General features: G+C 41.4%; 2 protein-coding genes across 4 annotated transcripts; both read right to left on the bottom strand.

The window, feature by feature from the left end:
* Positions 1–94856: 94856 nt before the first annotated feature.
* On the bottom strand, positions 94857–104131 carry LOC115108565 (volume-regulated anion channel subunit LRRC8D-like). Its single transcript, XM_029633061.2, has one exon. The coding sequence runs from the start codon at positions 104129–104131 to the stop codon at positions 101591–101593; it is 2541 nt and encodes an 846-aa protein (XP_029488921.2). The 3' UTR covers positions 94857–101590.
* A 20511-nt stretch (positions 104132–124642) lies between these two features.
* On the bottom strand, positions 124643–143809 carry LOC135559491 (volume-regulated anion channel subunit LRRC8C-like). Of its 3 annotated transcripts, XM_029633063.2 has the most exons (7): positions 143622–143809; positions 137872–138017; positions 133220–133609; positions 130255–130862; positions 129694–130015; positions 129251–129613; positions 124643–128919 (listed from the first exon to the last, which is right to left on the bottom strand). In XM_029633063.2, the coding sequence occupies exons 2-7, from the start codon at positions 138007–138009 to the stop codon at positions 128353–128355; spliced, it is 2388 nt and encodes a 795-aa protein (XP_029488923.1). In that variant the 5' UTR covers positions 138010–138017; positions 143622–143809; the 3' UTR covers positions 124643–128352. The 3 variants fall into 3 exon arrangements, with proteins under 3 accessions (XP_029488923.1, XP_064865210.1, XP_064865211.1); XM_065009138.1 differs by lacking the exons at positions 137872–138017; positions 143622–143809 and adding an exon at positions 137807–137861 and having other exon boundaries at positions 133211–133609; XM_065009139.1 differs by lacking the exons at positions 137872–138017; positions 143622–143809 and adding an exon at positions 137807–137861.
* Positions 143810–144179: the final 370 nt, after the last annotated feature.

The following is a 144179-nucleotide window of genomic DNA, read 5'->3' as shown; positions in this document are numbered from 1 at the left end:
GACTGCAGTTCGGGGTTGTAACCAACTTCAGTGGGCATGTGCTCACCTTTGATGGCCACTGGCACGCTGGAGAAGTGTGCTCTTCATGGATGAATCCCGTTTTCAACTGTACCGGGCAGTTGGCAGACAGTGTATGGTATGATTTGGCAAATGGTTTGCTGATGTCAACGTTGTGAACATAGTGCCCCATGGTCGTGGTGGGGTTATGGTATGGGCAGGCATAAGCTACGGACAACGAACACAATTACATTTTCTCGATGTTAATTTGAATGAACTGAATTACCGTGATGAGATCCTGAGGCCCATTTTCGTGCCATTCGTCCGCTAACATCACCTTATTTTTCAGCATGATAATGCACAGCCCCATATCGCAATGATCTGTACACAATTCCTGGAAACTGCCTACTCACCAGACATGTCACGCATTGAGCATGTTTGGGATGCTCTGGATCTACGTGTACGACAGTGTGTTCCAGTTCCCGCCAATATCCAGCAACTTCGCACAGCCATTGAAGAGGAATGGGACAACATTCCACGGGCCACAATCCACAGCCTGATCAACTCTACGCAAAGGAGATATGTCACGCTGCATGAGGAAAATGGTTGGCACACCGGATACTGACTGGTTTTCTGATCCACACCCTCACCTTTTTTAAAGGTATCTGTAACCAACAGATGCATATCTATCTTCCCATTCATGTGAAATCCATAGATTAGGGTCTATTGAATTCATTTCAGTGAACTGATTTCCTTTTATGAACGGTAACTCAGAAAAATTGTTAAAATCGTTGCATGTTGTGTTAATATTTTTGTTCAGTGTAGATTAATACTTTTACACTATATCTAAAAATATACTATTGTCAACATTACACTTTATTTAGGGCCTGGCTCTATACATAGCGCAGAATATCTACGCTGTAAAACGGTTCACATTAAGGTAATTTCCGATAGAGCCGATATGCAGCGTTTAACGTGAATGCAGTTTCTGCGACCGCGGGACCATTTCCTTTAATTGTCAATTGCACTGTAACGCTTATCTTCAGCGCTATGTATTGAATTGAGCTATTAATTTAATTAACAATGCAGCACTCCATCACTCTCCTTCCATCACTCTCCTTCAAATAGCCCTTACACAGCTTGGAGGTGTGTTGGATGATTGTCCTGTTGAAAAAAAAATGATAGTCCCACTAAGCGCAAACCATATGGGATGGGGTATCGCTGCAGAATGCTGTTGTAGCCATGGTTAAGTGTGCCTTGAATTCTAAATGAATCACTGACAGTGTCACCAGCAAGACACCCCCACACCATCACAACTCCTCCTCCATGCTTCACGGTGGGAACTACACATGCAGAGATCAGGTCATGAAGCTGGTTGAGAGAATGGGAAAAGTGTGCAAAGCTGTCATCAAGGCAAAGGGTGGCTAATTTGAAGAATCTAAAACATAAATATATAAACAAACACTTTTTTGGTTACTACATGATTCCATATGTGTTATTTCATAGTGTTGATGTCTTCAGTATTATTCTACAATATAGAAAATAGTAAAAATAAAGAAAAACCCTTGGATGAGTACGTGTGTCCAAACTCTTCACTGGTACTGTATATAAATATTATTTTAAAATCTAAAACATGTAAGGGTTTCAACGTAAGAGTTTGTATCATAACCAATGTATGATGATGCAACTGTCAATAACGAAGGCTGTCCTCAGTCAAAGCCTTCCAGAAATATAGAGCCACAGTTTGGTGTTGTTCTTTTCCTGTGGCACAGGAAGCTTTAAAACAGGCCTGATGTATTTTCTGCTCTTCGGAGCTCTGTAGAGTTAAAGGCCAGTTTATTCTTGTGGGTATCAGGCCTGGTGGTCCTGAGGGGGACCATACTCTTTCATGCACAGTTAGTGCACTTGACTCAGCCTGGAGACGCTCTCAGATGGAAAAGCCATGTTTAGAGGACGTCTTATGACACATTAAAGCACTGCTGCTCCATTGTTTTAGCTCTTACTAAATGTCACTTCCCTCTCCGGAGCCTGGCCACTCAGGGACATAGAGAAAAGCTTTCTTGTCATTGTTGTTCCAAAACAGGTTACATTTGGAAATGGGGGAAGTCTGGTGGTTGTAGTCTGTCCAGATGGCCATCATGTGTATTTAGTGTTGTGAAAGAAAAATGAGAGAGTGTAACAATTAAGTTAATGAAATATGTTCATTGGATTTATGAGTTGGACTTTCAGTGTACTTGATAATGACAGATGACAAGAGACTGGATAGTGATGTGTGACTTCAAATTGATACTCAGGTAACATAGATTCAATTTGAATGAGTGTGATGATGGCTATGATGATGGAACTGATTGGCTGTAATTCATAAGGTGTGTATAAGAAGGTGTGTAAGCGTTCTCCCAGCTAATCCCCCACCAGCTCCTACTTTCTAAGGCACACACACACAATGCTCTCTAAGGCAGAGGATAATAGCCTGTCTGGATTCCACTGTGGGTCTAATTCAGGAAGAGAACAGATGTTTCATATAGACTGCACCTCTAACTATGTGTTTGTGTGTGTTTGTATGTGCGCACGTGTGTGTGTGTGTGTCTGAGAGCACCCGTGTGTGTGCACGCACGTGTGTATGTGCACGCACGTGTATGCACGGCCTGTGTGCTCAACGTGTGTGTGTATGTATGCCTGTGTTCTCATGCCCATTTGGCCTAGACATGTATCTGTACATGCCTGTGTGCGTGAAGTGAGACCACTTTCCCCCATCTCCCTGAATACATGAGAGGATGTTAACGTGGCAAGCGCCTCATATTAACCACCAGCAATGGAATGACTTGGGGGCCTTCTGGCTGAACATGCCCACAAATCATAATAGGATACATTAGTGGACCCAGATATGGTGATCTAGATCTCTATTTCTCTATCTTCCTTTCTCTCCCTCTCCCTCTCTCTCTCTTTTTCACTCTCCCTTTCACTCTATCTAACTGCTAAGAGGGGTTTGCGGTCGACACCAGCACTTCTTGCTCATCCTTGTAGAATAAATATGGTATTTCTGCCGGTATGGCGCAGAATATAAAGAGATGTACTGTATCATAATCTCATTCCCCTGCGCTCTGCCTACCGTCCCCTACAAGGAACCAGGTATGATAACACTACTTTCCACATGTGCTGGAGTCTAATTACATTGTCTGTGTCCCAAATGGCACCCTATTCCCTATATATAGAGCCCTAGGGGCCCTGGTCAAAAGTACTGCACTAAATGGATCAAATGGGTTGCCATTTGGGATGCAGATATATTCTACAGGGGTTTTGGAGGGGACAGCAACCTGCAGAGACAATGCCAATGAGATAAAATATTTGATCCATTAGTTCGACTTCATGAATGGAAAATACAGTATTGTATGCTATGTAAAATGTATGTTACGTTAACATTCATGACATTACCCTGAAGAAGGTACAGTGATGCTGACACATTGGTGATGTACCTAATAAATTACTGGGAGTTAATATATTGAGTGTGCAACACTCTTTAATGTAATCTATATAATATTCATATAGGAAAATGAATTAGGCTTGAGTCACGTGTGAGTGTAAATACGAGTGTATATCATATGTGTTTTCAGTATTACAAATGCAATAAGTCTTCAATGCATGCTTTTATAATGTTATTCAGTCCTTCAAGATATTTCTCCAAGGAAGGAAGGGAGAGAGACGTGTGAGGTGGGCATCGTGGGCTCCCTAGGCAGGTGGTGGTCTCTATGGTGAAGTGACACGCCACTCTGTGATCCTCTCCAAGGGGGCACGCGTTTCCCTTCTCCACGTTCGGGGGTACACACCCCCATGTCTCCCCTCTACCTTCCTGTGTCAGGGGTGCTACTGTCACCTCTTACTATGCCATAATTTCCTATGCTGCTGTGAAATACACACACTTAATACTGTACACACAACTCCCACACACACAGGAACAGGAACCGAAGCTGGGTACTGTGTTGAAGCTCTAAATGATGAGTGACAGTTATTACTGAATGCTACGTCTTCATCTGGCGTACATGACAGGGTTCATTAGTACAGCTGGTTAATGCTACTGCTACTGTACAGATAAATACTTATATTACAGTACTACTATTACATATTCATTAGTATTGTTATAATCTCATACTGTCCAATACATGTTCTGATCATTTATTTGGACAGTCCATCTGTACATTCTCAAAAGATTACATACAGACAATAAGTAAAATTTAAACTAGTTATATACTAACCCTAACCGTAGCCCTAAACCTAACCTTAACCCTTATCTTAACCCTAAATTTACCCTTACCCTAACCCTAGCCTTAACTCTAACCTTTACCCTAACCCTTATTCTAAACCTTGTCCTAACCCTAAGCATAACCTTAGCAACCAGTTGCTTATCAACAGATAGTCAGTTGCTTATCAACAGATTGTTGATAGTATGACCATCTGTAAAGCATCTACATATGGACTGAACAGACAAAGTGTGACGATGTACTTGTACTATCCTTATAAGAACAACACATCCAAGACCTTCACAGATTTAATTTGATGTCCCAACATGCTGTAAGAGACAATCCCAAAAATGTGTATATCGATGTACAGTGTGTGATATGTGCAGGCATGCAGGTCCCAGTCCACTACGGCGCTATACAGCAGCAGCCCACTTTAACACTAGATTGACAGGCTACAGTGATCTCGTTGAAGAGTGTGAACCTCTGAACTTGGTTAATAAAACATTAGAGACAGCCTGAGACGACCACCTGAGAAGGGTAGGGGAGGCAGGGGAGGCAGGGGGGAAAGCAGGGGTCACTGGTGTTCAACGGCCTTACACAGCACCTCCACTACAGTACATATGCATTCCAAATGGTACCCTTTTCCCTATATAGTGCACTACTTTTAACCTGGGCCCTATGGGAAAAGGGTGGGATGTACTACAGATGTAGGATCTTAATCCGATCACTATTTTGTTGCTGAGAATTCATTGTTTTTGTTGAGATTATGCAGATGAGCTTTTACATAAATTCACTGAAAACTCACACTAACACACGGTTATATTCACAGTATTGTTATTTTCATGCAGCCTACTTTTGGCCAGCTAATGGCATAACCACGATCAAGGGTGCCATTTGGGACACAACCTACCTCAGAAGAGAGCGGGCCTCATTAAAATCAAGGAGATCTAAGGATGTAAAGACCAGAGGAAGAGGGGTTGGTGGGTACCTCTGGCTCAAAGCACCACAGACTCCCAGGGAATCAACTCTTTGAGGAGGGAGTTGCAGGAGACCATAAGTATAAAGCCTCAAATGATATAAAACAATGGACGTTTAGCATCGGCCTTTAGTTCTCTCTTCATCTACCTGCTGCTTCATACCTCTCCTGTAGTACTCATTCATTCAGCCTGCTGCTTCGTACAGTACCTATCCAGTAGTACTCATTAATTCAGCCTGCTGCTTCATACTTCTCCTGTAGTACTCATTAATGCAGCCTGCTGCTTCATACTTCTCCTGTAGTACTCATTCATTCAGCCTGCTGCTTCATACTTCTCCTGTAGTACTCATTAATTCAGCCTGCTGCTTCATACTTCTCCTGTAGTACTCATTCATTCAGCCTGCTGCTTCATACCTCTCCTGTAGTACTCATTCATTCAGCCTGCTGATTCATACCTCTCCTGTAGTACTCATTCATTCAGCCTGCTGCTTCATACAGTACCTCTCCTGTAGTACTCATTCATTCAGCCTGCTGCTTCATACCTCTCCTGTAGTACTCATTCATTCAGCCTGCTGCTTCATACCTCTCCTGTAGTACTCATTCATTCAGCCTGCTGCTTCATACTTCTCCTGTAGTACTCATTCATTCAGCCTGCTGCTTCATACCTCTCCTGTAGTATTCATTCATTCAGCCTGCAGCTTCATACCTCTCCTATAATATTCCTTCATTCAACCTTCTGCTTCAAAACTAAACATGACTAGAGGGAGGATTGGAGAGATAGAGAGAGACGCTTTGACTATGTACAGACTCAGTGAGTGTAGCCTTGCTATTGAGAGAGGCCACTGTAGGCAGACCTGTCTCTCAACAGAAGACAGGCCTATGTGCTCACTGCCCACAAAATGTGGTGGAAACTGAGCTGCACTTCCTAACCTCCAGCCAAATGTATGACCAAATTAGAGACACATATCTCCCTTACAGACCCCCAAAGAATTTGAAAAAAAAATCTATTTTCATAAATTCCCATATCTATTACGTGAAATATCACAGTGTGCCATCAGCAAGATCTGTGAACAGTGAAGAACAAACATAATTGTAAATACAACAATTAAATACATATTTATGTTTATTTTACTTTCCCTTTTGTACTTTAACATTGTTACAACACTGTACATAGCCATAATATGACATTTTAAATGTCTCTATTCCTTTGAAACTTTGTGAGTGTAATGTATACTGTTAATTTCTGATTGTTTATTTCACTTTAGTTTATTATCTATTTCACTTGTTGGCAATGTAAACATATGTTTCCCATGCCAATAAAGCCCATTTGAATTGAAATTGAGAGAGAGAGAGTTCCCTGGTTCTCTTGGGATTGAGCCACCACATCAAATTCACCTGGTTTTATTCCTCAGATAAAAAGAGACAGACAGTTATCTGTTTAATGTGGACTAAGTCCTCTCTGTTTAGTACTTATAGTGACTTCAATACACTCTCTGAAACATTCCTACGGGCACACACACACACACACACACACACACACACACACACACACACACACACACACACACACACACACACACACACACACACACACACACACACACACACACACACCCCTCCTTCCCATGTGCTGTTTTCTAGGCAAACATCCCATATTTTTCATTACCATAGAAGAATAAATAACACTGGATATATGCAGCTAAAATGCATAATTGGGGCATTGTAAGGCATTTTTTCATGGAACAATTTCTTTTTCATGATATTTCAATAATTTACACGGTTGATTGTGTAAAGAGTGGGGGGGATGAGCCAGAGCGGGGAGCTGTTAGGCCCATTTTCTAAGTCACTGTGTTTGTTCAGCTGTCTCGCCTTTCTGTCGCTCACATTTCATCTTTCCCTCTTTATTTACCAAGAGCTTTGGCCGTCTTCCCAGTCATGTACTGAAGCTTTGCAGCTTTGCAGGGACAGGCAGTATGGCTGTCAGTGTGTGGCATCCAAAATGGCACCATATTCCCTGGTCAAAAGTAGTGCACTAAATATTTTGGACTCAGAAGGTTAGTCGTCTCGGATGACTATAGCTTCTAATGGGTGTCATCATGGTACCCGAAAATTAGGTCGGCGGAACAATAAACCTGCTTTTCCATTAAATTAAGTAACCAGTGGCCCTCTGATTAAGCCTGAACTCAGTACTGTGTGAAGTTGTTTTCTTGGTTAACATACAGATTAGGATGTTAATTTGAGCAACTTCATTAAAGCAGGAAAATAATCCCGCAGCAACAGGAAATGTGAATTATTATGTGGATTGTAATCAATGGACATTTTTGCAAGTAGTTTTTCGTAACAGAATAATCCAGTTGGAAGTTGAAAACTTCAGAAACCTTTTTAAACCTCAAAAACACTATACGTTTTAAATGTCCTGAATTGCAGGAAAGTTCTCCTGCAACAAGGTGATCAAAGATCCTGTTCATGAGGTGAGAACCCAGGGATCAGTCCAAATTCCCAAACGAGATGGAGGTAGGGCCATATAATTCCAACTAGCAGTTAGAACGTTAGGATGCCATTAAAAACCCTTCTGACAGACAGACACAGACGTTTCTCTGAACAAGTCCATTTTGACTTGAGCAAAGCATCCATAGCGAGTGGCTGGCGCAAGAGGTGTCACAGGCTGGATCCCAAATGGTACCTTATTTTGTATTTAGAAGACTGCTTTTGACCAGACAACTTTTCACTAGGAAATAAGGTGCAATATGGGACGCAGTCACAGTGATTTGTTTTGATCTGTTTACTGCTACTGTGTAAAGAGGAAACCATTGTGTGGGAGACAAGGGATTATACTGAGCAGAGGGTAATTATGGTCCCTATACACTGAGGGCTTCATGACGACTCGGGTATCAAATCTGACACGGCTAGGAGGGCAGGTGTGCCAGCCAGGGAGGGGAGCAAGGGAGGTAAGGAGGAAAGGAGGGAACAAACAACTGTGACAGTATAGTGACACTGTGGCACTTGTCCCCTCTTCCGCAGAACTGGCATGTGCCCCAGATCAGCAGAAATGTGATGCCAGGGAAGGAGGGAGGAAGCTGTAGGAAGTTAATGAGGGTACCAATGTGCACACTCAGGCTTCATGCACGCACGCACGCGCACACACACACACACACACACACACACACACACACACACACACACACACACACACACACACACACACACACACACACACACAGTCTCCATGCTCCCTTTCTGTCATAGTTACCATTCAGCCAGTGTCAGCCACCTGGCCAGGCAGGGAGGGACACACAAGGTGGTCCACATATCTGTTGACATAGAGACCAAATCTCACTGTTTACATCAGTATAGTTAAAAGTCAGTTGAATTATTTTAGATTACACTCTCGTTATATACTGTATAAGTAGGTCAGGTGCATGACTGCTCCTCCCTTGGATGGACCTCTACTTACAGTAAACATAAAGAATATCAGCTGTGGAATAGCTTATTCATATCCATGTTAGATATGAAGTGTTAAAAAGTAATTTACAGTTGAAGTCAGAAGTTCACATACACCTTAGCCAAATACATTTAAACTCAGTGTTTCACAGTTCCTGACATTTAAACCTAGTAAAAATTCCCTGTCTTAGGATCACCACTTTATTTTAAGAACGTGAAATGTCAGAATAACAGTTGAGAGAATTATTTCTTTCATCTTTTATTTCTTTCATCACATTCCCAGTGGGTCAGAAGTTTACATACACTCAATTAGGATTTGGTAGCATTGACTTTAAATTGTTTAACTTGGGTCAAACGTTTCGGGTATCCTTCCACAAGCGTCCCACAATAATTGGGTGAATTTTGCCCCATTCATTCTGACAGAGCTGGTGTTACTGAGTCAGGTTTGTAATCCTCCTTGCTCGCACACGCTTTTTCAGTTCTGCCCACAGATTTTCTATAGGATTGAGGTCAGGGCTTTGTGATGGCCACTCCAATACCTTGACTTTGTTGTCCTTAAGCCATTTTGCCACAACTTTTAGAAGTATGCTTGGGGTCATTGTCCATTAGGAAGATCCATTTGCGACCAATTCACGGTTGGGATGGTGGTCTTCGGCTTGCAAGCATCCCACTTTTTCCTCCAAACATAACGATGGTCATTATGGCCAAACAGTTGCCTTTTTGTTTCATCAGACCAGAGAACATTTCTCCAAAAAGGACTATCTTTGTCCCCATGTGCAGTTGCGAACCGTAGTCTGGCTTTTTATTGGCAGTTTTGGAGCAGTGGCTTCTTCCTTGCTGAGCGTGGTACCCGAAAATTTCAGGTTATGTCTTTATAGGACCTTTCAGGTTTCAGGTTATGAAACCTTTCAGGTTATGTCGATATAGGACTCATTTTACTGTGGATATAGATACTTTTGTACCTGTTTCTTCCAGCATCTTCACAAGGTCCTTTGCTGTTGTTCTGGGATTGATTTGCACTTTCGCACCAAAATACATCTCTAGGAGACAGAACGCGTCTCCTTCCTGAGCGGTATGACGGCTGCGTGATCCTATGGTGTTTATACTTGAGTACTATTGTTTGTGCAGATGAACGTGGTACCTTTAGGTGTTTGGAAATTGCTCCCATGGATGAAACAGACTTAGAGGTCTACAATTATTTTCTGAGATCTTGGTTGATTTCTTTTGATTTTCCTATGATGTCAAGCAAAGAGGCACTGAGTTTGAAGGTAGGCCTTGAAATACATCCACAGGTACACCTCCAATTGACTCAAATTATGTCAATTAGCCTATCAGAAGCTTCTAAAGCCATGACATAATTTTCTGGAATGTTCCAAGCTGTTTAAAGGCACAGTCAACTTAGTGTGTGTAAACTTCTGACCCACTGGAATTGTGATACAGTGAATTATAAGTGAAATAATTTGTCTGTAAACAATTGTTGGAAAAAATATTTGTGTCATGCACAAAGTATATGTCCTAACCGACTTGCCAAAACTATAGTTTGTCATCAAGAAATTTGTGGAGTGGTTGAAAAATGAGTTGTAAATGCACGTAAACTTCCGACTTCAACTGTACATACATAGGGGTATAAAGATTATATTTTGGGGAGCAAAAGAATTAGACACAAGCACACACACACACACAGACCACAGGCAGCTGATGGCACCTTAATTGAGCAGGACAGACTTATAGTATTGGCTGGAATGGAATCAATGGAATGGTATCAAGTAAATCAAACACATGGGCTATGTTTCAAAATGCGCATTTGCGTCCTGCGTTCTCCCATTCTTTCAAGGGTGATCTTCCAAGAACACCTGAGAGAGCATACTGTCTAGTATGGGAGAACGGAGAGCGCTTAAAATCCGTCAATTTTGAAATATACTTTACATCATTATGGTACTGACCTCCAACCTAAACAAGAAACTGCATCATCACACAGCGCTGGCTGCAGCCGGTGTCAACAAAGCTAGCTTGAGGCCCTTGATTGCTATGTTGGTAAATTCAAATTGTAATTTCAAATATTCTCCCAAAAGATACAATTTGTAGATAATTGGCCCTCTTTCTGGGACTCACCCACAAACGGACTCCATCCTAGCTGGAGGGGTGCTCTCATCTTATCTACCAACATAGACAGGGCTCTAACTCCTCTAGCTCCACAATTAAATAGGGTGCAGGCCAGCCTGCCAGCTTAGTGGAGTCTGCCACTAGCACAGTCAGTGTAGTCAACTCAGCTATCCCCATTGAGACCATGTCTGCGCCTCGACCTAGGTTGGGCAAAACTAAACATGGCGGTGTTCGCCTTGGCAATCTCACTAGAATAAAGACCTCCTCCATTCCTGCCATTATTGAAAGAGATCGTGATACCTCACATCTCAAAATAGGGCTACTTAATATTAGATCCCTCACTTCAAAGGCATTTATAGTAAATGAACTAATCACTGATCATAATCTTGATGTGATTGGCCTGACTGAAACATGGCTTAAGCCTGATGAATTTACTGTGTTAAATGAGGCCTCACCTCCTTGTTGCACTAGTGACCATATTCGCCGTGCATCCCACAAAGGCGGAGGTGTTGCTAACATTTACGATAGCAAATTTCAATTTACATTAAAAAAAAAAACATTTTCGTCTTTTGAGCTTCGAGTCATGAAATCTATGCAGCCTATAGCTACTGTTTACCGGCCTCCTGGGCCATATACAGCATTCCTCACTGAGTTCCCTGAATTCCTATCGGACCTTGTAGTCATAGCAGATAATATTCACATTTTTGGTGATTTTAATATTCACATGGAAAAGTCCACACACCCACTCCAAAAGGCTTTCGGAGCCATCATCGACTCAGTGGGTTTTGTCCAACATGTCTCTGGACCTACCTACTGTCACATACTCTGGACCTAGTTTTGTCTCATGGAATAAATGTTGTGCATCTTAATGGTTTTCCTCATAATCCTTGACTATCGCACCACCATTTTATTACGTTTGCAATCGCAACAAATAATCTGCTCAGACGCCAACCAAGGAGCATCAAAAGTCATGCTATAAACTCTCAGACAACCCAAAGATTCCTTGATGCCCTTCCAGACTCCCTCTGCCTACCCAAAGACGTCAGAGGACAAAAATCAGTTACCCACCTAACTGAGGAACTCAATTTAACCTTGCGCAACACCCTAGATGAAGTTGCACCCCTAAAAACATTTGTCATAAGAAACTATCTCCCTGGTATTCAGAAAATAGCCAAGTTCTGAAGCAAGCTTCCAGAAAATTGGAACGGAAATGGCGCCACACCAAACTGGAAATCTTTCGACTAGCTTGGAAAGATAGTACCGTGCAGTATCGAAGAGCCAAATTGAAAAAAGCTGTTGCGCAGCAACTCACTGCCTACCTGAAGACAAACAATGTATACGAAATGCTTCAGTCTGGTTTTAGACCCCATCATAGCACTGAGGCTGCACTTGTTTAGGTGGTAAATTGCCTTTTAATGGCTTCAGACCGAGGCTCTGCATCTGTCCTCGTGCTCCTAGACCTTAGTGCTGCTTTTGATACCATCGATCACCACATTCTTTTGGAGAGATTGGAAACCCAAATTGGTCTACACGGACTAGTTCTGGCCTGGTTTAGATCTTATCTGTCGTAAAGATATCAATTTGTAGATTTCGGTGTTCCTCAAGGTTCCGTTTTAGGACCACTATTATTTTCACTATATATTTTACCTCTTGGGGATGTCATTCGAAAACATAATGTTAACTTTCACTGATATGCGGATGACACACAGCTGTACATTTCAATTAAACATGGTGAAGCCCAAAATTGCCCTCGCTAGAAGCCTGTGTTTCAGACATAAGGAAGTGGATGGCTGCAAACTTTCTACAATTAAACTCAAACAAAACAGAGATACTCGTTCTAGGTCCCAAGAAACAAAGAGATCTTCTGTTGAATTTGACAATTAATCTTGATGGTTGTACAGTCCTCTCAAATAAAACTCTGAAGGACCTCTGCGTAACTCTGGACCCTGATCTCTATTTTGATGAACATATCAAGACTGTTTCAAGGACAGCTTTTTCCATCTACGTAACATTGCAAAAATCAGAAACTTTCTATCCAAAAATGATGCAGAAAAATTAAACCATGCTTTTGTTACTTCTAGGTTAGATTACTGCAATGCTCTACTTTCCGGCTACCCGGATAAAGCACTAAATAAACTTCAGTTAGATCATATTGATCATATTACTCCAGTGCTAGCCTCCCTACACAGGCATCCTGTTAAGGCAAGGGCTGATTTCAAGGTTTTACTGCTAACCTACAAAGCATTACATGAGCTCTTTTTTTATGGAATGGTCTGCCTACCCATGTGAGAGACGCAAACTCTGTCTCAACCTTAAAATCTTTACTGTCGACTCATCTCTTCAGTGGGTCATATGATTGAGTGTAGTCTGGCCCAGGAGTGTGAAGGTGAACGGAAAGACTCTGGAGCAACGAACCGCCCTGGCTGTCTCTGCCTGGCCGGTTCCCCTCTCTCCACTGGAATTCTCTGCCTCTAACCCTATTACAGGGGCTGAGTCACTGGCTTACTGGTGCTCGTCCATGCTGTCCCTAGGCGGGGTGCGTCAGTTGAGTGGGTTGAGTCACTGACGTGATCTTCCTGCCCCCCTCGGGTTGTGCCCTGGCAGAGATCTTTGTGGGCTATACTCTGCCTTGTCTCAGGATGGTAAGATGGTGGTTGAAGATATCCTTCTAGTGGTGTGGGGGCTGTGCTTTGGCAAAGTGGGTGGGGTTATATCCTGCCTGTTTGGCCCTGTCCGGGGGTATCATTGGATGGGGCGACAGTGTCGCCTGACCCCCCTGTCTCAGCCTCCAGTATTTATGCTGCAGTAGTTTATGTGTCGGGGGGCTAGGGTCAGTCTGTTATATCTAGAGTACTTCTCCTGTCTTATCCGGTGTCCTGTGTGAATTTAAGTATGCTCTTCTTCTTAGGTTTTTTTTTTTAGGGAGTTTTTCCTAGCCACCGTGCTTCTACACCTGCATTGCTTGCTGTTTTGGGTTTTAGGCTGGGTTTCTGTACAGCACTTTGAGATATCAGCTGATGTGAGAAGGGCTATATAAATAAATTTGATATGATTTCTTCCCAGGTCCAACTTGTTTTTCCCATCGTTGCATGCTGCTTGGTCCTTGGTTGGTGGGATATTCTGTCACGGTTGTCGTAAGAACGGGACCAAGGCGCAGTGGATGTTGAGTTCCACATATTTATTGCAAAGTGAAACGTAGCAAGAACAAAACAAAACAATAAATCAATAAACACACAACTAAACGTGACTGCGTGGTGCACATGCACAAACACAAAACAATATCCCACAAACACAGTTGGGAAAAATAGCTACTTAATTAAATATGATCCCCAATTAGAGAATAACGATACCAGCTGCCTCTAATTGGGAATCAAACAAAACACCAACATAGAAAATATAAACTAGAATACCCCCTAGTCACGGCCTGACCTACTACACCATAGAGAAACAAGGGCTCTCTATGGTCAGGGCGTAAGAATAGTACACACTTGAACACAAGTTTGCATTTTGAAACACTGCCATGGTTTCCATGTATTTGATACCATTCCATTCACACAACTATTATGAGCCGTCCTCCCCTCACCAGCCCCCTGTGACAAACACAGTGCACTGGTGTATCATGTTGTATCGACAGAGTTCAGGTGTTGCCTTTGACACCATGGGTAATCCATTTGTTATCACACTGAAACCTAAATGCCTAACCCAATATTTGACTGCTGCCTGCCGCCCTACCTGCCTCTTAAAACCTCCTAGAGTCTATTGGCGCACTGCTGCGTCAATCTATGTAAAATAATAAAAATTCCCATCAAAATCTGTCAGTTTCAGATAGAGATATCTATAGAAAGGTGACACCCTCACGAACACGATGGTGTTCTCGGGACTCGTCTAAGTGTCACAGGACCCGTCTAAATGTAATCCATACAAATAAAGGAACTATGGAGGTAGTTTTGTTCCAACAAAAATAAGGGGCTAAATATACATGTGTAAAAAAATACAGTACCAGTCAAAAGTTTCTACAAACCTACTCATTCAAGTTTTTTAAAGTTTTTTAACTATTTTATACATTGTCGAATAATCGTATAAACATCAAAACTATCAAATAAAACATATGGAATCATGTAGTAACCAAAACAGTGTTAAACAAATCAAAACATATTTTGAATTTGAGATTCTTCAAAGTAGCCACCCTTTGCCTTGAGGACAGCTTAGCACACTCTTGGCATTCTCCCAACCAGCTTCATGAGCTTCATGAGGTAAGACTTAAGATTTCCTGGGGTAACAATGTAAGAAATAATACATTCAAAAAATAAAATACTTCACAGTTTCCTAAGGACTCGAAGTGAGGCGACCATCTCTGTCTGCGCCATCTTGTCCAAACTTCCAAACTTCTGACTGGTACTGTGTGTGTATATTTGTATATATATATATATATATATATATATATATATATTTGTATTTCCTGAGCTTTCTTATATCTCTTTCTTATAGATCAAGGACAGACACTTTAACACATTAATCCTTATGATACATTTTTTGACTGTCTTTTAAAAAATGTATGAATGTGTTATTCAATGGGTTTCAACGGCTTAGACTTTTGAAAATTGTTTTCACAGATGCATTGTATGATTTTCCGTGCCCTTGTATAACATCAAAAATATTCTAATATCAAAATACACATTTTTGGTCGTAATAAAAAATTACATATTTGGCAATTATACTATACCCATCCTTCCAGGCCAGTTGCCTATAAATAACAGGAATACAAATGTTTGTGTGTGTGTGTGTGCATGTATTTTATGTCTGTTGGTAGAGGAATATGGCTGTACAAGCAGTCTATGTGTGTTTATACTGTAGAGAAATGGCTGCACTTGTGTCTGTGTTTAGGCTGACTTACAGATCATCATGCATTATACATGTGTAGTCTTTCAGCTATGCGTAAAAGCCAGATGTTCTTTTTATCAGTGAGGTCCTGTGTGGTAAACATGCTGGAATGAGATGCTGGGGAAAAAAGAAAACAACAACAGAAATGCTTTCTGTTATTCTGTTATTAATAAGAGCCATTTTGGAACAAACTACAACAGGACTGATTGAGTTTCTTAATGGTATGAGCACCAAAACTGGTGCCTCCCAGTTTTATTGTATTACTTGGCTCCAAAACAAACACACAAAAGACTGCTATTTTGAGGCATCTATCTATCTTTCTCGCTCCATATCGCTCTCTTTCTCCCTCTCTTTCTCTCTTCCCCCTATCATCGTATCTCTATATCGCTCCCTCTCTGAAGCAGGTCAAAGAGGGAATAGTGCTGCCGTATGTGTGTATTGTGTACAGTATGTGTGTATTGTGTACAGTATGTGTGTATTGTGTACAGTATGTGTGTATTGTGTACAGTATGTGCCGTATGCTTTTCATGTGTCTAAGTGAGTGTACTTCTCAAGCAATAAAGCTTTGGTGAGGTGACAGAGATCTCTACCAGGGCCAAACAAACAGCTGTGACATATGGATAGGAGGTACCACCAGGTCTCAAAACGCCTCAGCGTGTCTCAACATGTCTCACCAGGCCTCAGCCATACAGAGTAGATTAGAGAAATAGACAGAACAATTATTTTCCACGTCTAATTATTTTAGTTGATATATATCAGGAATCATCATCTAGATTAAGCCGCGGGTTGATTTTTACAGGTTTAAAAAAATTATTCAGGCCCTTTGCTCAGTACTATGTTGAAGCACCTTTGGCAGCGAATACAGCCTCAAGTCTGCTTGGGTATGATGCTATAAGCTTGGCACAACTATATTTGGGGAGTTTCTCCCATTCTTCTCTGCATATCCTCTCAATCTCTGTCAGGTATGATGGGGAGTGTCGCTGCACAGCTATTTTCAGAGACTTGTCCCGAAGCCACTCCTGCGTTGTCTTAACTGTGTGCTTAGGGTCGTTGTCCTGTTGGAAGGTGAACCGTCACCCTCAGTCTGAGGTCCTGAGAGCTCTGGAGCAGGTTTTCATCAAGGATCTCTGGTGCCAGGTTTGTGCCAGGTTTCTTCCAGACGTGACCTTTGGCATTCAGGCCAATGAATCTTGTTTCTCATGGTCTGAGAATCCTTTAGGTGGTTACACATGGTCTGCAGTTGTGAGGCCGGTTTAATGTACTGCCAAATTCTCTAAAACAACGTTGGAGGCAGCTTATGGTAGAGAAATTAACATTCCATTTTCTGGAAACAGCTCTGGTGGACATTCCTGCAGTCACATACCAATTGCACGCTCCCTCAGATCTTGAGACATCTTTGGCATTGTGTTATGTGACAAAACTGCACATTTTAGAGTGGTCTTTTATTGTTACCAACGTCATTGAAAATAAGAATTTGTTCTTAACTGACTTGCCTAGTTAAATAAAGGTTCAAAAAAAATCAAATGGTCATGCCGTTTAATCAGATTCTTGATATGCCACACCTGTCAGATGGATGGATTATCTGGGCAAAGGAGAAATGCTCACTAACAGGGATGTAAACACATTTGTGTACAAAGTTGGAGAGAAATATGCTTTTTGTTCATCTGGAAAATGTCTGGGATCTTTCATTTCAGCTCGTGAAAATGGGACCAACACTTTACATGTTGTTGCATTTATATTTTTCTTCAGTATATATTTAGTCCAGCCTGCTCTTCTGTAGATACTCCATGGGAGAATATATACTCCATTGAAAGAGAGAGAGAGACAGAGAGAATGAGCGAGAGAGACAGAGATGGCGATGGAGACGGAGACAGAGAGAACACGGTACTGAGGGGTGTCAAACTACTGTGCTGCAGTGCAGTGGGGTGCAGCCATATAGACCAACCCCTTGGCTTCCATCACACACGGCTCTGCAGGGCTCAGCTGCCACTCGGGAGTTAGATAGAAACCTGATAAATAAATCAACTTAGAGGCCTGCTGAGGTTTCAGGGCCTCTACATTCCTCTTCATGAACCAACCAACGCCAGCCGGGCAGAAAGAGAGAGAGAGAAGGCTCCTTCATGCTTCTAAGTCCCAGTAGGCATCGAGGACCAAAGACACCACACTCTGTGATTCTTTCAAAAATGTAATATATTCACTTATCTGAGGGCCCGGGCTCAAGATCCTCATCATTTTCTTTAACTGTCCAAGATAAAAGTCCCAGGACTTTCCTCCTATTGGCCTTCAGCCTCTTCGAACACTCATACTTAATGATTTGAGGGTCTTTTAAGAACTTACTCTGGGACAACACTTTCTGAACTGGCCCTTTTATGTGGAGATGAGTAGAAAAGGGATATCTGAAAACATCAGGGAGCTTCAAATTACCCCAACTTTACAGAGAGCCAGACATAGTTATTAGGGCTTAATTGAACACGACTGACTTTCCTCCAACAGTCCTTCTTTTTAATCCACTCTGAAAAGTTGTATTTGTGCAGTTATTTATATTTTACAGACTAAAGTACCAGAGTTTTTATCCAATTCTGTCTGGTTTCTTTTTTTCATATAGCAACTTTCAAATGGAGGCATTAGACAGCGGGGAAACGAGTGACAAGTGCTGTACAGTACATCACAGTGCAGTGCTGTTGTGTGTTGGGATGTAGAGAGAGAGGTGAGGGGATGTTGCTGTGTGTTTACTGTGTGTTTACTGTGTGTTTGCTTGATTGGGTCTCACCCCAACATATTCACTATCTCCTGTTTCATCTCCTTTGGCTCAGAAGCTCAAATTAAGCACTTCAGTTAGTGGATCTTAAAATCTGCTACGATCAAAACACCTTGATGAACAAAACTTAACCAAGAAGAGGTGAGGAGGAGGTAGAGGAGGAGAGGGGGGTATATTGAGACGATGAAGGCACATAGCCAAATTCCCTGTGCTTTCTGTCTCTGTTACAAATGTAATGGTCTGTTTACCTACCTACCAACCCCCCTCCAACACACAAACACACAAAGTTTTCTCTCAAGGCATCTTTAAATATATTTGACTGTAGGAAATGTTTTATTTTCCTGTCGCTTCTTTCTCATTCCGTTTGTTGTTCTTAGTGTCTGGCTGTTAAGTTTGCAGCAGTTTGGCAAGACAGCGTTCCAGGCTACATCCCAAATGGCACCCTTTTCCCTACATGGATCAAAAGTAGTGCACTACATAGGGAATAGGGTGTAATTTGGGACACAACCCCAGTCTAGTGCATAGCCTGGATGGAAGATGATGTGTCTTTAGGCGCATTACTCCTCCCTGACGGGGGCTGGTATACGGAGGTGACAGCATCTTTCTTCCTTTGTGTTTCAGATAAGTATGTAAGTATTGTGAAACACCCATGTGATTAAAATCTCTGTCTGATATTTCTATCAAGATTTATATTAAGAGACAGACAGGCTGGGGGAGAAATACTGCCATAACAGAGCAGCATGCAGACAGACAAGATGGGCAAATACATCTTTGCTGGCTGAGAGATAAGATACCTACCGTCCAAAGGAATAGAGACGCAGGTTCTTTAAAATATTTAAACCAAGCTGTTTGGCATTGTTTGTCGTGGTTGCCTATTGTTTGGTGATTACATATACTGGCACAGTTTGCATCATTATACATTTGCAAGAGAAGGATGCTGCCAAACACTCAGCAACACAACGTGTGTGTGTGTGTGTGTGTGTGTGTGTGTGTGTGTGTGTGTGTGTGTGTGTGTGTGTGTGTGTGTGTGTGTGTGTGTGTGTGTGTGTGTCTGTGTCTGTGTGTGTGTGTGTGACACGTCTGGTGTGAAACAACGGACGTCACTCTGAGGGAACGGGAGGAAGTGACACGCGAGGAACACCCCTGCCACGCCGTCGCTGACAGCACCATCCGAAAACCAGCATATCATTTCACTGTGTCTGCGTTATATTTCACAGGCAGACAACACACACACACATCCACAACAATAACCTGCATTGGCCTGTCATTTCCTAAGCATCTGATAATGGTGTTTCTACCATAAATGATCTAGTCCGAGGGTGGAAACAAGAGCAGGCTTATTCTTCTCCCTCTACATTAAGTATTTCATATTCAAACTCGTATGTGTCTGCAACAAAATAGTAAATTACATTTCCCTTAGCAGTTTCTCTCTCTCCATCTCTACCATCCCTCTCTCGCTCTCTACCTCATTCTCTCCCTCTTCCCCTTCTTCTCCTCCTCCTTCTCTACCTCCCCCCTCTCTCTACCAGAAGCTTATTTAACCCGAGGTTAGCTGACACCAGTGTGGTGGTTGTCTGGCACTGTTCCAAGGCCCCATTATCACAGAGGTCAGCCACCTAATCTGGAGAAGCTTCTCTTCTCTGCTCTTCATTAATGTATTATTAACAAGCTACAGTGTAACACAGGGAGATGGCCCTCCACTGGGGATAACAGGGCCTAATAGGGAGGGCCAGAGTGCTCTGTATGAGGGGATGAGGAGAGAAGGGGCAGGGGATGAGAGGTAAGGGGGGCACTGACGTTCACCCCTCATCAACCCCTAAATGGTGAACTAGTCTCTGCTTTAAAAATTAGTTTACTGCATATTTTGAATGTTAAAAGTGATAATTGGGGGACATGCTCAATTCCCCAAAGACTATTTTAATTGATTGTGATTTTTATTATATTTATGGATGGAAACAGAGTTATTTAAAAGATAATGTAAATGTCATTTTTATTCTGAATAGCATACTGAATTTTTACTGTACTTTCTTAGAAATATTGTCTGAAAGTGTAAAAATGACATGAATTTAGTTTTCATCCGTTCAGCGATTAGACAGAGCAAATCCTCATTAGCTGGTTTTCCGTCCAATTTGCGACAGATTTTCATGTGGATATTTAAAAATTGTCATAAAACAAAATACACATTTTCCCACAAGAGATGTTTCCATCAAACTTACCTTTTGTGGTTAAACGGCTCTGTGTGATGACGTAGTGGACATAAAAATACCTTTTACCGTTAAATTCCCATGTACCAAATAAAAAATACAAATTAAATGGGTTCTATCGCATTTTCAACTCGACTGATGTTTTTTTTTCACAAAAACTGCGTTGTATTGCAAATGTGCCCACTCTGGTCTTGGCTCATGTGCTCTAGCTAATAGCTAGCAGTGTGGGTAGGCTACCTACATCATGATATTATTATGGATAAGAACAATGTTATTTGTACTTGTCAAATGGCAGCAAAGCATCGATCTTCATGTCACCAGAATAAGACCCTCAATAGACCCTTTCCTTATTGGAAAGGAGCATCAAGCTCATCACCTTGCACATTCACCACCCTGTGAAGTAACTTATTTAATCTGTGGCCTAATAAACTGCATGCTTTCCCGAGGAGTCATAGTGAGAGGACCACACAACATGTCATCGCGTGACTCCAAGTTGACTTTGATATGATGGTTGTTATATCTATATTTGCATTTCCACCACCATTTCTCGCATAATTAATTTGACCAACATAAAAAGATCCCACCATGTCAAATGAACAAATTGTCTGTTGCCATTTCTAAAATTGTATCGGCATTTCATGTTTCCATCAGCCCAGGTTACATGGTTATTCAAACACTTGAAAACCATTATCATCCTCACAGACAATGGACTTATTTTTGTTAGTAATCATCTCTTTTCAAATGTACATTTTAATTCTCCGTAATTCTCTGACAAGGTTATTCTCTCACTTGGCCTCTACTGAAGTATAGTCAGTAGAGATTCAAACTAAAATATTGTTGTCCTCACAGGCAATGGACCTAGCTTTTTAAGTAATCATCTCTTTTCAAAATTGCATTTTAATTCCCAGTAAACCTCTGACAAGGTTGTTCCCTCACTTGACCTCCACTGTAGTATAGTCCGTCGAGGTACGAGGGTAAAATCAACCCCCAAAAAAAAGCTATATTACAAACTACGGTGTAGTTTGCTCTACAACCCCTTACTTCATATGCCTTGCCACCGTGATAGGCATAAGGCCGAGACAATAAGAAAACGCAGGGGCAGAATAAATTCAACCACACCCTTGTTTCATTACAAGGCCGGCGAGACACCTCTTTCTGATATTTTCAAACCACTAAACAAATATTGATTTAGAACTACATAGAGTTACCGTAAGAGTTGCCTCCACTATTCCAGCACCATCTCAACTTCATCATCTAGTCACCTATTCTTAGTCATACAGTGACAACTAAAAGAGACCCAAAATGATTTAGTCCAATCAACATAAGCTAAATACGATGTGGCTGTCCATGGTACTGATTTCTGTTTATGTGTGTCTGGTGTGTGTGTGTGTGTGTACGTGCGTGCAAGTAGAACAAAAACATGTTAAATCACCCTACTTGTAGAGAAAAGCCAATGCCATCTTCCTCTTTCATGTTCCCTAAATTGTCAAAGACGCTTTTAGTTTTTGTTGTCCTGGGCTACCTGGCTAAAATGCTTGCTCGCTAGCCTAACTTCCTTTCATGGGCAACGGTGCGTCAGGCCAGCTAGTTAACATTAGCATACTACATCTAGCTACATGTTGAACTTCAATCCTCTCAGGCCAGGGACACAATGTATGAATTAATGGTTGGATCAGAATCTCCATTATAATCATTGGCCTGTACCGAGAATTAAGTAAAGCCAAAGGTCCAAATCCCTATCTCCATCCATGGCTAATTTAGGAAAGGGACGTTTTTAGCTAGCTAGACACCGGAGGACAATCACAGAACAATTTTTTTCTGTCAATAACATTTGGCTTCTGATGTGATTGGTCTGAAACCAAATCCAAACCTTCTTCCCTTTATATATTTTTGGGGGGGGCGCCAGGACCACAGCTGAGCTCGCTCAGTTTAGCCCAGCACTGCTTGGCTATTATTTTATTAATTTTTTTATCAAGGGAGGTCAAATGCTCACTGGCTTCACTTGCATTCAATGCTATGGGCGGTAACAATATCATACCTTATTTTGACCAGACACCAACAGATAGATACGCTACGTATATTGAGACAGAGGGGAACATGTATAAAACACAGATTGACAAAATATCAATTATTTAGTATATATACACACAGTACCAGTCAAAGGTTTGACAACACCTATGTAATGAACACGATGGGAGACAGAGAGCTGGTTTCAAGCGCAGGACGTGGCAGGTGTTTATTGTAAAGGACCACAGGAGGAGGCAGGTAGCTGGGTCCAGGGGCAGGCAGAAGGTCATACACTGGGGGTCCAAAAGGCGACAGTACAGGCAGGGAAAAGGCTAGTAACATTGTCCGGGAGGCAATAGGTTGATAACAGGAAATCCGGCAGGGAGGGAATAGGCAAAAGGAGTCATTAGTGAGGCAGGCGAAACTATCATACACGGGAGGAGTAAATTACTGGGGAAACCAGCGCTCTAAATAGAAGTGTGTCACAAAACAAGCAATACCTCACAGTAATGGGGTGCAAAGAACTCAACTAATAGTGTGTGATAGTGACATACAGGTGTGTGAACAGGTGATTCGAATTCAGGTGATTGGGATCTAGAGAGTGAGCTGCGTTCATGGGATCTATGTATTTGAGAGTGTGAGCTGGAAAGTGGGCTGGAAAGTGAGTGAGTGTGAGTTGGAAGCAGACGTTATAACCTACTTATTCAAGGGTTTTTCTTTATTTTTATTATTTTCTACATTGTAGAATAATAGTAAAGACATCAAAACTATGAAATAACACATATGTAATCACATAAACCCCCAAAAGTGTTAAACAAATCAACATTTCTTTTTTAGATTTTAGATTCTTCAAAGTAGCCACCATGTGCCTTGATGACAGCTTTGCACACTCTTGACACTCTATCAACCAGCTTCACCTGGAATTCTGAGCACTTGTTGGCTGCTTTTCCATCACTCTGCAGTCCAAGTCATCCCAAACCATCTCAACTGGATTGAGGTCGGGTGATTGTGGAGGCCAGGTCATCTGATGCAGCACTCCATCACTCTCCTTCTTGGTCAGATAGCTCTTACACAGTCTGGAGGTGTGTTGGGTCATTGTCCTGTTGAAAAACAAGTGATAGTCCCACTAAGCGCAAACCAGATGGGATGGCGTATCACTGCAGAACGCTGTGGTAGCTATGCTGGTTAAGTGTGCATTGAATTCTAAATCAATCACAGACAGTGTCACCAGCAAGGCACCCCCACACCATCACTCCTCCTCCACAATTCTTCTCGGTGGGAACCACACATGCTGAGATCATCTGTTAACCTACTCTGCTTCTCACAAAGACATGGAACCAAAAATCTCACATTTTGATTCATAAGATCAAAGGACAGATTTCCACCGGTCTAATGTCCACTTCTTGTGTTTCTTGGCCCAAGCAAGCAAGTCGTATTGGTGTCCTTAAGTAGTGGTTTTTTGCAGCAATTCGACCATAAAGGCCTGATTCATGCAGTCTCTGAACAGTTGATGTTGAGATATGTATTTATTTGGTCTGCAATTTCTAAGGTTTGTAACTCTAATGAACTTGTCCTCTGCAGCAGAGGTAACTCTGGGGCTTCCTTTCCTGTGGCGGTCCTCACGAGAACCAGTTTCATCATAGCGCTTGATGGTTTTTGCGACTGCACTTGAAGATACTTTCAAAGATCTTGACATTTTCCGGATATACTGACTTAAGTAATTGTGGAGTGTCATTTCTCTTTGCTTTTTTCAGCTGTTCTTGCCAAAATATGGACTTGATCTTATACCAAATATGGCTATCTTCTGTGTACCACCCCCACCTTGTCACAACACAACTGATTGGCTCAAAAGCATTAAGAAGAGAATAAATTCCACAAATTAACTTTTAACAAGGCACACCTGTTAATTGAAATGCATTCTGGGTGACTACCTCATGAAGCTGGTTGAGAGAATACCAAGAGTGTGCAAAGCTCTCATCAAGGCAAAGGGTGGCTACTTTGAAGAATCTGAAATATAAAATATATGTTGATTTGTTTAACACTTTTTTGCATTCTACATGGCTCAATATGTGTTATTTGATAGTTTGGATGTCTTCACTATTATTATACAATGTATAAAATAGTAAAAATAAAGAAAACCCTTGAATGAGTAGGTGTGTCCAAATGTTTAACTGGTACTGTATATTTTTTTTTTTCTTGGTACATTTTTTGGGGAAGCCTGGAGTATAGTGTCTGTTTTCTTCTTGGTACCTTCTCCCTCTTGCTTTACATATGCTCTCTTTTTCTCCCTTCTCTCACCCCCCCTCTCTCTTTCTCCCTTCTCTCACCCCCCTCTCTCCTTCTCCCTTCTCTCACCCCCCTCTCTCTTTCTCGCTTGCTCTCTTTCATCTTCAATCTCTTTCAATTTCCCTCACCCCCTTCTCTCTCGCTCCCCTCTCTCTCGGTTTCTCTCTTCTCTCCCCCCTCTCTCTCTCGCTCTCTCTCTCTCTCTCTAGCTCTCGTCTTCACTCTCTATCTCCCTCACCCCATTTCTCTCTCCCCTTCACAGTCCTTCTATTCTCTCTAATTGACTTCATGCCTGATCATGTTGAGGATCTGTCTGGTTTCCACTTGCTCTGCCCCTCTTCACAAACTAACACCGTGTTCTCTCTCTTCTCTCCCTCTCTCTCTCTCTCTGTCACTTTCTCTCTCTCTCTCAAACTAACACTGCATTCTCCTGTGTTCTCACGCTATTAACACAAAGCATACCCACATGCTGCTGGATGTTATTAGACCAGCTAGGGGATGATGCTATAAACTAATTTTCAACTCAATTTAACCTGTTTCACCTCGTGAGGAAGAGATGATTCCACTCTCCTCCTCCTCCCCGACCCAACATTACAATTAAAGGGGAATTTCACCCCGGAGGAATCTGGGCTTGTTTTCATCATGTCTGAGGCATTTCTAGGTCAGTGAGATGTGTTTCACACATGATTGCCCAGGAGGAAGGCAGGTCTGGGCTTTGCATGCTGAATGATACACCCTGTGACGGCTTCCGGTGTATTGATGGGGGGGCAAGATCTGAAAATAAATGTAGTCCTTCTTTATGGCATTTTGTGAAGGCTCTATGTGATCCTGATTGCACTATATATTTTGAGTGTATAGATATGGTTGTCCTTGCTCGATAGAGCCATTGTCTTTCAGCGATCTTCCTATCAGCAGATTCATTGCTAAATATACAGTACAAGCTCATACATTCTTGCCAGTCTCTGTAAGACTGTGGGATGGTGCTTTGTGTCCTGGCCCTGTCTCTCCTCCAAGGCAGGCCTTTTTGAAAGGGAGGCGGACACTAACAACACAATCCTTTGGGCAAAACTGAGAGAACTGACCAGGCCACAATGGCTTCAAGTGACTCCTCTCATCAAGACAAATTCGACGATGGAGCATTTTTTGTTTTGCTACATGGTGACATTCAAACATACATGTCTCAACTGAAATATATTGAAGACGATTCGGAACAAAGATTTGGATTTGGTTAGAAGCTCAGCTACAGCCAATGCCAGCACCAAGAGGGCAGATGACAAATACGGTGGTTAGCTATGTAAGTTATTTTTTCTGCAAGCTACCTAGCTCGCTAGCTAATTTTAGTGTATCTATGTAAACAAATATTGTGTAATGCTAGCTAACATACGACTGTGTTACAGTGGGGGGAAATTAAATCATTTTTCTGTTTGCTAACTTAGGTTGTAACATCTCAGCACCCCTTGCAGCAACTTGCCCCCCCCCCCCCTCCCAAATCACCCAAATCCAGACAGCTGATGTTCTGAAAGAGCTGCAAAATCTGGATCTGGGGAGACATTCTAGACCCAAACTGTTATAGACCTATATCCATCCTGCCCTGCCTTTCTTAATTCTTCGAAAGCCAAGTTACCAAACAGATCACTGACCATTTTGAATCCCCCCGTACCTTCTCCACTATGCAATCTGGATTCCTAACTGGTCAAGGATGCACCTCAGCCACACTCAAGGTCCTAAAAGATATCATAACCGCCATCGATAAAAGACAGTACTGTGCAGCCATCTTCATCGACCTGGCCAAGGCTTTCGACTCTGTCAATCACCGCATTCTTATTGGAAGACATAGCCTTGGCTTCTCAAATGACTGCCTCGCCTGGTTCACCAACTACCTCTCACATAGAGTTCAGTGTTTCAAATCGGAGGGCATGTTGTCCGAACCTCTGGCAGTCTCTATGGGGGTGCCAAAGGGTTCAATTCTCAGGCCGACTCTTTTCTCTGTATATATCAATGATGTGGCTCTTGCTGCTGGTGATTCTCTGATCCACCTCTGCGCAGACGACACCATTCTGTATACCTTTGTCCCTTCTTTGGACACTGTGCTAACAAACCTCCAACCTCCAAACGAGCTTCAACGCCCCATATACTACCCACCACTGCAACCTGTGTGCTCTTGTTGGTTGGCCCTCGCTACATATTTGTCGCCAAACCCACTGGCTCCAGGTCATCTATAAGTCTTTTCTAGGTAAAGCCCTGTGTCTTGTCTCAGCTCACTGGTCACCATAGCAACACCCACCCGTAGCACGCCCTCCAGCAGGTATATTTCACTGGTCATCCTGAAAGCCAACACTTCATTTGGCTGCCTTTCCTTCCAGTTCTCTGCTGCCAATGACTGGAACGAATTGCAAAAATCACTGAAGCTGGAGTCTTATATGTCCCTCTCTAACTTTTAGCATCATCTGTCAGAGCAGCTTACGATCACTGTACCTGTACACAGCCAATCTTGCTATTTTGCACCCCAGTATCTCTACTTGCACATCATCTGCACGTATCTCACTCCAGTGTTAATGCTAAATTGTAATTATTTCGCCTCTATGGCCTATTTATTGCCTACCTCCCAACTCTTCTACATTTGCACACACTGTAAATAGATTTTTCTATGTTTTTCTATTGTGTTATTGACTGTGCGTTTGTTTGTGTAACTCTGTGTTGTTGTTTTTGTCGCGCTGCTTTGCTTTATGTTGGCCAGGTCGCAGTTGTAAATGAGAACTTGTTCTCAACTGGCTTACCTGGTTAAATAAAGATGAAATCAAATAAAATAGATAAAAAAGTTGCCAGATACAGTAGCTATCTAGTCTAGCTTGCTACGTTAGCTAAACAACTACAGGTAGCCATATCTACGAATAAAAATAGAAGAGGTTATACAATTGAAGCTCTATTGTATCTCGATTGTAAAACCTATTTTTAGCCATAGATATGCTAGATACGCTATTACGTTACAACCAGTCACATAATGCTAGGTTTAAAATCAAATGTTAGCACATGACTGGAGTTGGCTAGTTAGTTATCCTGGCACCTGCTAACTTGTTATTATGTGCCAAGCCTCCAGTTTGTAACTTTTTAGCAAAGTGTAACATCAGCAACGGTAAATAGTTTTTACGAGCTAGCTATGGAACATAATTGACTAGGGAACATAATTTACTCTTTTTGAAATCCAGCATAATGTCTAATCCATCGAGGATGGATACATTTCACGGGATACTGTTCTACTACAATGACACACGCAGGCAAAGGAATCTGGTTTTCTCTCCAAGAATCCACTCCAGGAAGAAGCCCAGGCACCATAAGGTATTGTCTAAGAAGAGACAATGCATTATACTATACTGCACAGCTTGAACAACAGTTGAACTGTGCCAGCATAACACCATTATGGTGGACTAGATGAACATGCATACATGTGCATAGAAATAGAGAATACATTTAAAACAATATGGGCATTCTAGAGAAAACCAACAGACGTGTGCATGTTTGTGAAATGTAGCCCAAACTACAGCTACAGACAGAAGTTGGTAGATGGGCTGTACCGACTTCAGACGAGTCCCAAGACGGTTGTGAGATTCTCATCTCTCCATAAAAAGTTTCTAGGCCAAACCGTTCGGACACAACAGACGATTTTGTGAGAAGACCAATTTTCGGGATGTCTCATGGTCTGACAAACACCACTGTGTCACCTTTCACCGCTGTTCCAGAAGTGCAACATTGGTGGATGCGGTGAATTGAGACACATCCAAATAAAAAAACAGATATATCTATCTGGATTTGTATTATGCTAATTAGATTTCTGCGGGAGCACGGGCATTGACTCCAAAGACTTTTGGTGTCCATTACTTGGAGTTACAGGATAGGTACTGTTTTGTGTAGCACAGAATTTTCAACCAACCTTAGCTTGGCGATGCTGTCTTTTTCCTCGATCCGTGGAGACAGTCTCATAAAATGTCCGTGTCCAGTTGCAGGGGTAAGTTTGAAATTTAGAAAATGCAAATTTATTAAACAAAATATTTGTTTTTCTCCATGAAGTAATCCTACAATGTGTACGTCACCATTTTGTCAATTTCAAGTCTTCTCAGATTGATCGAAACAGGTGTCTGTCATCATGACATGAGGCACTTTGGTCACTTGTCTCGATCAATGAGGGAAGACTTGAAATAGATAAGAAGGCTACGTACGCTGTTGGATTACTTAATGTAGTATTTAGCATTAAACAAACCGCCTGCTACAGGAAAATACATTTTGAAACTCCTGTTTCCACAAATTGAGGACGATGACAGAATTGCCAATCTCAGGTTGGTCGTAAATCCTATGTGCTACACCAAACAGTGCCTATCCTGTATCTCCCAGTAATGGACACCAAAAATCTTTGGTTAAATCAAATGATCTGTTGTAACAATCTGTTCTCTGCATTTTACTACACACGAGATACACTGAACTGTACTAAACTGTTCATACTATATTTTTTTGTATGCAACTTTTACCACATAACATTCTTGTTGAATACCCAGTCCTGTTTTTGAATTAGCTTCAAATATTGTACACGACCCTGTATTTTAGATTTAGGATATATCTGAATGTCAAATGTCTGTTTGATGATACAGAGCCCTGTACAGCTTACAGTCCAATCGGAATTATTCACACCCCTTGACTTTTCCACAGTTTGTTACGTTACAGCCTTGTTCTAAAATGGATTAAATTGATATTTTTCCTCATCAATGTACACACAATACCCCATAATGACAAAGACAAAACAGGTTTTTAGACATTTTTGCAAATGTATTCAAGAAAAAACTGAAATATCACATTTACATAAGTATTCAGACCCTTTACTCAGTACGTTGTTGAAGTACCTTTGGCAGTGATTACAGCCTTGAGTATTCTTCGGTATGATGCTACAATCTCGGCACACCTGCATTTGGGGTGTGCCATACAAAGACGAAGAAAGACTAAATGAAGACAATAATCATGTACAATGCCTTCAGAAAGTGTCCCCACCCCTTGACTTTTCCCACATTTTGTTTTGTTACAGCATGAATTTTAAATGGATTACATTTAGATTTTGTGTCACTGGCCTACACAATATCCCATAATGTCAAAGTGATTGTTTAGAAATGAATTAAAAATTAAAAGCTGAAATGTGAAGAGTCATTAAGTATTCAACTTCTTTGTTATGTCAAGGCTAAATAAGTTCAGAAGTAAACATTTGCTTAACAAGTCACATAAGTTGCTGAACTCACTCTGTGTGCAATAACAGTATTTAACATGATTTTTAAATGACTACCTCATCTCTGTACCCCACACGTACAATTATATGTAAGGTCCCTCAGTTGAGGAGTGAATTTCGAACATAGATTCTTCCAAAAAAGCCATGGAGGTTTCCAATGCCTCGCAAAGATGGGCACCTAACGGTAGATGTGTAGCAAATGAAAAGTTATTAATTATACTTTGGATGGTGTATCAATACACCCAGTCACTACAATAGGAACATACTATTCCTAACTCAGTTGCTGGAGAGGAAGGAAACCACTCAGGGATTTTGCCATAAAGACAATGTTGCCTTTAATGAGTCTGATGCGAAAGATATACTGCTTTTGTCAAGACAAGGCCCAAATTCACGTCATCAGTGTGTATTATTGGTCAACGTGCAATCATTGGAAAACAAACCGGACGATCAAGACTATCCTACCAACGGGACATTACAAACTGTAATATCTTATGTTTCACCGAGACTTGGCTGAACGACAGCATGGATAATATGGAGCTGGCTGGCTTCTGCATGTTTCAGCAGAACAGAGTAGTTATGTCTGGTAAGATGAGGGGCAGGGGTGTGTGTCTATTTGTCAATAACTGCTGGTGCGCAAAGTCCAGTCGCAACCCATCATTCATGGTAGGTGGGGCAGAACCAGGGCAGGTGGGGCAGAATCTGTTTTGAGCCTCAAATGTTTTGCATGTTATTTTGGCATTAATACATGTCACATATCAGCAACTGCTCGGCATCTGACCGTAAGGAACTACAGAGGGTAGTGCGTACGGCCCAGTACATCACAGGGACCAAGCTTCCTGACATCCAGGACATATATACTAGGCGTGTCAGAGGAAGGCCCAAAACATTGTAAAATAATTGTGTGCAAATATTGTACAATCCAGGTGTGCAAAGCTCTTAGAGACTTACCCAGAAAGACTCACAGCTGTAATCGCTACCAAAGGTGATTCTAACATGTATTAACCAAGAGGTGTGAGTACATTTCTTAAAACATGTTTTCACTTTGTGATTACGGGGTATTGTGTGTAGATGGGTGATCATTTTATTTTATTGATTTAGAATTTAGGATGTAATACATCAAAATGTGGAATAAGTCAAGGGTAATGAATACTGTAAGTCTACAGTATCTCTGAGTGCACCAAAAAACCCAATGGTGTCACCCTGATCTGTTTCACCTGTTTTGTACTTGTCTCCACCACCCACCAGGTGTCTCCCATTTGTCCCCATTATATCCTGTGTATTTATATTTGTGTTTTCTGTTTGTCTGTTGCATGTTCGTCTTGTCCCATCAAGTCTGACCAGCGTGTTTTCCCAGTTTCGAGTTTCTAGAGTTGCTGTTTTCTATTTCTTCCAGTTTTGACCATTCTGCCTGCCTGCCGTCCTGTACCTTTCTGACTCTGCCCTGGATTACTGACCTCTGCCTGCCCTGACCCTGAGCCTGCCTACCACTCTGTACCTTTCTGACTCTGCCCTGGATTACTGACCTCTGCCTGCCCTGACCATGAGCCTGCCTACCACTCTGTACCTTTCTGACACTGCCCTGGATTACTGACATCTGCCTGCCCTGACCCTGAGCCTGCCTACCACTCTGTACCTTTCTGACTCTGCCCTGGATTACTGACCTTTCTGACTCTGCCTACCACTGGATTACTGACCTCTGCCTGCCCTGACCCTGAGCCTGCCTACCACTCTGTACCTTTCTGACTCTGCCCTGGATTACTGACCTCTGCCTGCCCTGACCCTGAGCCTGCCTACCACTCTGTACCTTTCTGACTCTGCCCTGGATTACTGACCTCTGCCTGCCCTGACCCTGAGCCTGTCTACCACTCTGTACCCCTTTACTGACTCTGCCCTGGATTACTGACCTCTGCCCTGCCCTGACCCTGAGCCTGCCTACCACTCTGTACCTTTCTGACTCTGCCCTGGATTACTGACCTCTGCCTGCCCTGACCCTGAGCCTGCCTACCACTCTGTACCTTTCTGACTCTGCCCTGGATTACTGACCTCTGCCTGCCCTGACCCTGAGCCTGCCTACCACTCTGTACCTTTCTGACTCTGCTCTGGATTACTGACCTCTGCCTGCCCTGACCCTGAGCCTGCCTACCACTCTGTACCTTTCTGACTCTGCCCTGGATTACTGACCTCTGCCTGCCCTGACCCTGAGCCTGCCTACCACTCTGTACCTTTCTGACTCTGCCCTGGATTACTGACCTCTGCCTGCCCTGACCCTGAGCCTGTCTACCACTCTGTACCTTTCTGACTCTGCTCTGGATTACTGACCTCTGCCTGCCCTGACCCTGAGCCTGTCTACCACTCTGTACCTTTCTGACTCTGCCCTGGATTACTGACCTCTGCCTGCCCTTGACCTGTCGTTTGCCTGCCCGTGTTTTGTAAATAAACATCTGTGATTCGAACTGTCTGGCCTACAAACGACATTGACCAGTGGTTCCCATGTAGTACAGTGTTGTTGTTATACAGAGTGTTATGTTGGAACATACAGTATTGGAGAGTCATGATGGAACAGAACATATTGACAGCAGAAACACCAGTCCTTCCTGCTCTACTTCGATCCTCCAAAAGTATGAGTACAGAAAATGTCAACCTTAACTTATTAAAAAAGAATCCTCAATTCTTTGATTCCAGCTTTTCAAGTAGTTATCCCAATTATGTTGAATAATTCTGGGACCGATATGCAATTAGTTCAACTGACCTAGATAACTGTAGCTGGAATTCAGTTTTTTTCTTCGACAAATTGCTTTCTTTCATTTTCATTATTGATTCTCCACTTCTTCAGAAAATTTAAACAACCTCTATTTCCAAATTGTTTTACCTGGCTTCAGTATAAGCCACAGTTGTTTGCTCTTCCGTAACGTGCAATTCCGTTATACCATTAATGCTTTTTTGTAGGGGATCATTTCAGAAGAAAAATCATACAAAAAAAGTCAAAACTGTTCGCTGCTCTGGCCCCCCAATGGTGGAACAAACTCCCTCACGACGCCAGGACAGCGGAGTCAATCACCACCTTCCGGAGACAACTGAAACCCCACCTCTTTAAGGAATACCTAGGATAGGATAAAGTAATCCTTCTCACCCCCCCCCCCTTAAAAGACCTAGATGCACTATTGTAAAGTGGCTGTTCCACTGGATGTCATAAGGTGAAAGCACCAATTTGTAAGTCGCTCTGGATAAGAGCGTCTGCTAAATGACTTAAATGTAAATGTAAATGTAATATAATGTCTCCATCTGTGTCCATTTCTCTGATCATAATAATAACCATCACAGACATGCGGTGGAGTTACATTGAGGGTAAAACGACAGGATGTTTACATCCAGCAAGATCATGACTGGACTTTGATTTCACCTCCACCCAACTTTGCATACATCCCAAATGGCACCCTATTCCCTATATAGTACACTACTTATCACCAGGGCCCATAGTGATCTGATCAAAGAATTGCACAATAGGGACTAGGGTGCTATTTGGGATACACATTGGAGTATAGCCTATGTGACTTGGAATAGCCTCAGTAAATGACAGCCATGGCTCTATCTACATCAAGATCTTTCAAGGTATCACTGCGTTCCCTTTAAACCAGAGTGAAACATGTCGTTTACCAAGCCCTCCTTGTGGAGCTTGTCTGTAGCTGTTGCTGTGAGCTCCCCTGAAGCAGATACACAGATCCTTAGCGGAGACACTCTGACACTGTGATTAATGGTACACCCATACCAGTTTCACTATCCTGCCCGCACTTCCTGTGTAAGGGTACAGCTATTGAGTAGTGTTACAGGACCATCTGTGTGCCTAAGTGCTCTGACTGCAGTTACCCCCAGATTTGGTGTGTTACCCTCAGACATAACAATGATTTTAATGATGTCACCTGTGTCTTACTGACAATTAATAATTAACCATGATCTAGCCGCTGAAGTAGCTTTTATACTGAACTATCTGAATGGTTACAGAGGGCTGCAGTGTTTACCATAAAGCATGTTGGAATCTACTGTATCACAATTCTACTAGATTTTCAGAACTCCCAGTATAATATTCCGATGTACCTAATCTACACACACACACACACTTTGCATTGTATGGATGGTCTCAGATGTTTCTTGGTTTGCTAATTTTCACCTCATTCACACCTAGTGATGTATCTGCCTGCGATTAACACTCGGTCATAACCTTGCTCCGTGGTTGATATCCGTGAGTGACAAGCTACGCAGTACTGTATATTCAGCTGACAAAGCAATAGAACTGTCCATGCGTGCTTACAGAATAATCATTTTTACATCACTGTCCTTGGAACATACAGTATTTATGTAACTAATGACTTCAAAGATAGACATACAATGCATTCGGAAAGTATTCAGACCCCTTGACTTTTTCCACATTTTGTTACGTTACTGCCTCATTCCATAACAGATTAAATTGCTTTTTTCCCTCATCAATCTACACACAGTACCCCACAATGACAAAGCAAAAACAGGCATTTAGATTTTTTTTAAATATATACAGTGGGGCAAAAAAATATTTAGTCAGCCATCAATTGTGCAAGTTCTCCCACTTAAAAAGATGAGAGAGGCCTGTAATTTTCATCATAGGTACACTTCAACTATGACAGACAAAATGGGGGAAATCCAGAAAATCACATAGGATGTAGGATTTTTAATGAATTTATTAGCAAATTATGGTGGAAAATAAGTATTTGGTCACCTACAAACAAGCAAGATTTCTGGCTCTCACAGACCTGACCTTCAGGACAACTGAGCTTTGAAGGAATACGCAGATTTAAAGAGGAGTCCGTAATTTGCTTTCTAATAATCATGATCTTTTCCTCAAAGAAGTTCATGAATTTATTACTGCTGAAGCGAAAGCCATCCTCACTTGGGGAATGCTGCTTTTTAGTTGGCTTTGCGACAGTATCAAAAAGACATTTCTGATTGTTCTTATTTTCCTCAATTAAGTTGGAAAAATAGGATGATCGAGTAGCAGTAAGGGCTCTTCGATACTGCACGGTACTGTGCACGGTAACTGTGGCGCTCTTTCCGTTCCAATTTTCTGGAAGCTTGTTTCAGAGCTCGGGTATTTTCTGTATACCAGGGAGCTAGTTTCTTATGAGAAATGTTTTTAGTTTTTAGGGGTGCAACTGCATCTACGGTATTGGTTAACTGATTTTTGTCCTCTGACGTCCTTGGGTAGGCAGAGGGAGTCTGGAAAGGCATCAAGGAATCTTTGTGTTGTCTGTGAATTTATAGCACAACTTTTGCAAACGTAATAAAATGGTGGTCCGATAGTCCAGGATTATAAGGAAAAACATTAAGATCCACAACATTTATTCCATGGGACAAAACTACGTCCAGAGTATGACTGTGACAGTGAGTAGGTCCAGAGACATGTTGGACAAAACCCACTAAGTCGTCGATGGCTCCGAAAGCCTTTTGGAGTGGGTCTGTGGACTTTTCCATGTGTATATTAAAGTCACCATATTATCTGCTATGACTACAAGGTCTGATAGGAATTCAGGGAACTCAATGAGGAAAGCTGTATATGGCCTAGGAGGCCTGTTGACAGTAGGTATAAAAAGTGATTGAGTAGGCTGCATAGATTTCATGACTAGAAGCTCAAAAGACAAAAACGACATTATGTTTTTGTAAATTGAAATTGCTATCGTAAATGTTAGCAACACCTCCGCCTTTGCGGGATGCACAGGGGTTATGGTCACTAGTGTAACAAGGAAGTGAGGCCTCATTTAACACAGTAAATTCATCAGGCTTAAGCCATGTTTCAGTCAGGCCAATCACATCAAGATTATGATCAGTGATTAGTTCATTGACTATAATTGCCTTTGAAGTGAGGGATCTAACATTAAGTAGCCCTATTTTGAGATGTGAGGTATCACGATCTCTTTCAATAATGACAGGAATGGAGGAGGTCTTTATCCTAGCGAGATTGATGTCATAAGGTGAACGCACCAATTTGTAAGTCGCTCTGGATAAGAGTGTCTGCTAAATGACTTAAATGTAAATGTAAATGTAAGGCGAACACCGCCATGTTTAGTTTTGCCCAACCCATGTCGAGGCACAGACACGGTCTCAATGGGGATAGCTGAGCTGACTCTACTGACTATGCCAGTGGCCTATCTCAAGGCCATCAGACTGTTAAACAGCCACCACTAACATTGAGTGGCTGCTGCCAACACACTGTCATTGACACTGACCCAACTCCAGCCACTTTAATAATGGGAATTGATGGGAAATGATGTAAATATATCACTAGCCACTTTAAACAATGCTACCTTATATAATGTTACTTACCCTACATTATTCATCTCATATGCATATGTATATACTGTACTCTAGATCATCGACTGCATTCTTATGTCACTAGCCACTTTAACTATGCCACTTTGTTTACTTTGTCTACATACTCATCTCATATGTATATACTGTACTCGATACCATCTACTGTATGCTGCTCTGTACCATCACTCATTCATATATCCTTATGTACATATTCCTTATCCCCTTACACTGTGTATAAGACAGTAGTTTTGGAATTGTTAGTTAGATTACTTGTTGGTTATCACTGCATTGTCGGAACTAGAAGCACAAGCATTTCGCTACACTCGCATTAACATCTGCTAACCATGTGTATGTGACAAATAACATTTGATTTGATTTGATTTTGAGTCTCCACTAAGCTGGCAGGCTGGCTGGCTAACAGCCTGCTGCCTGGCCTGCACCCTATTTCATTGTGGAGCTAGAAGAGTTACAGCCCTGTCTATGTTGGTAGATAAGATCAGAGCACCCCTCCAGTTAGGATGGAGTCCGTCACTCCAGCATTGTCTTGGCTGTGTGCTTAGGATCGTTGTCCTGTTGGAAGGTGAATCATTGCAGCAGTCTGAGGTCCAGAGCACTCTGGAGTTGGTTTTCATCAAGGATCTCTCTGCACTTGTTCTGTTCGTCTTTCCCTCAATCGAGACTAGTCTCCCAGTCCCTGTTGCTGAAAAACATCCCCACAGTTTGATTCTGCCACCACAATGTTTCACCGTATGGATGGTGTCAGCTTTCCTTCAGACGTGAAGCTTGGCATTCATGCCAAAGTGTTCAATCTTGGTGTCATAAGACCAGAGAATTTTGTTTCTCATGGTCTGAGATTCCTTTAGGTGCATTTTGGCAAACTCCAAGCCTTTTCCTGAGGAAAGGGCCTGATTGGAGGAGTGCTGCAGAGATGGTTTTCCTTCTGGATGTTTCTCCCATCGCCACAGAGGAATGCTGGAGCTCTGTCAGAGTAACCATCAGGTTCATAATCACCTCCCTGACCAGGGGCCTTCTCCCCCATTTGCTTAGTTTGGCCGGGCGGACAGCTCTAGGAAGAGTCTTGGTGCTTCCAAACTTCTTCCATTTAATAATAATTTGAGGCCACTGTGTTATTGGGGACCTTCAATGCTGCAGAGATTTTTTTGTACCCTTCCCAGATCTGTGCCTCTACAGAATCCTGTCTCGGAGCTCTACGGGCAATTCTTTCAACCTCATGGCTTCATTTTTGCTCTGACCTGCATTGTCAACTGTGGGACCTTAGATAGACAGGTGTGTGCCTTTCCAAATAATGTCCAGACAATATAATTTACCACAGGTGGAGTCAAATAAAGTTGTCAAAACATCTCAAGGACAATCAATTTTGAGTCTTATAGCAAAGGGTCTGAATACTTATGTAAATAAGTTATTTCTGTTTTTATATTTAACATACATTTGCAAAAATGTTTAAAAAAATGTTTTAACTGTTTTTGCTTCGTCATTATGGGGTGTTGTGTGTAGATTGATGAGGAAACATTTTTAATTAATCAATTGTAGAATAAGGCTGTAACTAACAAAATGTGGAAAAGGGGAAGGGGACTGAATACTTTGCACTGTATACTGTTTGGTCAGGAATCATCATCAGGAATCATTTGTGTACCACATGATACTGTACACTGGCGTAGTCAGTTGATCATTGAGTAGTCCCCCACATTACTCATTGATCAGTGTTTTTAGTGGCCCTAATCTGTGACTTTAACATATTAGCTTTATCATGTGCATCTCACCCTATTTTGCCTGTCAAATCTAGCAAAAATGGCCTGCTTCAAAATTCCTGTGTTTACAATGACACTCCTAAAAATGGGGCATGAATTTAAGTGGGCTTAGCTTGGTGCATGTAATACTCACAACATCAGTTTGACAGCAGCAACTACCTGAATTCTTAGAATGCTTTTAGTTGACTGGGTTAAGCAGCTGAGAGCAGCTCTTTTTGTTCCACCAGTATTCAACAGTATTCCCCACAGACCATACTAATGTCTCCTGGTACTGTTAGCCCTCTTTATCCTGAGACTCTGACAGAAAAGGCCTCAGCTTACTCAGCTACAGCACTACTTCGCCATGGTCTGCATACCAAATTGGATTCTGGTCAAAAGAACTACGCTATGTAGGGAATAGGTTGCCATTTTGGAAACACCATATGGCATCATCACTGAGTCAGTGGTGACATGTAAATACACAGTAAGGATGGGAGAGATCTGCACCTTCATCCATTGTTTATGAATGTATTCAGCTGCTAGGATATAAATGTTTATTCCTTCATTGTGGGGTACTTGGCCTTTTGTACCTCATCCTCAGACGGGAATCTGTTCAGTGATGTAGAGATGATTCTGGGTCTTTCTACGCATAGTTATTCTTCGTGTATCCAGTATGACATGGCATTTGTCTGGGCTTGGGGAACTGGCCCAATACAATGTCAACTATTGCAGTTATTCAAACTGTTCTTTTTATATACTTATGGCTATGATTGTTTTCCTGCCATGAGTAAACAAAACATATACAGCACCACAACTGACTTTTAAAGAGATCCTAATAAACAACCACAGCTGCTTTACAGATCTGGTCCAACAGGGGTCAAGCTGTACAGTGCCTTCATAAAGTATTCATACAAATTGACATAATCGACATTTGTTTGTGTCACAGCCTGAATTCAAAATATATGAAATAAAACATTTTTCTCACCCTTCTACACACAATTCCTCATAATGACAAGGTATGTTTTTAGGAATGTTATCTAACTTATTGAAAAGGAAATACCTTTGGCAGCGATTACAGATGTGAGTCTTTCTGGGTACGTCTCTAAGAGCTTTCCACACAGGATTGTGCAACATTTTTCCTTTGTTATTTTCAAATTGGTTGTTGACATTTTCAGGTCTTGCCATAGATTTTCAATTAGATTTAAATCCAAACTGCAACTCGGTCACACAGGAACATTCACTGTCTTCTTGGTAAGCAACTCCATTGTAGATTTGTCCTCGTGTTTAAGGTTATTGTCCTGCTGAAAGGTAAATTAATCTTCCAGTGTCTGGTGGAAAAAACGATATAATCCATTTTAGAATAAGGCTGTAACGTAACAAAATGTGGATAAAGTCAAGAGGTCTGAATACTTTCCGAATGCACTGTAGGTGTATACCAAACCACCAATGGAATACACACACATCAAAATTGCTGCTACCAGACTCTTATTTACAAATGTTAATACTGCACAATTTAACACTTGGCCCCGAATTCCCCCTTTCCCCTTTCTCTTTGTAAATATTGTGCTATAAATTGTACCTTCCTGTACTATACTTATGCTGAAATGTTTATTCTATTCTACTGAGCCATTTACTTTATAGTCACATTTTCTTATTTCTTACTGTTGTGTATTGTCGAGAAGGAAACTGCAAGTAAGTATTTTGTTGGACGGTGTATACCATTTGTATCCCGTACATACGACTAATATAACTTGAAACTAATGTATACATGCTATGTGTGTGTACATAACAGAAACAACAACATGTTGCCAATGACCATCATAGAGCCATGTGTGTATCCAGTGACCATGGAGCAGAACAAACTCAAGAAGAAGAAGCTTAGTCCTCGAGCATCTTAAGAAGCAGTAAATCCATCTCCACACAAAGTCCCCCTTAGTTAGTTGGCCTGGGTTGCAGGGTTGGGTTTGAGGGGTGTATATTTGCCAGCTTTATTAAAGGGATCTGTTTTAGCCATGCGAGCCACAACAAACAGAGATAGGAGGACAGAGGAGTAGCATGGTTTAATATAACAGATGACACCCAGGGAACCATCTCACCCCCCACCCCCCCAGTTCAGAGCCTGATTAGAAGCTACTTAATGAGATAGCGCTTACCAACTCTCACACATCCCTCCCTCCCTCCATCCCTCTCTCTCTCTCTGTGTCTCTCTCAATATTTACCCAGTGCTCCTCCTTTTCTTGTTCCTTGAGTTTCTACACAGAGGACGTTGGTGTGTGTGCATTCGTGCATGTTTGTATATCGGGAGGGGGGAGATGAATGATAAAATCTGCTTGTGGCTTGAATGCAGGTGCAAACCAATTAACAAGCTGGCATTTAGAGGGCTTTAATTCATATTTGTCACTGATGAAATTGAATGACTGATAGGCAGTGGGATGGGTGGGGAGGTGGCGGTTGGGGTATGTGGTGGGTAGGAAGATATGGGTTGCGATGAGGGTTTTTAGCCTCTCTCTGTTGACAGCTCATCATCTTTGTATTCAGTGAAACAGGGAGTTACTCTCATGTTCCAAAAATAAACTCTTGTTTTCGTTTTCCGTTGCAAAACATTTGAAACTACTAAAGTATGTGCCGTAATGCACCTGACCTGCCAGGGTAAGACTTGACTTTGAGTGCCCTTTTGCACCTGCTGTTAGTTTGAAGTCAGGGGTCAACTGTTAGGGCATATCCTATAGGGTGATCATCTCAGAGACCTCTCTCCTCAGACACCAAGGCAAGGGTCTAGCAGGGTTCTACAGGGTTTCACAGGCCAGACCCCCAAGCTGCCTCAGGGCTAGAATGCGTTTACCTGTTTATGGGACACTGTGGTACCTACTATAGCCACATATCCTAATGCTTTCCCCTAAAGACCCCTTGCGGTCCTCTCAGTGTAGATGTTTATAAGGAAGCGGGATAATCTTAAAACATATATTTCACCTCTAAGACCTGAATACCTTGTATTACCTTCCATCCATGCTTAGGCCTAGATTCAATCAGATCAAGCTTTAACTGGCGATAGCACAGCGGATGTTATAGCAGTGTGGAGGTGGAACTGTGTTGGAGCCGTCAAATCGGTAAGCAGCATCAGTGAGCAGCTGCTCTTGCAATCATTGTCATGAAACCACACCCCACTCCCGTTTGAAGTTCAGAACGAGAAAGTGTGGGCTATATAGAAATAATTGCGCTCACATTGAAAAATCAATTAACAAAATAGTGAGGATTTCTATCATTCTAATTGAGGTGTAAATTACATCTCAAATTCCAGTGTTCGAACTTGTAAACAAAGCTGCATGGGATTTCTCCTAATGCGACTGCGTGCAGCCAATGGCAATGTCTGCTTTAGGTATAATGCCAGGAGGCGTTTTTGGATTTGACAGTTCTAACGCAGTTCCACCTCCGACACCTCCAAACCACAATGCAGATGTTGGGTAAAGTGGATCTGATTGAATAGAGCCCTTAAGCTCAAAAATATCCTTGAGGTGTAGAGAAGACCCGGGTTCGATACCCTGTTGGTTACATGTGCATGGGCTTTGAACACTATGGCTAAATGACTGACAACAACCTATACAGGCTCTGCCTTTCAAGCAAATATTTCACCATATTTTAATCGCCCCTAGATAATGTAATATTCTGTCGACATCAGCAACTATACATCCAGCGACATATTAATTTAGTTGCATTTAGAGTAGACTGCTCTCATCTGCATGTTGATCAGCCTGCATTTGTAAAGCATACATTAAGGACTGATTGGGAAGGCACTCAAACAGAACTAAACTGTTTGCTCACACCACACAATAAAAGAAAAACTACTAGCAAAAATAAATGTGAGGGGGATGTAAGAGAGCCTGATTATGTGTGTCTCAGACAAATTGTCGGTAATGAGTCAAGAGACCGTGCTTGATCACATACATTAAATCAGCTATCATTACATACATTAAAAACCATCATTACCAAATTAGGGCCTAGATTAATCCCGTTAATGACACAGTGGAGCTTGTGGGAAAAGACACGGCCCCAGATGTCTGCCCCTCTTGCTGTGATGAACAATCACCTGCATAAGTTACGCACGTAGACTCTTCCTGTTTCTCTCTCCCCCTCTCCTTTTCTATTTCTCTCTACCTATTTTTCTCTTACTCTCTACCTCTTTTGCCTGTCTGTCTTTTGCCCTCTTTTGCTCTCTCCCCTTTTCCCTCCCTTTTTCCCATGATGGTAATAAAGGGCTGCTCCTGCACAGCGCCGCCACTTGAAATGCAAACGAGGGGAATGCATGCAGCCGACTGCTAATGAGAACAAATGATAAGGAGAGAGAGAGAGAGAGAGACAGACAGAGAGAGAGAGAGAGAGAGACAGAGAGAGAGAAGAGGGAGAATGAGAGAGGGGGAGAATGAGAGGGGAGAGAGAGAGAGGGGGAGAGAGAGAGAGGGGGAGAGAGAGAGAGAGAGAGAGAGAGAGAGAGAGAGAGAGAGAGAGAGAGAGAGAGAGAGACGGGAAAGTGAGGGCTCAAGTGAGAAAGGGACAGCGAAAGCGAGAGAGGGGGAATTAATGAGTGCATAAATGTTTTAAAAGAGGGAGAGAGAGAAGATCTGAATGGAGGATAAGAAGTGGCAGTAGGAACTGTGATGTCCCCAATTAAGAATGGTGTCACCCCCTGTCTAGGCCTCAGTAATAAAGCCCTCACTCTGTATTCCCTCTCACATGGATCCCTCCCTCACACACTGTTAACATTCTAATGCCCCAACCTGGACTCAGGGGTAGACGTAACATAGTACATGTAAATCCGGGACACTCCAATTAGTATGATGTGTTATATTTAGTATTAATTTGTGGATGTCAATCATCCATTTTCTATGATACTCTATATATACAAAGTTTGCAGACAGCTCCTCAAATTTGTGAATTCGGTTATTTCAGCCAAACTCATTGCTGACAGGTGTATAAAATCGAGCACACAGTCATGCAATCTCCTTAGACAAACATTGGCAGTATGAAGAGCTCAGTGACTTTCAATGTGGCACCATTATAGGATGCCACCTTGCCACCTTTCAAATTGCTGCCTTGCTAGAGCTGGCCCGGTCAACTGTAAGTGCTGGTATTGGGAAGTGAAACGTCCTGGAGCATCAACGGCTCAGCCTCGAAGCGGTAGGCCACACAAGCCTCACAGAAGGGGATCGCCGAGGGCTGAAGTGCGTTAAAATTGCTTTTCCTCGGTTGCAACACTCACTACCGAGTTCCAAACTGCCTCTGGAAGCAACATCAGCACAATAACTGTTCGTCGGGAGCTTCATGAAATGGGTTTCCACGGCCGAGCAGCGGAACACATGCCTAAGATCCCCATGCGCAATGCCAATCATCGGCTAGAGTGATGTAAAGCTCACCGTCATTGGACTCTGGAGCAGTGGAAACACGTTCTCTGGAATGATGAATCACACTTCACCATCTGGCAGTCCAATGGATGAATCTGGGCAGACACCAAACCAGGATTTATACAGTTAAGAACAAATGATTATTTACAATGACGGCCTACCCCGGCCAAACCCGGACAACTCTGGGCCAAGTGTGCGTCTGTCATGCCCTGACCATAGAGAGCTTTTTATGTCTCTATTTTTGGTTTGGTCAGGGTGTGATTTGGGTGGGCATTCTATGTTCATGTTTCTATGTTTTCTATTTCTTTGTGTTTGGCCAGGTACGGTTCTCAATCAGGGACAGCTGTCTATTGTTGTCTCTGATTGGGAATCATACTTAGGTAGCTTTTTTCCCTCCTTCTGTGTGGGATCTTGTTCTTCGTTTGTGACCAGGTAGTTTGTACTACGAAGCTGTTCGGTCCTTTCTTTCTTTCTTTCTTTCTTTCTTTCTTTCTTTCTTTCTTTCTTTCTTTCTTTCTTTCTTTCTTTCTTTCTTTCTTTCTTTCTTTCTTTCTTTCTTTCTTTCTTTCTTTCTTTCTTTCTTTCTTTCTTTCTTTCTTTCTTTCTTTCTTTCTTTCTTTCTTTCTTGTTTTGTCTGAAAGTTTCACTTCAACAATAAATATTATGTGGAACTCAAGGAACGCTGCTCCTTGGTCTCATCCTTCCGACAACAGCCGTTACAGCGTCACCCTATGGGACTCCCAATCACGGCCGGTTATGATACAGCCTGGAATTGAACCGGGTCTGTAGTGATGCCTCTAGTACTGAGAAGCAGTCCCTTAGATCGCTGCACCACTCGGGAGTTGTAAAGTTTGGTGGAGGAGGAATAATGGTCTGGGGCTTTTTTTATGGTTTGGGCTAGGCCCCTTAGTTCCAGGGAAGGGAAAGTACTTACGTTTGTAAATTATATCTCAGTTTTGGAGAGTGCCCCTGTCTATCCATAAATTTTAAAAACAAGAATATTGTGCTGTCTAGTTTGCTTAATATAAGGAATTTGAAATGACTTTTACTTTTACTTTGATACTTCAGTATATTTTAGCAATTATATTTACTTTTGATACTTTTAGACTTTTACTCAAGTAGTATTTTACTGGGTGACTTTCACTTTACTTGAGCCATTTTCTATTAAGTTATCTTTACTTTTAATCGAGTATGACAATTGGGTACTATTTTTACCACTGGCTACAGCATACAGTGACAATCTAGGTAATTCTGTGCTTCCAACTTTGTGACAAGGGTTTGGGGAAGCCCCTTTCCTGTTTCAGCATGACAATGCCCCCATGCACAAAGTGAGGTCCATACAGAAATGGTTTGTTGAGATCGGTGTGGAAGAACTTACCTGGCCTGCACAGAGCCCTGACTTCAACCGCATCGAACACCTTTGAGATGAATTGGAACGACGACTGTGAGCCAGGCCTAATCGCCCAACATCAGTGCCCGACCTCAGCTCTTGTGGCTGAATGGAAGCAAGTCCGGCAGCAATGTTCCAACATCTAGTGGAAAGCCTTCCCAGAAGAGTGGAGGCTGTTATAGCAGCAAAGCGGGGACTCTAAAGTAATGCCCATGATTTTGAAATGAGATGTTCGACAAGCAGGTGTCCACATACTTCTGGTCATGTAGGGTATGTTACGAATTACAATGTGTATGATATGTTACACAACTTGCAATTTGTACAGTATGTATTGACTTTGCAAAAAGTATGACATGTTACTCGTTCCAATTTGTTGTGGCTAATATTAACTAGGTGACTAATGCTAATGTTAGTTAGGTGGCTAACGTTATCTAGGCTAGGGGTTAAGGTTAGGGTTAGGAATTTGTTTAAATAGTTAAGGTTGGGGCAGGGTTAGCTAACATGCTAAATAGTTGCAAAGTAGCTAAAAGTATGAAGTAGTTGCTGATTAAATCAAATCAAATCAAATCAAATTGTATTTGTCACATACACATGGTTAGCAGATGTTAATGCGAGTGTAGCGAAATGCTTGTGCTTCTAGTTCCGACAATGCAGTGATAACCAACAAGTAATCTAACTAACAATTCCAAAACTACTGTCTTATACACAGTGTAAGGGGATAAGGAATATGTACATAAGGATATATGAATGAGTGATGGTACAGAGCAGCATACAGTAGATGGTATCGAGTACAGTATATACATATGAGATGAGTATGTAGACAAAGTAAACAAAGTGGCATAGTTAAAGTGGCTAGTGACATAAGAATGCAGTCGATGATCTAGAGTACAGTATATACATATGCATATGAGATGAATAATGTAGGGTAAGTAACATTATATAAGGTAGCATTGTTTAAAGTGGCTAGTGATATATTTACATCATTTCCCATCAATTCCCATTATTAAAGTGGCTGGAGTTGGGTCAGTGTCAATGACAGTGTGTTGGCAGCAGCCACTCAATGTTAGTGGTGGCTGTTTAACAGTCTGATGGCCTTGAGATAGAAGCTGTTTTTCAGTCTCTCGGTCCCAGCTTTGATGCACCTGTACTGACCTCGCCTTCTGGATGATAGCGGGGTGAACAGGCAGTGGTTCGGTGGTTGATGTCCTTGATGATCTTTATGGCCTTCCTGTAACATCGGGTGGTGTAGGTGTCCTGGAGGGCAGGTAGTTTGCCCCCGGTGATGCGTTGTGCAGACCTCACTACCCTCTGGAGAGCCTTACGGTTGAGGGCGGAGCAGTTGCCGTACCAGGCGGTGATACAGCCCGCCAGGATGCTCTCGATTGTGCATCTGTAGAAGTTTGTGAGTGCTTTTGGTGACAAGCCGAATTTCTTCAGCCTCCTGAGGTTGAAGAGGCGCTGCTGCGCCTTCTTCACGACGCTGTCAGTGTGAGTGGACCAATTCAGTTTGTCTGTGATGTGTATGCCGAGGAACTTAAAACTTGCTACCCTCTCCACTACTGATCCATCGATGTGGATAGGGGGTGTTCCCTCTGCTGTTTCCTGAAGTCCACAATCATCTCCTTAGTTTTGTTGACGTTGAGTGTGAGGTTATTTTCCTGACACCACACTCCGAGGGCCCTCACCTCCTCCCTGTAGGCCGTCTCGTCGTTGTTGGTAATCAAGCCTACCACTGTTGTGTCGTCCGCAAACTTGATGATTGAGTTGGAGGCGTGCATGGCCACGCAGTCGTGGGTGAACAGGGAGTACAGGAGAGGGCTCAGAACGCACCCTTGTGGGGCCCCCGTGTTGAGGATCAGCGGGGAGGAGATGTTGTTGCCTACCCTCACCACCTGGGGGCGGCCCGTCAGGAAGTCCAGAACCCAGTTGCACAGGGCGGGGTCGAGACCCAGGGTCTCGAGCTTGATGACGAGCTTGGAGGGTACTATGGTGTTGAATGCCGAGCTGTAGTCGATGAACAGCATTCTCACATAGATTAGCTAAGAGTTGTCCGTGATGAGATTCAAACACACAACCTTTGGGTTGCTAGATGTTCACGTTTTGCCTTTAGTAACCTTCTGTCTTATGTAACCCGACCAAACTTAACATATCATACTAATTTGAGTGTCACGGATTTACGTTTACTATGTTACATCTAGCCTATGAGACCCGGCTGAATGTCCTGGCCAGCTGGCCATGGGGCCTCACATTAATTACTTGGCCGTTCCTATGAACCCCTCAATCTCATTCATGTTTGCCTCCAAATGTAAATCTGAGCTTCGGCTTAGGACCGTTACATTAAAATATAATAAGTATTATTTACCCATTTGAAAAGCATCTGCAGCCTGTTAATACCTTGCGATGCAACTGGTTTGGTCTCCTTTTCTTATTGACTGTTTGGATATAGCCTGATAAAAAGGAATGTACAATGTCGTTTTTGAAAAGGATTTGATCCTTGTGATATTCTGCATTTTTCTGTCTCTTTCTGGCCCTCTCTTGTTTGAGAGAGGCCATGCTACGTTTCGGTTTAATTACAGGTGTATAAAATATATGTAAATCCCCTCCAATCTATTCTTAAGAGGCAGATCCAGTGATTTAAGGCAATATCCCAAAACAATTTCTGCTAACATAAAAATGTATAGTGGTCACTTTGAGATTGAATTAAGCGTAACCGTATTGAAAGGCATGTCTGTGTATGATAAGCCTATATTGTTCTTGGCTTTTATTTTACAGTCTACCTCTGTCGCTCTATCTCTCTCTTTATCTCTTTCTTGGCATTTCTCTGTGGAGAACAATCCTCTTGTTCTGTGTTCTCTTCTGTACCGTAGTAGATAGGAAATTGCAGTGGAATGGACATTCTTCAGATTCACTGACTCCAAATTGACAACTTTCATCTGGTGGAAACCACGGATGCTGTATTGTTTTCAGAGTGTAGTGAACCTAAAAAGAAAGGGTAAACCCATTTCTGTGTGTGTGTGTGTGTGTGTGTGTTCATTTGTTTGTTCGTGTGTCACCAGAGACGTGTTCTTTGGGTGGTAATATACAACAGAAGACACTAGATAAAGGGGAAAGATTACATTTGTCCCCCGTGTAGCGGTGTGAGAGGAGGCTGAGAGAGGAAAGAGTCAGAGCGAACGTAATGGTTGTATTACTGCACCCCACCATGCATTATTAATGTTAACGTGATCAAGACAGGTGGACAAACCCAGGAGAGATATCACTGCTTAATGAACAGACCTCACTCTCTCTTTTTTTCTCCCTCGCTCTCTTTCTACCCCCCCCCCCGGAGCAGGACCTAGCATCTTTTATTGTTGCATTGAAAGGTATTAGTGGGTAAGGTAGCCCCCCTATTTAATTTACAAAGAACTACAGCCTCTCCTAATTGACTGTTCATAGACCAGCCGTGTGTCAGAGCCGTGGTCACATCCATCTGCATTTCAAATTAGGAGGTAAATAGGTTTTAGCGCTACATGGATACATGTCAGTCAATAAATTACCCAGATAAAAGTTTGGAATGTTTTACATTTGTTTTTGTACATATATTTTCCAGGAATTGACATTATGAAATTAACATGATTGGCCTCATGGAGAGTCTTCGATGCCGACATCTTTCGGTGCAGAAACATGAACACCCATCATTTAATAGACGTCAAATAAAACATCATGTTGACACACTCAAAATTGAATGATTTGGTTAAATGCCAAGAAACTGCTTTCCAAATATATCTTCCACAGGGGGGAATTTGTGGCGGTTATTGCTTGTCTCTTTGGGAAAGCGTGGGTTCTACTAAAACAGTGCTAAACAAGCGGCCGGTTGAGCGCTCTCAGATTATTAGAGCTGCATTTAATAGTCCAGTATAAAGTTCTATATTTTGTATGGAGTGTTCACTAAGAGGTTACCCGCTGCTCACATTCCGTTAGACCGTAAACATGAGACCTGAGTTTTCTTCCGTCCTGAACTTTGAGCTTCTCTATTATAAATACATTGTGGACTATCGTTGCCAATTAAGGTATATTATTCAGAACGTACACTATTCACAAGCATCAAACTAAGTACAAATGTACACTACTCATATGCATCAAACTAAGTCAAAACATACAGTGTTCATAAACATTAAACAAAGAAGTTGAAAATGAGGAAACGTCCTTTTGAGCCACGTAAAGGCTTTATGCTCTTTGCGTAATGATGCTGTGTTAAATCGATGTAGCATACGGCCTTGTCAGTCCAACACATACAGTGCATCTGTTATATTTTCAGGTGTTTTAGAGGAGATCCAAACATGCAAGGTAACACACTAAAAACCTACTTGACTTCTATAGGAATCAATGTAAGCAATGCTTTTACTGAGGACAACATTGAGTCAGTCTGGTTTCCTGTCTGCGTGTCTTGAATAATGCTGAGGCCTTCCATGTCTACCACGATCCAATATAATATGTTTTAAGTCCTTTACTGCCCCCTGCCGCATTGTGGTGGTACGACTGACTGAGCGGCTGTATGGCAGGCAGATGGCTCCTGTGGGAAATACTGCAGTGAATACCGAACCATTGTAGCTCTAGGAATAAATTGATCTAAGGAAGGAATGACATATATACTTGTTGGTAACCAAACACAATTTTACAGGCTTAGAGATGGACAGAGATGGGGTATGTCAGTTTCCACTATTTCCAGGGTTGGGGAGTAACGGATTCCATGTAATTCATTACATGTAAGGGGTTACAAAAAATGGTAACTGTAATCCGTTACGTTACCAGCAAAAATATTGTAGTCAGATTACAGGTACTTTTGAAAAACTAGATGATTACTTCGAGGATTACTTTTAAATACAGAAAGAATGTTTGTGTAAAAAAAACATTTGACACCTCTTTGTTTTCTCAATGACATTCAAATCAGCATTGAAAAAAAAGTGCAAGTTTAAATTTGCTCCACCTGAGTGAGTCTGACCACAGATCAGAGACCACTATGATGACACAGCAACAGTTTGATGGATCGTGGGAAAAGACCAGGGATAGGCTTTTGAAGGCTACAGTCCAAGCTATGTCTTCCAATGGAAAGACTGCTGTCGTCATCCAACGATTATCCAATTTGAATAAAAGTTTGGAGGTAAGGATGACACGGACATGACTTACTATTGTTATCTACACAGCGCATTGATGTGAATCACACTGTTGCTTTCTCATTTAGCTATTACGCATTGTGGTTGTTGTGGATGCTGTTCACAAATCTAAATGTATATTTGAACCCAATAATGATTGAATTCAAGAAGTTTAAGCTGACTATCAATCATTGTTTTTGAAATCAGTGGACAGTCAGTGAAAAATGCGCTCTTACAACAGCTGCACAGTGCGGATCCCAGCCTATGGAATAAAAGTGCAGCTTTTATTGCTCAATCTAATTCATGCTGATATATTTTTTTATCCATAGGCCTGATGGACACATGGTCAAACTCGCAAACTTTTGATTGACTTAGAGGGACAATCTGTAGTTGCTACATCCATTTTTGGACATGCATTATATATATGTATATATAACTGTCACACTCCATGAGAACCCAAAATATAAGCTTGTTTCACTCCAACGTTTGTAAACATTGTAAATGTAAACAACACTGTATAGCCTCATAACCTGGTTAAAACAATCATTTTGATATCATGGATGGTCAGTCCTTGCATCCATAGCTGTCTATTAATCATCTGAGAGCAGTTACATTTCTCCAGGCCCATCCCTCAGCTTTTTACCAGAACAGAGGCAGGCGTCTGTTTTGTTATTGTTTCATCTGTGGATTATAAAGATATCTAAGTGTCACCAACAAAAAATTTAACAATAGGCCTATATATGGCATTCATTTTTCACATGTACAGTACATCACTGGTTTCAATACATCACTGGGGCTAGGCTGCCTGCCATCCAGGACCTCTATACCAGGCGGTGTCAGAGGAAGGTCCTAAAAATTGTCAAAGACCCCAGCCACCCTAGTCATAGATTGTTCTCTCTACTACCGCATGGCAAGCGGTACCGGAGTGACAAGTTTAGGACAAAAAGGCTTCTCAACAGTTTTTACCCCCAAACCATAAGAGTCCTGAACAGGTAATCAAATGGCTACCCGGACAATTTGCATTGTGTGTGTGTCCCCCCCCCAACCCCCTTTTCTACGCTGATGCTACTCTCTGTTTATCATATATGCATAGTAACTTTAACTATACATTCATGTACAAATGTACATACTACCTCAATTGGCCGGAACAACCAGTGCTCCCGCACATTGGCTAACCGGGCTATCTGCATTGTGTCCCGCCACCCTCCACCCACCACCCGCCAACCCCTCTTTACGCTACTGCTACTCTCTGTTCATTATATATGCATCGTCACTTTAACCATATCTACATGTACATACTACCTCAATCAACCTGACTAACCGGTGTCTGTATGTAGCCTCGCTACTGTTATTCACTGTCTTTTAACTGTTGTTTTTATTTCTTTACTTACCTATTGTTCACCTAATACCTTTTTTTTGCACTATTGGTTAGAGCCTGTAAGTAAGCATTTCACTATAAGGTTTACACCTGTTGTATTCGGCGCACATAACAAATACATTTGGATTTGATTTGATTTGTAAATATCATTTTTCAGTAGTGTTCAAAGCATGGCATTCCATGAGCGCAGCATTTATTTTTCAACTCGAAGCAATGAGCCCAGTGAGTCCTCCATGACCACAAAATCATAAACAACAGAGTAGGGCTGGCTAATAAATCCTTAGTTTTGGGGTTATGCTCAAGTAAAACAATTTGTCTAATCTATACTTCCATATTTCCAAGTCCTATTCTTGAAGATTAAGGGGTATACCATTTATTGGAATGACTGGAATTCTGATAGACTTTGGTTTTTAATGTAAAGATATAATTTAATCGTATTATTGTACGTTGGTGAAAGCGATGGGTTAGTAGAAGCCTACATTACCAACCCATGAGTAAAATGTAACATCCATTTATGTATACCCACTATGTAAACTTTAACATTGATTTATCCTGCATTAGATGTGGTTCAATTGGTAACATACTTTTCTGTCTTTTTCTAATGCCTCTTAAGGGGAAAGTAATCTAAAAGTATCGGAATGTAATCAAATTACGTTACTGAGTTTGGGTAATCCAAAAGTTACGTTACTGATTACAATTTTGGACTTGTAACTAGTAGCTGTAACGGATTACATTTAGAAAGTAACCTACCCAACCCTGATTATTTCATTGAAAGCATAAAGCGTAGGTATTATTGTGCTACACAACAGTGCTTCTGTCCATGCATGTGTGCATGTGTGTATTATTTTAGAAAATAATTGACCACCATAACTAATACATGGAATGAATTGTTATGTTGTGTTCTCTGTCAATAGATAAAACAGATGTACCTGTAATTAGCAGAATAAATGATTATTCAATTAGATTGCTATATAATTGGGAATACATGAGGAATATAATGTGAGCACCACAATAGTAATACTTTCTCTGAATAGGCGAGGCCCTTGCAAGTCCTGTTTGTTTGGGGAGGAGGTCAAGTTGGCCGGTGTAGAAGGGTCCAGTGTAGAGTGGGACGGGGGCAGAAGGGGTGCAGTGCAGACACCCAGCCACCCATCAGTTGACCGGCAGCTCAGGCCTTGTTTACAACCTGAATCCCAATCCATGCTGATGAGGAGGGAAGACTGCAGAAATAATGTGAAAAGGAGGGCTAAACACACACACACACACAAATATATACAGTATATAACACACAGAGAGAGACAGACACACTTTGCTTTACGCCCTGCAGCTCTTCAGACAGGTATGACTGGGGTTAATGTTATACTTATGGAGGTGGTATGGTGGAGGGTGAGGGAGGGATGGGAGATAGGGTTTGATGGGGAAGGATTTGGGTCTGTGCTACCTCCTCCGCTGTAGCTCAGCCTCTACTAACCGAAAGACACATACACACACTCTCCTCCTCCTCCTCCGCCACCTCCTCATCATCCCCCTCATCTTCATCATCCTCCATCACCACCATCTCATCGTCATCCTCTTCTGCCACCTCATCATCCTCCTCATCATCCTCCACCGCTGCCACCTCCTCCTTAACCTCCTCATCATCTTCCTCATTCACCACCACCTCCTTCTCTTTCTCCTCCTGCTCCTACTCATCCACCACCACCTTCTCCTCCTCTCCCTGTTACAGGCTTTAGTCATGGGTCTGCGTTTGATGATTCCAGGAACGAGGAGATTCTCTGAAAATAATGCTGGGATTAGATATCCTGGATGATATTTTGGAAGTCATCTGTATGTTATGAATGTAAAAGATATGAGGTTATTTTTTCTGCGTCCCAAAAAGCCCCGTATTCCCTATACAGTGTATTACTTTTGACCAGAGCCCTGTTGTCCCTGGTCAAAAGTAGTCTACTAAATAGGGAATAGGGTATAATTTAGGACAAAGCCTATATGTGTGTTATTGTCATGTCACCTGATTTGAAGAGTGGGTCCCACTTCTCCATTGTCCATTATGTACAAATCCCTATCTTTGATATCAAAGGGCAATTGTATTTCCAGATTTGAACAAGCCAGGTATGTTTTCCCGGGTAGGTTGTTAGTGACATGTACCAGACAGGGGTCTACAGTAATACCACTGAGAGTTAGGCCAGTATAATCTCTCTGAACAAGCTGTCCAGTGTAAGCTGTCATTATCTTTCAATAGAGCAAAAAACAACAGCCGTACAAAACAGTCAAACCTAGAATTGATTGTGGCTTTTGGGAGGGTATAACATTGTAGCTTCACCCGAGGCTGAAGATTACCTGTGCTTTTGTACATACTTTATTCTTACCTGTTCTCTTGCTATGTCTTGGACCCTGTATGATAGCTTCCTGCTTCAATTCCTCAGCCACAACAATCTTTTTGAATTCACAAGGTTTGTGAACCAGGCCTGTTTCTCCTGCTCGACTAGCTTAGTGTATAATTCACGACCTCGCCATTGGTTATGAATTGACAAAGTCCACACAGAGGGCAACAATATCCAACAATATCAGATGGACAGAACAACACAAAAACCAGACAGCCAGACCATCACACAAACAGAAGACAGACAATATCTCAAAGGAAATAATGGATTGAGAGGAAAGAGGGAGTGATCCAATAAACATTTGGTGATAACCAGAGAATGAAGGAAGGTGTGTTTTGGTGGTGTAGGTGTGTTGGGAGTGGACTAACCACAACACAGCTTGTCACTAATCAGTGGTTTGTGATGGTAAGGAGCACTGACGACACCTAGAATGGACAGCAGTATGCAGCAAGACTAGATAAGTCTCACTACAGGGAGCTAGCTAGTTGCATACTGCAGTCCACGCCACACATCGTCTCTACCAATACCACCACAAACCACTGATTATTGACAGGCTGTGTTGTTATGGAGTATTCAGCATAGACAGCAGCAAGCAGCTAGCTAGCCTCCCGGTTGTGGAACACAACATAGAGCTGAGAGAGCAGCCTGGCTAACAAAGCCACCGCCACCAGTCTGGTCTGAGGGAAACATGGAGTCTGAATATTTTATGACTCCTCCGAGCACAGAGAGACTTCAGAGCTAGCCTGGCTATGACTGGAGAGGTGTTGCTCAGTGCTCACTGAAGGTCAAGACAAAAACCAATGTACAGAACCAGAAGCAAAAGGCTTGTCTGAGGAGCATAAGTACTTTAAGTACAGTATAAAACACTGTAAAGTACCACAGACATAGTTTTTTATTTAGCTCTATCTCTGTTACAATGCACAGAACACCGTTTTGAGTTTATAAGTGCATGTGATGTAAGTGCAGTGTGTGTAGTACATTAAAAACAGCCTAAAAGGATAGACACACAATACAACATCATATTCTTATCAATGTCAGAGCCACAGGGTGACCAGAGAATGATTTTAAAACAGAAGCATCTGGAGGGAGAATATCTTGAATTTGCTACAAAGAAGATGCATAATCATTGCCACACTTCCATGGTTTCATTATTTGAGATGTAATGCTATCCTCTGACTAGGAGTACATCCTTTTGATATACTGTGAGATTGTGTCCCAAAATACCATTGTAAATGCAATGGCAGTCCTCACTGAGACCTCTTGCAATGCGAGCAGAAACAGACTGAATCATTTTTCAAATCAGTTCTCTAAAAAAGTATCTAAATGTGAAACCACCCATCTATTGCTGTCTGTCTCAAACTTACAAGGTGCAGCATTTTTTTTGTTGCTCTGAATAGTGTAGAATAGATAGAAAAGCTATGATTGTTTTAGTGAGATTCTGCTTAAACTAGATTTATATACTGAGTGTACAAAACATTAGGAACACCTTCCTAAGTTTGAGTTACACCCCCTTTTCCCCTCAGAACAGCCTCAATTGATCAGGGCATGGACTCCACAGGGTGTCTCTGGCCCCCCAATGGTGGAACAAACTCCCTCACGACGCCCGGACAGCGGAGTCAATCACCGCCTTCCGGAGACACCTGAAACCCCACCTCTTTAAGGAATACCTAGGATAGGATAAAGTAATCCTTCTCACCCCCCTTAAAAGATTTAGATGCACTATTGTAAAGTGGCTGCTCCACTGGATGTCATAAGGTGAATGCACCAATTTGTAAGTCGCTCTGGATAAGAGCGTCTGCTAAATGACTTAAATGTTAAATGTTAAATGTGTCGAAGCGTTCCACAGGGATGCTGGCCCATGTTGACTCCAATGCTTCCCACAGCTGCTGGATGTCCTTTGGGTGTTGACCATCGTTAATACACACAAGACCCTATTGAGCGTAAAAAATCCAGCAGCATTGCAGTCTTGACACAATCAAACTGGTGTGCCTGGCACGTACTACAGTACCCCATTCAAAGGCACTTCAATCTTTTGTCTTGCCCATTCACCATCTGAATGGCACACATACACAATCCGTGTTTCAATTCTCTAAAGGCTTAAAAGTCCTTCTTTAACCTGTCTCCTCCCCTTCATCTACACTGATTGAAGTGGATTTAACAGGTGACAACAATAAAGAATCATAGCTTTCCCCTGGATGTCAATGAAAGAGCAGGTGTTCCTAATGTTTTGTACACTCAGTGTATATTTTATTGTAGTAATACCACTCAGTAAAGCCACCACATTTATGGAGAATTGGTCGGTTTTGCAAACTCAAACAATCCACTAGCCTACTCTTCTCAGACAGACCCATGCCAGACAATTAGCTAGCCTACTCCTCTCAGACCCATGCCCGGCTACCAGTCTGCACATAGGCGATGCAGCAGTGTTCCAGTGCAGCCTGCTGCCCACTGCCTGACTGCCCACTGAGACTTGGTACTGGTCCAGTCCTGACCAGATGTAAGCCTGAGGGGAGATCTGTCCATGGCCAGGCCGTGCAGAGGTCAGGGTTAATGGCTGTTCAGAGGATCCATGTTCAGCGCTGTTGAAGTCTAGCCTCTACAGTATGTCACCCTGCCTGAGCCCTGCCAAAAGTCCTAGTTCCCATCCCTGGGAGAGGGAAGAGGGGACATTAGTCTCAGTCCTGCATTTAATTAGCCCTTGTTAATGAATGGTTTGCTCTTAAGGGATGGCAGCAGCATAATGTCTGGAACCTGAATGGGCTAGTGCCTGATCTGTCTCTGTGCCTGGTCTGTCTCTGTGCTGGTCTGTCTCTGTGCCTGGTCTATCTCTGTGCCTGGTCTGTCTCTGTGCCTGGTCTGTCTCTGAGCTGGTCTGTCTCTGAGCTGGTCTGTCTCTGAGCTGGTTTGTCTCTGTGCTGGTCTGTCTCTGTGCTGGTCTGTCTCTGTGCCTGGTCTGTCTCTGAGCTGGTCTGTCTCTGTGCTGGTCTTTCTCTGTGCTGGTCTGTCTCTGTGCCTGGTCTGTCACTGTGCCTGGTCTGTCTCTGAGCTGGTCTTTCTCTGAGCTGGTCTGTCTCTGAGCTGGTTTGTCTCTGTGCTGGTCTGTCTCTGCGCCTGGTCTGTCTTTGTGCTGATCTGTCTCTGTGCCTGGTCTGTCTCTGAGCTGGTCTGTCTCTGTGCCTGGTCTGTGTCTGTGCCTGGTCTGTCTCTGAGCTGGTCTGTCTCTGAGCTGGTTTGTCTCTGTTCTGGTCTGTCTCTGTGCCTGGTATGTCTCTGTGCCTGTTCTGTCTCTGTTCCTGGTCTGTCTCTGTGCCTGGTCTGTCTCTGTGCCTGGTCTGTCTCTGAGCTGGTCTTTCTCTGAGCTGGTCTGTCTCTGAGCTGGTTTGTCTCTGTGCTGGTCTGTCTCTGTGCCTGGTCTGTCTTCTGTGCTGGTCTGTCTCTGTGCCTGGTCTGTCTCTGTGCCTGGTCTGTCTCTGTGCCTGGTCTGTCTCTGTTCCTGGTCTGTCTCTGTGCCTGGTCTGTCTCTGTGCCTGGTCTGTCTCAGCATACTGCCATCTGCCGCATGGGGTTTGATTGTCTCTTCTGTGAGAGAAGGCTATATCAGGTCATTTTTTGACATACATAACGGTTTAGCTTTGAAGGTGGAGTTTTATCAAGTCAACATATCCACGCTTACTTATAGATCCAGTGACGTACAATATGTATTCAGCTTTCCTATCAAACCCTGGATGCACGTCCGTGTATGAACTTTCCCCTCCGATATGTTTGTCAGTTATAGACTAACATGGAAACCCATTTACAGGCCCTATTTTTCTGCTTTTAGAAAAGACTCTTATGGGTCTTTTCCACTGTCAGCGTTGGAACGGTGGCCTTCCACTATCCCTTTGGCCCCTTGTCTCCACTGGTGGTCCAGAGAGAAGGACATCTCTTATGGCTGATGCTGGCCTCTACCTGCTGGGCTAGGTGTCTGCTAGTTGTCAGAGCTGTGATTGCTTCCTGACCTGGGCTGCCTCTCTAGTACGTCCATAATAAAACCCTCTCTTCCTCTGCAGCTGAACTCTAAGTGGGAGAAGCCGCTTGCCTCGCCGTACGCCTTTCCCTTTGATTTCACAGGGCCGCTGGCATTTGATCCATAAAGTGTCTCTTCTTCTGTAACCACGAGTTGTGATACTTCCCTGGACCCCCAGGACCTGCCATCATGCTACAGTAGCATCTCTGGGAGGCGTTGGTCTCACCAATACTCATCCCCGGCCTTTACCACAACGCTTTGATGAAGGGCCTTTTGACCAGTTACAGGAGGTCATTTTAAGGATCTTTAAGAAGAATCTCATCTCTCTTGACAAAGGAACATGATCTTGATGATGGAAAACGAACGTAACTTACCCTTCAAAGTCTGACGAGGTATTTGATGGCAAAAATGTCAGTTTATCAAGGTACAGTAATAACCTGAAGTTAGAGAGAAACAAACCACTGTCTTCAAAATGGACATAATGTCCCCTGGTGGAGGAATATTATTGTGGATGGACGGTCTTCCATACCACTGTTATCTCCTTATTGTTTTGATGGTCTTTGGTCCTGATGATGTTAGCTCAGCAGCACGTCTATCAGAAAATGCAGCTGACTCATGCAATGCCGTAGGAGACGAACTAGACAGCGGGCCAATATCTTTCTGTACTGGGGGCAAGGATTTGTCATTTAATGCTTTTGGAGGTGGAAGAAAGAGAGAAAGAGAAAGGGATGGTTACAGTGAGAGGTGGGGTAGGAGAAGGGGAGAGAGGGCGAGAAAGGAGAGGAAGGGGGGTCTTTTTGAACAGCATGGAGGAATCATTCTATAACCCGTGAGTCGGCTGCACACAGGCCTGTCTGTCTGAGAGGTCCCATTGATCAGCCCTGAGTCTCGTGTTCAACACTAACCACCATCCTTCATCCTAACTGTCACTAAGCCATCAACATCAAATCCCGCCGATGCCACGTTCGTTTGGCAGGCTTGAGAGCAGAGCAGAGCAGAGCTAGCTTCCCTCTGATTCCCCTACAACCCCAATAGGCAAGGGAGCGATAGAACAGAGCCCACTAGACTAAAAACACCCTGAACTACTGCCTGCTGCCATGTCTCTGGCAGCCATTACAGCCTTTCTTGTGATTTTGTGACACAGTTTTTGATATGTCACCTTCTGATGTGATGTGGTTTGTGCTGGTCTCGCCCCGAGGGCTCGGGGGTGTGGGCTGCATTAGAAAGAGAAGACGTAGGAGAAAATAAGCACTTTGAATTCAATTACTCCCTATTTGGTCGTTGTTCCTCTGCCATGTGAAGAACAAAGAAACACAAACTGATATCCAGAGGAGCTTTCTCCTGTTTTTCATCCCTGTTGTCAAATTAATTTAGGTCTGTACAGTGTTTTCCTGGATGCTGGACGGATGGCATGTGATTCATTGATTATTTTCTCCTCTCTTCCATCTCTCCCTCCCTCCGTTTGGAGGCTTGATGGAAAAACAGGGACGGGTTTGTGTCCCAGAGGAGTGCTGTGTAGTGTACAACTCTGTACACACCACTTTACACCAACAGTCACCGTCGGGAACATACAGGATAATTCCATTTACACTGCTTTTAGACGAATGTAAACATATTGCACGCAGCTGCAAATCTCCAGAGCACAGGGTCGTCAACCCCAAGCATGCTGGAATGTGATTTTGTGAATGTGATTGCACAAAGGAAGTGTAAATTAGACCAGGTATATGTTATATTAAAAACATTGCATAATCTCTCCAAAGCCCCTTTGCAGTGAACACACTTTTTCTAATTATGCAGCAGAAAGTACTGTCAAACTCCTTTTGAATCCCAATATACAGATATAACTAAATAGAACAAATCTGTCCCACACTCTGAGTTTGAAAATGCTGGATGTGAGGTTGTTTGGGGCTCTACTGCTGTTACTGATGTTTCTCTACTGTGTTATTGACTTGTTAATTGTTTACTCCATGTGTAAATCTGTGTTGTCTGTTCACACTGCTATGCTTTATCTTGGCCAGGTCGCAGTTGCAAATGAGAACTTGTTCTCAACTAGCCTACCTGGTTAAATAAAGGTGAAATAAAAAAAATAAAAAATACAATTCTGTGGTTGATGCTCTCTTCAAATAAAAGGGCAGTTGTGTAAATGAATGTGTTTCCCTGTGGGCAGAGAGAGAGGGAGAGACTTTTTGGAGGAAAGTAATGTCTTGAAAATGAGTGATACCCCAGCCCAGAGAAAAGCCCTGTCAGAGTTTTAGAAAGCTTCCCTGACTCCACTAATCCTGCACACGAACAGGGAAAGAGAGGAGAAGCCTCTCCTGTGATTAACTTCCTAATGAACATGCACAAAGACGGAGGGAGAACAGGGAAAGAGAGGAGAAGCCTCTCCTGTGATTAACTTCCTAATGAACATGCACAAAGACGGAGAGAGAACAGGGAAAGAGAGGAGAAGCCTCTCCTGTGATTAACTTCCTAATGAACATGCACAAAGACGGAGAGAGAACAGGGAAAGAGAGGAGAAGCCTCTCCTGTGATTAACTTCCTAATGAACATGCACAAAGACGGAGAGAGAACAGGGAAAGAGAGGAGAAGCCTCTCCTGTGATTAACTTCCTAATGAACATGCACAAAGACGGAGGGAGAACAGGAAAGTGGGTTAGAAGAACCGTCGTTAGCCAGTCTGAAGGACTGTCCCAAATGGCACCCTATTCCTTAAATAGTGCACTACTTTAGACCAGGGCCCACAGGGCTCTTGTCAAAAGTATTGCATTATATAGCAAATATGGTGCCATTTGGGATGCACACTGATAGACTTTTGTCCTTTAATGTTATGTGGATAATAAATTATTCTTTGGCAAGAAACTCCCAGAAGAAGACAAATATTTGACTAGAGTATTAGCCCCAATAAAACAACATGGCAACCCAGCTCTAACTGGTGTAATAATCACTCCAATGTGTATCTCTGCCTCTTTCTTACAAGCTTCACAACACTCCGTTATGCTTTCGAATGTGTAATTAATAGATGAATACGTCTCAACAGGACATCGGAAGAGAGAGGGAAAATCCAGCTTTACCACATCAGCACAGGCATAGACAACAATATAATAACTTCATAAGAATTTGCAGAACCCACAGATAACTGACTTTGTTATTCTTAATGTCTTTATAATTTAATTGAAACTTTGGATTCCATACAAATATATATTTCTTGGCTTATATTGCTTTTTGGTGATTTTTGTTAGCACATTTTTGTGTTGCTAAAGTAGTTTCCATCAACAGGCTTTCCATTCAAACTCAATTGGAGTTATGCCCTTTTCTTCTGGTTGCTTGCTCAAAGACCCAATGCAGACGTTTTCATCTCAACATCAAATCATTTCTGGGTAACAATTAAGTACCTTAGTGTGATTGTTTTCAATCAAAATTGTCATAAAACAAACAAAAATTGCTTCTTAGCAAAGGAGATTTATCAAGCAAGAATATTGCTCGGTCTGAGTAGGGAGGGCAAAACTGAAAACTAGATGTTATTGGCAACGATATTTGGAACTCTTTCTTATTGGTCTATTAACAGGCAGATATTTCAGGCGGTCTTTTCAAACAGCTCTTACACTAAAAGCCCACTGGGCACAGACGTCAATTCAACATCTATTACACATTGGTTCAACGTCATTTCATTGCATTTACATGGAAACAATGTGATTCAACCAGTGTGTGCCCAGGGGGAGGGCATTATCATCAATTGCACAATTTCACAGTATTATTCCAACCTCATAGTGTGGAAATATATATAAACACATGCTAATCTTGTTTTGGACTGCACTGGGCCTTTAATCCTTTTCCACAGTGCTTCACCCACAGTCTTCTGCCTTCTGCCTCCTGCCTCTTCTCTACAAAGCTCTGTGTTTGCTGACAATTGGCAGATCAGTTTTTATACTCTGTGTCATCAAAAGAAAATCAAACAGTAGGGTTGTTGCTTTTGATGTGAACAGATTAAACCATCAAAGATTTTAATTGTTGCTTAAACACTTTCAGATCTTTACTATTCCCTTTGCTGAGACTGGCTTCCATCTGTCTCCCAAACACTGCGCGAGTAAGGGATACGGTACACACACGTCCGTGCACACGCACACACTCAAACACACACATACACACACCAGGTTAGGGGGTTTGAACATACTCTTGAATACTGACAAGCAGTATTCAGTTGTGAGTTGTAGAAAACAAGGAAGGAGAGGACTTGTGTGTATCTGTGAGGGTCAGGCTATTACAGACTGGCTAATTGTGAACGTGACTACCTTGTGCCTAGAGCCTGTCTAGGTGAATAGTTTACCTTGTAAAGCTAATGAGCCTGTGTCAGCAAAGAGAGGCGAGAGGTGAGTTTCCCATAAGATTTCAGGCTCCTCTCTCTCTCCCTGTATATTAGCAGACCAAAATACCATTGATACTGATGAAGACTACAGCCGTATCCTCCACCCCCTCTTCTACCTCCTTCTAAAATGAAAGTCAAAGTTAGATTTAAAAAGGCAAAAGTTGCAGGAGTGGTTAGAAGCACCAGTTCTCTTCTCCTCTCCTCTGTGCAAGTAATCTCTCTCTCTCTCTCTCTCTCTCTCTCTCTCTCTCTCTCTCTCTCTCTCTCTCTCTCTCTCTTTTTGCTTCACAGTCAGCCTTGGCCCTGGCCTCAACCTCATCACTTTTATCTTTCCTTTGTTGGAGTGGCTGCACTGAGACAGGGGTTCTCTCACCCTCTTCCACCATCCTCACCCCTTCCTCACCCCTCTTCCTCCTGCTTATGGCTCATATAAAGATGATTGCCTCCTGATAACATCCCCCTGCCTCACCCCTTCACCACCTCACCACTTCTTCCCTCCCTCCCTCCCTCCCTCCTTCCTTCCCTCTCTTTTTCCCTCTCTTTCTATCAGTCTCTCTCTTGTACCCTGGCTCTATGCTTAGCAAACATCAAAGGGACCTATCATACCCGATGGTTTAAATCTTTTAACAGGGAATAACAGCCAGAGAACATCCAGGCCCCTGGTGTCCCACAGCCATGTCACTGTGCCGTCTTCCCCCTGCTCCCCCTGCTCCCCCTGCTCCCTCCGCCGCAACGCCACCCTCTCCAGGGGAGAGCCTTCTGCTCCCTCCAACCGGGTGGAGAACTCTCTGGTTGATGCGTGTCTCTCTACTCCAGTTCTGCAGGACCATGAGGGGCCCAGGGTCCAGGCTATCTATGTGTTTCACTGTGATCAGGGGCCGGGCCAAATTCTGTTTGAAATGAGAATGAGCTAATTTTGATCAGCCTCCATCATCCTCGGTGGATGCTGGGGGAAGTCCCAGGTGTCACAGCATGCCAACGGTCATCATTAGAAAACGCACGCCGCCTTCAAAAAAAAGAGAATGAGAGAAAAGCAAAGTAGGCAGGCGCGCCGCCACTGCGTCTGGTGGCAAAGTTTCTCTTTAATTTTTTCCTTTCAACTCCCTTTCCTCTCTCTTTGTTAAATTTATAAACATAAATGAAGAAAATTTAAACAACCCACGTGGGCTCTCTCCTTTCTCCCAGGCTCTCATGTTCTCTTTATCTAATGTTTTTCATTCTTTCTCTTCTTTCTGTTTCATTCTACCCCCTTCTTTCTGACATCGTTTGGTTTGTATATAGTAAACAAACAAAATAGTCGCAGAAAATGAGGAGACGACCTAGCAAGAGATATTTCGAGGGGAGGGGAGGCTCATTTCTGATTTAGAATTCAGAAGGATTCCATGATCAAAGGGGGCTCAATATATCTCAGCTGTTCAAAGGGACTGGTATAAAACAAATGTGATGTGACCGAGAATAGAGGAGCTCTCATTAAGAGAGCTAAAACAGATAACGACAGGTAAGGAGAGGAAGAGGAAACCAAGCTCTAATTCTCTCCCCCCACTAAACAGACATGCATTTGTTTGCTTTCGCCTTGTTGTCTTGTGCATCTTCCCCTCACCCGCATTTTTGTTGCTTTTGATATTGATTAGGGAGGGAATAGAAAAGAAGGTACTGTATTTGGGAATTTCAGACAGAGACACAGCTAGGCTATAACCTGCTCTCTTTAGTCAGAGCCAAGACTTGAGTTTACTGTTATTCTGTGCGGTGTGGTGCGTGAGTAGCATGGGGAGATAAGGAAGGAAGGTTGCTTCTGCACACAGGAGTCACTAGGAGCTAAACGTCTCTTATGGGCCTGTAGAGTAGTATGTCATCTCTGTTTGTTCTACTATGAGGATTACTGTATCCATGTGAATTTAACACTGTCTAATCAAGAAGCGTGCGTGCGTGTGTGTGTTTGTGTTTGCCAATGTGTGTAGTCTAGGATATCACAATCCCGTTGCAGAAGAATGCTATATCAACACTGTGATAAACCTCCACCCGGCCTAAACCATGTAATCCTTTATACAGTACATAATAACAAAATACATAATACACTGTGTGTATGGTCACACTCTGATGATAATCAAATCCCATAATCCCAGGTAAAGCATAATGAAAAGTCTGACACTAGGATTATGTATCAAATGCACGCCGCTAGTCTGAGTATGGTCACGCTCACACATGTAAAGCATGAAAATGCACTAGTATTGTATAAGAATCCATCCTAGTCATTCATTGTATGATAAAGGACACCTCTGGACCAACAGCAATTGTCCCATAGGAGAGGGATGTATCTGCTTATTTATGAAATAATCAGACAGAGAACGAAAGAGGACTAGGAAAAGAATAACACTACTATTCATAGACAAAGCTTGGAGTCTAGCCTCTTCTCATGTGTGTCTATCTGATCAGTCCAGGTAGAGCTGGGAAATGAGGAGACTTGAAGGCTATCCTCTTCTCATGTGTGTCTATCTGATCAGTCCTCGTAGAGCTGGGAAGAGACAAGGCTTGGAGGATAATATCTTCTCATCGTTGACTATCTGATCAGTCCTGGTAGAGCTGGGAACAGGGTAAGAGAAAAAGGCCAGGTAAATATTGTATCAACGAATGTATCGTATAGTGTGAGCAATCAAATTAATGAAGGGGTCCACAGCTCTTGGAGGCCAAATGAGGACATACATTTTTCAGTGCTACCACTTCTCCATACTAAGATTTCACAATAAATATTTCTGCAGGTCTTGGATGAATTTTTCATGTCTGAGTGGAGAAGATGAAAGGAGAGTGTCGGGTGGAGGGTTGCAGGGGACGGGTAGAGTCTGACGCTCCTCTCCTCCGCTGCTCTGCTCGGCTGCTGAGCCTAACACACCACAGAGTGGGGCCTTGCTACCAATCTTTATCGATGACATCAACGACATCCTCCCTGTGTTATTGCTTTAATTACCCAACGCTTTGTCTACATCCCAAATGGCACCCTATTCCCAATATAGTGCACTCATTTTGAACAGAGCCCTATGCGAAAAGCAGCACACTTACAGAGAATAGGGTGCCATACGGGACGCACTCTTTGTCAAGGGCCTCCACAGCATCATTAGAGGTGGGGGAAATGGAGAGGAAAGGAGGAAAGAAGGAATCGGGTTGGTTCATAGGTGATTAAGGTGCTTAAGGTGGTTCTTGTAAGTTAGAAGTATTCACCTCCATTGTGAGTTCCTGTAGCCTAATAGTGAACAAATAGCAGTCATCTATGATACTGCTACTAGGCCCCTCCTACCTAATTCCACTGCGGCAAACAATACTGGAAGCTCATGAGATGATGATGTCTCTCAGGTTGGAAAACACTATACTATACATTCAGACTTTTCCAGAGAGTCTTTCAAATATTGGTGATGCACACATAACTTACAGTATAACAGCACCCAAAACATATTTCTCAAACTGTGATCCATCAACGTGATAGATGTTCAAAACTGATCTATCAATATTATTATATCGTCATATTTTATCTGCTCACAGACTGCGCTCCAGTTCTGTATCAGGAAGTACCGTTCCCTCCCCCATCCCATTCAGGGAAGAAGCAAAGCTAGCTAATTCAGGAGTAAACATCTGCCACAAGGGCAAGACAACAACAAGTATATCCCAACTGGGACACATTCATCCACCATACAATCTTTCAGGAGCTCTAACCATCTCAAACAGCTATCCACATGTCAAGGCTTGAAAACAACAACAACTAGCTCCACATTGAATAATTTTTCTCTATTCCCTGTTCTATTCAGTGGTATAACTTGTATGTACTGCTTATTAATTCACTCCACAAGGACACACCAGACCCTTTTGCTAATGGAGATCAATCTGTCTGTAAATCGCAGCGTGTCCCAATCCCAGCACCTTCACACAGAGACTCCCTGGAGAAGCAACATATCAATTAACACTTACTCTAGTTCATATTTATTAAATCCTCCTAAATAATAAGTAGGATATTATTCAACCTGCTTAAATGGAAGTCTGTCCCAAGAGAAAGAGGGAGAGAGTGAGAAAGAGAGAAAAAGAGAGAGAGAGAGAGAGAGAGAGAGAGAGAGAGAGAGAGAGAGAAAGAGAGAGAGAGAGAGAGAGAGAGAGAGAGAGAGAGAGAGAGAGAGAGAGAGAGAGAGAGTCACATGTAGTCCTTTCCTTTCACCTCAAGAAGAACTAGACCGAAACCATACCTGTTTAATAATTTGTTTATTCTCAATGGTGCACTTTGCAAAGTTATTCTTCACGGGTTACTGCCCTAATTTGGGTAAACATTTTGTAGGTTTACTTGTTTGTTTGGTGATTTTTTTTCTTCCTCAATCACATGGAAAAGCAGCTTAAATGAATTATTAGTTCCAGACACTCAACTCTTTGGTGAACCAATTGTTTAATTCCTTTATATTCTGGACGATCAATACGTTCACTTCAAAGAGATTGGAAGCGCCTGCGTCCACAGTGGATTGATCAGTTCTAATACAAGTCATTAACATACAACTTGTTTAACAAGTGTGGCCTCTGGACTGTATCTGTGAATCAAGTGATGCATCGATGAAGCCGGTACAGGATTGTCAATGTTCTTAAACGTTGAACTAAAGCTCCTCTCTACTGCAGAATGGATGGGATCAACCATCATCCACCATATAAACGTTCTCTTGCTTTCTCTCTTCTCCCTTTATATTCTATTCACTTCTCTCACTCTGACTCCCTCTCTCGCTTTCTCTCTCCATTTCTCTCCCTTCTCTCTCTCTTTCTTTCTCTCTCCGACCCCCTCTCTCTCTTTATTCAACGTTACCACTTAGCTTTAAGCCTGCACTAAGGCATGAGACCACTAGTATACTTTACTGATGGTAAATTTATAAGGCAAACTGAGGGAAAAGTATTAAACAACCTTGTGAATAGCCGGGGTTCACTTTACCAAGGCATATCTTTTTCATCAACAAAAATAACTTTTCGGAGGCAGTAAAAGCATGCTTAGAAAGTAAAAGGCCATTTTAGCCAACCAGGCGAGTGGGTGGGGTAGAAACATAAAACAATCCAGGACTACGATAGCCTAGAACCCCCCTACACGCACGCAGACACAAACACACACACACACAGCTAAATCAAGCCTTTGAAAAACAGTGTCTTAAATAATTCAAGCTTTGGTGGGTTTGAATAGCTTTAGCGTAGAAATATGCAATCTCCTGATACAGGATCAGTCCCCAAGGGGTCTCCTCTCCTCTCCTCTCCTCTCCTCTCCTCTCCTCTCCTCTCCTCTCCTCTCCTCTCCCTCTCCTCTCCCTCTCCTCTCCCTCTCCCTCTCCCTCTCCTCTCTTCCTTATGGACTAGAGTGTACCGTTCCCTTATATCAATAACCTAAGATGTTCTTTGAGATGCACATACCTGCTGTATTATTAAATCACACAGACCTTGGCATTGTGAATTAGCATAATTGAGTATATTGACAAATATCAATATTTTTCTGCATATCGAGAGATATATTTTTTTTGCCTAAACTTCTGTCTACACTGCAAACCAATAAATTAAGTACAAAGTTTTGCAGCAAAGCAATTATTGCCATTGACTAGCATCTTTACTGGGGTTGTAGACAAACACTGAGTGGTTAATATTTAAATATCTTTGCACCCTACAAACATTCCTATTTCATCGTGTGTCTCATGCAGTTTATACTCAAAGCAAAGTGTTGGACTGCATAATTATTTCAGTTTAGCATTTTTTCCAACCTATTACTTCCTTAAATACAAGAATTTGAGTTATAGCTCCTTAGAGGGCTAATTTAAGAAAGGCATGCATTCATTAAAACAACCTTAGATTGAAAGAGGAGAAATCCATAAATAAGCTGTTGGTTGAATATCAAGGATAATTTATTTACTTCAAAGGAAACAGAGACAATTATTGGAGGAAGCAGTGGTTATTTTTCTCCCGGCTGGCTGTCTTGTAACTCTCTGAAGACAAGATGGTATCTCTCTCTCTCTTTCCCTCTCTATTTCTTTTCCGGACGCCTCAAGAAAATAAAGCTTCCATCAATCAGAGTGTGAACCCAGGCTGCCCATGCCCCGAGCTCAGAGCAGAGGGAGAGTAAGGAGACACACACACACACACACACACACACACACACACACACACACACACACACATTGTAAGACTACAACAAATGAGACAGTTTTATCCCCAAGGTCATCTGTGGGAATTGGGTGCGATTAATAATAGTACTTACTAGTTGTCTAATAGTGTTGTATCAGATTAGATTATATTAGCTAAATAGTATGATGTATGTACATTTTATAAGAGTTAGGCATATGTGAATATGAATGTGTCCCTCTGTGTTATTAAACATTATGGATCATTTTCAGTCAGTTGTGTCTGCTGTGTTGTGTCCATTATTTTGTTGTGTTGTGTCTATTCTTTTGTTGTGTTGTGTGTGCCTATTCTTGATCTCTAAATCCAGCCTCTCGAATAATGAAATAAACATCTAACTGTTTAATATTTCAGAGCCAACTAGTAGTTAAGTGGAAGTGTTTTTCTGACAGACCTTGTTTTTGGCCCCCCTCTCCTCTCTTCACAAATGCATTGTGTGCTGCGGCCAGGCTGATCCATCACTCTGTGTCTGACGGGAGAAAAAGCACTTTCCCAGGGTATGTTTTTTTATTTGTGCCAGCGCTGCTGTTTCCGTGGCACCCGTGAGACCTCGTTGATGGACACTCTGGTCATCACAGGAGGAGAGCTGGGGGACTCCTCACAACCTTCTATACACCCCTCTACCTCAGCCCTATACACACACAGACATACACGGAAACATGCACATGTAAGCAGACACACACACACACCTCTCCACCCAAGCCTCCAAAATTGCCTCTCTCTATCTCACCACCCACCTCATGTGTTCTACCACCACCTCCCATGTCCCAGCAGTGTTGTGGACTCCCTGGTGACAACAATCACTACCCTAGTCCTCTCCAGTCCTCTCTTGTAGCTAACGTGACGAGGTCATGAGAGACATTGCACGTGTCATGACAGAGCTCCAGTGAGTGTCATGATTAGCGCGTCATAAAAGCACGACAGTAAGGAGCATAATTAATAGTCATCAGAGTGCGATGACAGATCTAACAAGAACTAGGTCATTAAGGCTGGAAGGTCACTGCAATTCCAGGTAAGAGCAAGGTTGGTAGTAGCTTGTCTCATAAAAGACAAACTACTAACCTATTTGTTTTCCCCACAGACATGTACTTTATTGGAACTGATTAAATAATATTTCCATACTGCAGTTATTCACATATTGGGAGGTGCATTGCTAGAGACATTACATTTAATTTGCAGTCTTTCCTTTAATGACTGTGATGCCTTGCACCAAAGTTGGAAAGAGGTAGCTAGGGGAGGATGGGGGTTGTGTGTGTGTATATGTGCTCAGAACAATTATGTTGCAGTAAATCTATTCAAATTGAAGTCTGCTCCAGTTTTATTCCGACAAACTGAGATTTGATTTCCAAAATGCTCGCTCGTCTCTTTCTACACAAAGAAGCCAGTGGGGAGGGAGAGAGAGGTGGGGGGAAATAGAATGGGAGAGAGCGAGAGAGAGGTGGGGGGAGAGAATGGGATAGCAAGAGAGAAAAGAGAATGGGAGAGCGAGAGAGAGAGAGAGTGAGAGAGAGAGAGAGAGAGAGAGAGAGAGAGAGAGAGAGAGAGAGAGAGAGCGCAATCACTGGAGAGAAGTGAAGAGAGCTGGAAGGCAAATCTAGGTGATGCGTATGTTCTCTAAGCACCCCTGGGTCTATTCTGGGTACGTAGGATCTGACAAAGAGATCTGTACTGGGGGAGATATCCTCCACTCTGCTAGAGCATGGAAAATTAAGCTCAGATAAAGATTCTCTCTTAAACATACTCCCTTCTCTCTTTTTTCTTCCCTTTTTCTGTCCTCCGCAGTGGCAGGAGAAATTACCCATTGTACTGTTTGATAAACCCAAACAGGCCTGGTTGTGCATCCCAAATAGCACCCTATTCCTTTTATAGTGCAGTACTTTTGACCAGGGCCCAGAGGGCTCTGGTCAAAAGTAGTGCACTATATAGGGAATAGGATGCCATTTGGGTTAATCTGTCTAGTTGGTGTACCGGTCCCAGTGCTGGTTGGTAAGACCTCTAGGTGCTGGTTCAGTCCCAGTTTAGTCTCCCTCAGGTGTTTGTTCAAAGGGAACCTCTACTGAGCCTCCTGGGGGTGTTTAAGTCATCGCTATGAGAAGTATTTAGAGAGAAACTCAGAGCCTCAATTCAACTGTCACATCACATTAGGTCCCAAAAAACTCTGATTGAAAGGAATTACATTCTGACCAATCATATAATTTTGACAAGCCCAAACCACCACCAATGACAAGTGGGACAAGGGGAAATTATTTTTTGCACACATTTATCAAGATATGAAAAAACGCAACACTAAGTGCATTAAATGAGATGATAAACTACGATTATAGCTGTGATGGCTCTGTGAATTCCTGTGTTGATACCAAACACAGATTGAGGCAGAGCAAACAGTGTTTTCTTGAGGGGTAGATTCATGAATAATTTAACAAAGTCAGCGGAGGATACATCAATAAAGTGGTAATAAACCATTTGTGTGGAATTTCAAATTCAGAAATTGACATTGAGCAAACATCTTAGCAAGTCTTGTGCAAAATAAGGCTCCCTGGTTCAAAATGCGTATGATTATTATCTCGGGACAATATCAGCATTGAAACCCTACTGACTAGTTGTAATATATTGCGATGCATTTATTTTTTTATAACTCAATACATATATTGCAGGTATAGCAATGAGTGTTTGGAGTGATAAAATATGAAAATAATGACTTTGAATTGTTGTAATCAAATGAAATGTTAAAATAAATGTTTTCAACCACATTATCTACTCACCACAAGCAATATAAAATATATAACCTGATGAATCTCAAGTAATAATCAGTATGTTGATGGTTCAGTCACTTTAAATCATGTATATATTATTAATAATGTGATTTTTATTGTTACATTCACACCTGCACTGTTGGAGCTTGAGTTTAATTTCACTGTACTGCAACCTTTGCATGTGGCTAAATAATAATCTGTCAGGAGTCATTCTAATGTTATGGTTTGACCGCCCTCTAGCGGTAGATGTAGAACATAACATGCATGAACTGTTAACTAGTACTGTGAAATGTTTAGGTCCACCATCCACAACAGAGAGCTCCGGGTTATTGTGATTATCTCAAATAGCAAATGATTTAATGATATGTACAATTTCCCTAATTGATTTTACTACCAAATATTTAACTCTGATTTACCACAGAAACCAGACAGTTCGGACAACGGTTAGGTGTTTGAGCATGCAACAAAAGAACTGGGGGTGCAGATCATATAGCCTACTAGATTTCCAGCCTGATGTCATAGACTAGAAGAAACATAGTAAATTAAAATACGGGACACTGAAATTAGAATGATATGTTACGTTTGATATGGTTACATAAGACAAATTGTTACTCAAGGCAAAAATGAAAGTAGGGTGGTTTGTCTGGGTGGGGCGCATAATGTGAACGTCTAGTAACCCAAAGTTTGAGAGTTTGAAACTCATCATGTATACATTTAGCATTTTAGCAACTTTTCAACTACTTACTACTTTTGAGCTACTTTGCAACTATTTAGCATGTTAGTTAACCCTTCCCCTAACCCTAATTACAACCTTTTAACCTAACTCCTTAACTCAACCCTAACCTTAACCATAACCCCTAACCAAGCTAAAGTATGCCAGCTAGCTAAAGTTAGCTATAATTCATAACATATCATACGGTTTTCTAATTGGTAACATATTGCAACACATAATGGATAGTCTCAGATGTAATATTCAGAATAATATGAAATGCTCTGAGACCAGGTTGAGACTTCGGATCAGGCCTAATCAGGCCTCTGTTAATTAAACCAGGAAATAAAATCTTACGTAATTTTATCAGCTATATGCAGAATCTGCCCACCGGAGATTATATCAAGCCTTACGACTAATAACGCTGGGTGTTTTATGGTGTGCATAAATCATTTTGAGGGTGTTCAAATTTAAGAAACAGCAGAACACGTTTGATTTTTGATTTTTTAATATTTTTTTTAACATCTACAGCTCACCCTTTTTGGACTAAAACCGTTTCTTATTGTTCTCTCTGTTTCCCTCACTGTTACAGTTGATGTCTTGTTCTGACCTTCTGTGAGGCAGCAGGCATGTGGATAAATTATAGAAGTCCATTGTCAAGGCCTGTGTAGCTCAAATCAAAACTCCATTATTGATTTTACCTCCAGGGGAACCCAGGGCTCCGACCTGGACTCAGGGGTAGACGCAACATAGTAAATGTACATATTGAAATCCAATTAGTATGATATGTTACGTTTCGTATGGTATGTATTCATGGTGGATTTCCATATCCTTTTTATATGATATGTTACAAATTAGACTTTGTATGATATGTTACAAATTGCAATTCATACAATATGTTACAAATGGTAATTCTCATAATATATTACAAATTTGCAAAAATATGATATGTTACGAATTCCAATTGTTGTGGCCAACGTTAGCTAGGTGGCTAGGTTAGGGGTCAAGTTAGGATGAAGCTTAGGGTTAGGAGTTAGGTTAAAGGGTTAAGGTTACGGTTAGGGGAAGTGTTAACATATCATACTAATTTGAGAGTCTCAGATTTGTTGGCCTTCTAGGCAGAGTTGCAACGAAAAAGCCATATCTCAGACTGGCCAATAAAAATAAAAGATTAAGATGGGCAAAACAACACAGACACTGGACAGAGGAACACTGCCTAGAAGGCCAGCATCCCGGAGTCGCCTCTTCACTGTTGACGTTGAGACGTGTTTTGCGGGTACTATTTAATTAAGCTGCCAGTTGAGGATTTGTGAGGTGTCTGTTTCTCAAACTAGACACTCTAATGTACTTGTCCAGTACTTGCTCAGTTGTGCACCGGGGCCTCCCACTCCTCTTTCTATTCTGGTTAGAGCCAGTTTGCACTGTTCTGTGAAGGGAGTAATACACAGCGTTGTACGAGATCTTCAGTTTCTAAGGAAATTTCTCGATGGAACAGCCTTCATTTCTCAGAACAAAAATCGACTGATGAGTTTCAGAAGAAAGCTCTTTGTTTCTGGCCATTTGAGCCTGTAATCGAACCCACAAATGCTGATGCTCCAGATACATCTGCTAAATTGTAATTATTCACTCCTATGGCCTATTTATTGCCTACCTCCTCATGCCTTTTGCACACAATGTATATAGATTCTTTTTTTTCTTCTACTATGTTATTGACTTGTTTATTGTTTACTCCATGTGTAACTCTGTGATGTTGTCTGTTCAAACTGCTATGCTTTATCTTGGCCAGGTCGCAGTTGCAAATGAGAACTTGTTCTCAACTGGCCTACCTGGTTAAATAAAGGTGAAATAAAAAATAAAATAAATACTCAACTAGTCTTAAGAAGGCCAGTTTTATTGCTTCTTTAATCAGAACAACAGTTTTCAGCTGTGCTAACATAATTGCAAAAGGGTTTTCTAATGATCAATTAACCTTTTAAAATTATAAACTTGGATTAGATAACACAACATTGGAACACAGGAGTGATGGTTGCTGATAATGGGCCTCTGTACACCTATGTAGATATTCCATTAAAAATCAGCCGTTTCCATCTACAATAGTCATTAACAACATTAACAATGTCTACACTGTATTTCTGATCAATTTGATGTTATTTTAATGAGCAATTTTTTAAATTTTCTTTCAAAACAAGGAAATGTCTAAGTGACCCCAAACTTTTGAACGGTAGTGTACATTTAAGACTAGTCCGTGAGACCAGGCTGGGGGCTCGCAAGGTCCTTGATAATTTTACTTGTGGAAGAAGCTAAAGGTCAGATTCTCCTAGGCTGGATGAAGGGGGAGGTTGTGAGGAGAGTAAGGACGGGGATGGGACCCAATCCCTAATTTATCCCGTGTCATGCAGGGGGCAACACACAGCCCAAATGTAGATAGATAAATACACTACATGACCAAAAGTATGTGGACACCCCTTCAAATTAGTGTATTTGGCTGTTTCAGCCAAACCCAACACAGACAGGTGTATCAAATCGAGCACACAGCCATGCAATCTCCATAGACAAACATTGGCAGTAGAATGGCCCATACTGAAGAACTCAACAACTTTTAATGTGGCATAGAATGGAACCTTTCCAACAAGTCAGTTCATCAAATTTCTACCCTGCTAAAGCTGGCCCAGTCAAGTGTAAGTTCTGTTGCCTCTGGAAGTAACATCGACACAAGAACTGTTCGTCGGGAGCTTCTTGAAATGGGTTTCCATGGCCGAGCAGCCGCACACAAGCCTAATATCACCATGCACAATGCCAAGCGTCAGCTGGAGTCTTGTAAAGGTCACCACCATTGGACTCTGGAGCAGTGGAAATGCATTCTCTGGAGTTTTGAATCACACTTCACCATCTGGCAGTCCGACGGATGAATCTGAGTTTGGTGTATGCCAGAAGATGTATGCCAGAAGATGTATGCCAGTTTGGTGTATGCCAGTTTGGTACATGCCTGAATGCATAGTGCCAAGTTTTGTGGAGGAGGAATAATGGTCTGGGGCTGTTTTTCATGGTTCGTGCTAGGCCCCTTAGCTCCAGTGAAGGGAAATCTTAACACTACACAATTCAATGACATTCTAGACAAATCTATGATTCCAACTTTGTGGCAACAGTTTGGGGAAGGCCCTTTCCTGTTTCAGCATGACAATGGGCCCATACACAAAGCAAGGCCCATGCAGAAATGGTTTGTCGAGATTGATGTGGAAGAATTTGACTGGCCTGCACAGCCTGACCACAACCCCATCAAACACCTTTGGGATGAATTGAAATGCCGACTGCGAGCCAGGCCTAATTGCCCAACATCCATGCCATACCTTACTAGTGCTCTTGTGGCTGAATGGAAGCAAGTCCCGCCAGCGATGTTCCAACATCTAGTGGAAAGCCTTGCCAGAAGAGTGGAGGCTGTTATAGCAGCAAAGGAGGGACCAACTCCATATTAATGCCCATGGTTTTGGAAAGAGATGCTTGACGAGCAGGTGTCCACATACTTTTGGTCATGTAGTATACTTCAATGGCAGTGAACCCCTGAAAGTCAATGTCTGCACCACAGGGGAGAGAAAATAAGAGAGAGGGGATACATCTCGCAATCTAGGGGTAATGGCTACATCTCACATGGCACCCTATTCTCTACATAGTGCACTATCTATGGACTCTGGTCAAAAGTAGTGTACAATATATAGGGGATAGGGTGCCATTTGGGAGAGACAGTGTCTCTTACTTCACACTCAAAGAAGTAAAGATATGCTAAAGCTACGCCTACGAAAAGTATAGTTTATTTAACTAAAGTTGCTTTTACATCCAAACTACCTCATGAAATATTATCATACAGTTAAAGTCGGAAGTTTACATACACTTAGGTTGGAGTCATTAAAACTCGTTTTTCAACCACTCCACAAATTTTTTGTTAACAAACTATAGTTTTGGCAAGTCGGTCAGGATATATACTTTTTGCATGACACAAGTAATACTTCCAACAATTGTTTAGAGACAGATTATTTCACTTATAATTCACTGTATCACAATTCCACTGGGTCAGAATATTACGTACACTAAGTTGAATGTTCCTTAAAACATCTGGGAATATTCCAGAAAATGATGTCATGGCTTTAGAAGCTTCTGATAGGCTAATTGACATCATTTGAGTCAATTGGAGGTGTACCTTCAAACTCAGTGCCTCTTTGCTTAACATCATAGGAAAATCTAAATAAATCAGCCAAGACCTCAGAAAAATTGTAGAACTCCACAAGTCTGGTTCATCCTTGGGAGCAATTTCCAAATGCCTGAAGGTACCACGTTCATCTGTACAAACGATAGTACGCAAGTATTAACACCATGGGACCACGTAGCCGTGATACCGCTCAGGAAGGAGACGCGTTCTGTCTCCTAGAGATGAATGTACTCTGGTGCGAAAAGTGCAAATCAATCCCAGAACAACAGCAAAGGACCTTGTGAAGATGCTGGGGGAAACAGGTACAAAAGTATCAATATCCACAGTAAAATGAGTCCTATATCGACATAACATGAAAGGCAGCTAAGCAAGGAAGAAGTCACTGCTCCAAAACCGCCATAAAAAAGCCAGACCATGGTTTGCAACTGCACATGGGGACAAAGATCGTACTTTTTGGAGAAATGTCCTCTGGTCTGATGAAACAAAAATATAACTGTTTGGCCATAATGACCATCATTTTGTTTGGAGGAAAAAGGGGGAAGGCGTGCAAGCCTAGAACACCATCTCAACCGTGAAGCACGGAGGTGGCAGCATCATATTGTGGGGGTGCTTTGCTGCAGGAGGGACTGGTGCACTTCACAAAATAGATGCACCATGAGGAAGGAAAATTACATGGATAAATTAAAGCAACATCTCAAGACATCAGTCAGGAAGTTAAAGCTTGGTCAAAAATGGGTCTTCCAAATGGACAATGACCCCAAACATGCTTCCAAAATTGTGGCAAAATGGCTTAAGGACAACAAAGTCAAGGTATTGGAGTGGCCATCACAAAGCCCTGACCTCAATCCTATAGAAATTTTGTGGGCAGAACTGAAAAAGCATGTGCAAGCAAGGAGGCCTACAAACCTGACTTAGTTACACCAGCTCTGTCAGGAGGAATGAGCCAAAATTCACCCAACTTATTGTGGGAAGCTTGTGGAAGGCTACCCAAAATGTTTGACCCAAGTTAAACAATTTAAAGTCAATGCTACCAAATACTAATTGAGTGAATATGAACTTCTGACCCACTGGGAATGTGATCTGAAATCTGAAATCAATCATTGTCTCTACTATTATTCTGACATTTCACATTCTTAAAATAAAGTGGTGATCCTAACTGACCTAAGACAGGGAATTTTTACTTAGATTACATTTCAGGAATTGTGAAAAACTGAGTTTAAATGTATTTGGCTAAATTGCATGTAAACTTCCGACTTCAACTGTATGTAAATCTGAAATGTCTTAAACTATTAATTTGCAAGAACAGATCAAACAAAATAAAATAAAATAAAATTGTATTGGTCACAAACACATGGTTAGCAGATGTCATTGCGAGTGTAACGAAATGCTTATGCTTCTCGATCTGACAGTGCAGCAGTATCTAACATGTAATATCTAACAATTCCACAACAAAACCTAACATCTAACAAATTTCACAACAAACCTAATGCACACAGGCTAGTAAAGGAATGGGATGAGAATATATAAGTATAAAATATATGGATGAGCAGTGACAAAGCGGCTAAGACGCAGCAGATAGTGAAGAATAGACAGTGAAGGATACAGTATACAGCATATACATATCAGATGAGTAATGTGAGATATGTAAACATTTGAAGTGGTATTGTTAAAGTGACTAGTCTAGTGTTCCATTCATTAAAGTGGCCAATGATATCAAGTCTGTAGGTAGGCAGCAGCCTCTCTGTGCTGGTGGTAGCTGTTTAACAATCTGATGCCCTTGAGATAAAAGCTGTTTTTCAATCTCTCTGTCCCAGCTTTGATGCACTTGTACTAACCTCGCCTTCTGGAAGGAAGCAGCGTGAACAGGTAGTGGCTTGGGTGGTTATTGTCCTTGATGATCTTTTTGGCCTTCCTGTGACATCAGGTGTTCTTAGTGTCCTGGAGGACAGGTAGTTTGCCCCTGGCGATGAGTTGTGCAGACCGCACCACCCTCTGGAGAGCCCTGCGGTTGTGGGCGGTGCAGTTACCGTACCAGGCAGTGATACAGCCCGCCAGGATGCTCTCAAGTGTGCACCTGTAAAAGTTAGTGAGGGTTTTTGGTGACAAGCCAAATTTTTTCAGCCTCTTGAGGTTGAAGAGGCACTGTTGTGCCTTCTTCACCACACTGTCTGTGTACGTGGACCGTTTCAGTTCGTCAGTGATATGTACACAAGGAGGAATGTTCTACCTTCTCCACTGCTGTCCCATCGATGTGGACAAGGGGATGCTCCCTTTGCTGTTTCCTGAAGTCCACGATCTCTATTGTTTTGCTGACATTGAGTGAGAGGTTATTTTCCTGACACAACACTCCGAGGGCCCTGACCTCCTCCCTGTAGGCTGTCTCATCATTGTTGGTGATCAAGCCCACCACTGTAGTGTCGTCTGCAATCTTAATGATTGAGTTGGAGGTGTGCAAGACCACACAGTCGTGGGTGAACAGGTAGTACAGGAGAGGGCTGAGAATGCACCCTTGTGGGGCCCTAGTGTTGAGGATCAGCGGAGTGGAGATGTTGTTTTCTCCCTTCACCACCTGGGAGTGACCCATCAGGAAGTCCAGGACCCAGTTGCACAGGGTGGGTCGAGACCCAGGGCCTCAAGCTTAATGATGAGTTTGGAGGGTACTATGGTGATGAATGCTGAGCTGTAGTCAATGAACAGCATTCTTACATAGGTATTCCTCTTGTCCAGATGGGTTAGGGCAGTGTGCAGTGTGATGGTGATTGCGTTGAAGGTGGACCTATTGGGGCGGTAAGAAAATTGGAGTGGGTCAAGAGTGTCAGGTAGGGTGGAGGTGATATGATCCTTGACTAGTCTCTCAAAGCACTTCATGATGACAGAAGTGATTTCTATGGGGAAAAAGTAATTTACTTCAGTTACCTTAGTTTTCTTGGGAACAGGAACAATAGTGGCCATCTTGAAGTATGTGGGGACAGCAGACTGGGATAGGGATTGATTGACACGTTTAAATGTTTTACTCACGTCGGCCACGGAGAAGGAGAGCCCACAAACTTTGGTAGCGGGCCGTGTCGGTGGCACTGTATTGTCCTCAAAGCGCGCAAAGTCGCTGTTGAATTTGTCTGGGAGCAAGATGTCCGCGACAGGGCTGGTTTTCTTTTTGTAATCTGTGATTGTCTGTTGACCCTACCACATACATCTTGTGTTTGAGCCATTGAATTGCAACTCAACTTTGTCTCTATACTGACACTTTACTTGTTTGATTGCTTTACGGAGGGAATAACTACACTGTTTGTATAAGTTCATGTTTCCATTAAATGTGATGGTATGTGCTTTCAGTTTTGCGTGAATGCTGCCATAAATCCACGGTTCAATCCAATATTCACCGTGGTTACAACATCTCCTATACACTTCCTTATAAACTCAGCGTATAAGTCAATGTTATTGTTTGAGGCTATCAGGAATATTTCCCAGTCCACGTGATATAAGCAATCTTGAAGCGTGGAATCCGATTGGTCAGACCAGCGTTGGATAGACCTAAGTACGGGCACTTCCTGTTTAAGTTTCTGCCTATAGGAGGTGAGCATCAAGATGTCATGGTCAGATTTGCCAAAAGGAGGGTGAGAGATAGCCTTGTATGCATCGTGGAAGTTAGAGTAGCCGTGGTCAAGTGTGTTACTCGCTCACGTACTGAAATCAATATGCTGATAGAATTGAGGTTGCCTTGAATTTAGGTAGCCTCAGATTAGCTTTGTTAAAATCCCCAGCTACAATAAATTCAGCCTCAGGATATATGGTTTCCAGTTTGAATAAAGTCCAGCGAAGTTCCTTGATGGCCGTCTTGGTATCCGCTTGTGGGGCGATATACACGGCTGTGACGATAACAGAGGAGAGTTCTCTTGGGAGATAATACGGTTGGTATTTGATTGTGAGGAATTATATGTCAGGCGAACAAAAGCACTTGAGATCTTGTATGTTGTTCCAATTACACTATGAGATGTTAATCATGAAACATTCACCCCCGCCCTTCTTCTTACCAGAGAGATGCTTGTTGATGTCGGTGCAATGGCTGTACGGACTCCGACAGCATGTCCACAGCTAGCCATGTCTCTGTGAAACAGAGTATGTTACAATCCCGTGATATCTCTTGGGAAAACAACAGTTGCCCTAATTTCGTCGACTTTGTTAACTAGGGATTGGACATTAGCGAGTAATATACTCGGAAGCGGTGGGTGGTGTGCGCACATCCGATGCCTCACTAGAAGACCGCTCCAGCACCCTCTCCTCCGACGGCGTTGCTTTGGGTCGGCCTCTGGAAACAGTTCAAATGCCCTGGGAGGTGCAGACAAAGGATCCGCTTTGGGAAAGTCATATTCCTGGTCATAGTGCTGGTTGTGCTGGTAAGTTGACGTCTCTCTGATATCCAATAGTTCTTCCCGGCTGTATGTAAAGTTTTTCTGGGCTAACAATGTAAGAAATAATACATTAAAAAAAAAATACTGCACAGTTTCCTAAGGACTTGAAGCGAAGCAGCCATCTCTATCGGCGCCATCTTGTCATGTGTAAATATGCCTATAATACAAAAATTATGTTTAAATGAGAATTAGGCCGTTCTAATCAAAAAGAGAAAAAAAGGAAATTATTGCCTCCTTCACCCATATTTTCACAAAGAAAGTAGTTTCAGTAGTTACCTACACCACTACATGCTAAAGAAATTATTAACTACTGATCAGAATTGAGTTGAGCTACCGCCAAGCTACTACAAAATGTAGATCATATACTAGTTGAGCTACATGTAGTTCACTACTCCCCAACACTGCAAAGAGATGAAGTGCTCTGAGTCTGTCACTGAACCCACCTCGCAAAAGGAATGGCTGGCTCTGCCCAAAAATGTACAGTTATTAGACAACAGCACCCTGGTCTGTCTGCTAGTCCCCACACACTCCTAAACCATGTGTACTAACTAGACAGACAGAGGCCAAAGAGGCAGCCAGATTGCATCAGGACATCTGTCACTTTACAGCCACAGTCTCCTTAATAAGTGACACAGCTACCCATGATGCCCCTGGGCACGCAATCGGAAGACGAGGAGTGAGGGAGTGGGTGGTTAGCAGTGACTAGGGGCATTGACGGGGCGACACAGCTGTCAAAGTCATCCGATGCCCTTTTTCTAAAACAAGTTGTCCCAATTATAGCCAATCAGGACGATCTTTGGCCCTAAACTATCAGGCGCTTTGGCCAGGAAGGCAGCAGACTGGAGACATCAAAGCTGCCAACCAACATACCGCGGGTGCCCATGGTGCCCATGCGAGGTTCACACTGTGGTAATTAGTAGACTTCATAGAGAGTAGAGGTTGTGTTCCAAATGGCACCCTATTCCTTTTTTAGTGCATGACTTTTGGCCATGGCTCATAGGGTTCTGGTCAAAAGTAGTGCACTATAAAGGGAATAGGATGCCATTTAGGAAGCTGCTAGAGAGTTTCATCACTAAATGTTTTCAAATTACTCTACGTCTTAATTTGTAGGGGGAAAGAGGGAAGGTGGAGGGGATAGGGGTTCGCACAGAGGGGGGGAGAAAGATGCCCTACAGAAATCATTAAAACATCATTTGAATCAAAGTGCTATCGCTGGAGATCTACTCCCTGTACCTCCGGGCAGAGATGGTGTAACAGGCCATACACTCATCCAAATTCCCCTTCACAACCCAGCCATCACTCTAGCTTCTCCCTTTATAGTGCACTACTTTGACCAGGGTCCATAGTACAATGTACATAGTGTGCTATAGTATTTGGGACTCAAACAAAATACATTTTATCACATTTCCTGTTAACAGCCTAGTCCTAGACTAAAAACACCTGCTCAATGGAGAATCTGCATAGAAATAGTTTTTAGTCCAGGACTAGTATTAACCTGTGCCCCGGAAAATCCACATGGAAAAGCCCCATGACATAAAACCACTACATTCTCGTATTCCTCACTGTTCAGGTCAAATAGGTGTGCAACCACAGACCCTGTCCAATCACATTCCACACGGAGCAGTCAGTGATTCCTCCATGCATACCATGTCATTAAAACAATAACATTGTTTCCTTGTTGGACATGTCAACCTCTGTAGACCTATTAGACTGCCGAGCCACAGTTTGGGCTGCCAGTAAACCTTAAAGTACCCTTTAACACTGGACATGCTGTCTCTGTCCCCAGGCCACATAGGATGACTTGAAGGCCATCGGTATGGTCAATGACCACCTCACAAATGGACAACATGGCAGGAGTCTTCCGTGATGGAAGAGTACATTGAATGTTTGTGACCAAGGACAAGGTTATTCCTATTCTTTGATTTCAAGGAAATAATGGGCTGGACTCTAGGCAGTGTTTTTCCCTGGTCAACCTGATAGGAGAGGAGTCATAACAAACACACTGTCATTCTAGGTCAAAGTCATCTGCCCACCAGAGGAGGCTGGTAGGAGGAGCTATAGGAGGAATGGAATAAATGGAATGGTATCAAACACAAACATATGAAAACCATGTTTGACTCCATTACATTTATTCCATTCCAGCCATTATAATGAGTATGTCATCCTATAGCTCCTCCCACCCGTATTTAACACTTCACCATGACCTGTATCAAGTTGTATAGTATATTTTGACAGATTTTCATGTAAATATTCTACATTCTGCATAAAACAATATGTGCATTTCCCCCCGGAGATGTTTTCCATCAAACTGACTTTATGCGGATAAAAGTCTGTGCATGCTGACGTAGAGCACATAAAAATAACTTTTGCCGTTAAATTCCCATGTACCGAATGAAAAATACAAGTTAAATGGCATCACATTTTCAACTCTACTGGTGGTTTTGTCACAAAAACTGTTGCTTTGCGTTATATAGAAAATGGGCGCACTCTGACCTTGGCACATGCCCTCTAGCCAACATCTCGCAGACACAATGCGGGTTGGCGACCTACATTATGAGATTATTATGAATATTATTTGTAATTTTCAAAACGGCAGGCAAGCAACAATCATCATGTCACCAGAATAAGACCCTCAATATTTATTGGAAAGGAACATCAAGCTCATCACCGTGCACATTCACCACCCTGTGGCATTCATCATAACATACATTATTTCATCTGTAGCTAAACCAAGATAGAACACAGCCTGCACTTCCAATGCGAACAAATGAGTCACTGTGGGCAGAACAAGCAACGAGGTGGGCAGAGCCAAGCACGAGCTAGCGAGATCCTATTAGCCCGTTCTAGCATTCATCTGCATATTTCCATTAGGGAAAACCTACTCTGTGAAGTGCGCTTGTGCAATATCTCAATTCGCCTTTGCACTCCTTTTAAACAACGCAAAAAAAAAACATTTTGCAAAGGTTAAAGTCCACAAAACGTAGTTCCGTCTGTTCATAACAGATTCTAGTTTTGGGAACAGAAAACTGTATTGAGATCAAATGTTTCATTGATGAGAAAATTTGCAGAATGTCGGTGAAAATCCATCTCCTTCCACCATCTCCCACTGCCGGCCACTGGGCTTTCACTACAATGAGACAAATATTCCACCGGATTTATAAATGTGAAGCCTCCGGCTTGGCGTTTACACTCACTACCAAAACTATTATTTAGTAGTGAGTGGAATCGCCAAGCGGAGGCTTCACATTTATAAATCCGGTGGAATATCTCTCTCATTGTTCTAGCTGTGCCGGTACAGTGGACGAGTCATAATACCCATAAAACCTAGCGGTAAAACCCGGGTAATGGTTCCAATCATTTTTTCCCCGTTCATTTTTGCATCTCGAATTTCAGAAGTACTTCATATCAAGTCTGTGTTTCATGTAGGCTTAACCGGGCGTGGCGTTTTGATAGCCATGTCAATTCTCTCAAGATATTCACCTCAATTTACTCAAAAAAAAATTGAAATGCCAATTAGAAACAGAGAAGACTGTAGCAAGAACACAAATTCCTGCAGGAAGGTCCTGCACATCATCTATCGCCGACACTGTCAGCTACAGTTCACCAGCGTGATCAGAGAGACCTTCGTGCCCAATCGATGAATTTGCGTCCCCATTCTTGGTCTTTGCCTGCCACTGACTACACTTTAGCAGAGCAGTACATCAAAAAAGCATTTTGCTTTACATAGACTAGATACTTTTTCTACAGTATGTAGACTTTGGTGTCTATTTCAGACATTATGGCATTTTTCAAGGATGAGCATAAGAACATTAAAGGGGAGAACACCACTATAAGTCTGGCCATGTGGAAAAGTGCAGCTATTGCGAGGGGCAACTTGCCAGTTTGGTCAGGGCCAGAATGAGGGATAAAGTTTATCCTGTGTGGAGAGTGTAGCTATTAGGTTAAGTTTGAGCATCTTAGCAATACAATGCTTTCTAATCAGCTATCAACATTCTACAAGGAAAGAGCCACTTAATAAATTATACTGTATATTCATTAATCAGATTACCCCAAATACCAGACTTCAGTTCTAGAATGTTGTCATTGATAAGAATTAATCTAAAAATCTATTGACATTCAAAATCGACTTTGTTTAGACATCCAGCCTGTATTGTAGTTTCATGACCAGAGACAAATCTTCAAAAGGCACAGTATTCATTTGATGTGCTACATGCATTCCCAAGTTATCAATTACAAGTTTATGGAAAAACTGCACTTGTCCTCATGTGAAAATGACAGTTTATTAAATATTCTATAGCTGTAATGTCATCAATCAAATCAAACTTTATTTATATAGCACATTTCTTAGAACGAATGCATTTCAAGGCGTTTACAGTCGTTGGATGGAGTGTTGTCTGTAAAGTGGGGCACAGATAACAATAAGGACATCAAGGCATTACAAATGGCTACAGTGAAGGATGTGCAGTGGTCAGGGCTTTAAGTCACAGGGTCTGGGATCCTGAGTGCACTGGATCAGCGTTCTCGTCTTGCCTCCTGTAAGTACCTGTTTTCAGGGAAGCCAAATATTCCACATAGTTCAAACAAACACATTAGCCTCCCAGAAAAGGTTATGTTAGATTGCTCAAATCAGCCAACTAAAGTCATGTAGTTAACATGATCATGGGCACATTGGGAATTTATATCTGTGATGTTCAGATCATTTGTTACACCATGTGTCTTACCTCCTGAAGGCCCCAGTCATCCCTGCCTGTACCTGAGTTCAATCACAAAGGCTGGTCTGAGTGCATCTCCTCACAATTTCATTCAGTAGTACAACACAATTCACATTTTATTTTATCATGGGCATACTATGAATATGTATATGTGATGTTTAAATTATTTCTTTGTTGTGTGGAGATTCCTTTTATAGTAAATGCAGGGACGGTTTTCTTTTGCAATGGAAAATGGAAGCTTCCTGTGTATTTACATTGATTAAAGTAGTTAGCAGATGCTTCCACTTAACTCATTTTGACCTTATACCAGGCCATTTTCAAATGTCATAGCACAGCATCATGCCACTTCTCCTCAAACTATTATTTAGCCAGGCGAATTTGTATGTTTGTTAGCCAACTAACCAGCCAGTTTAAGTGGAATGATTAACTCAAATCAAAGGACAACATTTAAATGACAACATTTCAAATTAACTGCCAACAAGAACTCAAAAAGCTCCTTTGCCCATGAGTATTTTTTGATTTTCCTCTGGGTATAATAAGTTTAAAAAATAGAGAGAGAGAGATAGGGAGAGAATGTCTTAACTTATTATACCCAGAGGAAAAACAAATATACTCATGGGCGAAGGAGCAACCGCTCCTCTTGCAGCCAAATAAGTATTCTCCTGCCATAGCCTGAGGGACACTTAATTACAACATCTGCATAGTAAGCAGTAACTTACTTATTATTATTGTTATTACTATTATTGTTATTATTGTAATTATTGCAAATAGTAGAGGAATGGGTAGTAGGGGCGATGGAAATCATAATTTTATGATGGTGGTGGTAGTAGTAGTAGTAATGATGATGGTAGTTGTTGCACTAATGTAATGGTGAGGGTGACCGTTAGTTATAGTTTCATTTTCCATGTTTAGCCTTTTATATTTCTACTATTGACTTACCATTTTATTGTTGTTATTTTTTAAATGTATTATTATTATTTACTACCATTTTATATTATTATTCTTCATTATTTTATTACGATGTATATTATATACATTGTTGCTTTGGCAATATTGACACAATGTTTTTCATGCCATTTTGAGGCAGCTTGAATTTGAGGAATTATCTGGAATGTTCAACTAGATGATCAGGACAGTCTAGGGTACTATTTGCCCGAAGAGAAGAGGTATTGTGATGAGTTAAGACTGTACTTCTAATTCTAATTCTCAAGAGGAAAGTTATAACCCTCAGCCTTGAGGTTCTTGAGGAGGACCAACAGTGACAGGGGGATTGTCTGAAAGGAACTGACATGCAGGGATGTAGGATTAGGGGCACAGCCCAGCAGACCACGATTTATACATTTAGGTCCTATATGTTTGCTGTGTCAGGCTAGTTTGGCACATTTTATACTAGCCCAGTCTGTAAAGTACTAGACTCGGGCTACCTTAATTTCCATCCCTGCTGACTTTGTATAACTGACTTCACAGGTCATTTGATTAGTATTGTACAAAAGACGCACTTGTGGAACAAAGCTGTTTGTGTAAAACATTGAGTCCACAAGTCCTTTGTGAGCTAGCTGGCCAGCTCACAGTTCATGTACATTTTCCACGAGGTGACATGCTAGCTAATGTTAACCCACTAGGGCAGGAATATTTAGCTAACGGTTAGTTGCCTAGTTACATGAGCTCATCGCTCGTATAGTCAGACTTTCCCTCAGACCCCACTGGTGGTGAAATGCTAACTAGTCCACGAGGGAAAGGATATTCAACGTTAGCCAGTTAGTGCTAATTGCTAGCATGTCACCGCATGTAGGGAAAGTCCGTCTACGCTATGGTGAGAAACTGTCAGGGTTGGGGAGTAACAGATTACATGTAAGGGATTACAAGATCTGTTACTGTAATCCGTTAGGTTACCAGCACAAATATTGTAATCACACTAGATGATTACTTCGAGGATTACTTTTACATTCAGAAAGGAGGTTAGCGAAAAAAAATCTTTGACACTTAATATTCAAATCAGCATAAAAAAATGGTGCAAATTTAAATTTGTTCCACCTGAGCGAGTCAGAGACCACTATACCAAATGTGTTTGATGGGTCGTGGGAAAAGAGCAGGAATAGGCTGTTGTAGGGTACAGTCCAAGTTATGTATTTGGATGCCAACTGCTGTCGGCTCCAAAGATTATCCAACTTGAATAAACGCTTGTAGGTAAGGATGACAGTAGTGGTGCAGTCTACTGCGATACAGATATCGCTTATTATTATCTAAATAGAGCATTGATGTGAATCACACTGCTATTCTCTCAACCACGGATTGTGGTTGTTGTGAATGAATGTTCACAAATCTAAATGTGTATTTGAACCCAATAATTGTTGAAATCAAAAAATGTAAACTGCCTATCAATCATTGTTTTTGAAACCAGTGGACAGTCAGTGAAAAATGCGCTTTTGCAACAGCTGCACAGTGCGGATCCCAGCCTATGGAATAAAAGTGGGATTTTTATTGTTCAATCTAATTCATGCTGATAAAAAAATTACATCCATAGGCCTAATGGACACATGTTGAAACTCGCACACTTTTGAAAGACTTTGAAAGGGGAAATATGTAGTTTCTACATCAATTTTTGGATTTATAAATGATATATATCCATTGATTCTTGAAAAATATAACTTAGAAATGGCTCCATGAGCTTAGTTCAACTGTCACACTCCATGAGAACCCAAAATATAAACTTGTTTTTCTCTGATGTTGGTAATCATTGTAAATGTAAATAAACACCGTATTGCCTCATAACATGGTTATAACATAGCTCTGTCTATTAATCTGACAGCAGTTACATTTCTCCAGGCCCATCCCTCAGCTTTTTACCAAAACAGACGCAGGGCAACCGTTGTGTTATTGTTTCATCAATTGAATTGTCCTTTAAACAGCTGCATATTATCAAGATATCAAAGTGTCACCAAAAAAAAGTTCAACAATTGGTTTATAGCAAATGAAGCATATGGCTTTCATTTTCAACTCGAATCAATGAGCCCAATCAGTCCTTCATGACAACAAAATCATAAACAGAGTAAGGCTGGCTAATAAATCCTTACTTTTGAGGTTATGCTCAGGTAAAACAATTTGGATAATCTATACTTCCATATTTCCAAGTCCTATTCTTGAAGATCAAGGGGTATAACATTTATTGGAATGACTGGTATTCTGATATATCTTTACATTAATAACCAAAGTCTAATTTAATCGTATTATTATATGTAGTAGAAAGCAATGGGTTAGAAAAAGCCTACATAACCAACCCATAAAGTGAAATTTAACATCCATATATGGCCAGCTATGTAAACTAACAGATTTATCCTGCAATAGATGTGGTTCAATTGGTAACATACATTTTTGTCATCTTCTAATGCCTCTTAAGGGGAAAGTAATCTAAAAGTAACTGAATGTAATTAGATTACGTTACTAAATTTGGGTAATCCAAAAGTTACGTTACGGATAAAAATTTTGGGCAGGTAACTAGTAACGGTAACGGATTACATTTAGAAAGTAAACTACCCAACCCAAACTGTGCAACCAAAGGATTTTATAGCTAAACCTATCTGTGGTGCAACGTTAGCTAATGTAACCAACTAGCCAACCAAGGTGTCTAACTAGCTATATCCTTTCCCTGGTGGTCTAACGTTAGCTAGCAAGTCACCTCGTGAAAAAGTATGACTACACAAACCCTGAGCTAACGTTAACTAGCTAGCTAGCTCACGAAGGACTCGTCAATAATAAGGTCACAACAGTCATTTTGCTGGTTTTCTTTTTACTTGTCAGGAACGTAATATGCGTTGTTCACGTAACTACAGTCAGTGGTTATCTAACTAGTTAATATTCACAAGCACCTAACGTTAGATAACAACAGATTTTTGACCTAACCAAAATAGCTTGTTACCAGCTAGCAAACAGGTCTTACCTTATCACACGGCTCCAGCGACGCCTCTCGATTACAGAGGTCGGAAAATGATAACATGCGTGTGTGCTTATTGGAGTAGTGGTTACAATCCGCTACATAGCAAAGAACCATCCTTGCTTCAGATCGACGGAGAGCTAGTTCACTACAAATGGTAGAGGGATGAAATCTAAGCTTGTGACAGGATTTGTAGTTATGTGTGATAGCCACAACAGCGACTAATTAGCGTTTCATTTTTAGGGGTAAATACAGGCCAATATATTGATAAAAGATACCTTGTCCGAGAGAGATTTGCGCTGTTATCAAAACATCACGCCGGGGTAAGCCTACACGAAAGTCAAACCTTATATGAAGTAGTTCTAAAATCCCTGACAGTAAAGTTGTCACGGTCGTCATGAACAGGAGACCAAGGCGCAGCGTAGTAAGCGTACATAACTCTTTAATAGAGAACACTGAACAGAACTATACAAAACAACAAAACGAACCGTGAAGCTACAGTATATGGCTAGTGCAGAACAGGCAACTAAACATAGAATAACAACCCACAAAATACCAAAGGAATATGGCTACCTAAATATGGTCCCCAATCAGAGACAACGATAAACAGTTGCCTCTGATTGGGAACCAATCCAGACAACCACAGACATATAAACCCCTAGACATACAAAGAAAACCTAGACAATACAAAAACTAAACAAACCACCCTCGTCCCACCCTGACCTAACCAAAATAATAAAGAAAACAAAGATAACTAAGGTCAGGGTGTGACAAAAGTGAATGGGGTAAAAATTATTGGAACCATTGACGGGTTTTACCACTAGGTTTCATGGGTATTATGACTCATACTGTGCTACTCAATAATATAAATATTTGTTCATATAGGCGTTTCCATTGTGTAATTCATTTTATCGACAAAATGATCCCACCATGTCAAACGAACAAATTGTCTGCATTTCAAGTTTCCATCAGCTCAGTGGTGACTTTTCTCCTGTGTCAGGTAATTCATCCGCATGAAATGTTTGGATCTAAAAGTGGTTTATGAAAGACATTGGATGTAAAGGCAACAAGAAGAGAAGCCATAATATCTGAAAAGTTTACTGATACTACCCATCCCGGATCTGGGAGCGTAATCATCGCCTGAAATGAATTAGCATAACGCAGCGGACATAAATATCCCTGGAAAATGTTCCTATTCATGAAAATCACAAATGAAATATATTGAGACACAGCTTAGCCTTTTGTTAATCACAAAGGCATCTCAGATATTCTAAATATGCTTTACAGCCAAAGCTAGACAAGCATTTGTGTAAGTTTATCATAGCCTAGCTAAAATCATTTACCTTTGAAGAACTTCGGATGTTTTCACTCACGAGACTCCCAGTTAGATAGCAAACGTTCCTTTTTTCCCAAAATATTATTTTTGTAGGCGAAATAGCTCCATTTGTTCTTCTCCTTTGGCTGTGAAATCGACCTGAAAAATGCGGTCACTACTACGCTGAACTTTTTTCCAAATTAGCTCGATAATATCGACAGAAACATGGCAAATGTTGTTTAGAATCAATCCTCAAGGTGTTTTTCACATATCTATTCGATAATATATCCACCGGGACAATTGGTTTCTCATTAGAAGAGATTGGAAAAATCGCTACTTCTGTACTTTACGCAAGATTTTCTGCGGGAGCCATCATGTGCCCACTTGCTCAATACCTAGAAAGCGTAAGCTCATTCGTAGCCCATTCACAGCCATATAAGGAGTCATTGGCATGCAGCGCTTTCAAAATATGGGGCACTTCCTGATTGGATTTTTATCTGGGTTTCGCCTGTTGCATCAGTTCTGTTGCACTCACAGACAATATCTTTGCAGTTTTGGAAACGTCAGAGTGTTTTCTATCCAAAGCTGTCAATTATATGCATAGTCGAGCATCTTGTCGTGACAAAATATCCCGTTTAAAACGGGAACGTTTTTTATCCAAAAATGTAATACTGCCCCCAGAGTTTCAAGAGGTTAGAAACCACACATACCATACAGGTACTTGGTGAATGGTCAGTCACACCACTTCATGACAGCATATTCTGTAGAGATTACAAAATAATGTGTCCAGTAATTTGATTCCCTGGAACCACAAAGCAATCACACACTTATAAATATGAATTGATATAGACAACAACATTTGTGAATCTATTCATAATCAAGCTTATCTTTAAAGTAACTACTGTGTTTCCAGATTTCTATGAAATATGACCTATAATTCATTACAATATGAAATAGTATCCTTCCAATTTTTTCACATTAATTATGTTAAAAAGCAGCTTTTCTGTGTTGGAATGGTGTGAGCGTACCCCAACAACAGAATGGTGTGGGTGTACCCCAACAACAGAATGGTGTGGGCGTACCCCAAAAATAGAATGGAGTGGGCGTACCCCAACAACAGAATGGTGTGAGTGTACTCCAACAACAGAATGGTGTGGGCGTACCCCAACAACAGAATGGTGTGGGCGTACCCCAACAACAGAATGGTGTGGGCGTACCCCAACAACAGAATGGTGTGGGCGTACCCCAACAACAGAATGGTGTGGGCGTACCCCAACAACAGAATGGTGTGGGTGTACCCCAACAACAGAATGGTCAAGCTTATCTTTAAAGTAACTACTGTGTTTCCAGATTTCTATGAAATATGACCTATAATTCATTACAATATAAGTGAAATAGTATCCTTCCAATTTTTTCACATTAAGTATGTTAAAAAGCAGCTTTTCTGTGTTGGAATGGTGTGGGCGTACCCCAACAACAGAATGGTGTGGGTGTACCCCAACAACAGAATGGTGTGGGTGTACCCCAACAACAGAATGGTGTGGGCGTACCCCAACAACAGAATGATGTGGGTGTACCCCAACAACAGAATGTGTGGTCGCACCCCAACAACAGAATGGTGTGGGTTTACCCCAACAACAGAATGGTGTGGGTGTACCCCAACAACAGAATGGTGTGGGCGTACCCCAACAACAGAATGGTGTGGGTGTACCCCAACAGCAGAATGGTGTGGGCGTACCCCAACAACAGTATGGTGTGGGTGTACCCCAACAACAGAATGGTGTGGGCGTACCCCAACAACAGAATGGTCTGGGCGTACCCCAACAACAGAATGGTGTGGGCGTACCCCAACAATAGAATGGTGTGGGCGTACCCCAACAACAGAATGGTGTGAGCGTACTCCAACAACAGAATGGTGTGGGCGTACCCCAACAACAGAATAGTCAAGCTTATCTTTAAAGTAACTACTGTGTTTCCAGATTTCTATGAAATATGACCTATAATTCATTACAATATGAGTGAAATAGTATCCTTCCAATTTTTTCACATTAAGTATGTTAAAAAGCAGCTTTTCTGTGTTGGAATGGTGTGGGCATACCCCAACAACAGAATGATGTGGGTGTACCCCAACAACAGAATGTGTGGTCGCACCCCAACAACAGAATGGTGTGGGCGTACCCCAACAACAGAATGGTGTGGGTGTACCCCAACAACAGAATGGTGTCGGCGTACCCCAACAACAGAATGGTGTGGGTGTACCCCAACAACAGAATGATGTGGGTGTACCCCAACAACAGAATGGTGTGGGCGTACCCCAACAACAGAATGGTGTGGGCGTACCCTAACAACAGAATGGTGTGGGCGTACCCCAACAATAGAATGGTGTGGGCGTACCCCAACAACAGAATGGTGTGAGCGTACTCCAACAACAGAATGGTGTGGGCGTACCCCAACAAAAGAATGGTGTGGGCGTACCCCAACAACAGAATGGTGTGGGCATAAACCGGTCATTAAGAATATTAATGCAAGGAAATGGCAAGCATTTTGAAACGGTCTATTTGAGATACAAGTTTGAGGTGGGGGTTTTATGTGGGAGGGTTTTCTCCAATTTATGCTTTGGCCACAAGTACGAGTATAGGGTGAGTCAACAACATCATTAGTTAAAAGAATATGAACTTTTAAAAGGGCGACTTTCACTGGACAATTACTTTTAAATTCATCCATACAATGCTTGTTTTGTATTGACAGAAAACTGAGGACAGCATACAGTAGGTGAAACATGATGTTCTCAGCCCTACAGTCCTACAGTTGTACCTCCTCTGCAATGTGCCAAGCCTCATCTTGATCTGGGTCTGCTTCATTGGAGCTGCTTTCCTCCTGGTCTTCATTCAACAGCTCCTCCTCCTTCCCATACGTCAATTTCAAATGGATCCACTCCCTGGATATACATCACCAATATTTTCTATGAACAGAAATTCTACTCATACTGGTAAATGTTGTAGACCTGAAACCATTTGAGCCGAGACCTGTTAAGTGAAGGACAACAACTGGAGTAAAGTGTTGAAGACAGGACTGCAGGGAGGTGAATTTCACAGGCAGCACAGTGGACCATCTGGATCTTTCTCATGTAGTCTTCCTCTGTCACTCCTGGTATAGAGGGACAGGCTACTGAAGGAATATTTCCATTACAGACTGATTGTGATCAGACTGACTGACCATCTGATTGACTGGATTATGGATTTTGAATGGGGAGCTATAAAAGGACAGGCTCATTGTAATGGCTGGAATGGCATTCATGGAAGGGTTTTGAACACATCAAACATATGAAAACCACATGTTGACTCCATTCAATATATTCCATTCCAGCCATTACAATTACCATGTCCTCCTATAGCTTCACCCACCAGCCTCCTCTGACATTCACAATCCAGGGCCTGTGGGTATTCTGAAGAAAAGCCATACCATCATACCTTTCATGACTGCTTTTGGGAGCTCCTCTTTTGTCTGCTTAGACACTATCTTCCGAAATTTACTCAACTTGAACTCCTGTACAAAAAACATGAACAAAGAAATCCCAAATGAATACTAGGTATTGGAGAACCCTGGATTTACATGCGAAACCTTGATTACTCCCTTTATATTTGGCTTGCTTCCGGATATAGTCCAGTGTTTCATGATGAGATGACCCTCCGAAGTGTCTTTATTCTCAATGTCTTTATTAAAAATACTTTAGTCACTATTTTTGATGACGAAAATTAACTCTGTGATGATTTTAATAGTATTAGTCAAAAAGTTTGCCTACGATGAAACATGCTAATTACCTCAGTTAGGCTACCTGTCTACATGCGTAGCCAGCAACTGGGATGATTGACACACCTGAACACCTGTGGGGCGGGCGGGACCACGCGTAACTTTGATTGCATTATTTGCTATATGGATTAAAAACAGATAATTCAGTTTTATTTGAAGAGAAACATATCTAAATAACAGTAGTGTCAGTGAAGTAAGATTTTTGATTTTGCCATGTAAATAGGCCTATCGACGAGGAAATAACCTGTATTAACGTCATCTGCCCACACGATGGCACTCTGAGACAGTTCACCACTAGGCCTGCACTCCATCAGGGACTCCAATAGGCTTTTCTTATGTTTATTTGTTTATTTTATTTCAACTTTATTAACTTTTATGTTGCATCCTCATTCCCAAGAAAAAGCAGAAGTGCAGATCTGAGAACCCCATTCAAAACAGATCGATAAACTGATCATTCATTGAAATAATAAAAAGTAATATTGGTAACTACTGTAAGTGTCAGAAGATGAAACAGGTCAAAAATGTATTTCATTGCGTTTATTGTTCATTGAAAAACATCTCTTGCCTGTAATGATCTGAAAATTAAATTGACAGGTAGGCCTAACCAGGAGGAATTTGATTAGGAGTGGTTTGAGAGTGGTGCAGGGATTACATTGTTATCGTCTATCCTAATGGCATTAATCATTGTCAGGTACACAGTGTAATAATAATATTACACAATGACAGTTGTCAACACAAACAGGATTGCATAACCTGGAATGATCTGTTAGGAAGGAAGTATGTAGTTGTAACTAATGTATTTTTGGTGGTGGTGTAAGTGGACTCAAATGTAGCTTCTGTTGGTTTAACAGATATAGAAGAGATACATTAGAATATCAGATGGTTAAAAGACCAAATATTCTATTCAAATGCTTAAAATAATAATTTTAAAAAACTAAAATGCAGTTGTTGTTTTTCAGCAACTGTGGAAATACTCCCTTTTTAAAACTATAGAATACTAAACAAAAAAATAAAAGCACAATGGCTTCATATGAGACCCCATTATTATTTCTGTTGTTTACAAAACAATGCATATTATTTTTTATTGGAACTTAATCAAGTAATCATTCCCTGCCACACACACACACACACACACACACACACACAAAAAAACACACGCAACATACACAGACAAGCACACCTAATTTACGGATTGTCAAACATTACAAGTCAGAAATCAAGCTTTGACTAGAGATGGTTGCTGAAGGCCATTACAACAATGAATCACCTGTATCCCTCATACTAACCTTCTGGTTAGACATTATTCTCATGATTTTAAATATCAATACCTTGGTAAAAACATGTACTACAAATGTATACAATATAAAACAAGGAACAAACATTTCTCTCAAACAAGTTTCAAAACACAATCATGGAGAGAATATAGTAAACATTTGGAAATGGTAATGTCATCACATTATTCCATATTAACACTATTAAAATGCAGTTCATCAATAATGCATCAAATATGTACAGTACCTGTCAAAAGTTTGGACACGCCTACTCATTCACGGGTTTTTATTTATTTGTACTATTTTCTACCTTGTAGAATAATAGTTAATAGATCAAAACTATGAAATAAGTTGTGACAAGGTAGGCGTGGTATTCAGATTATAGCCCTGGTAAAAGACCGAGTGCATATTATGGCAAGAACAGCTCAAATAAGCAAAGAGAAACGACAGTCCATCATTACTTTAAGACATGAAGGTTAGTCTATCTGTAAAATTTCAAGAACTTTGAAAGTTTCTTCAAGTGCAGTCGCAAAAACCATCAAACGCTATGAAACTGGCTCTCATGAGGACGCCACGGGAAAGGAAGACCCAGAGTTATCTCTGCTGCAGAGGATAAGTTCATTCGAGTTACCAGCCTCAGAAATTGCAGCCCAAATAAATGCTTCACAGAGTTCAAGTAGCAGACACAGCTCAACATCAACTGTTCAGAGGAGACTGTGTGAATCAGGCCTTCATGGTCGGATTGCTGCAAAGAAACCACTACTAAAGAACACCAATAAGAAGAAGAGACTTGCTTGGGCCAAGAAACATGAGCAATGTCTGTGTAAGACGCAGAGTAGGTGAACGGATGATCTCCGCATGTGTGGTTCCCACCATGAAGCATTGAGGAGGAGGTGTGACGGTATGGGGGTGCTTTGCTGGTGACACGGTCAGTGATTAACTTAGAATTCAAGGCACACTTAATCAGCATGGCTACCACAGAATTCTGCAGCGATACGCCATCCCATCTGGTTTGCGCTTAGTGGGACTATCATATGTTTTTCAACAGGACAGTGACCCAACACACCTCCTGGCTGTGTAAGGGCTATTTGACCAAGAAGAAGAGTGATGGGAGTGCTTTATCAGATGACCTGGCCTCCACAATCACCCAACCTCAACCCAATTGATATGGCTTGGTATGAAGTGGACTGCAGAGTCAAGGAAAAGCAGCCAACAAGTGCTCAGCATATGTGGGAACTCCTTCAAGACTGTTGGAAAAGCATTCCAGGTGAAGCTGGTTGAGAAAGCCAAGCGTATGCGAAGCTGTCATCAAGGCAAATACTGGCTACTTTGACAAATCTAAAATATATTTTGATTTGTTTAACACTTTTTTGGTTACTACATGATACCATGTGTTATTTCATAGTTTTGATGTCTTCACTATTATTCTACAATGTAGAAAATAGTCCAAATAAGAAAAACCCTTGAATGAGTAGGTGTGTCCAAACTTTTGACTGGTACTGTACATGCTAATATTCTATCATTCTAATCTTTCGATGGTCCACATTGTGATTGTTTCTGAGACCAAAGTGATACATTTTGATTTTGGGCTCCAAAAATTTAAATCTATTCTTTGCAAGTGCAATCTACTACTCATAAATCCATGAGCTTGTCATCAAATCCATGCAAGACTGGACACCGTTGATTTGCTTCGCAATTCCTTTATTGAGTTGCAATTGTCATACCTTAACATTCAAAATAGTTTAACTACACGAGACTCAAATTAAAGGGAACGTTCACCCAAATATCTACGTTTGTCAGATGATACCATGCAACAAAAAAGTGGTATTATGTTGAGGTGAATCCATATTTAACCGCATCTGTTGTGTATAACAACCCAAATGCATTAGGAGATATCTGCAGGTCTGAATCCCAAATTCATGGAAAAGATATGTGCCGTATAACTAAATGTGCACCACCAATGGAATGCAAGAAAATAAGAAACTTTTGACTGATTGAAAGGTGCAAAACAATTCAACCTGACCTGGCATGGCCTGCATCACATGCTGGTAGCCTACAACCATATCAGTGGTTGTTGGCTAGTTCAAATGCTTGAAACATATTGTGAAATCACTAGACATTCGGGACATGGTTTTATTTGAGTATGAATGCGTCATAGGGTTACGAACATGTCTGCTGAAAACAGTTAAATACTTTACTGACACATTTATGAGCAAAAGACTAGGATAGTAAACATATACATGCACAGTCATTTAGTTAGCAGCCAAGACCATATTATAGCACACCAATTATGCATAGGAGTTGTCATATCAAGGGTGCACATTTTCTTTTTTGCCCTAACACTACACAGCCAAATCAAATTATCAAAGCTTGATGATTAGTTGATTATTTGAATCAGCTGTGTAGTGCTAGTGCAAAAAAACAAACGTGAACCCCTTGGGGTCCCGAGGACCGAGTTTGGGAAACCCTGCAATAGTGTTTTTTAATCATCCTTGTTGATGGATTCTTCAGTTTGTTCCGTGTGGTTCTGACAGTACAGTACTACCACAATAGGGGCATAGGCAGGCTTGTTGACTGGGTTGTCAAATTTGTCGGAGAGTTTAGTGGTTCCTTTCACACAGCTGCAGGTAATATACTGAATGAAATATACATAACAAAAGACCAAAGTAAAAATCGAGAGAGGACTCCCGAAACTGCCACATATAGTTGCTGTCTGATGAAAACTTTAACATTTTTGAATGTTTTAATTTTTTTTGTACATTTACTGAAAGCATTACCTCCCCTCAATGTACTCTGAACATTTCATGACAAAACAATGTATTCAAAATAGCTTATGAAGTTTTATCTTCAAACACACTTTTCAGGGAATAGAAAAAAATGACCCTATTTACCCAATAACGAACATACAATTATGAGAGGTTTCCATCAGACAGCCATGATATGGACTTTCCTGGATTCAGGTAAAACGTAGAGAAATGTTATGGAACACCGTTTGGGTCTTTGTGTGTCAAAAAAGATACACGTCAAATAACACTATTTGACACGTTAAATAAGCTTTTAAATTTGACATGTCAAATAACACAGTTTAATTGTAGAATGTTGTGTTGGACCGCAACTTCTGGGGTAGCTGGCTAGCTTTAGCTTGGTAACGTAAACTCACTCACTTTTGTACATCGCCCTAGTCCGTACAATTGACCTTATTTTAGCGCCCCAAAAAAGTAATACTTCCAGATCAACTGTAATGTCAATACCATTGTAAAGCACAATTTCTCCCCTTTCCAACAGAATCAATTACATGACCCCCACGCTGCCCGTTTCTGCATAATTCAAGAAGACAATGAGCCCCGTCAGATCTTTTTAAAAATGGCGGGTGGGGAAGCGAAACTAATGCGTGATAGTGAGAAGGAGAGATGTGTGGGAAAATTGCTTTTTTTCACTCGATCTGTCCAACTTATCACCTTATCGCCTCTAAAATGTAAATAAAACACTATAAAGACTTCATATAGTGTGTCATTAAATACCTATTTGAAGGTTTGTGTCGAATTTGAATCGTGTTTTTAGGGCGGTGCTAAAGTGATCTTAGAAGTTAACAGCGGCTTTGAGAATGATGATCGCATGCAATGATGGGGCAAAAAATGACAAGGTATCACCCCCTTACCCCCGTCACTGTCCATTTCTTGTTTTTAAACGATGATAGAAGTGCTACACCTGGTGGAGAGAGATTGTAAGAGTAATTATTAGAGTAATTATTAGCTAGGTAGCCACGTGTTGTTCACCTATTACAACTGAACTTAAGTTCATGTAAATAAATAGCTAGCCAGCTACTAAACCCTGTTGCCAAAAGCTAACGTTGTAAGCAGCCAGCTAGCTTCATTAGGCTCGACCTGACCGGGTTATGTGTTGTGAAGCTAGCCTCAATAAGGATTAGGCACAATTGTGGAATTTGCGATTTGCCTCCAAAATAAAAGTACCTATTTGAAAGTGATGCAGAAGGTTGCAATTGGAGGAATCATGCCATATTTAGACTAGATCATGTTAAACAAGGCTGGAATGTGAAGCAATTAAATGGGGTATCAGTCTACTCGGTGACACCCATAGAACACAACTGTGAAGAGTTTACGCAAGTATTAGTGTTGTAGCTCTTATCGCAGGAGTGTGACTGTGTGAAATCACCTCCCTAGTCAGCCTATTGTGTGTATTGACATTCATATTGCACTGTACAGCTTTACCTAAGGATTGGGGATCAATGAAATGGGGTATCAGTCTACTCAATACATTTTTTCCCCAACGTCCTCCTCAGAGTTATCAGGCTCAAACATCCACACAGTATTATTTTTCCTCTGGAATAGTGTTCAATACACATAGGTTGACAATAAATGTGTCTCAATTCACAGTTTCAGAGTCCCACAATAAGAGCTACGATGCTAATGTTCTCTGTGTGTCACTGAGTAGACTGATACCCCATGTCATTGATCCACAATCCTTAGGTAAGGCTGTACAGTGAAATAAGTATGCCCCAATGAAATTCTAAAGTCTAATACATCCAGTGTGATTTCAATTTTGTTTTGTCAAATTAACAAATTATTGTATTTTGTTGATTTTATATACCATTCCAAACTCGTTTATCATGATCTATTCAATTATGGCATAATTCTACAATTTGTATTCATTTGCAACACTGTCATTGACATACTTTTATTTTGAAGGCTAACTGCAAAGTCCACTATTGTGGCTAATCCTTATTGTGGCTAGCTTCACATAGATGGGTCCGACCACCATTAATCAAATAAGAACTGTCTTGTAAATTAGGGTTATTTTAGATGATGATACCTAGCTATATAGTTAGCTAGCTAACTATAGCTACTGAAACAGATTATGTCGTTTTGCTATGTTTTTGGGGAAGACATTGTTTGCATCCATGAGCTAGCTAGCTTTTTTATGACCAGCACTGTACTAGTGTCATAGCATACGTATCGATGAATCGTTGTGACATATGAAATACGAGTGAGTGTAATCAATGTGTAATAACTACGTAAAACAAATTATGAACACGTTAAATGATTATGTGACGTGCAGTCATATTCAGGTCCTGATTGGTCAACAAGCTTATTTGACACGACAAATAGTGTTATTTGACGTGTATCTTTTTTGACACGCAAAAAAATGTTCCATAAAATGTTGCTATAAAACAAAGAAAACAAACATAAAATCTCATCAGACCATGTACCCCTCGCATCTATAAATTCTACACCACCATTCTCTGTTCCATAATTAAGAGGAGCATCCATTTTCCTCAGAACATTGAATAATAATTTTGTGGTCTAACACAAACATGGTCGTCATTCTAGAACTAGCCGTCACTCTGGAACCAGACCCTCATTCTGGAACCAGGGATGTAGTCATTACGCCGATTCTGTTGCAAAACATTTCTTAAACAGAAGCAAATGGAATGAAATGGGGAAGGACCTACATGAATTGTCCAATAGAAACACTAGTTTTAGTTGCAAAATATTCTGTTTTGCAACTGTTTGGACTAATGATTACACCCCAGTCCATCATTCTGGAACTAGCCCATCACTCTGGAACCACCCAATCACTCTGGAACCACCCAATCACTCTTGAACCACCCAATCACTCTTGAACCACCCAATCACTTTTGAACCAGACCATCACTCTTGAACCAGACCATCACTCTTGAACCAGACCATCACTCTTGAACCAGACCATCACTCTTGAACCAGACCATCACTATGGAACCAGCCCATAACTGTGGAACTAACCTACCATTTTTTAACTAGACCATACTTATGGCTTTTTCCACAGTACCTGGGATCTTCTTTCATAATGAGTGATCACAGTGCCATTTTATACCCGTCTAAAACATAATGTTCTTTCACGACGAGTCAGCCCTGAGCAAAAACCTTTCTTTCAGTTCAATTGTTTTAATTACAAACATTGACTGTGGACAGTTGTCTCATTTTTGTAATCCCACTCCTGTATGGGTAAAGTGACTCTCACTGTCCTGCCACACTCACACCCCATTAGCAAAGGGCACGTTGGCTTCCTGATTGATACTCTCCTTGATCTCTAGGGGGAGTGAGTCAAACAGGTGGTCCTCCACCAACAGGCAGTTCCTGTGGAGGAGGTGACACTGGCCTAGCTGGGGCGGCAGGCGGTCCAGACAGTTTCCCTTCAGCTCCAGGTTTGTTAGCTGCACCAGATTGCCAATCTTCTCTGGAAGGACGGCGATACAATTGTGTCCCAGACTTAGTGTCCTCAGTTTGGTGCACTTAAACAGCTGCTTGGGTACTACCTCCACCTTGTTGCCTGTAATGGCAAAGTGCTGGAGGTTCTGCATAAAACCAATCTCCAGCGGAATCACCGCTATGGAGTTGTGGCTAATGTCCAGATACCTCAGCTTGAGCAGGTTAAACAAGGGTACGGGCAGAGATTCAAGTTTATTGTGAGAAAGGTAGAGGGACTCAAGGTTTTTGACATGGCTTATTGACAATGGAATGGTAATGATTTTATTGTGCCACAGTTTGAGGCAGATCAGCCTCTTGAGGTGCTGGAAGCTGATGACCTCCTCAATGGTACGAATGTTGTTGGATTTCAGGTCCAGCTCCTGCAGGTTGGTCAAACTGAAAATAGCATGGGGTATCCTCTCCAGTTCACAGTTGTGAAGCTCTAGTTCAGCTAGGTTCATCATTTTCTTCAAACTGTTCAGTACCAGGAGTTTAGTACCATCATTGTGTACCACCAGCTTGATCAGGTGTGGAGAGAGATCTGTTATGTTGGTCGGGACCTTCGTCAAATTGCTTTTTAGATGCAGAATCTTTAGATGCCTCAGGTCTCTGAGAGATTCTAAACCGATCATCTTGTTGTTTTCAGAATTCAGATTCCCGACCAAGTACAGCTCCCTCAGACTTTTCAACAGGTACACCCAAGTGGGGATCTCGGCTACATCCGTAAACTTGACATGAAGGCACCGGAGGTGGTCACGAAGGAAACTGAACGCGGTCTGCTCGACTTTGGCAGGACAGTGGTAGAAGTGTAGCTCCTGAATGTTGATCATCTGGGAGATCTTGGCTGTTATCCTGGCCTCTGGGATCAGCTCCAGCTTCAGGATCTCCAGATCTGTCAGGTCAAAGACAGCGTCTGGCAAACCTGACAGCATGAAGAGATGGAGCTCCAGTTTGTCCTGAGCGTTGTGGGTTACATGCTGTCTCAGTTTCTCGAATGTCCACTCGTGATTCAAGCTGATCTCCCGCAGCTTGTTCTCACTGACTTCAGAGAGGAAGACACCAAAACGCTTAGAGTACAGCTGGTCGTACTGATCGACCATGTGCAAGAGAAACGCAAAGTCGTTCTTCACGTCAGGAATGTCACTGAAGCTACTCTCCTCTCTGACTTTCTCGAAAGAGTACTCCTTGAGAGGTCGTCGAAAGAGCCAGAAGAGAGTGTATATACAGATGAGGCCGTATATACAGACGAGGGAAATATAGCTGACAAGCAGCTTCCTTAACATGAATGCCATGTTATGTGTGCATTGGAATTTAGTGTATCCAGTTAAATGTTTTATGTCAGGCTCACACACATGGTCAAAGTCAATGGCAGCAACAAATGTCATTGTGTAACACAAGATCAAAATGAACTTCACAGTTTTGATCACTGTTTGGGCAACGTAGAGCTTGTAGATCAAATCACTGTCTTCCACGTGAGTACGGAATTTCCTAACCTTTTCAAATAGGGCCTTGGCCTGCTCTCCATCTTTATTGTCTAGTATGGTCATGCATGGGACTTCAATGACAGGCTTATCAGCAGTGAACTTGACCCCAGACTTAGCCAGCATCGGGGTGGACTGGTTAGGACTTCCCTCTTCACTGCTGGTTGAGAAATGTTTTGGCAGGAAAGGGGCACCAGTGAGCCTTTGCTTATTCTCCTCTGAGTCCTCACATGCCGTCTCAGATAATGCCTTGGTCGTCCAAGGAGACTCAAAACACTTCCCCAGAATCCCCACAAAATGCTCTATTTTCGAACAAGTCTTTGGATATTTGAACCAGAAGTTACTGCTGACCATGAGGACGATGGTGTGTATGAGAGCAAGGTATGGGAAGTATTTAGAATACCACGGCAGGGCGACATGGTAGCACATCTGATTGACAAAAACATATTGCTGAAAGTCCAGGTTTGTCCTGACGCCTGTTGGCAGAGGCTGCTGTCCAACACCACCAGAATGTGTAAAGTGAATCTGATGAACAACACTATCCGGTAGATCCTTAGTCACTAGGGGAGTGGCGGCTAGCGTCACCCTACTTCCTCCGTTCCCTGACCCAGAACCAGACCCCTCCGCTGGCTGCGGTGTTGTGAAGCCGCTGGGGTCCTCTGAAGCTGGTTCCAGGATAGGAAGGCAAACCACCTGGTCTTTGGTTAACTGCATGGTTCCAGAAAATATGGCTAGCATCAGCATGACGACGCCCAGGTAGTCCATAAAGACGTCCCACCATGGTTTCAGGATCCGATAGGTTGGCTGGATGTCATTCAGGGCGGCTACCTCGGTAAGAGTAAACATCACTGCAACAGAAAGCAGACGTATTAATTAAACAGTGACAAACATAATATACACATGATTTAACAAACAAGTGCAATTAAACCTTCCGAAAATGAATTAAGCCCAAAATGTTACATCTGCGGGATTTACATTACATTAAATGTCTTGATTAGATTCACTATGGGTCCTAATTTGACTACATGCAATTTGGAAAATCAGTCATCACTGATAAACTCAGATTTTTGCAATAAAAATGCAGAACACACATCATTGAAGAAAAGAACAATACATCTTCAAAAACATGAGGCGGCAGGTAGCCTACTGGTTAGCGAGTTGGGCCAGTAATCGAAATGTCGCCGGATCAAGCCGACAAGGTAAAAATCTGTCGTTCTGCCACTGAACAAGGCATTTAACCCACTGTTCCCCGGTAGGCCGTCATTGTAAGTAAGAATTTGTTCTAAACCTAATTGCCTAGTAAAGAAAGAAAATTGCATATGGCAACATTCCCTATTATGACTACGGTAGTATTTTTACAACATAGACTCTAGGCTATCTGCCACTCATTCCTTTCATTACTACATGAACATTAGGGTTGGGACTGGCCAGGGACCTCAAAATACGATATTATTACGATAGTTAGGTGCCAATACCATATGTACTGCGATTTTCATGATTCTATATATATTGCGATTCAATACTGTGATTTTATTGCAATTCGATGTGCCAAACATATTGCTCACCATACAGTGCATTCGGAAAGTATTCAGACCTCTTAATTTTTTCCCTCATCAATCTACACACAATACCCCATAATGACAAAGCAAAAACAGTTATTTTATTTTTGCAAATGTATAAAATAAAAAACTGAAATACCTTATTTACATAAGTATTCAGACACTTTGCTACGAGACCTGAAAATGAGCTCAGGTGCATCCTGTTTCCATTGATCATCCTTGAGATGTTTCTACAACTTGATTGGAGTCCACCTGTGGTAAATATAATTGATTGGAAATTATGTTGGAACGACACACACCTGTCTATATAAGGTCCCAAAAACCAAGCCATAAGGTCGAAGGAATTGTCCATAGAGCTCGGAGACAGAATTGTGTCGAGGCACAGATCTGGGGAAGGGTATCAAACATTTTCTGCAGCATTGAAGTTCTTCAAGAACACAGTGGCCTCCATCATTCTTAAATGGAAGAAGTTAGGAACCACCAAGACTCTTCCTAGAGCTGGCCACCTGGCCAAACTGAGCAATCGGGGGAGAAGGGCCTTGTACAGGTCGGTGACCAAGATCCCGATGGTCACTCTGACAGAGCTCCAGAGTTCCTAGTGGAGATGGTAGAACCTTCCAGAAGGACAACCATCTCTGCAGCACTCCACCAATCAGGCCTTTATGGTAGAGTGGCCAGACAGAAGCCACTCCTGAGTAAAAGGCACATGGCAGCCCGCTCGGAGTTTATCAAAAGACCCTCAGACCATGAGAAACAAGATTCTCTGGTCTGATGAAACCAAGATTGAACTCTTTGGCTTGAATGCCAAGCATCACATCTGGAGGAAACCTGGCACCATTCCTGGGGAGTGTCGTGGTGGCAGCATCATGCTGTGGGGATGTTTTTCAGCGGCAGGGACTGGGAGACTAGTCAGGATCGAGGGAAAGATTAATGGAGCAAAGTACAGAGAGATCCTTGATGAAAACCTGCTCCAGAGCGCTCAGACTGAGGCGAAGGTTCGACTTCCAACAGGACAACGACCCTAAGCACACAGCCAATACAATGCAGGAATAGCTTCAGTACAAGTTTCTGAATGTCCTTCAGTGGCCTAGCCTGAGCTCGGACTTGAACCCGATCTAACATCTCTGGAGAGACCTGAAAATACCTGTGCAGCGACACTCCCCAACCAACCTGAGAGCGCTTGAGAGGATCGGAATGGCCGATTATATAGGGCCGATTTCAAGTTTTCATTTAGAATCGGAAATCGGTATTTTTGGGCGCCGATTTTCAGATTATTTTTATTTATTTATATATATATATATATATATATATATATATATATACCTTTATTTAACTAGGCAAGTCAGTTAACAAAACATTCTTATTTTCAATGACAGCCTAGGAACGGTGGGTTAACTGCCTTGTTCAGGGGCAGAACGACAGATTTTCACCATGTCCGCTCGGGGGATTCAATCTTGCAACCTTACAGTTAACTAGTCCAATGCAATAACGACCTGCCTCTCTCCCGTTGCACTCCACAAGGAGACTGCCTGTTACGCGAATGCAGTAAGCCAAGGTAAGTTGCTAGCTAGCATTAAACTTATCTTATAAAAAACAATCAAGCATAATCACTAGTTAACTACACATGGTTGATAATATTACTAGATATTATGTAGCATGTCCCGCGTTGCATATAATCTGACTGAGCATACAAGTATCTGACTGAGCGGTGGTAGGCAGAAGCAGACACGTAAACATTAATTCAAACAGCACTTTCGTGCGTTTTGCCAGCAGCTCTTCGTTGTGCATCAAGCATTGCGCTGTTTATGACTTCAAGCCTATCAACTCCCGAGATGAGGCTGGTGTAACCGAAGTGAAATGGCTAGCTAGTTAGCGCGCTAACTAGAGGGACGGAAGCTATACTGTTACACTGGCAATACTAAAGTGCCTATAAGAACATCCAATAGTCAAAGGTTAATGAAATACAAATGGTATAGAGGGAAATAGTCCTATAATTCCTATAATAACTACAACCTAAAACTTCTTACCTGGGAATATTGAAGACTCATGTTAAAAGGAACCACCAGCTTTCATATGTTCTCATGTTCTGAGCAAGGAACTGAAACGTTAGCACTTACATAGCACATATTGCACTTTTACTTTCTTCTCCAACACTTTGTTTTTGCATTATTTAAACCAAATTGAACATGTTTCATTATTTATTTGAGGCTAAATTGATTTTATTGATGTATTATATTAAGTCAAAATAAGTGTTCATTCAGTATTGTTGTAATTATTATTAATTATTACAACAACAAAAAAATGAAACAAAAAAATTGGCCGATTAATCGGTACCGGCTTTTTGGATCCTCCAATAATCGGTATCGGCGTTGAAAAATCATAATCGGCCGACCTCTAATACAAATGTGCCAAGCTTGAGTCATACCCAATAAGACTCGAGGCTGTAATCTCTGCCAAAGGTGCTTCAACAAAGTACTGAGTAAAGGGTCTGAATACTTATGTAAATGTGATATTTCTGTTTTTATTTTTAATACATTTGCAAAAATGTCTAATAACCTGTTTTTGCTTTGTCATTATGGGGTAGTGTGTGTAGTAGATTGATGAGGGGGAAAAAAGCAATTTAATCAATTTTAGAATAAGGCTGTAACAACAACAACAAAAAGTTAAGGGGTCTGAATACTTTCCAAAGACACTGTATATCCGCTGCAGAGGGGCAAGAGAGAGCCATGAGAAAACGAGATTTGATCAGTGCTGAGAAATTGGCTTCCTATTTAAAAAATAAGATGGAGAACAAGCTATGAAGAACCAGCAGAACAGCAGAGCTCTGCATTTTTTCCCATTTCTAAAGCTAATCGACATAGGCGTAGTCATGACATGTTCCATCTAAAACTCTACTTTATTATCTAATCAAAAACAGTTTGCCATTACTGTCTTTGTTCTTTGTCTTTGCTTGTCTTCGTGATCTCTAGCTTTATACATACCCTTCATCATATGAAACTTATTTGGGCTTCGATGTGACTAACCCACGCGTTAAGAACAAACCCAAAGCCTTACTAAAAACTGACAGCCAGATAGAAAAGATGGCAGGGGAATTAAGAATGTCTGTCTTGCAGAGAACTAAAAAAACAAACAAAGGGTGGTCCCTAATTCTGTCCTTTTGAATAGAGACCTGGAAAGTAAAGTGAACAGTGAGACAATCAGTCACACGTTTGCTATAGGCAGAGTACTCTGTAGCTCATTTGTAATTATGTGCATTTAAGCTAATTGCGGTCTCAAACATCCTATGTCTAATTGTACATATTGTCTTCAAATAAATAAATACTTCAATATAATGACTATATCATCTGAGATCCTTAAATTCTGATACCCTATAGGATAATTCAACATTCATTCTCAAATGTCATTAATGGGTACCATCATCTTTTAACCTTTATAAATACAGTTTAGTCTCACTGAGTTCAAATCCATTTTGCAAGAGAAACCTGTCCAAGATGGCAGTAGTTTTGGAAGTGAACTGAATACACTTTCATTCATAATACTGTAGGGAAAGGCAGTGCAGTAAAGGGAACCCGGGTTTGCTGGCGTGAAAGGCAAACACCCTACAAATAGGGTTAACCCTCTTGGTGGGAATTGTAACATGGCTCATAGAGCGAGGATCGCTACACTGCCCCCTCCCAATGGTAATGCGTGTCTCCATGCTTCAACTACTCAGCCTCCTCACCAGTCTGGGTAGTGCGTTCCGATGGCCTCACAGCCGCCATCCCACTTCTGGGAATTGTAACATGGCTCATATAGCAAGGATTGCTACAATACATTCCTCTGAGACCTGCTGTCCAGAGTGATGCACTTGGCCCATGTTATCACCTTCAGTGGTTCATCATTCATTCATCCAGAGGGTAACCTATCGACACAGCCTACAGGAATAGCATGCCACATATTCCCTAGTGCCGTCATAATACCAACATGACCAATGCCCTAAATGTCCTTCTGCTTACCACAAGACTAAGGATGTGTCCCAAATGGCACCACATTCCCTATATAGTGCAGTACTTTTGACCAGAGCCCTTTGGGCCCTGGTAAAAAGTAGTACACTATATAGGGAACATCTGTGTATAATTCCTCTAGCTAGCCTTTCTCCACTGCATATAAATGTGTAAAAGACAAAAGCAGAGCCCACTGACACCATGCCAGAGAGAACTAGTGATTAGCACAATGCCCATGTGTTTTTATGAAGGTCACACTTGCAAGCAGACTAGACTGTGGTTTAGTTTCAGTCAAATGTGGTTAAGGGTGTTGGTGGAAAAGTCATGTGGATGCAAAAGTCAGTTTTCCACATCCAAATCTGCTCAGACAAAATGCTGAAATATAATGGAAATCAACTGGTACACGTTTCTGTACTTCAGAGGCAGTGCAAGTTGGGGATCAAGTTGTCGCCCTATTCCCTACACACTACACAGAGGCCCAGATGTTGGGGTTGCTTTAAGACGGAACTGAACTCGAGTGAGCAGAAATGTAGACAGTACACTGTGTACTTGTCCCAGCTTCAAGATTTAGTGACACATTTGTTATCGTTTACCTTTATACATCAGTTGAGAACACTTATGTTGTTATAAATTGAAGCGGCAGGTAGCATAGTGGTTAGAGCGTTGGGCCAGTACCCGAAAGGTTGCAAGATCGAATCGCCGAGCTGACAAGGTAAAAATCTGTCGTTCTGCCCCTGAACAAGGCAGTTAACCCACTGTCCCTTGGCTGTCATTGTAAATAAGAATTTGTTCTTAACTGACTTGCCTAGTTAAATAAATGTGCAACTAAAGCAGACATATATTCCAAGTTCAAATAAACCACTATGCCAGCTATATTGCCAGCTGTGCACAAGAGGGTTAAGACTAGAACAGCAGCTTGGAGGATTATGCCTAGTTATGTAGAATTTGGCTGGCATACTGACTGAAGACCTAAGCTAACCTCAGTATGGACATTTTCCAAAGTAGGTCAAGTGCTGAAGAGCTATGCAAGTCACTCATTTGTCAACGGATAATGATTGGCATCTAAAACATCCAATCAGAGCACTCAGTAGACCCATTGACATGAAATTAACCATATGATCTCCCAATGGTGAGCATTATCACACTGAGGAAGGCTATGGTTTGCTGGGCAGATCACTACTCTACCCAGCCTCTTGGTGTCAAGAATAGGCAACTGTGTTGTGCAACATGCCCATATTTTAAACTGAGCAAGCATATGCACTAGATTGTTGCATGCAATTGATTTATTCGGATCCCCATTAGCTTTTTCAGAAGCAGGAGCTATTCTTCCTGGGGTCCACACAAAAACATAAAACACGACAAGTAACAAAACACTGATAGGCAAGAGCAGTCACACAAACAAAATGTAATGAAAATCTGTTTAAAGCCTGGGTAGGTGAGAGGAGAAATTGACATTTGAACCTCAGAGACAGTAAAATATTCATTTTAGGCCTACCATAGATCCAATGTCTTATCCTGAATAAAAATAGAACTCCATGTCAACTATTTAGTTGTAAATACAGCATAGGCAGTACAGTGCTGATGTAGTATTCACAAATATGTGGGACATATGTGGGATATGCAAAGCATTGATAGAGGTAGCCTATAGCGTTTTAACGCAAAGCATTGATAGAGGTAGCCTATAGCGTTTTAACATCAGCTGGGGCTTTGTCCCAATTCCACAGCATCCCACAATCAAAAGTGGCCATGTTTGCGGTTGCTACGCTGTTAACTGGGTTTCTCAACATCGTGGAGTTTATTAAAAACTCGTCTACACTACTGTAGGCTACTGTATTCACAAGCTGCTGGACCACATTTAAGGGCAGTAGTCAGATTTTAAATATGCCTTGTTTACATTGCCATGTGGCAGAAAGGCTAAACACTTCGTTATACATCAGCTACTGTAGGTTATATGGTTCCTATATTATGAAGAGCTTCGGCTACTTACTGTGTTCCAAAATAGGATCAGTACGCCGACAACTGAAATTGCATAGGCTACCCACCACCTCCTCCTACATAGAACATAATGTTCACCAGCGCTACTGTAGGCTACATAGATTGAATGAAAAGTCCAGTGGCTGTACGTGACTATGTCGATTTTAAAAATGTTATAACACATAGCGTGGTAAATACATCCCCGGTTTGGTTTAGTCGACCAGACTGGATATATCCCACAACATCATCGATGGCGCACTGAGCGCATGCACTGGCTCTGGCTCAGACTGGCTGGCACGGGATGCGCGTGAGTGTCCTCCAAATGTGACACAGCATTTTTCCTCCTCGCTATAGCATTTTGATAGCACTGCGAATGGATGATGTCTTATCCGGCGTATTTGAACTATATCCAAATAGTACAGTTCAATGCACATTGCCCAAGGTATTGGGATAACATCCACAAGCTATTTCTACGCGGTCCACTTGGATTCGTTTACCCCAAAATCCTGTAGCCCAATAGCGCATGTACGGAATTGCTCGATCCCGATTTGGGAAATAAATCTCGGCCATTGAATGTCCTGTTTGGGAGTGAAATGGTTACACAACATGCGTTCTATTTTCAATTTCGGATGTATAGTTTGTGCTTCATAAGAGGTAGCCTACGGGAGATCCAATATTGCGCGCCTGAATCTGCATTGAAATATATTCTGACGGGGCGAAGACAGTCTGTCTAAAACACCTCGAAGTGTATTTGTCTTTGCGCTATGAGACACTTGAGTCGCGCCAGCCAGGCTATGGCGGAGGACGTTGAAAATAGAAATGGTTTTAGCCAACCAAAGATGATGGATAAATAAAGAGTTCACTCAGTCCGTTTACCATTGAATAAAAGTGTCACTTCCGGTCTACTTAACGGGGTGGGTCTCCCATAGACACCAATGCAATAGCAGCTGGGTTTGGTCTACATAGTACATTCTTCATTGACTTTCATTGAACCAGAAAAAAACAGCGAGTGGAATATTTCGATTCCTCTTCCGTCTCTGAGCCTAACGCTAGAGCGTATAGGATAGGTGTAGGCAACTAGATTCAGCCGCGGGATCATTTTTGTCGGAGCGGATGGTTTGAGGGCCGGTGTGAAATGAGAACTCGATCCGGTGGAATACGATGATACGAGCGCATATTTCAGAGCGCTCCTTAAGCCACGCCCCAGTGGGGAGAACTAGGCATGTTGGACTGGGACACCGAAGATTTGTATTACTTAACCAAGATAGACCACAGCCTGTCGTTTCCAATGTGAACAAATTAGTCAAAGTGGGCAGAACAAGATAGGAGGTGGACAGAGCCAAGCACGAGCTAGCGAGATCCTATTGGCGGATATTTTTATATATTTAAAAAAATGTTATTTGACCTTTATTTAACTAGGAAAGTCAATTAACAACACATTCTTATTTACAAACCCTAACCCGGACGACACTGGGCCAATTGTGCGCCGCAGCCCTATGGGACTCCCAATCACAGCCGGGTGTGATACAGCCTGGAATCGAACCAGGGTCTCTAGTGATGCCGCTAGCACTGAGATGCAGTGGTTAGAGCATTAGACTAGTAACCGGAAGGTTGCAAGATTGAATCCCCGAGCTGACAAGGTAAAAATCTGTCGTTCTGCCCCTGAAGCCATCATTGAAAATAAGAATTTGTTCATAACTGACTTGCCTAGTTAAATAAAGGTAAAATATATATTTCCGTAAGGGAATGCCTCCTCTGTGAAGTGCGGGTGTGCAATAACTAAATTTGCCTTTGCACTCCTTCTAAATAATGTGATTTAAAAATATATATTTTCCAAAGGGTAAAGTCTACAAAACTTAGTCCACTCTGTTCATAACATATTGTAGTTTTAGGAACAGAAAACTGTATTGAGATCAAGTGTTTCACCAATGAGAAAATGTGCAGAATGTCAGCCAAAATCTGTGGTTATGTGTTGCCTAGTTATGCTAATATATTTGAGACCAGTGTATCACCGTTAATTTCGTCTTTGACTTAATAAGTCAAATATCTTTGAGTAGTCAACAGGGAAACAACAGTGAACCCTAGACAGTTCGCAATAGAACATACCAGAGGGGGCATCATTTACTAGGTAACCTAAATTATTGGAATCGTCTGCTTACCACAAGTCTTTGGAATAGGGTCTTGAAGTGTGAGTACTTTCTCTATAGCCATTATGGATATTGCCTGAGCCTGCTGGCCATTAATACTGGTATTGCCCTTTCCTTATTGAAATGGTGGATAAAGGAAGACTATGCTTTCATGTTCAATTAAAACACAATGAAGACATTGTTAGATAGAATGTATGCTTTTATACTGCCTGTATCTCTGTATTACAGCAAATCAAATAAAGATTCGTACAAACTGGATATGTGACTTCTTTCCCAAATTATTTCCTAAGGATTAAGTACTTTGTCCATTATCAGTTATTCTCTACCAACGCTAGATGAGGCTGAATGGCAACAACACCACACACAACTGCATTAAAACTAATTCATCTCATTTGTACATGCCTGTTCAGTCTGTTGAATATTTCATCAAGGAAAACATGGACAACCATACACAATAAAGGGTGTTAATCAAATAAAGTCATAGACAGGAAAAGTAATTTACTGCATTAATTATAGTCACAGCCTCTCCCCTTCGTTTGCTAAACTGAGTGAATGGGATGGAGATGGTTTACAATGGGCTGGGTGGGGCTCATGGCTACATAGAGCCATGACTACATGGAACTCTATTCCACATCAAGCAACTCATGCAAGCAGTAAAATCAGATAAAACAATTATAAAAAGACACCTTATGGAACAGCTGTGATTGTGAATAGACACACACACAGGCACAGGCACATGCATTCACACACACACCCATGAAAACATACACATGGATTTTGTGTTGTAGATACAGTTGAAGTCTGAAGTTTACTGTTTAATGAGTCATTAAAACTAATTTTTCAACCACTCCACAAATTTCTTATTAACAAACTATAGTTTTGGCAAGTCGGTTAGGATATATATATATATACTTTGTGCATGACACAAGTAATTTTTCCAACAATTGTTAACAGACACATTATTTCACTTATAATTCACTGTATCACAATTACAGGGGGTCAGAAGTTTACATACACTAAGTTGACTGTGCCTTAAAACAGCTTGAAAAATTCCAGAATTTTGATGTCATGTCTTTAGAAGTTTTTGACAGGCGTATTGACATAATTTGAGTCAAATGGGGGTGTACCTGTGGATGTATTTCATGGCCTACCTTCAAACTCAGTGCCTCTTTGCTTGACATCATAGGAAAATCTAAAGATATTATTCAAGACCTCAGAAAAAACTATTGTAGACCTCCACAAGTGTGGTGCATTCTTGGGAGCAATTTCCAAATGCCTGAAGGTACCACATTCATCTGTACAAACAATAGCACGCAAGTATAGCACCATGGGACCACGCAGCCGTCATACAGCTCAGGAAGGAGACGCGTTCGGTCTCCTAGAGATTAATTACTTTGGTGCGAAAAGTGCAATCCCAGAACAACAGCAAAGGACCTTGTGAAGATGCTGGAGGAAACAGGTACAAAAGTATCTATATCCACAGTTAAACGAGTCCTATATCGAAATAACCTGAAAGGCCGCACAGCAAAGGAAGAAGCCACTGCTCAAAAACCGCCATTAAAAAGGCAGACTATGGTTTGCAACTGCACATGGGGACAAAAATCGTACTTTTTGGAGAAATGTCCTCTGGTCTGATGAAACAAAAATAGAACTGTTTGGCCATAATGACCATTGTTATGTTTGGAGTAAAAAGGGGGAGGCTTGCAAGCTAAAGAACACCATCCCAACCGTGAAGCACGGGGGTGGCAGCATCATGTTGTGGGGGTGCTTTGCTGCAGGAGGGACTGGTGCACTTCACAAAATAGATGGCATCATGATGGGGAAGGAAAATTATGTGGATATACTGAAGCAACATCTCAAGACATCAGTCAGGAAGTTAAAGCTTGGTCGCACATGGGTCTTTCAAATGGACAATGACCCCAAGCATACTTCCAAAGTTGTGGCAAAATGGCTTACAACAAAGTCAAGGTATTAGAGTGGCCATCACAAAGCCCTGACTTCAATCCTATCGAAAATTTTTGGGCAGAACTGAAAAAGTGTGTGCGAGTAAGGAGGCCTACAAACCTGACTCAGTTACACCAGCTCTGTCAGGAGGAATGGGCCAAAATTCACCCAACTTATTGTGGGAAGCTTGTGGAAGGCTACCTGAAACGTTTGACCCAAGTTAAACAATTTAAAGGCAATGCTACAAAATACTAATGTAGTGTATGTAAACTTCTGACCCACTGCGAATGTGATGAAAGAAATAAAAGCTGAAATAAATAATTCTCTCTCCAATTATTCTGACATTTCACATTCTTAAAATAAAGTGGTCATCCTAACTGACCTAAGACAGGGCATTTATACTCGGATTAAATGTCAGGAATTGTGAAAAACTGAGTTTAAATGTATTTGGCTAAAGTGTATGTAAACTTCCGACTTCAACTGTATGTGGTAATAGAGTAGTGGCCTGAGGGCACACACTTAAAGGACATTTCCACCCCCAAACCATATTTTGGTATTTGTTTCATTAGTCCATTGTTGACATAGTCCCAAAATGTTTTGCTTGTCAGCAATCAAGATATGTAACTTAAAAAAACAGAAATATTAAATATAATGTAATGTTTTTAAATGTTTGCAGCCGCTAATGGGGATTCATAACAAATACAAATACAACAAGCAGGATGTGTCCCAAAGGGCACTCTATTCCCTATAACTTTTCCTTGTATAATGCACTACTTTTGACCAGAGCCCTGGTCAGAAGGAAAGATGGCTTTTCATAAAGATGGGGGGGGGGGGGGGGGTGGAGGTTCAGTAACTTGAGGGGGAGCAGCAGGCAGGTAGCAGGTTGAGTGTGGCCAAGTGTTATTGGGCCAGGCACATCCAGGTGTCAGGCCAGGGTGTACTCAGTCACGGTCTAAGAGCCTCAGGCCACACCTGTTTGACCTCGCTGTGATACTGTAGGCCTACTTATGGTACTTTTCTGAGTCAATTCAGGTATCATCATATGTTCTGTGTTTATTTTTTTTAAGAAACACAATTTATTTAAATCTCTGGTTGAGTAAAATACATGTTTTTGTTCTGGTCACAAGATAATCCAGAAAATGCGGTAAACAGCGCCACACTCAGGCAGAAAACTGAATGTTGGGCCTCCCGAGTGACGCAGCAGTCTAAGGCACTACATCTCAGTGCCTGAGGCATCACAACAGACCCGGATTCGATCCCAGGCTGTGTCACAACCGGCCGTGACCAGGAGTCCCATACGGCGGCACACAATTGGCCCAGCGTCGTCCGGGTTAGGGGAGGGTTTGGCCGAGGGGGCTTTACTCGGCTCATCGCGCTCTAGCGATGCCACAAAGAGTTTCCCTGGCAGATTTGGCTTCTACTTAGAAATACTGTAAGAGTAAATGAATAGATGACATTCACTGCCTATACACCTGTCTCCAATATAATCGCATAATTTACACAGACCCACCACGGACCTTCATGTGAAAAGGCGTCTGTTTTTCAACAAGCTCAATGTATTCCAAAGACTTGTGGTAAGCAGATGATCCCAATAATTTAGGTAGCCTTGTAAACTATGTCCCCTTTGGTATGTTCTATGTTCTATTGCGAACTGTCTGGGACTCGTTGTTGTTTCCCTGCTTACTACTTTACTACTAGATATTCTACTTACTAATTCAAAGACTAAATTAACTGCAGTACACTGGTCTCAAATATATTAGCATAACTAGGCAACACATAACCACAGATTTTGGCTGACATTCTGCAAATTTTCTCATCGATGAAACACTTGATCTCAATACAGTTTTCTGTTCCTAAAACTTAAAAGTTATCTCTTCACACCGGAACATAATTATAATAATTTGTACAGTGAAAATTGACCACAACTACAGTAAGACCAAAAACGGGGTATTGAAAATAACATTTTTCATACCTTGATTGCATTGACACACAATTACTTACTGTATTTCTCAGTTTTAATTAGTTGGAATACTTGGTGAACAGATTTCCTAACTTAAAAGCATTTTTTGCTAGAAAAAAATAACTCAGTGGCAGGTTTTGGCCCTTGTAGCTAACCCCTGGTATAGACTATAGAGCTTGCCAGCTTGTAGTCCTAAAAACCGGAAATGAGGCCCTTCTCTGTTTCATTCAGCCCTTCCCATGTGGGAAATTCTTGGAGAAAGAATGGGGTTTTGGGATAAATACAGAAAATAAGATCTGAGGTTAACACAGGCTGTTCTATGAGATAATATCCATCCGTTAACATGACCTTTATGAATTATGAAGACTTTGTGCTTGTTTTGATTAGATAAATGCTTAATATTCACAAACAGTGACATTAGCTGATGAAGATCACATTAGCTGATGAAGAAGGCTTGGATCCACTCTACAAAAAATCTCACTCACACTGTGCCAAAATCATCTTTATCACTATCGGGACGAGGCTCAAACTCGGCAGTCGTCACCGCACCTGCCACTGTAGTTATCTCATCCTCACTCTAGTCATGTTCAATTTCCTTCTGCAGCACTCCATATTTACACTTAAAATGTCTTCCTTTTTTTCCTGCCCACCTTCTTACCGACCCTGACTCTATCTCCAAATCCGACAACCATTAGGGCGTACCCGCCATCTTGTCCCAAACCTCATTACATTCTCCCCCCAAACCTTCCTCTTCCGTCTCTGCTGGAGCGACCATATACAGTCTTAGGGAGCTATGCACTTTTATCACAAACTTTCTGTTTTGATGGGACAGGAAGTGTATTTTCATGAAACACCTGAACAAACTTATCAGCCAATCAAATGCATGGGAATAGAAGGGCGGGCGCAGTGATTGAAAGGTAAATAATCCAATGAAACAAACAAAACCAAAAGTGAGGTGTGACGGTTTAAAATTACCAATCAAATGAAAGCGATTTGAAAACTCTGCCATAGATGCACACGGCGAGGCATGACGTGACCATGCCGCCGAGTTTGGTTCAGCCATAGGGTATTCCCTTCACTCCCATGTTAAATTGCCTATTTTACTCATAACCCGACAATGGCTGTATTTTTTAAAAATCATTCTATAAACATTTAGGATATTCTTGGTTGGTCGTTTTTAACATACTTCCATGTTGTCTTAATCAACAAACTACATCATACCTAAAAACACTTTGGTTCTAAATGTAAAAATGTTAGCAGGAACAGATACTGTCGCATGGAATGTACATCACGATTATCAGCCAAAGAGACGATTCCAATTGACTTTCTTCAGCTAGCTAACTTTACTTAACTAACCACACTTTTATAGCTAAGATGTCGAAATGCTGTTGCATACTGTTTTGTTTGAACAATAGTAGGAGAAAAGACCACCAAATGAAGTTTCATCAACTGTCCAAGGACCAGGTTAGACGAACCTCATGGTTTCAGGCTATACGCCACGAATATGATAGAAAGCTATGCGCTCCGGTTACTCAATACATTTGTGTGATCAAAGCATTTCATTCACGGTAAGTCACTAGCTAACACTTGTTTGCATCTAACTAGCTATGTGTATTGCCCGTGTAAACCTGGAGATTCCAACAAGTAGGTGTAGATATCGCCATAGGCTACTTTGGGCCATTTGGTAGGGTTGTCTGCACAGCTGGTCCACTAAGAAATGTCCTTGTTTTCCAAGAAAACATAAATGAAATGAGTTGCAAAATGAATAGGAAATATAGTCAAGGTTATAAATAATGATCTTTATTAAAATAATAATTGTGTCCTTCAATGTTTGCTTTTATCAAAGAATCCTCCATTTGCAGCTATTACAGCCTTGCAGACCTTTGGCATTCTAGTTGTCAATTTGTTGAGGTAATCTGAAGAGATTTCATCCAATGCTTCCAGAAGCACCTCCCACAAGTTGGATTGGCTTGATGGGCACTTCTTACATACCATTCGGTCAACCTGTCCCACAACAGCTCAATAGGGTTGAGATCCGGTGACTGTGCTGGCCACTCCATTATAGACAGAATACCAGCTGACTGCTTCTTCTCTAAATAGTTATTGCATAGTTTGGAGCTGTGCTTTGGGTCATTGTCCTGTTGTAGGAGGAAATTGGCTCCAATTAAGTGCCGTCCACAGGGTACAGCATGGCATTGCAAAATGGAGTGATAGCCTTCCTTTTCAAGATCCCTTTTACCCTGTACAAATGTCCCACTTTACCACCACCATAGCACCCCCAGACCATCACATTGCCTCCACCATGCTTGACAGATGGCATCAAGCACTCCTCCAGCACCATTTCATTTTTTTCTGCGTCTCATGAATGTTCATCTTTGTGATCCGAACACCTCAAACTTAGATTCGTCTGTCGATAACACTTTTTTTCCCGATCTTCCTCTGTCCAGTGTCTGTGATCTTTTGCCCATCTTAATCTTTCTTTTTATCGGCCAGTCTGAAATTTGGCTTTTTCTTTGCATCTCTGCTTAGAAGGCCAGCATCCCGGAGTTGCCTCTACACTGTTGATGTTGAGACTGGTGTTTTGCGGGTACTATTTAATGAAGCTGCCAGTTGAGGACTTGTGAGGCGTCTGTTTCTCAAACCAGACACTCTAATGTACTTGTTCTCTTGCTCAGTTGTGCACCGGGGCCTCCCACTTCTCTTTCTATTCTGGTTAGAGCCAGTTTTCTCTCTTCTATGAAAGGGAGTAGTACACAGCGTTGTATGAGATCTTCAGTATCTTGGCAACTTCTCGCATGGAATAGCCTTCATTTCTTAGAACAAGAATAGATTGACGAGTTTCAGAAGAAAGATCTTTGTTTCTGACCATTTTGAGCCTGTAATCAAACCCACATATGCTGATGCGCCAGATACTCAACTAGTCTAAAGGCCAGTTTCATTGCTTCTTTAATCAGAACGACAGTTTTCAGCTGTGCTAACATAACTGCAAAGGGGTTTTCAATTAGCCTTTTAAAATGATAAACTTGGATTAGCCAACACAACGTGCCATTGGAACACAAGAGTGATGGTTGCTGATAATGGGCCTCTGTACGCCTACGTAGATATTTCATTGAAAGAAATCTGCCGTTTCCAGCTACATTAATCATTTACAACATTAACAATGTCTACACTGTATTTCTGATCAACTTGATGTTATTTTAATGGACAAAAAATGTGCTTTTCTTTCAAAACAAGGACATTTCTAAGTGACCCCAAGCTTTTGAACAGTAGTGTAAATCTAGGATAATTTTATAATGCAACAAAATCATTTTTTTAAACTATGTTTCCCTGCCGGACAAGGATTGTCTAATTTTGAAGATTATCTGAGCTAATTTCCTGGTTGTGTAAATAATTGTAAATTATATATAGTAAATAAGAATATAGTATGTATTCTAAACACTTCTACATTAATGTGGATGCTAGCATGATTAAGGATAATCATGAATTCATTGTGAATAATGGTGAGTGAGAGAGACATGAAAATCATACCCCCCAAAAAATGGAGAGTCACAAACTGTATTTAGTCCTTTGGTGCTAGGAATATGGAACCAAATACTATACTTTTGACTACCTTTAGTGAATTTGTCCAAATACTTCTGGCACACACACACACAGTTAAAGGTGTAATCCATAAAATGTCCTGTTGCAAATCCATCCGTTGACGGTAGACGACTTAAAACATTTTGGTTGTATTACATTGTCATCCAAAACTAATGTTGCATTGTTTGGTCTTCATAGGAGACTTAGGATCATTTATTTTAGGCCTATATAGGTTAAGTAGCTTTCTCAACGGGATTGTTTTGTAGCTTTCTCAACGGGATTGTTTTGGTAAACCACTCAAACTCTTATACACACAGATGCTCCCCTGTGATGCAGGGTAGGTTGATTCCTCAAGATCAAATGCACTGTACCTAGGAGCCATGGCATCTGCCTTTCACCCTATTTACAGAGGACCTGGTTCACTGCTACCATGCTTACCAAGCCGTTAAACACATTAAATAATGCACATACTTCAAGGACGCCACAGTACACAGACATGGAAATATAGAGCTATTCTTCTAACACCTGCAGCAGGTAGTGTTATGGTTGGTACATGTTTTGACAAGCGAAGAGGAACTTCAGGATTGTCTGGCCAGGTAGACTACTTAGCTGCAATCAGTCCATGACAAGCCGTGACATTTCAAGGCATTCTTTTCTTACATCAGTCTCATGTTACATTCAATGACTGTTTTGCTTCTTTACCCACCAATTGAGGTATCTTTTGATTCGCGACCCACCATAGCGGTTGATTGGTAAAAAAAAACATACACTGACCAATTGGTATGGCTAATGCTGTGTCCTTATGCTGAATTTAAAAAAAAAGATTATGGTCTATTATAGGCTATTATTTTAAAATATATACAGTACTAGTCAAAAGTTTGTACACATCTACACATTCCAGGGTTTTTCTTTATTTCTACTATTTTATAAGTTGTAGAATAATAGTGAAGGCATCAAAACTATGAAATAGCACATATGTAGTAACCAAAAAAGTGTTACACAAATCAAAATATATTTTATATTTGAGATTCTTCAAAGTAGCCACCCTTTGCCTTGATGACAGCTTTGCACACACTTGTCAATCTCTTAACTAGCTTCAAAAGGTAGTCACCTGGAATGCATTTCAATTAACAGGTGTGCCTTGTTAAAAGTTCATTTGTGGAATTTCTTTCCTTTTTAATTCCTTCTCAATAAGTTGTCTTCCTTCTCAATCAGTCGTAACCGCTGCTCCTGAGTGGCGCGCAGTGGTCTTAGGCACTGCATCATAGTGCAAGAGGTGTCACTGCAGTCCCTGGTTCATATCCAGGCTGTTTCACATCCGGATGTGATTGGGAATCCCATAGTGCGGCGCACAATTGGCCCAGTGTCGTCTGGGTTTGGCTGGGGTAGGCCGTAATTGTAAATAAGAATTTGTTCTTAACTGACTTGCCTAGTTAAATAAAGGTTAAATAAAACATTTTTTAAAGAAAATTTAAAATTGTGACAATGTACTGTGGGGTGGTATACAGAAGATAGCCCTATTTGGTAAAAGACCAAGTCCATATTATGGCAAGAACAGCTCAAATAAGAAAGGAGAAACGACAGTCCAGGTCAGTCAATATGGAACATTTCAAGAACTTTTAAAGTTTCTTCAAGTGCAGTTGCAAAAGGCATCAAGCGCTATGATGAAACTGGCTCTCATGAGGACCACCACAGAAAAGAAAGACCCAGAGTTACCTCTACTGCGGGTCTTAAACCTTTGACCGGTAGTGTATGTTAGAATGAAATGCTGTGTCTCTCAACGTCAGGGTGGTGTTAAGAAGACAGATTTCAATTTCTAATAACATGGAAAATAAAGTAGCTATCTATCCTGTGGATGATTATTATCAATACTGTGCCTATATGCCATTCAGAATGTCACTATGTTCTCTGTAACATGCCCTTCATAGAACAAGCCATGTTCGTGGGCCAAACAAATGCTGCATAGCACAAATATAGCCATTGTCTTGGAGAGTCTTGGATAGCACAAACATAGCCATTGTCTTGGATAGTCTTGGATAGCACAAACATAGCCATTGTCTCAGCTTGCCAGGAACATGGAACAAAGAGAGGTTGGAGCACTTCTGTTGAATGAACAAAAGCCAAAGTTATGAATCATTATTTTATTTTGGATGATCATTAAGATTATTCAGTACAGATGTAGGATCTTAATTTGAGCCAGTTTGCTATAGCAGGCAAATAATCTTACAGCAACGGGAAATGTGAACTATTATGTGGATTTTAATTAATGGACATTTATGTTGGGTTTGATACATTTTTCATAAGCGAAATTCAAGTCTGAAATTTTAAGTGGATATTACAAACTTCAGAAGTATTTTAAAAACTCAAAATACACTACAAGTTTAAAATGTCTTTGCTTCCACCATCTGTATAATGACAGCTCTATTTATTTACGTTAATAGGCCTACATGTAGGTTACTGCACGATCAGTTCTGTCTCCTCGGTCCTGCCCCTCTGAAAGAATCTGCCTTGTCAATTCTTAATTATAAAGAGTGCATTCATAAAGTATTCAGACCCCTTGACTTTTCCACATTTTGTTACGTTAAAGCCCTACTCTAAAATGGATTAAATCGTTTCTCCCCCCCCTTATCAATCTACACACAATACCCCATAATGTCAAAGCAAAAACAGGTTTTAATAGATTTTCTCAAATTCAAACTGAAATATCACATTTACATTAGCATTCAGACCCTTTACTCAGTACTTTGTTGAAGCACATTTGGCAGCGATTACAGCCTCAAGTCTTCTTGGGTATGACGCTACAAGCTTGGCACACCTGTATTTGGGAAGTTTCTCCCAATTATCTCTGCAGATTCTCTCAAGTTCTGTCAGGTTGGATAGGGAGCGTCGCTGCACAGCTATTTTCAGGTCGCTCCAGAGACGTTCGATCGGGTTCAAGTCCGGGCTCTGGCTGGGCCACTCAATGACATTCAGAGACTACTGCGTTGTCTTTGCTGTGTGCTTAGGGTCGTTGTCCTGTTAGAAGGTGAACCTTCACCCCAGTCTGAGGTCCTGAGCACTCTGGAGCATGTTTTCATCAAGTATCTCTCTGTACTTTGCTCCGTTCATCTTTCCATCGATCCTGACTTGTCTCCCAGTCCCTGCCGCTGAAAAACATCCCCACAGCATGATGCTGCCACCACCATGCTTCACCATAGGGATGGTTTTGGCCAGATGGTGAGCAGTGACTGGTTTCCTCCAGACTTGAAGCTTGGCATTCAGGCCAGATTTCAATCTTGGTTTTATCAGACAAGGGAATCTTGTTTCTCATGGTCTGAGAGTCCTTTAAATGCCTTTTGGCAAACTCCAAGCGGGCTGTCATGTGCCTTTTACTGAGGTGTGGTTTCCATCTGGCCACTCTACCATAATTGCCTGATTGGGGGAGTGCTGCAGAGATGGTTGTCCTTCTGGAAGTTTCTCCTATCTCCCATCCACAGAGAAACCCTGGAGCTTTGTCAGAGTGACCATCAAGTTCTTGATCACCTCCCTGACCAAGGCCCTTCACCCCCGATTACTTACTTTGGCCTGGTGGCCAGCTCTAGTAAGAGGTGGTTCCAAACTTCTTCCATTTAAGAATGATGGAGGCCACTGTGTTCTTGGGGACCTTCAATGCTGCAGACATTTTTGGGTACTCTTCCCCAGATCTGTGCCTCGACATACTCTTGTCTCGGAGCTCTACGGACAATTCCTTTGACCTCAAGGCTTAGTTTTTGCTCTGACGTACACTGTCAGCTGTGGGACCTTAAATAGACAGGTGTGTGACCAAATCATGTCCAATCAATTGAATTTACCACAGGTGGACTCCAATCAAGTTGTAGAAACATCTCAATGATGATCAATGGAAACAGGATGCATCTGAACTCAATTTCAAGTCTCATAGCAAAGGTTCTGGATACTTATATAAATGTGTAGAACCTTTGCCACCTAGGAAATGTGTGTGACCAGACCTTCTCAAATAGTAATTGAGTACCCCTTTAGTAAAGAATTTCCCTCAGACACTTGAACATGGCTATATTCAAAGCACAACACTGCCACCTATAGGGTGCAACTTTGATTCCACACACAACAACAATACACTTGGTTTACTTTCTCTGAGGGAAACCAGGAGTGCAGCTGTACATGAAATGGGATGCAACATGGTTTATAGGTATAGGATAACACAGACTACAAAATATCTGTGCCACATTTAAAGCAGCTGCCATCTGGCTGTTTTTATTCATCAACATGAAGAACCAAACACAGCAAAGATCATCTCGTAAAAAAATATGCACAAAAGATATTTTTATTTTTATTATCTTTCACTCTTTACCATCCGTATTCATTTGGTTGGAATATTTAACATTAGAATATAACGCCCTGAATACGGTAGGGAAACTGTTTTTATAAATGACCATAGCAGCTAACCATGGCACCTTTGCAGTGATCTACAGCTCTGATTATGATACACTGTAATGTCTAAGGCGTGGACTTTATTGTCCTCTCTATCTATAAGGCGTGTGCAAGGGGTTTGTGGATTGTAATAAAAATATGTTCATTACAACATGGCTGGTCTTTTTTAGCTTGTGTAAACTGTGACTAACTAAAACTAGCTATCCCTCCTGATAAATATGGTCTTGCCACAGGCTATTGACAAACAGTTACAGCTGAGTCCACATTTCACTTGTAGCCAACTACACTGTTATATAAAGTACTTTCATTATCCGAGTACTACATAATATAGAGACTGAGTAGAAAAGTTATTTCAAAAAAACATTTTAGTATATCTATTTTAGAATATCTTTGGACAGTAAATTAAGTCCAAATATGAGGCCGTTCAGGATAATACATTCAATATTTTGATTCTTGTATATATATTCAATCTTTCTGATTATAGGCCTACATTCTATCCAGTGTATGTTCATCGAAGCTTGTGCTAGACACTGCATAATACGGTATAACAAGTGTAATAAATAACAATATCAATAATACAAGAACAAGCAATCCTGTTGTTGAGTTCCTCTGGTAGACAGTATACCTTTAGTCTGGTCCCAGATCTGTTTGTACTATCATTCCACAAACATTATGTTTGGCATAAGACACAGAGTACAAGGAGTCAAATCTTAGCACAAATAGACTGGTAGCCAGGCTAAGTATTAGTGATGCGCGGGTTGACTCATAACCAGCAGTCCCCGGGGTTATATGGGTTTAGGGTCATGAAATATTGTGCGGATGAAGGGTGGGTGGGTAGCGGGCGGCTTAATTAAAAAGAAAACAATACTTAAAAAATCTGTAAATGTAAATCATTCTTGTGAAATGTATATCTATAGGCTACATTGATGTTTTTCTTGAATTATTTTAGGCTATCTGGCATTGGTGCATAAACTTCATCTTTAGGGCCTAACTGTAGGCGCGCCAAATAGCCTACACGCCAAAACCCAAATGCACTTGGGAATGGGCAGAAAAAAGTGAGCGTCTATCCATGGAGGCAAAAAGGACTTTCTTTCAGCATCTTGAGAAAATGTGAATGCGCAGTTAGATAGTGTCTGTAGAGGTGATATCTTTATCAGCATCATAAAAGCTGACAGTAAGCTATTTCAACCACATAAAATATGCATCCAAGCTGAACTGAAATCTTATCAGAAACATGTTGGGTCGTTTTCACACTTTTCTGTTTCCTTAGAACCGGTCAAACTGATGTAATTTCGAAATTTTGCACAGAGAATCTTTTTTACCTATGTCAACTAGATTGAAGCATTATTTCTATCAATGTATCACATTAGTCTGGTGATCAAAGGTTTATTTAGTCTTCTAGGGCAACATATCGGCCTAATGACAAGTTGAATAACAGATAGCCTACAAAATGTTGGATATTATAACCAGAAACGTATCTAAATCAGGCAAAAAAGAATCCTGCACCCCCTGTCAAATCGTTCCGACATCTCACACTATCCTACAGCACATTTTTTTTATATTAGCAAGTTAGATTTTCACTTTATCACATATAGACGGGCGGTTGCGGATGGGTTATTAGCAATTGCGGACAGGTGCAGATGAACAACGCCCCATTACAAAATATACCTTTCCTGTGACTAATTACTGTATATTGTTAAGAACCATTTCATTACATCACAAAGTTTTATTCCATTCTGACATGAAGTAACACTTAGACATATTACTCAAAACATACACCCACACAGCAAATTGGCCAGTGTTACCTAGTGTTGATTTTTCAGTGTAACATTTCTAGTGTTGAGTCAGGAGTTAAATGAAATCTGAAATTATCACTCAGTAGTGTAAAATAACCCCAGTGTTAGTGTTTATATCCAATGTTAAGTGTGAGAATGTGATTGTGTCAGTTTTACTCTGTGGAGAGTAAAACATTCCCAATAAAACCATGCCCATCATTATCACATTTTCCAGCAGGCTCTACTGGAGGTAGTCATTTTTAGGATTGTTTTTAATTATCTGTGTCATTGATTGATTAATATTATGGTACACAAATACCATTTTTAAATAACATAGATTTTTCTCAACTAATCCAATCAGATGGATGCAATAAATGCAACTATTACTTAAATGGCTGTTCCAGTTGAAATGGTTTAGATAAGGGGTGGGAAACTCGGGCCCCGAGGGGCCTGATTGGTGTCACCATTTTGCCCTAGCTAATTTAGAACGTAATTAGTTTAATCAGCTGTGTTTGCTAGGGATGGGGGAAAAGTGTGACACCCTTCTGGATCCTGAAGACTGGAGTTGCCCATCCCTGACTTAGGTAGTCTCCTCACAATGTTCCTAACCCTTACAGTCATTCTGAATAATTAAAAATCTGTCTGGTTTCCTATAGGAATTACATCCCTTTGCAAGCCTGCATAATGTGACTTGCAGATGTGGCCTGTAAACCAGGATTGTCCTAGCACCACTGTTAGGGTAAAACTTGGCCATCAAAGTAAGGCCTTATATATTTGTCCTAAAGCATTATATTTTAATGATAACATTCACCTCTAGTGGGAAGTCCACAGGAGTGAAATTAATAAATTCAACAACCATGTCTCTGTCACTAACAAATACCGTCATGGGTGGTAAATCTACAATTAACTTGAAAAGGCAAGGCACTGGGAAATTATATTGGAGGTGTGGCTTAGTTGAGGCATGGCTTTAAATTCGTTGTTTTTGGCACCCATGAATGGAAGTGTTGTATCAGTTTAAGTGGTCTATGGTTATACTTATTTAAGTTAGAATATGTCTTCTGCTAGTCCTGAAGTCTTTGTAAATGCTTACATAATAACAAGTAGCATTAAAGACGTTATTATTAGTGTAATCTCCTTAATCCAACACAAGCGACCTTGTCAACAGATACAGAGCTCTTTGCGTAATGGTTAAAAAATAGTATATAAGGTGTTGTTGCATAACACCATTAGTGTAAACTATATACACTTCCTAGTGTTAAAAATACTATATGAAGTGTTATTGCATAACACCATTAGTGTAAACTATATACACTTCCTAGTGTTAAAAATACTATATGAAGTGTTATTGCATAACACTAAAAGTGTTAATCATGTGGAACTTTATAGAAAAAATTGTCACTGTAAGTGTTGATTTAACACTGGAGAATTTGCTGTGCATGAATATCACAATTTCCACCCCAGAACAGTATACTACTTAAGAGTTTGATCATGATAAACTAAGTATACAGTAAAATCTACCATTTTGGTAGACTATGATTGTCAGATTAAGACAAGATTGGCATTTTCTTTTTGCACATTTAAGTAACTTGCTTTGTCCGAGCCAGATAGGCCCATAGGACAGGAGCCATTCTCCTGTTTATGTAGTGTGAGGCACATAAACCCCCTGGACAGGATAGTAATGTATCGCATGGCCTTTTGCACAGATTCTGCAAGGCATTTCACTCAGCCTTCATTTTGTCTCTGATATCTGAAGGCAAGGTTTCAAACAGGACGTCCTCCACCACTAGGCCGCCACGCTTCAACGCCCGGCAGAACCGCAGCTCTGGAGGCAGGAGCTCAAAATGGTTGCCCTTCAGTTCCAGTTGTGTCAATAGAACCAGGTATGAGATCTTTGGGGAGAGCAATGACAGCGTATTCTTGCCCAGCTTAAGGGTTTTGAGCTTCTTGCAAAAGAAGAGCTCGTCTGGGAGGTTCTCGATCTTGTTGCACGTGACAGAGAAATACTGAAGACTCTGTAGGACGCCAATCTCCGGCGGAATGAACCGGATGTCGTTGTTGGACAGGTCCAGGTAACGAAGCTTGTTGCATAAGAACAGGTGCGAGGGCAAGATCTCTATCTTGTTGTGGCTGAAGTAGAGGCGCTCCAGGCTGCCAAGCTTCTTGATGTGCTCAGGGATGTAGCAGATACTGTTGTGCCAGAGTTTCAGGCACGTCAGCTTGTGGAGGTGCTGGCAGCTGACTATCTCCTCAATGGAGCGCAGGTTGTTTTCCTTCAAGTCCAACTCCTGTAGAGTTAGAGTTACACAAATGTATTTTAAGTGTCACTCCACAATATTACAGGAATTGGCAATACATATGACATATTTGAAGTCAAGAAAACAGCCCAGAACAGAGTTAGCTGGAGATGCACCTTTTTAGGCCCTTAGCTCAACTAGGAGCTTAAAGTCATTACATATTTAAAAACTACATTGTGGGCCACTCAGTGTGGAGACACTGTAGGGAATCGTACCAGACAGTCATAGTACTGTATATCAAACCTGTAGGTTGATCATTCTAGATAGAGTTTGAGACACTGTAGGCGATCATAGCAGGCGGTCAAGGTACAGCATATCATACCTGTAGGTTTGTGAGGCTAAAGACAGCATGTGGGATGCGTTCCAGGTCACAGTGCACGAGCTCCAGTTCAGTCAGGTTCACCATCTTCTTCAGGTTGTTGAGCATCACCAGCTTGGTGCCATCATTGTAAACGTACAGCTTCTGCAGGTGGCTGGACACGTCTACGATGGACTGGGGAATCTTTGTAAAGTTACTTTTGAGCGAGAGGGTCTTCAGATTCTTCAGCTCCCTTAGAGACTCCAGAACCACATTCTTAGAAGCATCAGGACTCAGTGAGCCAATGAGATAGAGCTCCTCTAGATTCCGCAGATGGTATAGCCAATGAGGCAGTTCCCTGCTGTCATCAAACTTTACCCTGAGCACCTTACATAAAGATAGAATGATACTTTATTATAAAAAAATAAATAAAACATGCCACACCAAAGACTACCAGAATAGCATACCTTAAGGTTATCCTTGAGGAAGGAAGTGGCTGTGGTGTGGCTCTTTAAGCAACACTGATACAGAGATAGCTCCTGGAGGTTTTCCAGCTGGGCGATGGAGGCTGGGATGGTTACATTGTTGATGATCTCTAGCTTCAGGGATTGGAGCTCTGTCACCTCGAAGATGGTGTCTGGGAGCCCAGACAGCATGAACAGCTGCAGCTCCAGTCTGTTGTTATGGTTGGTCAGCAGTCTCTGACGCAGCTTCTCTGGTGTCCACTCGTGGTTCAGATTCAGCTGTTTCAGTTTGTTCTCACTGACCTCAGACAGGAACACTGCGAACCTGAGAGAAAGAAAGAAGAAGAATACGTTATTGTCCAAAGTAAACAGATATGCCATGGAAACTTCTTCTTTTGTCTTCTGCTTTATTCCAACCCCGAACGGTTGGAGCAGAGGGTAGCCATACAACTGCACCCGAATGGTTTGTTTTACAATTGGAGGCATTACATACTTATCAACAGCAACGGAGAGCTGAATTACTTGAAACAATTTACAATTTTCAAAAAATATATATTTTTACACCTTTTGGAGTACAGTGGGTCGTACTGGTCGATCATGTGCAGCATGAAGGCAAAGTCATTCTTCACGTCTGGGATGTCATCGATTCCCGTTTCTTGCCGCACATATTCAAAGGAGTACTCCTTCAGTGAGCGGTAGAAGAGCCAGTAAGAAGTGTAGAGGCAGGTGAATCCGTACACAGCCACGAAGCACAGGTAACAGTACGACAACTTAGAGAACAGGTGGGCCATGGTGTGATTACAGGAGAAATGCTTATATCCCGTCATGTCCTGTATGTCCACACTGCACTTCACTGTGATCTGCACCTCAGAGACTAAAGCACTGTTATACGCGATGATGAGGAGGAATTTGAACACTTTGAGAACAGTCTGGCGAACATACATAACATAGAGGATTTCCCCCTCTTCGACATGCAGGCGGAACTTCTTCACCTTCTCAAATAGAGCTTTGGCCTGTTCTCCTTCCTTCTTATCCAGAGCGCTGGCTGTGGGCTTGTCCACTACGATCTTCTCTGGGATGGATTTGAGGGACTGGGTCTTCTCCAGGCTGTCCAGGTTCCCCTCTACAGACACGTTGAGGATCTCTTTGCTGGCACTGTTGTTCTTGTTGTCCTTGAATGAATAAATAAATACATGTATTAATTAATGCATTTTATTTTAAATATTTCAAATATATCCAATACAGGGCTGTTTCCCGGATACAGATTGAGCCTAGTCCTGGAAACAGAATTTTGAAAGGAGATTCTCCATTGAGTTTTCAGTCCAGGCCTAGGCTTTATCTGTGTCCAGGAAACTGCCCCATAGTTTCCTCAGCCATTCGACTACAACAATACATACAGTTGAAGTCGGAAGTTTACATACACCTTAGCCAAATACATTTAAACTCAATTTCACAATTCCTGACATTTAATCCCAGTAAAAATACCCTGTCTTAGGTCAGTTAGGATCACCACTTTATTTTAAGAATGTGATATGTCAGAATAATAGTAGAGAGAATGATTTATTTCAGCTTTTATTTCTCATCACATTCCCAGTGGGTTAGAGGTTTACATACACTCAATTAGTATTTGGTAGCATTGCCTTTAAATTGATTAACTTGGGTTAAATGTTTCAGGTAGCCTTCCACAAAATTCCCACAATAAGTTGTGTGAATTCTGGCCCATTCCTCATGACAGAGCTGGTGTAACTGAGTCAGGTTTGTAGGCCTCCTTGCTTGCACATGCTTTTTCAGTTCTGGCCCAAAAAAATATATGGGATTGAGGTCAGGGCTTTGTGATGGCCACTCCAATACCATGACTTTGTTGACCTTAAGCCATTTTGCCACAACTTTGGAAGTATGCTTGGGGTCATTGTCCATTTGGAAGACCCATTTGTGACCAATCTTTAACTTCCTGACTGATGTCTTGAGATGTTGCTTCAATACATCCACATAATTTTCCATCCTCATGACCCATCTATTTTGTGAAGTGCATCAGTCTCTCCTGCAGCAAAGCACTCCCACAACATGATGCTGCCACCCCTGTGCTTCACGGTTGAGATGGTGTTCTTTGGCTTGCAAGCCTCCCCCTTATTCCTCCAAACGTAACGATGGTCATTATGGCCAAACAGTTCTATTTTTGTTTAATCAGACCAGAGGACATTTCTCCAAAAAGTACGATTTTTGTCCCCATGTGCAGTTGCAAACCGTAGTCTGGCTTTTTTATGTAGATTTTGGAGCAGTGGCTTCTTCCTTGCTGAGCGGCCTTTCAGGTTATTTCGATATAGGACTTGTTTTACTGTGGATATAGATACTTTTGTACCTGTTTCCTCCAGCATCTTCACAAGGCCCTTTGCTGTTGTTCTGGGATTGATTTGCACTTTTCGCACCAAAGTACGTTCATCTCTAGGAGACAGAATGTGTCTCCTTCCTGAGCGGAATGACGGCTGCTTGGTCCCATGGTGTTAATACTTGTGTGCTATTGTTTGTACATATGAATGTGGTACTTTCAGGTGTTTGGAAATTGCTCCCAAGGATGAACCAGACCTGTGGAGGTCTACAATTGTTTTTCTGAAGTCCTGGCTGATTTCTTTTGATTTTCCCATGATGTCAAGCAAAGAGGCACTGAGTTTGAAGGTAGGCCTTGAAATACATCCACAGGTACACCTCCAATTGACTCAAATTATATCAATTACCCTATCAGAAACTTCTAAACCCATGACATAATTTTCTGGAATTTTCCAAGCTGTTTAAAGGCATGGTAAACTTAGTGTAAGTAAACTTCTGACCCATTGGAATTGTGATACAGTGAATTATAAGTGAAAGAATCTGTCTGTAAACAATTGTTGGAAAAATTACTTGTGTCATGCAAAAAGTATATGTCCTAACTGACTAAAACTATAGTTTATTAACAAGAAATGTGTGGAGTGGTTGAAAAACGAGTTTTAATGACTCCAACCTAAGTGTATGTAAACTTCCGACTTCAACTGTACATTTATACACTGCGTGTACAAAACATTATAAGCACATGCTCTTTCCAAGACATAGACTGGACCAGGTGAATCCACGTGTAAGCTATGATCCCTTGTTGACGTCACTTGTTAAATCCACTTCAATCTGTGTCGATGAAGGGGAGGAGACCAGTTAAAGAAGGATTTTAGAGCCTTGAGATAATTGAGATTGTGTATGTGTGCCATTGAGAGGGTGAATTGGTAAGAAAAAATAGTTAAGTGCCTTTGAACGGCGCACCGGTTTGTGCCAACAGTTTTTCGTGTGTATCGTGTGTACCACCACCCAAAGGACATTCAGTCAACATGAGATAACTGTGGGAAGCATTGGAGTCAACATGGGCCAGCATCAGCATCTCCGTGGAGGGGTGGGTTCAACTCAATATTAGGAAGGTGTTCTTAATGTTTTGTACACTCAGTGTACATAGAAACATATATACATTCATACATATAGTACATACTGTACAAACACATACCAACAATACCTTCTCCTCTGGGTTCTCTCCAGACACCTCAGACAGAGCTCTAGTAGTCCAGGGGGAGTCAAAGCACTTTCCCAAGATGGAGATGAAATGCTCTATCTTAGAGCTGGAGCCTGGGAACTTGAACCAGAAATTGCTGCACACCATGAAGATGAGGGTGTGTATGAGGACTAGGTAAGGGAAGTACTTGGCGTACCAGTGCAGGGCTTTCTCGTAGCACATCTGGTTTATGAAGCTGTACTGTTGAAGGTCCAGGTTGGTTTTCAGGCCCATCATCTCATGCACATCCTGCGACACTACAGGTGAGACCAGCTCGGTTTTATTTGATAAGGGTATTGTTTGATTCGCCATTGATATTCTCTGTGGAAGGCAGATGATTTTGTCCTGCACCACCTGAAAGAAAAGAAATGTGAAAAAAGACATTCACAATAAAGCAAGCAACCTTAATGTATGATGACAATAGAACTGTCAAACAAGACGCAATGATGGCAATATATACACAATATCACAATAACTGAGTAGTAAACAGTTCTGCAATATTGAAATTCTTCACTGATTGTAATTTCCTAAGATTTTATTAGGCACATTTATTTTTTTGCTCTTTTTAATTTTTTAATAATGAGCTAACCCACTAGGCAATTACATTGAATCAACATGGACTAGATGTTGAACTGACGTCTGTGCCCAGTGGGAAAGTGAGTACAATTTCCAATGAATTCATTACAAAAAAGTATATTACAGTAACTTAGATACAATGATAATACAAACAACAGAGGGGGATATCGGATGTTATTTCTCATTTCCTTCTGTGACAACATTGGTAGGACTGTGACTCAGACAGGAAATGACCAATTTGTGTTTTAGCCACCGCAGACTAAAGAGGGAGTCAGACTGATTGTAACGCTATGCAATACTGTACCACCAAATGATATGTTATTATTTGACCTATCATTGCACTTTTATAACACTTACAACATTACCATTTTTTCTACTGCAATTATAGACTGATCATGAATGTGGTGATGTATATACAGTTTTTTTTCTTCAGCTTTGTAAATATTTGCTTTTCTTATGAGCCAGACCAGTGATATAGCCTAAATACCATGTGGTTCCTGAGGCAGAGGAAATTTTGTCTAAAGAAAATGCCTGATCAGCTGGAAAAGGGGGAGGCTCTCTCTCTTTTAATGCAGGACAGGAGAAATTAAAAGTCAGACTTGCTGAGTACAGTGTTGTGTCTTTGGCATCATTAAAGTGGTGACTGTTATTTTATCAAATCATTTCTCTGTAATTATTATTACGTGATTCAACTAATAATGTAAATGTAATTAACTAGGAAGTCAGGGCACCACGGAAAATCTTCAGATTACAAAGTTATAATTTTCCGAATATTACTTAAGATATTTTAATATCTGATCAATTAGCCTTCTATTAAATGAATTATTATTTACCTCACGTCAGTCTCATTCCAAATGTCGTAAATTGTTGGTTATCTGCATGAACCCAGCCTAAACTATGAATTATCCATACACCTGTCACGCTCGTCATAATGAGTAGACCAAGGCGCAGCGTGAGTAGAGTTCCACATATTTTAATAAATTGAAACTCACCAAAACAAAACAATAAAGCACAAACGAAACATGAAGCTACTGGTGTGCACTTATTTCCACCATAATTTGCAAAAAAATTCATTAAAAATCCTACAATGTGATTTTCTTAATTTTTTTTCTCATTTTGTCTGTCATAGTTGAAGTGTACCTATGATGAACATTACAGGCCTCTCTCATCTTTTTAAGTGGGAGAACTTGCACAATTGGTGGCTGACTAAATACTTTTTTGCCCCACTGTAATTATATTAATTGAAATGCTAATCCTTTGCACACAACGCTCACTCATTCGGGAATAATTGCAATCAATATATATTACGCCCATGTGTCGTTGTGATCTTCTCTGTTGGAATCCGGTCCATCTGCTGGAGAGTTAATCCGAGTCTCTCTCTCGCTTTCTGTTTCCCTGAAGATCAAAGTCGTTCATGGTTAGAATGGATACTTCAGAGTACCATTCAGAAATGTTGTCATAGAATAGATGTTTTGGCGGTTGTCTGTATTCTCGTCCCAGGTTTACATCATGTCTAGCTGCAGACTAGTAATTAGTATCTAAGATTTGCTCTTATTCTGTAGGGATCGCTAGTCTCAGGGTTGAACCATTTCCAGCCGTGTAGCCAATGCTCCATGTGGTATGGTAATTTAATAACTATTCGCAATCAAATCTCACGCTGTGGATGTGCTTAGTCTTGGTACTCAAACCTGTGCCACCTCAGCTTACACCGAGGTATGCGTAGTCTGAAGAGGATTTCCTCAGGAGGGGGTTTTATTCATAACAATAGGAAAGGGCTGTTCCATGACGCCAGATCATGTTTGTGCTTATGGGAGTGGGCCAATGACTTAGTTAAACTTTAAAGGGAATACAATTCTCTCACATTAAAGGTTTAACATCACATTACATCATTTCACAAATAGTTTCATCTTTACTCATTCATTTTATACAAGAATTAGATGCAAACACCAAAATTGAGAAATTTACACATTCAGAGATATAGTTATGTGTTTCCTGTCGTTAGTGAGGTCACCAAATGAAACACACTCTACATAACTGTCCTTTAAGTGTCCACGGACTCTTCTCACATTCTCACAAGTGGACATATAGTTTCATTTTCACATTTTGGGGATTTAGGAGTTCAGCCACATGAAATCCTTTGTTCACTCTGTGGTCTCTCTTTCAGCATGGCCAGGGGGAGATAGTCTCCGCCAGGAATTTACTACCTGAGATAACAGAACCTGGGTGTAGGAGAGAGTGAGAGGGGGAAGCCACAATCTATACCCAGAAAGAGCCACGTCATGACAACAGAGATCAGCAGAATTCTACACACCCTGGTCATCTCTCTCTCTCACACGCACGCACGCACACACACACACACACACTTCTCTTTCTCACTCTCCTGAGCTCACTCTTGATCTTTCTCTTCTTTTACTTTCTCTCCCTCTCTCTGTCCTGCTCTCTTTCTCTCTCTGTCTTTCTTTCTCTCTCTCTCTCTCACCTTCCCCCTTACCGTTCATCTACATCCGGTAGCTACACTTGTGTGTGTAAAGCCAAAAAATGTCCCTTTGGCAGAGCCAGTGTTTACCTCCACTACTGTAAACTGAGACAAACAATCCCATAATGCCAGGAAATGTATTAATTAGGGACAGTGCTGTCTGCTTTGACTAGGCTGCGGTTCAGTTCACCATGTAAACTACCAATGTAAACTAATGAGGGTCATCAGATGGGTCATGTTTGGAAATCACCCACTATTTACAAATTGTGAACGCAGTTTTTCAAAATAGTCATTATTTTTGTAGTGATCCTTCCCTTGTTTCAAGGGACAACACGGGATATTCTCACCCCAATAAACAAGTTCCTGTCAATTGTGTTTTGGGCTTTTCTAAAAATAATGATTTATAATCTACAGGGATTTATAAGAGGAGAAGGATAGCGGCTCGGGTTAATCCTTACAATTTCACGTGGAAAAACATGATTTCACATGTGTAGTTTCATGTTATCACATGTTGCTTCACATGTTGTCACATGTTATAACATTAACTTCACATATAATCACATGTGACCAGATCAAAATGTGATTGTGGAACACACATGTGATCATGTGAAATTCATGTTTTCTTTTCCGTAAGGGAGGGTTCCACCCTCTTTCTCTGCAGCTGGTCATGAGGGGAGGGAAGTGACAGGCCACTGGTCGCTGGAATCATGGCTGTGTTCCAGATGGCTCTGGACAAAAGAAGTGCACTACGTATATAGGGAATAGGATACCATTTCGGATGAAGCCCATGTGTTTATGAAGATGTGGTGAGGCAGGCGGGGGAGACATTTTTGGTGCGCTGTGTCTGTGTGAGTGTGTGTATGTGTGGAGTGCAGGAATGTTTTCCCCTTTCCGTTGGTAAACTTCCACTATACTGTGCAACTTACATGAACCCAACACTGGGCTGTTTGTGACTACAGGACAGGACACAGTAGATCTACAGAGCAGTGAATCAGCAAGTTACTTTAAAGACTAATATCTGCTATAACAACCTAACTACACGGCACACAAGGCATACTGTGTGAATTACAACATATTTCTCATTATGACATCAATTCAACCACTTTTGCCCCACTAGGTATAGGACTATGCTACAAGATAAAGTTATAATGTTTATGCACCTTGTTCATTAGATAGTCAGGCCTTTTGGACACTCTGAGGCGGGGAAATCAGACATTGTGAGGTTTGAAGATACTGACCTTGTACTGTGTATCCGAACACTCAGATCATGAGCATGATGACAGAGAGGTAGTCTGTGCACTAACCTGTCGGGTGCATCCGAACACTCCGATCATTAACATGACCACAGAGAGGTAGTCTGTGCACTAACCTGTCGGGTGCATCCGAACACTCCGATCATTAACATGACCACAGAGAGGTAGTCTGTGCACTAACTTGTAGGGTGCATCCGAACACTCCGATCATTAACATGACCACAGAGAGGTAGTCTGTGCACTAACCTGTAGGGTGCATCCGAACACTCCGATCATTAACATGACCACAGAGAGGTAGTCTGTGCACTAACCTGTAGGGTGCATCCGAACACTCCGATCATTAACATGACCACAGAGAGGTAGTCTGTGAACACATCCCACCAGGGCTTCAGAACCCGGAATGCTGGCTCCTGCTCTGAGAACTGCCGGAACTCCGTCACAGGAATCATGGCTCCCGCTGAGACAGAGATTTAGGGATTGTTTGCAAACAATGTATTTATAAACAATGTATAGCTTCAAAATATATTTAGTCCTTATATGTGCCAATCTTTACAATCAAAGCTCCATTTATGAATTTAAAAGTGGTTAAATTTCTCCATCCCCATCCATTAGATTTTTATCAAACCAAGTGGCAGGGCTGCCTTTTGGTTGAAAAAAAAGTCTGGAAGCTCCATTTAAATGGCCTTGTCACTTTCCTGGAGGATGCTGACCTACTGTATATGTTCAACATGGCCAGCTTCCAGACTAGTTGAACACGCAGGGGGAATTATAGGGGGAAATGTAGCTAGCCTTCACAAGACAATACTTGGAACTAATAAGGTTTCCTTTGTGTGTGGGGTTTGGGTGAATTAAACTCTGCTTCCTGTCATGCTGTTAAACATGAAAAGAAACCATGTTGCACCTATACCTGCGTACATGAACATGTGTGTCAATTCGTACTGGTGATACTGTTAATGATTTGACTGTACAACAATTAACCGAGGCATGATTTTGGCAGTTGGTCTAGATCAAAACTTCATGGCTGACATACCCTAAACAATCTGCCTGTTGGATAACTGAATCATAACATAATATATAGAGCCATGCTAGTAGCATCATCAAGGCCTTATAAGCACCTCTCTCTCTCATCAACAACATCTGAGTCAGAGGAACATTCTTCAACATTAAGAGAAAAGGATGTCAAATGTTTTTCCTATGATAATCTCTTATTTTGGAAAGTTATTTCTCAAAGCATGAGTATGATTCTACTCTGTTTGCACATTAATGAAAATGTAAAACAATACAACCAGAATAGTAACCCACTGGGCACAAACTGGTTAAATCAAAACTGATTACATATACAAAAAATCATGAAGGTAATGGATTATCTGGAATTTGTGTCTTTTTTTCACCCAACTTTTACCCTAAATCCAATAAGATGGTTAACATTTTTGTTGATTTCATTTTGACTTCACGTTAGTTGACAACTGAATCAAATGTAAAACAAAACTAGACGTTGAACTGACGTCTGTGCCCAGTGGGAAGCATTTACATTAGTTGGCCTATATAGTTTACTCTGTAAAATGTCACATTTACATGATAAAGTATGTATATAGGCTACTTACGTATAAATATATGTATGTGTATAAGTATGTATAAGGACACAAGTAAATAATTAATAAATATATCATATTCTAGAAGTTAGATATACTTGACTCTACTTGCTTGTTTGTCGATGGTTTTAATTTTGTTCTAAATTCATGTACAGTATATATAGTCTTCAGCACTAAACAACCACACAAGTGTATAGTCTATCAAAACATATCTCAAGAGAGCTACAGCTAAATATGTGAGACTTTTAATAACACAGCTGCACTGTTTAGATAGAGCACCGTGCTAGAAACAAACAACCATCTTTAACCATAGTCGGAAAGCCTAAAACTTTGTCTCAAAGTCACAGATATACTGATTTTACTGTGGAAACTAGACCTATAGTGTCATCTCGATTGTCCTTTTATTGTCCTACAACTGAACACACTGTTCCCTTGAGGAGTTCCTGAGATATGGAAATAATGCATCTACGTACCTCGACATTAAGGGTGGAAGAAAGTTCAGGTTCAATACAATTATTTTTAACATGACACTTAACTTAACTGAGTTTACCAAACATTAGGAACACCTTCCTAATATTGAGTTGCCCCCCTTTTGCAATCAGAACAGCCTCAATTTGTTGGGGCATGGACTCTACAAGGTGTCGAAAGCATTCCACAGGGATGCTGGCCCATGTTGACACCAATGCTTCCCACAGTTGTATCAAGATGACTGCATGTCCTCTGAATGCCACACAAACACAGTCCATCCCTCAATTATCTCAAAGCTTAAAACTCCTTATTTAACCTGTCTCCTCCCCTTCATCTACACCAGTGGTTCCCAAACTTTGTATAGTCCTATACCCTTTCAAACATTCAACCTCCAGCTGCGTACCCCCTCAAGCACCAGGGTCAGCGCACTCTCAAATGTTGTTTATGTCATCATTGTAAGCCTGCCATACACACACTCTGCGATACATCTATTAAACATAAGAATCCGTGTGAGTTTTTCTCACAACCCGGCTTATGGGAAGTCACAAAGAGCTCTTATAGGACCAGGGCACAAATAATAATATAATAATCAATCATTTTGCTCTTTATTTAGCCATCTTACATATAAAACCTTATTTGTTCATCAAAAATTGTGAATAACTCACCACAGGTTAATGAGAAGGGTGTACTTGAAGGGTGTGTTCTTTTGCCCATCTTAATATTTTATTTTTATTGGTCAGTCTGAGATATGGCTTTTTCTTTGCAACTCTGCCTAGAAGGCCATCATACCGGAGTTGCCTCTTCACTGTTGATGTTGAGACTGGTGTTTTGCGGGTACTATTTAATGAAGCTACCAGTTGAGGACTTGTGAGGCGTCTGTTTCTCAAACTAGACACTCTAATGTACTTGTCCTCTTGCTCATTTGTGCACCGGGGCCTCCCACTCATCTTTCTATTCTGGTTAGAGCCAGTTGGTACTGTTCTGTGAAGGGAGTAGTGCACAGCGTTGTACGAGATCTTCAGTTTCTTGGCAATTTCTCACATGGAATAGCCTTAATTTCTCAGAACAAGAATAGACTGACGAGTTTCAGAAGAAAGCTCTTTGTTTCTGGCCATTTTGAGCCTGTAATCGAACCCACAAATGCTGATGCTGATACTCAACTAGTCTAAAGAAGGACAGTTTTACTGCTTCTTTAATCAGAACAACCGTTTTCAGGTGTGCTAACATAATTGCAAAAGGGTTTTCTAATGATCAATTGGCCTTTTAAAATGATAAACTTGGATTAGCTAACACAACGTGCCATTGGAACACAGGAGTGATGGTTGCTGATAATGGGCCTCTGCACCCCTATGTAGATATTCCTTTAAAAAAATCTGACATTTCCAGCTACAATAATCATTTACAACATTAACAATGTCTACACTGTATTTCTGATCAATTTCTAAGTGACTTCAAACTTTTGAACGGTAGTGTAAGTGCTCCACAATAGTATGTGGCTTGCCTGTCTTAGCCACTCGGTAGCTCACCATATAAGACGCTCCTAGCACCTTCTTATTAATGGTATCAGTTGCTTTCATACATGTCTTACTCGGAAGTCGTTGTTTATTCTCGCTCAAAGGGGTAGCCTAGTGGTTAGAGCGGTAGACTAGTAATTGCAAGGTTGTAAGTTCAAACCCCTGAGCTGACAAGGTACAAATCTGTTGTTCTGCCCATGAACAGGCAGTTAACCCACTGTTCCTAGGCCGTCATTGAAAATAAGAATTTGTTCTTAACTGACTTGCCTGGTAAAATAAAAAATAAAAATTCCCGCTCATAAAACTCCTGTGGCTTGTTTTTCAAATTGTCATGTTTCGTTTCTAAATGTCTGCGCAAGAGTGAACATTTCCTGCGACAGAGTAACGGTTAATGTGATTGGATGTTAATTATTTGACTAGGCTACCTGTATTTGTGTAAGGTTTTGTATTTATTTTCTTAGTCAACCTTGTGTTCTGTTTCGTTTTGTTCTTGAACGTAGCCCTGTCTTTCATTTTTGTTCATTGATTTCACCTGTGTTAGTTACTCACCTGGTCTCATCAGCTCCTTATTTAGTTCAGTTCATTCTGTTTGTGCCTTTGTGAGGTATTGTTCGTTTTGACTCTACTAAGCCTTTTCCTAGGTCGTTTGTGAGAAGCAGTTGTAGCCTTCAGTCCTAGCTTTGACTCACCTGCCTGTTTGCCTACCTGTGTATGACCATTGCCTGCCTGTGACCACGATTCCTGCCTTCTGCCAAGGTGAAATTAACATCTGCCGCACTCTGCGTGTGAATCTACACCTTTTTCTCCCTGAGTATTCATTACAATTTTTCATTGTGCTGTTATTTAGCTGAACACTCACCCAAATGTATAGCCCCGGTGGAAAATATAAATGCACTGTTTGAAAATGTGTTTAAAAAATGTGAATCACATTTTTATTTGGCATTTCCCCCGACGTCATTGTACCCCAGTTTGGGAATAACTGGTCTACACTGACTGAAGTGGATTTAACAAGCGACATCAATAAGGGATCATAGCTTTCACCTGGTCAGTCAATGTCATGGAAAGGACAGGTGTTCTTAATGTTTTGTATCCTCAGTGTATATTGTATAATACAAATGTATATGAAGGTCCAATGGGTATAAGGCATTAGTAAACACTCTGTATCGGTTTAACTCCAATCAACTATAGTGGGGAAAACTGTACATAGCCTTTGATCATTTTTTACAAATGATTCCTCCCTAGCCTAGATAAGTTGTTTGCTTTGTCAACTCAGTGAGCTGGCCTGGATGTCTGGGCCGCCTGGGTTTTATCCTTTGCCTGGCTCTTCCTGACAGGAAACTCTGCAAATCTCCAACACTGACTTATTGGGCCTGCCCAAAACAGACTATGACTGTGTCCCAAATGGCACCCTATACCCTATATAGTGCACTACTTTTGACCAGAGCGCTCTCGGGATACAATATATAGGGCATAGGGTTCCATTTGGGACAGACATGAATGTCTGGATAGATCACACCCAGTCCCCAGTCAGTCCCAAGGATAACACATCCTGTCCAAGATGGGTTTATTAGTTAGGAGGACCATGGAAAAACTTTGTAGAAAATATTAGACTCCAGGGTCACTTTGAGAGAATAGGGGTGATTGTAACAATAGGTCTTAAATGATAACAATAACGTTAGACTTATGTAAGTGACTTGGAACATCTTTTAATAACTTGTACAATGAAAATCCCAAATATCTTATACTACCAGTATTATTCAACTACATACTGCATACTGCATGCGGAGCCTATCGGTTAACCTTAGCCGACTTCTCTTAGTTCACCTTCAAACCACACAATAGAAGGTAACAACATTGCATCTCTAGATAAGATTAAGATAAATATGACACCATCCCCCCAAAACTAAAAACTAAACATAAACCATTCCCTCTCCACAGGGTACTGAAAAGCTCAAGGGTTTAGTATTAGGGTATACAGTATATGGCTAATCTATGGTGTGAATTATCTGTCTTCCATAAATAGGCACTCATACTGCTAACCAGTTATTCATATGGAGAATCATATTTAAGAACTATTTTTCATCTTCTTTCCTTTTTGGGAAGAGGGGGGAGGGGATGGGGGAATAGGTGATATCATTATCCAAACTTGAGAAATTCCCACCACGTTTCATATTTCTAGCCTTTAAACAAAATAATAAAGCCTATGTGTGGGTTTAAATCTAATTGAGTTACAGTACATGGCATATGCCTAACTCAATGTTAGCATTATTCAGAGGCAGTGTCAGCTAGTGCAGGAGGCTCGGGTTACATGGGCTATAGACAGGACAAAGTTAAAATGTATATTTATATTGCTATGCAAACATGGCAACAATGTGTAGGCTAATTTACAGTAAAACCCGAATACAATGTAACGAAATATGCGCTATGAAAACAACATGGACATTTATCCTCAATCATGTAAGAATACAATAACAAAATGTGCCTTACCCTAGTGATATCCGCCTGACAGCCTAGATTCTATAGCGGTTTGTCGATGGGTGTTTTTTAGGGCAGCAGCGGCAATTATGTCCTTGTGGATCTGGTGTGGTCCTCAGCTTTCCGTTATTTCTGACTGCAAGCTAGTTCAATGTTCCTGTTTGTGATGCACAAAGACTGTAGCCTACTGACTGACTGACGCGGTCAGGGCGGGGACTAGCCGGTAAACGTTTAGGGCTAGTTTGAATTGAAGAGGGTAGTCCATAAATGCAGACGAAGGATATCAAGGAAAAGCTCTGTATTGAGGGACGGTCTAAAATCCCTCCCAATATGTTCTCCAATCTCATAAAGCATTTGGCTCAGTGCCATTATCCTCGCAAGGTGAGGCATTAAAAGGTATTGAGAACAGCGGTGCCAATCATTTTGACCCCTATCTTTTTGAGAAATAAATATCACTTGGTAAACTAAATCTATTTCTCTGAGCAATTGTATTAGCACAAAATAATATAATTTCCCTATTTTTTTTTGGAGCATACAATATAGCTCAGTATATATATTATTTATTTCATG

The sequence above is a fragment of the Oncorhynchus nerka genome, linkage group LG24 (genome assembly GCF_034236695.1).
Source record: "Oncorhynchus nerka isolate Pitt River linkage group LG24, Oner_Uvic_2.0, whole genome shotgun sequence".
NCBI classification, from domain to species: domain Eukaryota; kingdom Metazoa; phylum Chordata; class Actinopteri; order Salmoniformes; family Salmonidae; genus Oncorhynchus; species Oncorhynchus nerka.
The sequence above is the reverse complement of the archived record's forward strand: the minus strand, read 5'-3'. Positions and strand labels throughout refer to the sequence as shown.

Coding starts and splice junctions, on each gene's coding strand:
- LOC135559491 (XM_029633063.2), bottom strand. CDS start 138,009: ATGATTCCTGTGACGGAGTTCCGGCAGTTCTCAGAGCAGGAGCCAGCA. Junction 133,610..137,871: donor TGTTCGGATGCACCCTACAG/GTTAGTGCACAG, acceptor CTTTTCTTTCAG/GTGGTGCAGGACAAAATCAT. Junction 130,016..130,254: donor GACCCACTGTACTCCAAAAG/GTGTAAAAATAT, acceptor TCTTTCTCTCAG/GTTCGCAGTGTTCCTGTCTG.
- LOC115108565 (XM_029633061.2), bottom strand. CDS start 104,131: ATGTTTACTCTTACCGAGGTAGCCGCCCTGAATGACATCCAGCCAACC.